The 144,179-nt window shown below is 40.5% G+C and overlaps 2 protein-coding genes across 7 annotated transcripts; both read left to right on the forward strand.

Annotated features, from left to right (window-relative positions):
* Positions 1 to 3,622: 3,622 nt before the first annotated feature.
* Positions 3,623 to 81,501, forward strand: RBM27 (RNA binding motif protein 27). Of its 6 annotated transcripts, none has more exons than XM_045894714.3 (21): positions 3,623 to 3,882; positions 16,102 to 16,220; positions 17,542 to 17,666; positions 23,509 to 23,600; positions 24,262 to 24,455; positions 25,573 to 25,833; positions 27,923 to 28,216; positions 30,379 to 30,513; positions 39,297 to 39,461; positions 41,087 to 41,236; positions 44,264 to 44,408; positions 45,061 to 45,214; positions 48,206 to 48,502; positions 50,182 to 50,322; positions 57,084 to 57,203; positions 58,162 to 58,236; positions 58,382 to 58,546; positions 59,791 to 59,895; positions 60,017 to 60,208; positions 74,872 to 74,982; positions 76,195 to 81,501. In XM_045894714.3, the coding sequence occupies exons 1-21, from the start codon at positions 3,824 to 3,826 to the stop codon at positions 76,276 to 76,278; spliced, it is 3,183 nt and encodes a 1,060-aa protein (XP_045750670.1). In that variant the 5' UTR covers positions 3,623 to 3,823; the 3' UTR covers positions 76,279 to 81,501. The 6 variants fall into 6 exon arrangements, with proteins under 6 accessions (XP_045750670.1, XP_064452194.1, XP_064452195.1 ...); XM_045894705.3 differs by having other exon boundaries at positions 3,624 to 3,882; positions 25,570 to 25,833; XM_064596124.1 differs by lacking the exon at positions 57,084 to 57,203 and having other exon boundaries at positions 25,570 to 25,833.
* A 41,177-nt stretch (positions 81,502 to 122,678) lies between these two features.
* Positions 122,679 to 124,059, forward strand: POU4F3 (POU class 4 homeobox 3). Its single transcript, XM_045886677.2, has 2 exons — positions 122,679 to 122,798; positions 123,116 to 124,059. The coding sequence occupies exons 1-2, from the start codon at positions 122,679 to 122,681 to the stop codon at positions 124,010 to 124,012; spliced, it is 1,017 nt and encodes a 338-aa protein (XP_045742633.1). The 3' UTR covers positions 124,013 to 124,059.
* Positions 124,060 to 144,179: the final 20,120 nt, after the last annotated feature.

The raw sequence follows: 144,179 nt of genomic DNA on the forward strand, positions 1-144,179 counted from the left end.
GTCTCACAGTTTGTTTAACCACTCACGTGTTTAAGGTCATCTGGGCTGATTCCAGTTTGGGGCTATTTTAAACAAAGCTGCTATAAATACTTGTATGCAGGTTTTCGTCCATGAACATGTTTTCACTTCTCTGGGATAAATTCTCAGGAGTGTAATTGTTGGTTCATATGGTAGCTGCATTCGTTTTTAGAGAAATATCAAAATGCATTTCAGAGTGGCTGCCCCATTTTACCATTTATATTAGCCATTCTTATAGTTATGTAGTGTGACAGAACTTTTTAAAAAAAACCCTTATAACAGGGGCACCTGGATGGCTCAGTCGTTAAGCGTCTGCTTTAGGCTCAGGTCATGAGGGATCGAGCCCCTTAGGCTCAGGTCATGAGGGATCGAGCCCCCGCATCAGGCTCCCTGCTCAGCGGGAAGCCTGCTTCTCCCCCTCCCATTCCCCCTGCTTCTGTTCCTTCTCTCACTGTCCCTCTCTCTATCAAATAAATACATAAAATCTTTAAAAAAAAACAACCCTTGTAACATAGTTCTCCTAGAAAACAAATCTACATTTCCATAATGAAGAGAGACAATTCCAATTGACTTGCTATTTGTCTGCTAACTCACCTTGCCTTTGCATAGCCAAGATTCAAGTGACTTTTATTTATTTATTATTTTTTTTAAGTAAGCTCTACGCCCAATGTGGGAATTGAACTCATGACCCCAAGATCAAGAGTCTCATGCTCCACTAACTGAGCCAGCTGGTACCCCCAAGTGACTTTTCTCTGAGTCAGATGGGCTGCTACTGGTGACCCAGACTCAGCAGAGACTGATATTTTGATGGATGTGTGTTTAATTAAATGATCATCTATAAACGTAGAGGCATTAGAGGGTCTGTTTGTAACTATGAATCTCCTGGTTTGAAATTCTACCAAAGCTGTGTCTAACTGCATTTCAGAGAGACAGATTGTGATTGTAAATTACACAGAAATTTAAATCTGAAAAATTACTCTTAACCTCCCTTATCATACATCTGGGACAGCTCTTGGCCACAGGTTAGAGAACAGGACCAAAAAAAAAAAAAAAAATTGTGGGCAAATCCACTCTGATTATGGAAGGCCTATTCATTTCTATCAACACGTGTGAAATTGCATAGTTAACAGTTCTTCCTGGTTGAGGCCCAGCTACCCTCAAGCCAAGAAAGGGAACGTGGTTTGAGTAAGGATGGTTTAGATGTATATTCTTCTTGTAGTCACTCTCTCTTTCCAATGCCTTATATCAATAACCTCTCTTAGATAAATTGACATCTCTTTCTCCTCTTGTGAAGATAAAACTGAGAGAAAAGCCAATCTTTGTAAAGTATCCATTTTAACATCCACCTTAACTAAGGTTAACTATTTACTATTATTAGCCTTATTCTCTACTATCCCAAGAACAGTATCTAATAGATGGTAATGGGTAATGGGTAATAATACATATTTGTTGGATGAATTTTGAATGAACCACATGGTTAATATTTCAGTGTTTGCTAGCGAGATATTTAAGTGAAGGTTATAGTTGTGGACTTTGTGGTCAAACACACACGATCAAGGCTGGGCCTTTCCACTCATTAGTTTCATGATCTCTCTGGGATGCAATTTTCTCATTGTGAATATTGTTTACTATACAGGGGGACTGTGAAGAGGAGAAGCAACAATACATTGAAATATTTAGCACAGGGCCAGCACAGAGTACGTACTCAACAACTGTGGCTAGGATTATTATTTACAATGCCTGACTCTTAGGCTCCCGGAATCTGAACTCCCAAAAGCTTGGATCGATATAAATGGATATAATTTTTCAAACTTTTGTGATAAAAGCAATTCCTGTTCCATTTCTATCACACAACTATTAAGTTCTTTCCTAGCCCTAGGCCTAATCACATCACTTACATTTCTCTTTTTTTAATTTGTCATTTTTGGGTAACATCTCATCTATGTAGTAGGAAGAAGTGAAGGAAACATGTGGATAAGCATAAAGAAGGGGAGGAGGAGAGAAGGAAGAGCCAACAGTTGGATATGGGAAAGCTCTGGGCTTGCTAAGATTGCAAATTGCAAATTCTGCTCCATCTGCAGATATGTGTGATTCTGGGTAAACCACTCAGTCTCTGGCCTTTTTCCCTAATTTGCAATGTTGGGGAGAAGGTGTGAAGGGAGTTCATTAGATGATTTCTAAGTGCATTTTGCTTTTATTACTCTATGTAAGGTGTCCACAAACTGCAGCCGGCAAGCCAACCCTGGTTGGCACCTGCTTTTGTTTATCTGCAAGGTAACAATGGCTTCTGCACTTCTGTTTTTTTAGAAAATCAAGAAAATATGTTGTGAGATTTGAAAATTATCTAAAATTGAAAATCTTATGTAAGTTTTATGCAGACACAGTCTTAATCATTTGTTTACATATTACCTATGGCCAGTTTCATGCCAAGAGGGCAGAGTTGGGTGGGTGCCAGAGACCTCCCAGCCCACAAAACCAAAGATATTTACTATTTAGCCCTTTTAAGAGAAAGTTTGCTTTTTCCTGCTCTATGCGTAGATAGCATACCTGCTTATTTTAGGCCGACCCATCTCTATTATAGGAGGGGTGTGCTCATCAGGTATTTTTAAAAAATGTTATTATTGTAAAGCATAATCCCATAAACTGTTCAGCTTTCTAAGAGGAGAGACTGTTTTGCTCACCTTCGGAATCCAATCTTACATAGTGCTGGCATATAGCAGGTGCTCAGTGTTGAATAAGCATTTTAAGAGCAGTGCCAAGCTAGTAATTTCAAAACTTCAAAAGGAATTTCGCTCGCAGTACAAACTAAGTTGCTTATTTTGGTAATTTCGATTGAAAAAAATTATTTTTAAAAACTTTTTTTGCTGACCAAAGTTCTTCCTGAAAAAAAAAAAAAAAAAAAACCAAAAACAAAACCCTACTGAATTTTAGATACCTAGTGAAAAGAGAATTTTTAAAAAAATATTAGAATCGTTCTTCTTCCTAAATAAAGCATATATTAAAAATATTGCTAAAACTGGAATGGCCTCAGCCTTCTACAACTGTGCGCCACGTTTTAAAAATGACGATTATTGGAGTCCAAGGCATGGTTGTCAGAAACATTCTACGTAACTTAAGCATAGCGGCGAGAAATACAAGCATGTGTGCTGAGCAAATGATTGTGTAAGGAAAAAAAAAGTAAAATTTTGCATTCTGTGTAATGTGTCGAACGTGAACGTATTGCACGTTGTGTTGCAGATTTACTACAGCTGAGTCATTTCGGGACACAAATGTGTTTCCAGGAAAAAAACGAGAGGAAGGAACCAGGCTGAGGGGCTCGCCGGGTTCCCCCAGGCACTCCCAGCAGCAGGCACCGTACGCCGCGGCGGGCGGCGGCGTGGTCAAAAAAGGAGCCGTGGCCCCTTTAAGAGGCACAGCACCTTCTCCAAGATACCATCTTGCACCAGGAGTTCACGTAAGCTCTCCACCTACCTTGCTATATCCCTCCTCCTTAACTGGGTACGGCCGGCCGGCGGGGCGAGCGAGCCTTTTCATTGGCTTTGCGCGCACGGCCCTCTTACTTCTATTGGTTCTTGCGCCCGCCACTCGACGCTATCTCCCGCCCGCCTGAGCCGTCGGGCTAGGTTGAGTGAGGGCTCTTGGGTTAGTTCCTGTTAGGCCCCGGCCCGGGGAGTAGGTTGAAGTCTCCTAAGATGCCCGGTGGGCTGGGGCACCGGGAGCTGTGAAGAGGTCGTGAGGAGGCGGCGAGGGGAGACCCGCGGCAGGCCTGAACAAGAGCGGCGGCCGAGCCCGCCTTCCCTGCACCATGCTTATAGAGGATGTGGATGCCCTCAAGTCCTGGCTGGCCAAGTTACTGGAGCCGATGTGAGTGAGCCAGGCTGGGCCAGGGCCGGCGAACGTGGGCGTTGGGGGCCCGCGGGGGCGTGGGGGGAGGGGAGGCGGCCTGGGGGAGGGCGGAGCGGAGGGGCCGCGGTCGGGAGGTCCCGGCGACGTCTTCTCTGTAGTACTATCACCATTGTGGGGGGGGCGGTGGCGGGGGGAGCGAGAGCCAGGGGCGTAGAGGCGGTGTGGCTGTGGGACCGGAGGGGGGGGGCAGCAAGGACAGCGAGGGCTTTTTAAATATAAATATTGGGGTGCTGGAAGGGGTAGTAGGAATAGTGAGGGAATTTAAAATTTTGGTATTTGAGAACTGCGAGAGATCGCAAGGCTGCCGAGGGATTTTTAAATGTGAATATTGGGATCTCGAAGGGTGTAGCAGGATGTGGAGGGCTTTATTAACCAATATTAGTACGGGACTAAAAGGTCCAGAAGCGGAGTATCGAGGGCCTTTTAAAAACGTGAGGGCAGAGAAGAATAGTAGGGACATTGAGGGCTTTTTAGCGATTATTGATGAGCTCTAAGGGTTCAAGAATTTTGAAGGATTTGAGAAACATGGGGTGGTTGAAAGGGATATGTGGGCATTGAAGTGTTTTTGGGAATTACTGGAAAGCTGTTAAATATGATAACAAGGATATGAAGGGATTTTAAAATATTATCCAGGAGTTGTTAGTGCTAGGAGGACTAATAACTTCTAAATACCATTAAGGGTTGGAAAAAATAGGGGTTTAAAATTTTAAGGGTTGAAAGGGCTACTCTGGTATTTAGTATTATTGGAGGGATATTTGAAAAGGTTGTATAACTGAAGCATGTAAGCGTTTTTAGTTATAGCTATTGGAAGAATAAAAGGGTAGCAGAAAGAGTAAGAGTTTTGTAAATATTGTTGAAGGATTGTGAGGGCAACTGAGGATATTGAGGTGTAGGATTTTTGTTGAGGAGCTAAAAAAAATGAGAAGGGCTCGTTTTTAAAAAATATTTCGCTAGTATTAGCTGTAGAAATATTGGGACGCTTCAAAGGGATGGCAGAGGTACCAGCTTTGTTTGCTTGTTTTATAACCATTTTAAGAGGGTAGGATTGTTTTGTGTTTATTTGAGATACTGGGGTATGTAGTTTCTGAGAAATCCCATACAGGGAAGAGAGGGAATGGTGAAGGGAGGATTGGGAGAGAGATGATATCTAACTCTCCTGGGAAAGAAGGCATGGAAAGGGAAGGGAAGGGATCATTTCCTGCCCTCCTCATTTCTACTGCTTGGTTATTCCTTTTTTTTTTTTTTTAAAAGATTTTATTTATTTATTTGAGAGAGAGAATGAGATAGATAGAGCATGAGAGGGGGAGGGTCAGAGGGAGAAGCAGACTCCCTGCCGAGCAGGGAGCCCGATGCGGGACTCGATCCAGGGACTCCAGGATCATGACCTGAGCCGAAGGCAGTCGCTTAGCCAACTGAGCCACCCAGGCGCCCCTGCTTAGTTATTCTATTAGAGGTGAGGACTTACTGACTAAAGGAAACGGGGTAGAAGAGGAAGAGGTGGGCAGGCTATGCTTCATTAGATTAGATCGTTTTAGTGAAAAAAAAAAAATGAGTTTTTCAGAGGTGGAAATAAGGGATAGTTTGGAAGGGATGGAAGTATGGTAAAGTTGGGGCTCTTGGGAGCTACTTCCCCCATTATCTATTTCCTGGTTCTCCTGAGAAATCTTGTTAATTCTTTTTGTTGTTGTTTTGCTACTTTGATTTCTTGGATGTTAACACCTAGGAAGAGAGTCACCTGTAGTCCGATGTGTCAGCCTTTTGAAGGTAGGCTGGTTAAAGGAGACAGCATTAGGGGAGTTTGGATGTCTGAAGTGCTATGTACATTCTGAGGATTAGGGGTATGTGAGTAGAATACAGGTATGAATGAAAGTACACTAGGACTTTTGGGTTTTATATTAGTGATGGTCTACTTGAAAGTTTTGTAGAAGAATATGGGTCTCTTGAGTGTGCATCATACTTTTTCTACAGTATAGTTTTGGAACACAGCAATGGAGATGGATTGTGACAAAAGTGGGAAACAAAGGAAATAGATGTAGTGAAAATGATCGTATATGGAACAGGCTAAAAAAAAGAAAAAGGAAAAAGGTCTGTGTTTAAAAATTCTTTACCTTCATGTTATTTATTTAACATAAACCCTTGTGTGTGTGTGTGCAACAATTTTGCATACGGGCTCTGAGTTTATTAGTAGAGATCCTTCTAAAAGAGTTAAATATGTGTGTCTTTGATAGAAGGCTTCAAGTTTTAACCTTATAGTTAATTGCCCTTCTTTTGTAAGCTCCCTAAAATGTTTTATTCTGGGTAGTGGTTTTTTTTTTTTTTAAAGATTTTATTTATTTATTTGAGAGAATGAGATAGAGAGAGCATGAGAGTGGGGAGGGTCAGAGGGAGAAGCAGACTCCCCACCCAGCAGGGAGCCCGATGCGGGACTCGATCCCGGGACTCCAGGATCATGACCTGAGCCGAAGGCAGTCGCCCAACCAACTGAGCCACCCAGGTGCCCGCTGGGTAGTGGTTTTTGTTTTTTTTTCCTTTTCTTTTCTTTTTACAGGTTTTATTTATTTATTTGACAGAGAGAGATACAGTGAGAGAGGGAACACAAGCAGGGGGAGTGAGAGAAGGAGAAGCAGGCTTCCCACTGAACAGAGAGCCCCATACGGGGCTTGATCCTAGGACCCTGGGATCATGACCTGAGCCGGAGGCAGACGCTTAATGACTAAGCCACCCAGGCACCCCTTTTCTTTTTTAAGATTTTATTTGAGAGAGAGCGCGCATGAGTGAGGTGAGGGGCAGAGGGAGAGAGAAAAGCAGACTCCCTGCTGAGCGGGGAGCCTGATTACGGGCTCTATCCCTGGACCTTGGGATCATGACCTGAGCCAAAGGGAGCTGCTAACTGACTGAGCCACCCAGGCACCCCTGGTTTTTTTCTTAATGTGGAAATTTAGTTTGGGTAGGAACTTATTAAACCTCCCAATAGTGTTTCCTCTTGGCTTTTTTTGGCTGTTTATACTGGTAAGTTTATAGATATTCTGTAATTTTCATGGGTAAAAAGTATCTTTAAAGTGATTGAATTTGGTTTCCCCATTTGTTTTGAGTTACATGTTCAACTGAAAGCACACATCATGCTTTAAAAAAAATTCGTTACTTTTTTAGGGTTAAAAAGAGCAAAAAAATCACTTTAAACTTTAATAATAATAGGTGGCTTTCCTAGAAGTACAAAATAAAAGTACTAATTTTTAACTCATATAACTAATGGTTTTGGATGGAAGTGGTAATAAATAACAAATGCAAAAAAAAGGAAAGAGATAGCAAATGCCGATATCGTACATATTTTCATTCTTTTTTTTTAAGATTTTATTTATTTATTATTAGAGAGAGCAAGATTGAGAGAATGAGTAGAGGAGGGGCAGAGGGAGGAGCAGACTCCCCGCTGAGCAGGGAGCCCGGTGTGGGACTCGATCCCAGGACCCTGGGATCAGGACCCGAGCTGAAGGCATCGTTTAACTGACTGAGCCACCCAGGCACCCACATATTTTCATTCTTAGTATGTTGTCATGGGAGATTATTTTTTGTTTGTTTAGATACCCTAAAATGTAATAGATGATATACTAAAATGGGTTGTATTTGTAAATTTACTTTTTGCATATTCCAAATTGAAGAAAATTTTCATGGCAGATTGGCATGTTGTTACAACATAGCATTTCAGAGCAGTTGTTAGGTTTTCAGATAATGGAGTTGCAGTGGATATGTTGGATTCATACTATCTCTGCGTGTGATCCACTGTCGTGTGTTTTATTTAGCTTAATTTACAGTTAACTAAATTTATAAAAGATTTTTAAGCATGTTGCATCTTGTCACTGGTGAAACAAAGGCATGCGGGGTTATTTGTGAACCAAGCCAGTTTACATGTAATTATTCCCTATAGACAAATTAGAAATATCATATGCTGGTAGAGCTTATCTGTTACTTTCCATTCCACTCCTTTTGTAGATGTGGGACCTATCATTTTTACTAGGGGAAAGACAGAAGGAGGGTTCCTGGAAGAAATGACTCCTTTAACTGGTTGGGAAAAACCTAGTACCATTTTTGTTGGCAGTGCAGTTAAGGGAGAGAAACCATCTTAGTCAAGAAGTTTATATCTCTTTTCTTACTGCTACATGAACAGACTGAACTCACAAGTCTTGTTTGAGGTCTTTATCTTCCTTCACTTCCAAAATATCCTAGATATCTTAGTCATAGAGACTATGTAGGGATTATGCGCAATTGGGAGATGTCATGGTTTCTTTCTATCAGAAATAACTTCTCACTTTTCAGTATGTGAGCCCTTTAAGAGTAAAGTCTAAGTAAATCTAGGGGATATATTTATCACTGAAGAAATTAAAAGTTTAGAAAAAGTTCAGGCAAGCACTTTTCAATAACAAACATGCATTTCTACCCAAAAACGTTCTTTAATGGGAAATGTTTTAAGTTATTTATACTAGATATATTAAATATATATAAACACATATAATTCAAGGCTGCTCGTTTGGCTTACTATAAAAATTTGTCTTGGCATATGTTTTAAAAAGAGTGATGGGTTTGTAATACTTTTTGGACACTTGCATCTGTCTATTGTAGTAAAACATCATTATGTGAATCGGGCATTTAGTTTCTAGTTTTGTCTCTATGTCTGATTTACTGTGTGACTTCGGAGAAATTCTCTAAATTTTCTCTGACCAGTTCATCATATTAGCCTTCTACCTACCTCACAGATACGATATGAATATTAATGTGCAGACTATAAAAAGGGCCGGTGTACCTTAGAATCATTAAATATAAATGAAATTTTATGGTTTTTGAAATATGAAAATATATTAAACTGTTTTTGCAAAAAATTTTACTTACTAATGTTAAGCTCTACTGTCACTTACAAAATAATAATCTAGTGCATGCCAGAGCTAGAGTCTCACTGCTGGCCCTGTAGGTAGGACCGGGAATTGCTAGGGAAAGCCATGGCCATGATGTGCACTTTTATGAATTCAGTCCATATCAAAGTCTTTTTAAGTGCACTAGGAGATTGAATATGTTGTCATCTCTGAGTATGATGGATAAGGCAGCAATAAGCTTCACAGACTGAGATCATTTTATTGGCTCAGTGGTCGTGGAGGGGTTATACTTAGGTTGAACTCTAGAGTTTACATGCTACCATAGATTTGCAATCCTTATCACATTAAATTCTGGTTAGTAATGTCTGGGGCTGCTCAAATGGGAGGAAAAATTGTCACCTAGCAGCTATGAGACCTGACCTCTCAGTTAAATAAACTACAAAGATGAAATGAGTATTTTGGAGGTATGTTCTTAAGACTGAGAAGTTCTGATAATGTGATTATGGCTTCAAAGAATTAGTATGCCTCTAAACTGCTGTGGGACTTGTTTAAGGAGACTGTTAACTGTTTCGCAGAAAAGGACTTCTTTTGACCAGAAGACTTCTTGACAAGTTATAGTATACTAACTTAAGGACATATTTGTTCTTATGTCCTTGGGTCTGCCTCCTAAATACGTCTGACTTCATTCTTCCTGGCCCAACTGCTATAGGCTAGAAGCCAGAAGTTGTTTTTATAGCTCTATGTTTCGTATCACTGCTTTTTCTCATCTTCTCACAGGGTTATTACTTATTTTGTTGTTAAATTTTTTTTAACCATTTGTTATTTTGTACCATAATTACTTGTTTTCATTTTCATCTCTTGGCCACTAGACTGCAAGGCAAGGTCTGTCTTGCTCAGAGTAATTCCATTACCAAGTAAGATGCTTGGCATTTAGTGAACAGTCAGTAAACGTTTAAATGAATCAGTGTCCTTATATGTATATGTAGGTTGGTTGACAATTTGAAACATAAGTTTTTTTTTAAAGACTTTATTTATTTGACAGAGAGAGAGAGTGCAGGAGCAGGGGGAGCGGCAGGCAGCGGGAGAAGCAGGTTCCCGCTGAGCAGGGAGCCTGCTGCAGCTCTATCCCAGGACCCTGGGATCATGACTTGGGCTGAAGGCAGACGCTTAACCAACTGAGCCACCCAGGTGCCCTAGATTTTTCTTTTTTACTAGTCTGATTTTTAGGTTATACTTAGGTGGTGACTACTGCTCTGTGAGCCATAGTCCAAGTATCAAAATGGTGTTTGCATATGACAGATGTATGTATATATATGTTTTTTACCCAAAATAAATCTAGGAGTATTTTCTTCTGTTCATGAAAGCCTCTAATTAATTAAGGGGAAGATGAAAACTTTTATTTGAAAAGTAGAAGTGCCATTATTTCTCTCTCTTTAATATCTGTTAACAGGTTCTTAGAACTTAATAGTTACATTAACAATTTGAAAATGTCAACTCCAATATTACTTATTTTTCTTTTCTTTCTTTTTTTTTTTTTTTAAGATTTTGTTTTTAAGTAAAGCCAACACCCAACATGGGGCTTGAACTTAAAACCCTGATTGAGAGTTGCTCTACCAACTGAGCCAGCTGGGCACCCCCCACCTCCCTTTACTTGTTTTTCCAATATTGTTTTATCAAAGGAATAATCTGAACACAGATCTCAGAAGCAGACTTTTTGTTTTTATATTTACTTTTTGTCTTATAAAGTAAAAATAAAAGTACTATTCCAGAAAATGCAGAGAGAAAAAATTAATAAAATTACTTGTGTTTATTTATTTCTAGTTTCTCTTGTGTATATGAACTTCCATGTAGCTATAATCAGAATCAATTTAAATTTTTTATCTGTATTTCTCCTTTTGACCTTACATCAGAAACATTTTTCATATTTGTGTATTGTTTTTATAACCATCACTTTGGAGGCCTAATATTTCATAAACATTTAACAATGAGAATGGTTATGTTGACTTTTTTTTTCTTTTCTTTTTCTGCTAAAAATAATGCTGTTTTCACGGGTGCCTGGGTGGCTAGTCAGTTAAGTGTCTGCCTTCTGCTCAGGTCATGATCCCCCAGGGTCCTGGGATTGAGCCCTACCGGGCTCCTTGCTCAGTGGGGTCTCCCTCTGCCCCTCCCCCCACTCATGCACATGCTGTCTCTCTTCCTCTCAAGTAAATAAAATCTTTTTTTTTTTTTTAAGATTTTATTTATTTATTTGACAGAGAGAGACACAGTGAGAGAGGGAACACGTTACACCAAGGTAGAACTTAAAATTGAGCCCATATTCAAGAACCTGTAGATTTTTTCTGAAAGTGGAAAAGGTTTAAGTAGTGTTGGTTTTTTCCTAAAACAAGTAGACTTTGATAATTTTTAAGTAGTATTTCTTGACTTGGGGCCTAAGGTAAGGAAAGACCTTTATTTACTCTTTGGCCTCGGGATTGGGTATATGTCTGAAATCTGTAAAGCTGATATACCAGCATAGCAGATGTGTCATATACCTGCAGTGGAGATTTCATTAAGGAGGAAAAAGACAAATTTGAGGTTTTACAGATAAGACATTTTTAAGGCAATATTTCTATTAACGTCCCCTGATGAAAATTCATTCTAGTTGACTTTTATTTTTTAAATAAAATATAGATAATTGAAAGATGTTCTTAGGACATTATTATGCAAGATGTGAATTTTAAGGAGTCCTCATATTTCTAATTTCCATTAAACTTACGGAATTTCTTTTGTTTGTTCTTTCTTTTCATTGGAAGGTAACTACTGGTTGAGCCATAGAATGCATTGTCATGTGGATTTACAGTAGGAAAGTGTATGTGGTATAAAATAGATTTTACTCTGTGGAATTGTAGCTGAGTTTTAATTCCACAGGTGTGCTTTCTGCCTGATCTTGAGTGGATCGCTTCATTTGTCTTTACATATTTACAAATTTAGGTATCTCACTGATTGTGCTGTTAAGGCCTTTTAAAGACTATATGAGAATAGTAACTTTAGGTGACTATTACTATGTTTTCTAATCTCTTTGTTATAATAGAAGCCCCTTTCTGTCTAGAAATGTGTGTATTTACCATAGCCATGGATCCAAAATCTTAAAATCTTTTTCATTCCCAAATATTCTTATTCCTACAGTTATGTAAAATGAATTTCCATAAGCTTTGGTCACAAATAAATAGCTAAAAGACTTTAAATACTCTGGGGTAAGAGAAGTAAGAAGTGGTCCTGCATTTGTCTTGTAAATTATCAAGGATCTTACTCATGCTCAGATTTTGGGAACACACTTCTGGAAGTTTGGTTGGGCTACTGTTAGCATTGGTGCCATAGCTACTGCAGTACTATAATTGTCGGTTTTTAAAGATTATATAGTAGGGGGTGATGAAAGAATAAATAAGAACAATCATAAAGGTATAGAAAATTACAGCATAAAACTCCCCAGTGTATTTAAGTTTCACCATTCAATTGGTGTGACTTATTATTTCAGACTGGCAATTTCCTTCATAGTGTGCTTAAATGTAAATGGTCCCATTCCTTTGGCTGTAAACATGCTTTTTGTATTTGGTACAGAATTCTAAACATCAGTTATTAACAATCAGTTGTTCACTCATACTGCACAAATTTTTAAAAATCTGTGACCACTCTTTTTTCTTGGTGTCTAGTTTTTTTTTGCTCTTTTACCTTCTTGTAACTATTCATCATGAGGCTTAACACATCACATCAAAATGTGTTTCATCAGGAGCAACCTTACTCTGCATTTGTTTTTCAGAGTCTGGATACTAAATACATGTATAAGGTAGCTGGGTTTGTTTAACTCCCCTCATTTATCCAGTAATCTGAATGTTGTGCCTGCTTCACACTAGAAACCTCATATTACCCAGCTTTCTACCTACTGGGTCATGAGACTCCTTAAAGGTTCTCCTAACAGCAGAAAAAATGAGATTGCCTCTTTCTACCATTCTTATTTATTTTTATTTTTAAAGGTGTTATACATTTATTAGAACATGAGAGAGAGAGCGAGTGAGCACGAGTGGGGGGAAGGGCAAAGAGAGGAAGAAGCAGGTTCCCCACTGAGCAGGGAGCCCAATGAGGGGCCCATTCCCAGGACCAGGGGATCATGACCTGAGCCAAAGGCAGATGCTTAACCAACTGAGCCACCCAGGCGCCCCTGCCATTCTTATTTTTAAAAATCCTTTTCTTTCTGTTTAAAATATCTTCCTCTTCCAGGATCTGAACGTTTCTATGTAAAGGTAGAAATGTGATAGTTTTTTTTTTTTTACCCTCTCCCTTCCATTTGAATGTTAGATCCATTAGAACTATACTGATTAAATACCTTACTGTTTTCAGGAGTGAGATTAAATCTCTCTACACATTTCTGTTTTAAGGGATTTATGGATTAGCCAAGGTGGGCATGGCCTGTGTAACATTTTTGAACATACTATGTATTCATTTTATTATTTATTAGTATTTTTTAGATTGAGTAGTTGACATACAGTGTTAGATTAGTTTCATGTATACAACAGTGATTTGATTTATACATTGTGTGGTGGCCACCACAATAAGTCAAATTACAATCTGTCAGCATACAAAGTTATTAGAATATTATTGACTGTATTCCCTATGCTATTAAATACGTCCCCATGTCTTGCTTATTTTATAACTGGAAGATTGTATCTCTTAATCCCCCTCACCTATTTCATTCATCCTCCACCCCCCCCAACTCCCTTTCCCTCTGGCAGCCATCAGTTTGCTTTCTGTATCTATGAGCATTTCTGTTTTGTTTTGTTTTTTAGATTCTACATTTAAGTGAAATCATACGGTGTTTGTCTTTCTCTGACTTAGCACACTTAGCATATACCTTATAGGTCCATCCATGCTGTTGTAAATGGCAAGATTTCATTCTTTTTTATGGCTGAGTAATAATACATTATATATACCATGTAGTCTTTATCTTCTTTATTCCTTTATCTATCAGTGGATTTTTTGGTTGCTTCCATATCTTGGCTATTGTAAATTATGCTATGATGAACATAAGGGTGCATATGTTTTTCTGAATTAGTGTTTTCATTTTCTTCAGGTAAATACCTAGAAGTGGAATTACTGTATCATGTGATTGTTCTATTTTTAATTTTTTGAAGAACCTCTATACTGTTCTCCATAGCAGTGCATGAGGGTTCCCTTTTCCCTACATCCTCCCCAACAGTTATTTCTTGTCTTTTTTTTTTTTTTTTTGAGATTTTATTTTTAAGTAATCTCTACACCCAACATGGGGCTTGAACTCAAAATCCCAAGATCAAGAGTCACATGCTGTAACTACTGAGCCCACCAGGCACCCCTCTTGTCTTTTTGAGAATAGCCATTCTGACAGGTGTGAGGTGAGATCTCATTGTGGTTTTGATTTGCATTTTCCTGGTGGCTAGTGATGTCAGTCATCTTTTTAAATGCCTGTTGGCCATTTGCATGTCTTTTTTGGAAAAATATCTATTCAGGTGCTCTGCCAGTTTTTTCTTTTTTTCTTCTTTTTAAATTTTTTCTTTGTTTAATTGAAGTATAGTTGACAGGTTTTTTTTTTTTTTTTAGGCTCTCATTTTTTGGTCAGATTGTTTGTTTTTCTTATATTGATCTGTATATCCATTTTAGAATTTAGCAGTTGCGTTTACCAAGGTAATCTGTTTGAAAATGTAATTTACATTTTTTACTTAAGAAAAATCCTGGCTTTCTTTTAAATTGCATGTTTTTATTAATATGTAGCTCCTCATCTGGCACACTTACACTCTTTCCTAGTGCACTTTGACCCTTAAGTACAACTTATTTTATTAGCTCTTCAGTTGTTTGTTTGTTTGTTTTTTAATTTTATTTATTTATTTGACAGAGAGAGACACAGCGAGAGAGGGAACACAAGCAGGGGTAGTGGGAGAGGGAGAAGCGAGCCTGATGCGGGACTCAATCACAGGACCCTGGGATCGTGACCTGAGCCGAAGGCAGACGCTTAACAACTGAGCCACCCAGGCGCCCTATTAGCTCTGAGTTTTGTAAGATTGACAGTCATTGAAATTTGCTCCCTTGGATTTGGTGCATAAATGTGCATTTATGTTCAAAGAATTAGCCTTTCCCACAGCAATATTGGCAATAAAAAAATTCTGTTTTATTGAATTATAAACTTTAAAAATATAGACTAGAAGGAAGTAAAGGTGCTGATGCTTCATTTTTCTTTTTATAAAATTTGCTTTATTTACTTAAAAAATATTTTTTCCCGTATATATATATGCATATATGTATATATGCATATATATGTATATTTAGAGCACAGAAGCTTTCTGTTTCTTGTAGTGTAGATAAAATATTGGGTCTGAAGATTGCTACATGTCAGGAGTTGACATGTGCTGCCCTGGCATAGATGATTTTGAATGTCGAAAGATCGGTGACTGGGGCGCTCGGGTGGTCTGCCTTTGGCTCAGTCTGTGATCCTGGAGTCCTGGGATCGAGCCCCACATCGGACTCCCTGCTCAGCGAGGAGCCTGCTTCTATCTCTCCCTCTGCTGCTCCTCCTGCGTGTGCTTCTTCACTCTCGCTCACCCTCAAATAAATAAACAAATAAATAAATAAAATCTTAAAAAAAAAACAACCACCACCACCAAAAGACAGGTTATTACTGACTAGGAAGAAAAGAGAAGTTGATAGAGGTTGTCCCTGCTGCCCTTCTGCCACTTGTTTTCTTTCTTTTCTAGGTGCCAGATTTTTTCTTTCCTGCTTATAGCTGCTAGAGTGTTTGTCAGTAATATTTAAGGTGTCAACCTTCCTGTGTTCTTATTTTTTAAAGAGATCCTTAAGATACTGAGAAGATTATCAGTGAACTTGATCGCTATTTTTTAGATGCTGGTGCCTGGGGCTATAAGGTATGGGGGAAAGGTGTCCCACTTGCCCTGGTTCTTCATCATTGGTCACATGGAACAACAGATAGTTCCTGAGGATATCAACAGTGCTTCTACAGCGCTGCAACTCAGGGGTCAATTGCCACCCTTTCCCTGTTACCATTGAGAGAGCAAATAAATGTACATATGGTCCAAAATCCTGGGTATAATTAGAACATTGAACATAGACAAATAATTTTATAAAAATAAGCAGAAAAGGACAGTCTTGCTTGCACTATGTATATGCATAGTCACCTTTGTTTGCAGTCACTTTATTTTAAAGACCTTTATCTTTCTAAAATAGGGATGACTTTATTAATGACATCGCTATTTGAAAAAAAAGTTTGAAAATTTTTGTTTTCTCTTTGTCTAACTAGATGTGATGCTGACCCTTCAGCCTTAGCCAACTATGTTGTAGCACTGGTCAAGAAGGACAAACCTGAGAAAGAATTGAAAGCCTTTTGTGCTGATCAACTTGACGTCTTTTTACAAAAAGGTAATTATTATGTGCCTTCAGCCACATATTTAAGATTTTAAATTTAAAACTTTATATAAAATCTTGGAAATAAAAGTTTGGAGAAGGAAAGAAATCAGTCAGCATCCTTTAACATTTGAATATATCCATTCCTATTAATTATTTATCATGTATTTGGGAAGACCTTTCTTCCCCTTTCCTTTTCTTCTCTGCTTCTTTCTTTTGTTGAAGCATTTGTAACTCTAATGCTTTTTAGGGGAATGGGTCCTCTGTAGCTTGTGGCAAAATCTAATTGATGGTTGGGGGGTGACAACTTGTGGATAATGTAGCTGCTAATGCTTACTGCTTATTAGGACTGAAGCTACTTTCTTTTTTTTCCCTCTTGGCTGGAGCTTCTTGCTGTCCAGGAAGAGATGGGCATGATCTTCTTCTCTTTGTGCCTTTAACTTCCCATCTTCTTACCAAAGTCCTTTCCATACCTGCAGAGCTTCCTGAAGGCCTCCCCGGCTAATTCTCTGACCTCATCTCCTACCACTTCCCCTCACTTGTTGCATTCTAGCCACCTTTTCCCCCTTGCCTTTTTTTCAGCATGGCAAACATGTTCCCAACTCAGGGCTTTTGAACTCATTTTACTCTTGCTTGAAATGGTTTCTTCTCTTATGGTTTCTGGTCTCTTCTCAGAGTAGTTTCTCTTGAGTGCCTCATGCCTCTAATCATCATCTTCACTTCCCAGTCTTGGTTCATTTTGTTTTTCATGGCACTTGTCACTTCCTGCCATGTTATATGTTTGCCTTTTTATCTTTGTGTATCGCTCCCCCCCCCCCCCCCGCCTCCTGTTTGTCTTTCCTTTGTTGAGACCGTGGTGACTTGGAACCTACGGTGCTTGGCACATAGAATGTATTCAGTAAATATTATTGAATAGATGAAAGGAATGTGGATAATGCACACTTACTGGTTGATCTAACAGTTGGTATGAGAAGATACCCTTTAATTCAAATATCTCGTGAGAAAGGAAAGATAGTAAATATGGCTTCTCACTTGAAAAGATAGTATTACATAGTTTTTGGTGAATTATAAGGCTTTTTTTTTTTTACACATAAAAAATCTAATACTTTTTCCAATATTAGATGGATATTTTCTTTCCAAACGTATTAATTCCTACTATTTAGTTTACAGTAGTTTCAAAACCCAAGAATGGGATTCTTCCTCATAAGGGTTAGACTCATTTTTAGTTCTGCCACCAGTATTGAGATGTCCTGTTTTCCTCAGCTTTGCCATAGAGTGTGTTTTCAAACATCTGTTTTTGTTTGTGCAACACTTAAATACTATTTCTTCTCCTTAGAAACTTCAGGTTTTGTGGATAAACTGTTCGAAAGTCTCTATACTAAGAACTACCTTCCACCTCTGGAACCAGTTAAACCTGAGCCAAAACCACCAGTCCAAGAAAAAGAGGAAATTAAAGAAGAGGTAATGCAAAGTTTTCTTTTGCTTTTGGGGGCTTCTTAGATCCTATTTTTACTAGTATCATTTTCAGTTGGAAGTTGACCTCTTTAAAAGTAATTATCTGTTGATTGAAGTTTCTATGTTTGGTACATGATACAGATTCTTTATCAGGGCTTCTAATTTCTTTGGACTTGAAATGTTGGAAGAATTTCAGATAGCTTGTTTAGTGTTCCAAGAGAAATTTTAGTAATATTGAGGAATTCAGAGAAATCTTATTCAGGGATTTTAGAAAAAGAAAACTTGGTTAAATGTAGAGGTTTGACTAAAAGTAAAGTATTGATGAAACCTTAAGAGACATTATTAAGTAACACATTTCCATATAATAGACAAACCATTTTCTCTTTTTTTACCAGAGAGTATTTTTTATAGTTAATGTAGTTATAAATATCATTGTGAATGAGTGAAGAAAAAAAATGTTTTTATAATGTTGAAGTACAAAAACAAGATTATTTATGGCAATCTAATTGTTTGAACCAAGGGGAAAATTTTAGAGCTCATTTGTAATCCTTTTTATGTATAGACAAAACAGTGTTGTATGATAAGAATATGGGTTCTAAAATCAGGCTGCATGAGTTAAAATTGTGCTCTAAAGTAAGTTACTTATTGCTTCATTTTCACATCAGGAAAATGATGATCATAGTAGTACTTACTTCATTGACATTTAAATGAGATTTTATATACATACACATCCTAATCAACTGCGTGGCACATAAAAGTTGGTTATTATACAGAAATATTTATTACCTTTTATTTTTATTATGATTAATATGATTTTTATTTGGGAATAATTTTAAGCTTACATAAAAATGACAGGAATCCTACCTAAAACTTCCATGCACTATCTTTATTCACCTATTGAAAATTTGCCCCATTTGCTCTTTTTATATATTCACACCCAAGACTGTCATCATGTTCTTAATCTAGGAGTAAGTTAGATACATCATGATCTCATGATACTCTGCATATCATAAGAATAAGGATGTTCTATTACTTTTTTTTTTTTTAAGTAGGCTCCATACCCAGTGTGGATTCCATTGTGGGGCTTGAACTCACTAGCGTGAGATCAAGACCTGAGCTGAGATCAAGAGTCAGATGCTTAACCGACTGAGCCACACAGGCACCCCAAGGATGTTCTCTTAGATAACTACAGTATCATTATTAGTTTCAGTAAATTTAATTTTAATAAAATAATTTAATCTATCTGTATTTCAGTTTTATCAGTTGACCTAACAATGTCACCCTGCCTTTTTTGTCCCCCCCAAAAAAGTGTCCCCTTTTTTATCGCTTTTTTCCTCCTCCAGCACAGGATTCAATCTAAGGATCATGTATTGCATTTAGCTGTCATTTCTGCTCCATCTTAAAATACTAGGCTGATTGAATTGATCCATCATTAAAAGAAAACATAATATGACTATATTTCAGATCAATCGAAACCACTGTCACAGTTTTGCTTTTGGCTCATGCCTTGTAATTGTTTCATAATATCTTATTAAAATAGGAGAGGCTCCCAGTATGTTACTTCAAGTAATGGAAATAAGAGGAAACTTTTCTGCCATACTTGATAATGTATAATTTTGGGTGTATGTGTATATGTTAAATCTTTTATAAAAAGTTAAAATTTTTGTGCCATGTGTCCTTTTTTACAGTCATTGAAGTTCAGTGGACTAGAAGTATCTGTTTGAAAGATAGCTGGTTTGGGGCGCCTGGGTGGCTCAGTCATTAAGCGTCTGCCTTCGGCCTAGGTCATGAGCCCAGGGTCCTGGGATCGAGCCCCGCATCAGCCTCCCTGTTCCGCAGGAAGCCTGCTTTTCCCTCTCCCACTCCCCCTGCTTGTGTTCCTTCTCTCACTGTGTCTCTGTCAAATAAATAAATAAAATCTTAAAAAAAGAAAGTATTTAAAAGAAGCCAGAATAATAAAATGAGCCTCGATATACCAATCATTCACCTTCAATAATTATGGATCAATGAGCAGTGGTCTTTTACTATACTTCAGCCAGTTTTCATCCTCTTAAATTATTTTGAAACAAATCCCAGATATATCATTATATCTATAAATACTTAATATGCATCTCTAAAAGGTTATATTTTAAAAGTAATCTTTTAAAATATTTTATCTTATATAAAAATAGCAGTAACTCCTTAAAATATATATATATTTTTTTAAAGATTTTTTTATTTATTTGACAGAGACACAGCAAGAGAGGGAACACAAGCAGGGGGAGTGGGAGAGGGAGAAGCAGGCTTCCCGCCGAGCAGGGAGCTTGATGCGGGGCTCGATCCCAGGACCCTGGGATCATGACCTGAGCTGAAGGCAGATGCTTAACAACTGAGCCACCCAGGCGCCCCAACTCCTTAAAATATTAACAGATACCTAGTGTTTAAATTTCTAATTGTTCATAAATGTCTATTTTTCCCCATATGTTTTAATCAAGATCTAAATAACCAGGTTGGTTGAAATTTCTTTTTTTTAAGATTTTATTTATTAGAGAGAGCGAGCACGTGCGCGCGCATACACACACTTGCAAGAGGGGGGAGGAGAGGGACAAGCAGACTCTGCACTGAGTGCAGAGCCTGCGTCAGGCTCCATCCCAGGACCCTGGGTTTGTGTCCTGAGCCAAAACCAAGAGTCAGACGCTTAACTGCTTAATTGGCTGAGCCACCCAGGCACCTCTGAAAAATTTTTTAAATTTCCTTTTCCTTATTCCTTCTCATTTCCCTCTTTCCAGGGTAACCACTATTCTTTCCTCTAATACCATGTACTAGTTTCTCCTGTTTTTTTTTCCATTTTATGTAAAAGGAATCATACAGTTTTGCCTTTTTTAGTTCTTTTTTTTTTTTAAGATTTTATTTTTAAGTAATCTCTACACCCAGCGTGGGGCTCGAACTTCTTACAACCCCGAGATCAAGAGTAGCATGCTCCACCAACTGAGCTGGTCACATACCCTATTAGCTTATTATGTGAGGTTCATCCATATTGTGCATGCCCTCTGACTTTTTAATAGCGTTACTGAAATACTGCTCCCCTACCATACCATTCCCCTATTTACAGTGTACAAATGTGGTGGTTTTTTATTGTATTCAGAGTTGTGCAACCATCACTATGATCCATTTTAGATCATTTTCATCATCCAAAAAAGAAACAGTGTACCCATTAATCTATCACCTTCCAGCCCTTCTCCTCCAGCCCCATACCCCTCTCTTAGGCAACCACTAATCTACTTTATTTCCTTATGGATTTGCCTATTCTGGATATTTCATGTAAATAGAGTGATGCCATTTGTAGTCTTTTGTGACTGGCTTCTTTCTTTCACTTAGCATAATGCTTTCAAGGTTCATTTGGTTGTATCATGTATTCGTTTTTTTAATGGCTGAATAATATTCTATTTTATGGATATATCACATTTTCTTTTTTAGGTCCTCAGTTGATGCATATTTGGGTTGATAGGCAAGTGGTTAATCCTTTTTTTGCTTTTAGAAATAATGCTGCTGTGAACATTTATGCCCAAGTTTTTATTTCTTTTTTTAAATTATTTATTTATTTAGATTTTTATTTATTTGAGAGAGAGAGATAGCAAGAGAGAGCACATGAGTGGGGAGGAGAGGGAGAAGCAGGCTCCCCAGTGAGCAGGGAGCCCGATGTGGGGCTCAATCCCAGGACCCTGGGATCATGACCTGAGCTGAAGGCAGACGCTTAACCAGCTGAGCCACCCAGATGCCCCTATGCCCAAGTTTTTAGATGATGTTATGTTTTTATTTCTCTTTGATCCTTTAACTTTCTTTTTTTTTTTTTGAAGATTTTATTTATTTATTTTGGAGAGAGAGAGAGAGAAAGAGAGCATGAGCAGGGGGAGGAGCAGAGAGAAAGGGACAAGCAGAGTCCATGCTGAGCACAGAGCCCAATGCAGGGCTTGATCCCATGACCCTGAGATCATGACCTAAACTGAAATCGAGAGTCGGACACTCAACCAACTGAGTCACCCTGGCTCCCTGGATCCTTTTAACTTTTTAAGAAAAGTTTTTCTCCATTAGAGGTTAATACATGTCCATCAAAAAAATCCTTGCAAATATAGAAAAGGAAAATGATTTCCATCTTGATGTCTTTTAAGTTTCTCTTAATCTTTAAATCCCCTTATAAACCTACCTATATTTTTCTCTCTGTCTTCTTTTCCTCACCCCCCTTTTTTTCCTTAAATTTTATTTTGTTGAAGGAACTCAGTCTTTTGTCCTGTAGAGTTTTTTATTTATTTATTTATTTTTATTTTTTTTTAAGATTTTATTTATTTATTTGACAGAGAGAGACACAGCGAGAGAGGGAACACAAGCAGGGAGAGTGGGAGATAGAGAAGCAGGCTTCCTGCCAAGCAGGGAGCCCGATGCGGGGCTCGATCCCAGGACCCTGGGATCATGACCTGAGCTGAAGGCAGACACTTAACGACTGAGCCACCCAGGCGCCCCTGTCCTGTAGAGTTTTTTTTTTTTTTTTTTTTTTTAAGATTTTATTTATTTGACAGTGAGAGAGGGAACACAAGCAGCGGGAGTGGGAGAGGGAGAAGCAGGCTTCCCGCGGAGCAGGGAGCCCAATGCGGGGCTCAATCCCAGGACCCTGGGATCATGACCCGAGCTGAAGGCAGACGCTTAACGACTGAGCCACCCAGGTGCCCCTGTCCTGTAGAGTTTTTACTGTCTGTATTTGCAGATCGTATCCAAGGGGAATAATATATACTCTGTATTTCCTGTAAATAGGTAGAGAGAATGATTTTTAAATATAGTCTAAACAAATGAATCCTGTTTTAACCAGTGCCATATGGTTGCCATATTGTGGCTACCGTTTCATGTTGCCTGAGTTTTACTAAATTGTTATCATCTGTTCCATTCACTGACTTCTGTTTGTTAAGTGAGCTTCTCCATTAGGTGGGCATTTGTTTAGCTCTTGAAAATGACTTTATTTCACCTTTCTCTAGTAGAGGCTATATATTTGTTTTGAGATTAACTTTTTTTAAAAATTTTTTATTGTTAATCACCATATATTACATCATTAGTTTTTGATGTTGAGATTAACTTTTTTAAAAAAATAATAAAATCACAGATTTCTGGTCAGTCTTAACTGTTAGGCTTTAAAAGAAGATAGTATTTCCATGAATTCCAATACCATTTTCTGTAAATCTTGTAAAATGTGTAGTTTTGTGGCACTTATTAATTTCACCATTTATTCTTGAAACCTTTTCTATAAAATAAATCTACAGTTCTCAAATTATGAGTATATTTTATAATTAGGAAAACATAAACCCATTTTACTATATGATACTTAGAGATATAAAGACTTGCTCTTTCTATGATTTCATTATAAGGGATGAATTGCTGTTTTGCTCCTGCACTGCTCTTCTTACCTTAAATTAACATTTGGGGCGCCTGGGTGGTGCAGTCCGTTGAGAGTCCCGACTCTTGGTTTTGGCTCAGTCGTGATCTCAGGGTCGTGAGATGGAGCCCTGTGTCAGGCTCCATGCTCAGCTCTGGAGTCTGCTTGAGATTCTCTTCCTCTGCACTTCCTGCTCTCGTGTGTTCTCTCTCTCTCAAATAAATAAATCTTTAAAAAAAGAGAAATTAACATTTAAAAATTAGTGTATTACTGTTAAAGTAATTTCAGCATCTTTTTTACTCCTCTCTCTTGTCTAACTTTTTTGGATATAATTTGACTTCAGTATTTCATTGTATTTGTGCCCTCTCTTATACTAGAAAGATTATCAGATAGATGTGATCGTAATTAACAGAAGGACTGATCTTGTTCCTATTGAATGCTTTCATATAGGTATTTCAGGAGCCAGCAGAGGAAGAACGAGATGGTAGAAAAAAGAAGTATCCTAGTCCCCAGAAGACTCGCTCAGAATCTAGTGAACGAAGGTGTGTGTTTATATTTAATTAGGGAGACACTGATAACTCGCCTTTTAGTTACCATAAGGGCATTAATGGGATTTTTAACATATGTACCGACGCCTCTCTCTAAATTGATAAAGAGGTTACCTTCCTTCTCTCCGTTCTGTATTTTTTGTCTTTGTCATACTTTCTCTTCCTTTTATAAACAGTCATCATTATGTGCTTTCCCCAAGAGCACAGGGGTGGGAGTCGTCTCCTTAGAGGATATTAATGAATGAAATGTTCCATTTGGTTAGGGGTGCTCACTATTAAAATCATCCATAGTATTTTATACTATAAATAGTTTATATGTTGATTCATCAGCCTGCCATTAAAAAATTAGTCTTTTGTTTAGGAAAACTGTGTTTCTGCCTTTTCTTCTTTTCTAGTTTTGAATTTCCATTTTTCCCCTGCCCCTCCTCATACTTTGGTTTCATCTCTTTTTTTCATTTCTCCCCACCCAGTGTAATTGAGGGAATGTTTTTTCTTTTTATATAATGGATCAGAGGAATTATGTTGTGGTTTTATGGCTTTCTGAGAAAGCACAGAGATTATGAATTTTGATGAATCAGGGTATTTCATACTCCTGATTTGTTTGCATACTTGGTTTCTATAGTGTACATATGGCTTTTATATCGGTGTATTATAGGACACGTGAGAAAAAAAGAGAAGATGGCAAATGGAGAGACTATGACCGGTACTATGAGCGGAATGAACTGTACCGTGAGAAATACGACTGGAGAAGAGGCAGGAGTAAGAGTCGGAGTAAGAGCCGAGGCCTGAGTCGAAGCCGAAGCCGAAGTAGAGGGCGCAGCAAAGACCGGGATCCAAATAGGAATGTTGGTGAGTAGATGAAGCTTCCTCCTAAAAAGTCTGTATTGCTTATCTTCCTCTGTCATAGGGTATTAGAACTCCCCTTAAACGCACATATACCTTTAACATGTCTGAGCAACATAAAATCTAGAATTGTCTCAGAAACCTAATGCTAATTTTGTTACAAAGACAGGGCTCTCTTGTAAGGATGGAGTCAAAGGAGTTGGACTAAAAAGCTGTTTGTAAGGATATCATAGTACATGTCTGGACTTAAAGTCATTTTGTATAATTGAAAGTAATGTCTTTTTTTTTAAATTTTATTTTATTATGTTAATCACCATACATTATATTATTAGTTTTTGATGTAGAGTTCCATGATTCATTGTTTGCGTATAACACCCAGTGCTGCATTCAATACGTGCCCTTCTTAATACCCATCACCAGGCTAACCCATCCCCCACCCCCCGTCTTTTAATCAACAAAGCTATCATTGAAGGAAGAGGACTACCTGCTCTATCCCCCACCCCATCACTAAAAACCATTGTTTTGCTTTAAGGTTGTCTAGAGTTTATAAAATTAAAAAGAAAAAAAGATAAGTGGATAACTGGGATCCCAACCACTTATCTCTCGGGATATCAGTTTGGAAGTCAGTTCTTAGATACCTTTCTTATTAAATATCAGGCTTTCTTCATTATGTATTGATGTTGGTGTTATAAAAGATGATTTTACACAAATTACTGGTCAAGATATGTCACGTTTTTGATGTTCCTGGTTTTAGGATATGTTAATAATGAGAGCACTTTGAAATATGGACAGCTCAGTGAGTTTACTGCAATATACTCTTCTTCCCTGTTTCGTGAGAAAATAAACATTGTTAAGAACATAAATGTCTAGGGGCGCCTGAGTGGCTCAGTCGGTTGAGCGACTGCCTTCAGCTCAGATCATGATCCCAGGGTCCTGGGATGGAGCCCCGCATCGGGCTCCCTGCTCTGCGGGGAGCCTGCTTCTCCCTCTCCCACTCCCCCTGCTTGTGTTCCTCTCTCGCTGTGTCTCTCTCTGTCAAATGAATAAATAAAATCTTTAAAAAAAAAAAAAAAAACATAAATGTCTAATCTTGTTTCTTGTTTTTATTTTGTCTCTGAAGCAGAGCACAGGGAAAGATCAAAGTTTAAGAGTGAAAGGAATGACTTGGAGAGTTCCTATGTGCCTGTGTCTGCACCACCTCCGAGCTCTTCTGAGCAGTACTCCTCTGGGGCACAGTCTATTCCCAGCACTGTTACTGTGATCGCACCTGCGCACCACTCTGAAAACACAACAGAGAGTTGGTCTAATTACTATAACAATCATAGCTCTTCCAATTCTTTTGGTCGAAACCCACCACCAAAGAGGCGATGCAGAGATTATGATGGTAAAAATTCTTTTTTATATTGTACTCAAAAGTACTAGTAAAGCAGATGTTGCTAATATTGCTAGTGTATGCAGAACTTATGATGGCAAAAATTCTCTTGATCTATCTTGTACCCAAAAGTACTAGTAAAGCAAATGTTAATATTGCATATCTTTTCATTATAGTCCAGATTTTGTTAAAAGGGATGAATGAGGAGGAAAGCCTCTTTTGGCATATGGTTATTTACTTTCTTGATTTAATAGTTTGGCTCTGGTTAAGAAAATGTTCAAATTGTGTAGTGTTTGGTGCTGGGAATTTGTTAAGCATTATAACCTACTTAAAATTTTAATTTGCTGACTTTCCACTTGAATGAACCTGTGTGTGTGTGTGTATTTTAATTTTTTATTATGGAAATACTTAAATATTAATAAAAGTTGGCAAAACAATATAATTAACCCTAGTGTATCCATGATCTCACATCAATAGGAGGTCATGGGCAAATTTGTTTTCATCAGTACTTCTCTCCTGCTTCTCCCAGACCTGTATCATTTGAAGCAAATAGCAGACATTGTAATGTTTTTTCTATAAATATAGAATATATATTTTTACATTTTATTTTTAAGTAGGAAATACAATCAGATCATAACTCAAGCATTATCTCATTCTCACCCTGGTCTCCTGGCCACAGAGTTCTCATTCCCAAGGCCAATTTAATGTCATTAATTTCTTGTTTATCTTTCCAAACATAGTCTATGTATATGTACATAAACAGATACATATAGTCTCCCCTATTTTCTCTTCTGCATAAACGCTAGTACACTCTTCATACTCTTCTGCATGTTTTTTTCACTTAGTGGTATTTTATGGCAGTTATCCTATATTAATACATTAGGGCTTCCTTAATACCTTTTTTAGGTTTCTAAGTATTCTATATGTAGAAAAATATGTATGTAGAAAAATATGTTTAACTTAATTCTTTATTGTGCTTTTGGGGTGTTTCTAATATTTTGTTGTTATAAACAGTGCTGCTGTGAATAACCTAGTAAATAATGCCCACTTGAATATTTTCTTTTTTTTTTTTTGGAATTTTATTTTTAAGTAATCTCTATACCCAATTTGGGGCTTAAACTTAAAACCCCGAGAGTTGGTAGTACCCATTCCACCAACTGAGCCAGCCAGGGCCCTTTCCCACTTGAATGTTTTGTTTTATTTTATTTATTTTTTAAGGGGGGAGGGGCAGAGGGAGATGGGCATGGAGTCTGACCCGGGGCTCAATATCACAACCCTGAGATCATGACTGGAGCCGAAATCAAGAGTTGGATGCTTGGGGCGCCTGAGTAGTGCAGTCGGTTAAGTGTTCGACTCTTGGTTTTGTGGTCTCAGGGTTTTGTGGTCTCAGCCTTGCGTCAGGCTTCATGCTCAGTGTGGAGTCTGCTTGGGATTCTCTCTCCCTCTCCCTCTGCCCCTTGCCCCTGCTCATGTTCTCTCTCAAATAAATAAATAAATCCAAAAAAAAAAAGTTGGATGCTTAACCCACAGAGCTACCCAGCTGACCCCCCACTTAAGTATTTTAAACTAGTTTCAAATTGCAGATATAGCAAGAATGTAGAATTTAGAATAATACCATGAAAATAGATAATTGAAATTAGATTGTCCAGTTAAGTCCTTACCCCCATACCCTACCTTTGCTAAAATGAATCTGAATTTTTTTTTTTTCCTTAAAGTAATCTCTACGACCAATGTAGGGCTTGAACTCATGACCTCAAGATCAAGGGTCGCATGTTCTACTGACTGAGCTAGCTAGGCACCCTGAATCTGAATTTTTATTAGGAAACTGTAATGGCAAATCGGTTCATCTAAAGTGGCTAGTAGCCTGTTTTGGACCCTGTTACTTGCTACCTCAACAAAGCATAGTCTCATAGAAAGTAGAGAGTACATCTATCAGGCCTTACCTCCGGGATATGCGATGATTAACAGAATAACACTAAGGCTTTTAAATTCCTTGGGGAAAAATTACTTTGTAAATCAGATTGGTAGGCTTTTCAGGGCCTTGTTTTATTTGTTTTCTGAACTCTAAGATCATAATAAGATTCTTCTTATATTCTTACAGAAAGAGGATTTTGTGTACTTGGTGACCTTTGTCAGTTTGATCACGGAAATGATCCCCTGGTTGTTGATGAAGTTGCTCTGCCAAGCATGATTCCTTTCCCTCCACCTCCTCCTGGGCTTCCTCCTCCACCACCTCCTGGAATGTTAATGCCTCCGATGCCAGGCCCAGGCCCAGGCCCAGGCCCTGGCCCAGGCCCAGGCCCAGGTCCAGGTCCAGGTCCTGGCCACAGTATGAGACTTCCTGTCCCCCAGGGACATGGCCAGCCTCCGCCTTCTGTTGTGCTTCCCATACCAAGTAAGTACATGTTCATTAAGTATTTTGTCCTTTAGCAAAGAATTGTATTTAGAAGAACCTGTCTCTTCACTAACTTGATACTAGATTTAAAGTTTTTGAAAGAGTAGAATTTAGAATATATTCCTATAATTAAAATGTTATTCCTTATCCTATCCATTGTTGTATTAGATTATTTATAGTACCTTCAAAAAATCTTGGGTGTCAAAATCTTGCTAGTTGACAACGTCTTAAGATCCAGTTGTTTTGAAGATGTCAGAAAAAAGAACATGCCAGTAGTTTAATGAAATTTCCTAGTCTTTAAAGAAAATCTCTTTCGGGGCGCCTGGATGGCTCACTCAGTTAAGCCTCCGACTCTTTTTTTTTTTTTTTAAAGATTTTATTTATTTATTTGAGAGAGAGAATGAGACAGAGAGAGAGAGCACGAGATGGGGGAGGGTCAGAGGGAGAAGCAGACTCCCTGCCGAGCAGGGAGCCCGATGCGGGACTCGATCCCGGGACTCCAGGATTATGACCTGAGCCGAAGGCAGTTGCTCAACCAACTGAGCCACCCAGGCGCCCCAAGCCTCCGACTCTTGATTTCGGCTCAGGTCATGATCTCAGGGTCATGAAATTGAGCCCTGCAGTGGGCTCCAAACTCAGCGGGGAATCTGCTTGAAATTTTCTCTCTTTGCTCCTTCCCCCACTCATGCGCCGCTCTCCCTCTTTCTCTCTCTTTCAAATAAATAAATCTTATGACAGTACATATGGTACACATATTATTCTACTTCTGTGTGTATTTGAAAATTTCCGAAATAAAAGACTTTAAAAATTATTTTAATACTCTTGAAGAACTTATAAAAAGATTTTATTTATTTGAGAGAGAGGGAGAGCAGATGTCCCTAAACTTTTTATTTTTGAAATTGTTATAGACTCATAAGAAGTTGGCACAAATGGTTTAGCACGAACCCATGTACCTATCACCTAGCATTCCTGCATTAATATTCTTTATAGAATACATTAAAGTTGATAAAGGTTTGGAGACATTGGATACATTAGGTTCTTTTTTTATTTTTTTTATTTATTTGAGAGAGAGAGCGAGAAGCGCACAAGCCAGGAGACAGGCAGAGGGACAAGCAGACTCCCCTCTGGGCAGGGAGCCCGATGCAGGGCTTGATCCCAGGACCCTGAGATAATGACCTGAGCCGAAGGCAGACGCTTAACTGACTGAGCCACTCAGGCACCTGATACATAGATTTAACATTGTCATGTAAATGATAAAATTGTGAAGCTCAACTAGAGATTTTATTCCCCAGATAAAAAAGCATCTTATTATATAGAAATTCTCACAATTAAAGATGTGATATGTGGGAATATTTCTGTTTAAAAGTGAAACCCAGGAATGTCATTTTCCCCCAACATTTTGCTATGAAAAATTTCAAGCAAACTGAAAAGTTGAAATAATTGTACACTGAACACCCATATACTCACCATCTAGGTTCTGTGATTAATATTTTACTATATTTGTATTATCATGTATCTTTCTCTCTCTCCCATTATTATTTTTGATGCATTACCTAGTATGTTGCAGACATCAGTACATTTAAACATGTTCCTAATGTTGTAGAACTTAAGAGTTCTATAGAACTCTACCATTATCCCAGGGGCAGCTGGGTGACTCAATCTTAAGCGTCTGACTCTTGATTTTGGGTCAGGTCATGATCTCAGGGTGCTGGGATGGAGCTCTGCATTGGGCTCTGTGCTCAGTGCGGAGTCTGCTTGATGATTCTTTTTTCCTCTCCTTCTGCTCCTCCCCCTGCTCAAGTTTTCTCTCTCTCTCAAATAAACCAATAAATCTTTTTTTTAAAAAAGGAGCTTACCATTATCCCAGAAAGATTGTTCAAGTGCTTTCTCAGCCATTTTTCACTCCCACTCCCCAGAGGTAACTGTCCTTTTTTTTCACCCTAGAATTGTTTTGTCTGTTCTAGAACTAAAATGTCATCTTAATTAATTATGCAACTTACAGTACTGAAGCCTGCATTTATCAAATTCCTTAATTCTGTTCTGTGCCAAAGTAGGTACTTTAATTATAACTATCCAAATTAGTTTTAGTATAGTGAGTATTTTATTAGTTAGGAAACATTAATGCTCTACCTTTCTTCTTCTTTTTTTTTTTTAATTCTTAGGACCACCCATAACACAGTCAAGCTTGATAAACAACCGTGACCAGCCTGGGACAAGTGCAGTGCCCAATCTTGCACCAGTGGGAGCAAGACTACCTCCTCCTTTACCCCAGAACCTCCTTTATACAGTATCAGAACGTAAGTAAATATTGCTTGACTTAAAATTGCTAGGGTATAGAAAAGCTAGTTTCAGTGTCATACTTTTAAAAAATACAGTTTTTCTTCTTATGGACTGTACCGTATAAAAATTATATTTGTATTCACAAGGCAATTTACTGTATGATTATACTGTATGGCTGTATTTTATCTTGTGTGCTAGTGGAAGAACAGGGCAAGGCCTTCTGCTATAAAAGAAGTAGCAACATTTAGTATCTTCTGAAGGACATGTATTTTGAAGCTTTAGTCTCTTATTCTAAAGGAAATTTATTTTGAAGCGTCTGTTCAAAAATTGTTCCTCTAATTGAATTTCAAAAACATAAGGCTTATCTTTTAAGAGTATGCAAAAGGTCGGATAAAATACGCCGAATAATTATTTAACTTGTATGTTGGAATGATGATAGAGAGCATCATTTAACTGTAATATTTAGTGGCAATGCTATTTACAACATTTATGTTTAACTATAATAATTTGTTCTTAAATCTTGGTTCTCTCTGATTTCTTAGGTGTTTTTGTCGTTTTTTTTAGTTTATTTAAAGCTTTTTAAAATATTCCTTTCTCCAGAAACAAAAATAAGGTAATTGGTTGTTAAAAATGTCAGATTATGGGGTGCCTGGGTGGCTCAGTCATTAAGCGTCTGCTTTTGGCTCAGGTCATGATCCCAGGGTCCTGGGATCAAGCCCCGCATTGGGCTCCCTGCTATGCGGGAAGCCTGCTTCTCCCTCTCCCACTCCCCCTGCTTGTGTTCCCTCTCTCGCTGTGTCTCTGTCAAATAAGTAAAATCTTAAAAAAAAAAAAAAAATTGTGAGATTTTTTTTTTTTTTTAGGATTTTATTTATTTGAGAAAGTAAGAGAGAATGAGGGGAAGAAGGGTCAGAGGGAGAAGCAGACTCCCCGCTGAGCAGGGAGCGCAATGTGGGACTTGAGTCTGGGATCATGACCTGAGCTGAAAGCAGACATTTAACCCACTGAGCCACTCAGGTGCCCCGAGATTTTTTTTATTTACAGAGCTATGTAGCTTTATGAATAAATTCATCTTTTGTGCAGTGTATTTATCATAAACATTTCTTCATCTTTATCATGTCATGGTAAGGCAATTCAGCAATATAATAAAGCCCAGGTTTAAATCCTGATTCCATTACTTAACTGTCATTGTGATCGTAGGCAAGTTACTTCATTGAATCTCAGTTTTCTCTTCTGTAAAATGGGAATAATAATAACGTTACTCACCTCAAAAGCATATTTGAGGAATAAATGCATTAATACATCTATCTGGAATAGAACTTGGCATCTAGTAAGCTAAATATAAAGATTAGTTTTTATAATACTATGGTTACTGTTGTCTCCTTAAATTGCAACTTTGCTGAAATCAAACATAATTATCTTCTCTTGAAGTGTCTACCTCCACTATCCTTGTGTGTCTTTATAAATTGAAATAACACCATCTAATCACCTAGAATTGAAACCTTGACATGATTGACTCATTGCTTTGCTTTATTTATATCTAGTTAATCAAAAAATCCTTTCTCTTTTTCTTTGAAATATCCCTTTCTATTCCTGCTGTGGCTTCTGCCCTCATCCACACTTGAATCACCTCACATTTGGGTTATTGCTATAATCTTCTTGACTCCATTATATTTCAGTCCCCCTCAGTCACACCGTATAATGTTGCTAAGCTAATTTTCCTGAGAAAATGAATCAGAACAGTACCTCATGAGAACTCTGCAGTGTCCACAATTTTCCCCTAAATTACATATATATGTTTTTTTATAAGTAGTCTCCCTGCCCAGCGTGGAGCCCAACACAGGGTTTGAACTCAAGACCATGAGATCCAGACCTGGGCTGAGATAAAGAGTCTGAAGCTCAGCCACAGAGCTACCCAGGTGCCCCTCCTCCCAGACTACCGATGAACCCCTCCCTATAGTTTCTATAATATACCCTGCCCTTCTTGGTAATCTTTTTTCACTATACTCCCACATGTATCTTCTCTGGTTAGGCCAATTATACCTTGTCTGTGCCTCCATTGTGACTCAACTTTCTTTTTTTTTTTTAAAGATTTTACTTATTTGACAGACAGTGAGAGAGAGAGCACAAGCAGGGGGAGTGGGAGAGGGAGAAGCAGTCTTCCCACTGAGCAGGGAGCCTGATGCGGGGCTCAATCCCAGGACCCTGGGATCATGACCTGAGCGGAAGGCAGACGCTTAACCAACTGAGCCACCCAGGTGCCCTGTGACTCAACTTTCTTTTCCTGTCTTCACTCCTAGTAATCTGCTCTCTCTTCTCTTCTTTCAAAGCCTAAATCTGAGTACATGGGGAACATTATTGCTCTGTTGTAAACTCCTACAGGACCAAAAAGCATTTATTACATAATGACATACAATTGTACACAGGCCCACTGTTAGATTTCTTTCATGTATGTTAATTTTATGTTCAGCTGAGCCTCAGAACAGAAACCACATCTTAGTATCTCACAGTCTTCTAACTACTATAGTGTCTTTTTATAGCGCATGTTTGTTTTACTGCTTCTCTCATTTTTTAGAGAAATTTTAAATGTAAACGTAAAGAAGATAGTATAATGCGTTCTCATATACTTATTACTCAGCTTCAAGTTTATCAATCCTGTATCATTTATTCTCCCCAGTTCATCTCTTAACATTATTTCTTAATGCCTTTGGACTTGTAAGTACAAAAAATGGATTATTTATCTGAGAGTTTGTTGCAGATGGCACATTTTCTTACTGTTAAATTTAGCATTGTGACTCAAGATAAAAATTCTGTTTTGAATTGTTTAAAAAGTCTGGCAATTACCATTTATTTTACTATTGTTAAATTTAACATTGTGACTCACCCTGTAAAAATTCCGTTTTGATTTTAATTTATAAAAATCTGGCAGTTACCATTATGACTTAGCTTCATATTCATTAATGGAGCAAGTATTTATTGAATGCCTTCTATGTGCTAGGCATTGTGCTACATGCTTGAGAGCCAACATGAAAAAAGGTAAACTTCATGTTACTTGAACACCATTTTTCTCTTTTTAAAAGCAAAAATATTTTGTGTAAAGGCCTTTTAAAACATATAAGTTCCAAACTTCTGTTTCAGATGCTGGTAACATTTTTAAGAAAATTTGGGGGAGCATTGCAGTTAGCAACTTTTTATTTGCCATGTTGTAGAATTGTATGTGAAAATATCTAGGGTCATTTCAATTTAAAAATAAATTTTTACGTTAAAATACAGGCTAAAAGACTATCCTTTTACCTTTGGTTTTCTGAAATGGTAATTACATTTTTTCCTTCTTTTTTGTCTCAGACCAGTAAAAGGTGATAACATCCTTTTGGCATTTGTGAATTACTGCTTTAGGGTATAGTTTCATATATTGCATCAGCGGTTTAAAGAGATTTAGTTGGTTGGCAACTGAATGTTTTGAAAGTTACAGAATTATTTGAATCAGACAATTTAAAACTTTGTACTATGCAAACTACTCTCTTCCTTATTTATTTTAAAGATTTATTTATTTTAGAGCAAGAGAGCGCACCCACGTGAGTGGGAGGGGGGGCAAAGGGAGAGGGAAAGAATCTCAAGGAGACTCCCCGCTGAGCTTGAAGGCTGATATGGGGCTTGATCTCATGACGCATGAAATCAGTACCTGAGCTGAAATCAAGAGTCAGACGCTTAACCGACTGAGCCACCCAGGAGCCCCTCTCTTCCTTTTTTAAAAGTTAAATTTTGGTTCTAAAATTTACAGAGAAATTTGAAAACGTAGGAGATAGTTTCTGATCTCAGTGTAAACATTACAACATTTTTTTTTGGTGTAATGTTTGTTATACATTTTTTTGTATCTTTCTATTCACCTGATTTAAAAAGGTTTTTTTTAAATTTCATTCTAGGCAGGTAAGTTAAATCTTTCAAATTGTTCAGGTATACTTTCCTCAATAGTATAATCAATAATTTCCCAAAAAATTAGAACTTCACTTCAAATGAAGTGTAAAAAACTATGTTTACAATGTATTAGCTCTCAAAGTTTAATAAGTTGGGAAAGTTTAAATTACGGATATTTTATTGTCAAAATTATCTTTAAAATTCATTACATAGAAAATGTTTATAAGTGGGATAGAGTGTATCAGATGGTATTTAGTTATGAAAATTTTGTCAGTAGAGACCTGGAATATACAGAGAAAAATGAAATCTGGATTTTTAGAGATAAAAATAGGAGTCTGCTCAATGCTAGGTACTGGGAATATACAGATGAATAAGAAATGATTCTTCTAAGAAGCAAAAAATTTAATAGTGGAAAAGAAATGTTTTTTAAAAAAACAAGTACAGTATATTTTGCTGTTATGACTGGATGAACAGAGTGGCTCAGAAATAGAGGTGACAAAGGAACTAATTCTGTCAAAAAAACTGTCATTTTGGCTGTGGTTATTACTTGTTTTGGAAAAGGCCAATTGAATATTAACAGAAGAAAAGAAATTATCCACATCATATAACTGGGCAGGATATCGGTGGCTCATGGGAATGGTATTTAAAAGGTGATGTCAAATGGATATAGTTTAGAAAAAACTGTGAAATTTTGTTGTTTCTTGAATTAAAAATGTCACAGATATCTGAAAAGGACTTAAATAATAGCTGTAATTGAAATTTTATGGAAAGAGAGCAATATCGTAACACCTATTAAAATCAACTATTTCCTCTGAAGTACTTAAAATATTTTACCCAAATTTGAATTAACCAACTCACTGTGTACATTTTTGGTTTTCACAGTACCATTTTCAAGTATATTCTCTATTTTCCCTTAAATTCAACCAGTTTCTTAAGTTTATTTGAAGAAGACATAGTAGGAATATTTTATGATTGCTAAGCTCACTCTAATGAGTTTCTGAAAAAGTAATAGTAGAATATAATATTCTGTATTCTACAAATTGATTTTTAGGTTGAAGGAAGTTGTAGTCTTCAAATGAATTTATGTAAATTATCTTTATCTTTCTGAAAATATATTTCCTTTTATCAATATGTAAAGTTAGTGAAACACTATACTCCTATTAAACTTGAAATTCCTTGTTTAATTCTGTGGAACATTTCTCAGTGCAGAATCATGGATTTTGATGTCTAGAGAAGTGTATCAATATCCAGTAGAGTCACTGAATATAATGTTGGGGTTTCTCTCCCCTTGTGTTTTACTTTGGTTTGTCTTATATTCAATATCTTACTGCCCATTTCAACATACAGTTTCATCCAAAATACTTCTCATTGGGATACTTTTAATAAATAAGCTTTCATCCTTTCGTTAAGTGACTGTTGAGTTCCTACTACACATGTTTAGGCCTTGGAGCTTCAGATGGTGTGCCAGGTACCTTGAATTCTAATACAGAAGATACATGATAATTATGGCCAATAATTGGAAGGTGTAGCTTTTTTGTTTCCTAATTGAGCTTTTAGTTTAAAACTTAAGATTTTTTTCCTGGGAATACTCTAAATGACAAAATCAGGAAATTACAGAGTAGCTAAAATTTCAGTTTGCATAAAGACTGTCTTCACCCGGCTGGAGTTAACATTAAGAATGTGAAAATTTTGCTCTCAGGCATGTAACATATATGAAAAACTTAAGGTAGGAGCACGAACTTGGGATGTTTGTAGTTTGGAATTATCTGGTCACTCTCTATGCCCATCAGAACTAAACTGAATGAATATAAATTGTGACCAGCTCACCTTCACCATTATTGTAACCTATTTGATTTAAGAAAAACTTAATTTGGAAAATTTCAAATATACACAAAAGGAAAACAAATACTGCAGGAATCTTCAGGTACTCAGAGGCTTCAACACTCCTCAACATACATGGTTAATCTTACTTCATCTATAACTCACCACTGACTTGATTATTTTAGAACCACCCCCAAACATAACATTTCATCAGTAAGAACTTAAGTATATATCTCTAAAAGATAAGGATTAAACACACACTATCACAATACTTTATCACACTCCCAAAATATTTACTGTTGTCAAATATCCAATCAGTGTTCATATTTCCAAATTGTATCATAGGTGTCCTTTCACAGCTGGTTCTTTGAAGCTGCATCCAACCAAGGTTATATATTACATTAAGAAGAGACCTTTCTTAAGTCTTGAAATCTATAACGATTTCCCTTACCTCTTTTTTGGTTTTTCCTTGGTTTTTGGTTTTTCCTTGACATTTATTTAAGAAACAGATCATTGTCCTGAAGAATTTTTTCACATTCTGATCTTGGCATATTGCTTCCGCTTGTGTCATTTAACACATTCTTCAGTCCTCTATATTTCCTGTAAATTGGGGGCTAAATTTGGAGACTTTAGATTCAGGTTGCTGTGGTTTGTTTGTTTGTTTGGTCATGAATATTTTATTGATGTACTTTCTACTGCAGTATTTCATGATGTACATAATGTTGGGTTTTTTCCTTTGTTGTAAACATTGATCAGTGTGTACAGTTGTTTTCATTCTGGTACATCCATTTTGAAAGTTGCTCATGGTTTCAGCAGCCATTTGTGATCACTGCTTAGATCTGTTGTTTCATTAGGGGTTATAAAAGTGTGATTCTAATTCTGTAATTTCTTCTACGTTTATTGACAGGCATTCTATGAAGTGAAACTCAGTAGTGTTAACCATTTGGTTAACTTGAAATGCAGTTTTTATAAAAGGATAAATACTTGTTTCCTTTCATTTGTTAGTTTTCAGAATAATGAATTACTGCTTTCCTTGTATCTTCCAAAGGGGATCATTATGAACACATGGATTTTTAACATGTTTGATATGTTTCACCCCATTACATCCTTTTTGGTGTTCACATTGTTTCATCTTTGACCATGGGAGCCTCTTCATGTTGGCTCCTGCAGATTGTTTTGTTTTTGACACACCTAATTTTTTTTTTTTAAAGATTATTTATTTATTTATTTGACAGAGACACAGCGAGAGAGGGAACACAAGCAGGGGGAGTGGGAGAGGGAGAAGCAGGCTTCCCGTGGAGCAGGGAGCCCGATGCGGGGCTCCATCCCAGGACCGTGGGATCGTGACCTGAGCCGAAGGCAGACACTTAACAACTGAGCCACCCAGGCGCCCCCACACCTAATGTTTGATAGTTGTCTTGCTTCTGGAAACACAAGGTGTATATATATATATGACGGTATACCAGGTTTATCTTAATTTTCTGCCCAGACCTAGAATCAGCCCTTTGTCTAAGGAAGCTTTTTGTTTTTAAATAGTATTTAGAGATTACAGTAGGTGTTTTGAAGAACATCAGGCTTCATTTGAATAAATTAAATGCATGTTCTTTGTCACTCATGTTGAAGGGACATTGCGCAAATTAGTCTTTAACTTTTCAATTCAGTTTGAGACAGTTATTAGTTAAATATACTGGGTACATTGAATGCTGTGTCAAAAGCTTAAGCCAGTCATATGGACTGAGAATGCACTTCCCCATTTTTCTCTTTAGTACACTCCTTCCTTCTGCAGGAAATTCTGCACAGTAGGTCATTCTTACAACTATTTTTAGATTGTTGATATGTTAGATTGTTTTTGTAACGTAATGATTGAAAGAGACTTTTTAAATGTAAATATTGAAAGAATTGGTGCTAAGCGCAGAGTTTTGTGGTCTGTTGTACAGTATGATTTGTCACTTGCCTCTTTGTTTCATATATAGGAAGAGAAGGATAGTAAAATTTAGTACATCTGTTTCCCTTCTATATTTCCTATGAAATCAGGTGGTTGCTTTATGGCTTGTTCTGTTAAAGTGTATTAAAAATCTTTTGGAAATTTATAACTTTTAAGGACATTCATTGGGTGTAAAAAAAAATTCTAGATTCACTTTATTTTATCTTGAGCCACATAGTGAATGTCTGACTTTAGATATAAAGTATTGAGTAAATATTATAATAGGTCTCATGGGGGTAGTCAGTAAAACAGATACTAGTAAGTGGCCAATGAAAGAAAAAAACTGCTCCTTGATACTTCTTTTTAAATCCTGTTCTACCAAATTTGACTTCATTGTGTCAGACATTCTTCCATTAGTAAATGTGAACACTAAATTTCCTTTCTTTCAAAAAGTGGTTCCTCATGTCTGAGGTAATTTCATATGTACAGTGTTTGGTCTGTGTATCTGAGGTTTTGTCCTTTTTTTCTTTGTCTGTACTTGTTATCCACCTGCTAAGGGGTAGCAAGTTTTCACTATCTTGTTTAGTTTTTTTCTTTTGAACGTTTCTTACTCTCTATGAGGGTATCCTTGTGGGGGGTGTGTGTGTGTGTGTGTTTTAATTTCTTTATTCTTTTTTCTGCCCTCAGATATGGGAGTATGTTTTGTGTGAACCTGAAAGTATGTGAGTTTTAGGAGAAGAATTGTTTTTAATGGGTACGACAGTCTTCAAAACTGCATGTTTTATTGGATACAAGTTTCTACACGAATAACAGCTTAAGGCACCTTTGTCTGATAGTGTGATATGGTTGACTGTTCAGTTTTGTGTACAGTTAGCACATAGTTATTCACTTCAGATTATGAAAGATAGAGATTATATAGTCATACTACCTAATTCTTACTCTTTCTTTATACCTCAGTGCATCCTAACCAGTTGTATGTCCGTTTCTGGAGTTAGGAAGAATCTCAGTAATACCTTTCTCGACTGCCATTCACATTGGTGTACTTTTCTCTGTTCTTGGCTGAAGTCTCAGGAAGTAAGTCATTACCTGAGAAGCTTGTGACTCTCATTCCCAGCTGCCCTCCTGTTCTTTCCTCTGTAGGACAGCCCATGTACTCTCGTGAACATGGTGCTGCTGCATCTGAGCGACTTCAGTTGGGGACACCGCCTCCTCTGTTGGCAGCTCGTTTGGTGCCACCTCGAAACCTCATGGGATCCTCCATTGGGTACCATACCTCAGTCTCCAGCCCCACCCCCCTGGTCCCAGGTAAGCTTTGCTACAAATGGCCATCCACCTCTCTGATCTTTTGTACCACAGCTTGCCAGCCTAAGTGGTGACTGGCATCCTGATCTGCTGTCACAAATTCCCATTAAACCTCTTAGGTAGTTTTCTACCCTGTTTCTCTGCTTCTTTGATTTGTCCCTACTGGTTGATAGATGATGAGGCCTCCTGTGTGTCTGTTATCTCTGGTGTCCTCTACTTTGAGTTTTAATGCCTCAGAAACAAAAGTCATGCTAGTTCTTTGATTTCTAATCCAATAAATAGGAAGAGGATATCTACTTGAATGTTTTCTAATCAGTTATACATTTCAAGAAAAACTAGGTTAATTTTTTTAAAAACAAAACCATCTTGATTTCTTGCTGGTCAAGGATGAACATGTCTTTTTTTTCCCCCCTCTGCCTTATGTGTGGACTGGCTGTGTATAATGTAGTGATTTCCTGAAAATTCTTCCCTCCTGCCTATGTGTACATGTTGAAGACCTGTGTGTGCTTTGTGGGTGTCTCATGAGGTTTTTAACATTTCTCACTTTGCCTTTGGATCTCAGTTCATCATAATTGACTTAAGGACTTTTAAGTTTCTAGGGGTTCTGTGTATTCTCAGGAATTAGAGAATAAGGTCATTTGATTATATAACTTCTTTAAAACTTTCTACAGCTATAGGAGATTTAACTATAGGAGATCTTCTGTCAAGACTACCAAGTAGTAACTGAAAACTTTTTTTTATAATTAATTTGCTGATCTTCTACTTAGAATCTGATTGGCCATTAATTAAGGATCTGAATGTCTCTTACCTTGTAGCTGAAACTTCCTATGAACGCCATAGAGATTTTTCCACTAAGAAAATAAGAGATACAAGGACTTCTAAAGCGCAGTGGGGAAAACCAATGTCTTCACTTAATCTTTACTGTTCTTTGATCTTATGTAGGATGAAGAGGATATATACTATTTAGAGATGAACACTCTATTTCTTTAACACTAACAAAATAGTTATTTAGCAATAGAATTTAAAAATTAAGTATTTTTAGAGAAAACAAAGGGAACGTGATAAAAGTGACATTGATGAGGTTGTTGGTAGTAAGATCATGATTATGTTTAGACATATAAAATTTGTCTTATTTAGCTGTTTGAAAGAAAGCATTTGAAATGTTTTACGTATGAAACCAGCTATTATATCTCCCTTTCAAAGTGTAGATAACCAAATTAGTAGATTGATTTTCCCCCTAATTAAAAGAGTACCTGGAAATTGGTGAGACATGATAACTGAGGAAACTCAACCAATCCTTTATATATTGTATTCATGTATGTGCATGTTTCTCTTAAAATGTTCATTGATGTTAGGATTAGGTGATTAATATAGAGGATAAAAATGGCTAGGTACATAAATCTGGAAATACCTCTGTAATCAAGAATGGATCTGTGTATCTGTGTTTTGGGACAGGAGCATTTTCATTTCTTTCACTTCTAACAGGTATGTCTATATACTGTAATTCAGATATATATGTATAGGTTGATATATTTGTTGAAGAAAAAATTCATTTTTTGCAGTTGTTTATTAATGAGAAATTAACTTCTCTGATTTGTTACGTGTTTTGTTGTTTTGTTTTCCCCCAGATACATATGAACCAGATGGTTATAATCCAGAAGCTCCTAGTATTACCAGTTCTGGTAGATCTCAGTACAGACAGTTCTTTTCAAGAACACAGACACAGCGCCCAAACTTGATTGGCCTAACATCTGGAGATATGGATGCAAATCCAAGAGGTGAGACTGCCTCATACTTTCTTTGATGCTCTTGTTATACAGGAGTTCAGTATAGCATTTCAGACCTCACCAAAGTCCAGAATTACTTATACATTGTCTTTTTGAAGAGTGCTATGCAATCATATCAAGTAAATTTGTTTGAATAACTGTATCTCCAAATTTTATTTTAAAGCTATAATTAGAATATATTTATTTTAAAATAAAAATAATGCTTATATATATATATTTTAAAAGATTTTATTTATTTGACAGAGACACAGTGAGAGAGAGAGGGAACACAAGCAAGGGGGAGTGGGAGAGGGAGAATCAGACTCCCCACTGAGCAGGGAGCCCGATGCGGGGCTCGATCCTGGGATCATGACCTGAGCCGAAGACAGACGCTTAACGACTGAGCCACCCAGGGGCCCCAGTACTTATATTTTTTAATTGCTATTTTTGTAGACCTTTAGGCTGTTTTAGCTGTTTACTGGGCACAGTGTTAGATATTAGGTGTAAAGAAAGATGAAATGACATGCCTCTTGCCCTCAGACTCATTGATCACTTAAGGGCCTACTTTGTATCATAAGAGCTGTGCTTCATACTAATAACTGAGAATCTGAAACACTGTAATAAAATCATTTGATCTTTTTTAGTATTTATGATTACAACCATATGTTAGGACCTTTGCAAAGCATAGTCACAAACCTTTAAAGACTAAATGTAAAAAAATAAAGACTAAATGCAAGCATTTACCTTTAATTATGGGTTGATGTCCTTCTTTTTACTCCCCTCTAAAAGATTGGGCTAGAAAGTTTGATGACATTCCAATTCTTCTTACTTATGTAGTTTGATCTGTAATATTTAATTTGAATTTGAATAACTGGCCATGGGCCATCCTGATTTAATTATATAGTGTCCATTTTCCTGTTCTTACCTTCTTTCCTAGCTTGCTTTTACTAACTTTTCTTTACTGCCATTAATATCAGTGTTACCACTACAGACTAACAGTTTTGTGTCAAGATGAAACCAAATGCTTTTATATGTATTATTATCTCTTGTATTCCTTTCCTACAACTCCTTGAAAGTGGTACTATATTTATTCTCTTTTTACAGATAAAGACAGTGAGGGTTAGAGAGGTTAAAGATCTTGCCCAAGGTCACACAGCTATTAATAACAGAAGTGGAACTTGAACCCAGGTGTATCTAATTCTGAAGAATATGCTTTTACCTTCTGTGCTATAATGCATAAATTATTACCAGATTACTTGAAATTAGTGGGAAGATCATATTCTCAGAAATTCATGTTTTCCCTTTGCCACTAGTCTGGTCTTTGTATGCATTCATGTATAGTAATTCATGGCTAATCTCACTGAGGTAGAAGTCATGTGGTTTTTGTATAGCAGGCTTGGTTTGTCATGTTGGCAAGTCATCGAAGTTCTAGCTATACTTACCTTTTATTATAAAACACTTCAGTAAAGAAAAGCACGACGCAATGTTAAGAGGTAATCATAACTGTTCTAGGGAAGATATAATGGCATCTCAAATTCTAGAATGCTTTATGCCATCACAATTGCTATCTCCTTCATTAGTCTTCTGAAAAGAAAGGCCATAACAGGGCAGAGATCATAGTTACTTTATTCACTAATTCAAGCATAAGGTCTAATAAAATTGTTGGAGCTATAGCAGCTGCTGAAGAAATGTATGTTAAATGAGTGAACTTGCCTCACAATTTCCCTGACTGTCACACAGTGAAATGGTATATACTTCCTCCACCCCTCATCCCTGCCCTAACAACTATCCCTACATATTATTCTTTGCTGCTAGTTCTACTTTTGGTGGAGTTACTAAAGTTGAGAATATTCAGAGTATATCAGGCACAGATTTGTGTTACTTACTTTTTTATTCAACACACAGATAAGCCATTGTAAGGTCAGTTTCTTTTAGTCTTAAATGTTGTGTATGAAATATACCACTTTATAGTATTGGCTTTGGATTTTCCTCCCAACTTTTGAGTTTGAAAAATTTTAAACCTACAAAAAATTAAAAGAAGTATGATGAACATCTGAATACCTTCACTTAGGTTTACCATCTGTTACTGTTTTATCACCTTCGGGTGTGAGTGCTTGCTTGTATACATGTACATTCTTCTCTTTCTCCTTTCTTCCCTTCTCCCTTCACATTTTTTTTTTTTCTTGAACTACTTGAAAGTGTATTGTAGAGATTGTGCACTTTAGATCCTTTATTTTACATCCAAGAATAAGGTGTAGTCCTATATAAGCACAGTATCTTTGCTACACATAGGAAAATCATAATTTCATAAGAATATCCTGTCTGGGTGAACTTTTTTGTTGAATCACATCAGAATACAAATAATTTCACTATATTTATGGTGCTAAGTTTGCTTGCCTGAGATGATAATTGTTAGATCTCTCCTTTGTAGTGTAATCATTTGTGGAGTGGTACTTTGGCACCACAAATATCTTGTTCTCAGGGCACCTGGGTGGTTCAGTCGGTTAAGCATCTGCCTTCGGCTCAGGTCATGATCCCAGAGTCCTGGGATTTAGCCCCCCATTGGGCTCCCTGCTCACCCAGGCAGCTGGGAGCCTGCTTCTCCCTCTCTTCTATCCCTCCCCCCATTCTTGTGCACCCCCCCCCCCCCCCGTGCACACTCTCTTTCTCTCAAATAAATAAAATCTTAAAAAAAAAAATTTTCTAAAAAAAAAAATCTTGGTTCTCTAACAGTCTTTCACTGATTTTTTTTTTTTCTTTTGTTGCATCCATTGAGGATCCTTGCCTGAATCAGTTATTACATTGGAGTTGCCTATGACTTTTTAAACTTGGATATTGTATTTTGGATATTGTATTTTTAACAAAGGAGGAAAAGGAGGCAGTTGATAATTTTTTCTTGCTGTTAAGCATTTCTGAAAAGGAAATGGTAGTTGGGTGCTGTTCACTGTGCTTTTTTAGCTTTTAAGCTAAATATTTTAATCATTTGAAATTCCCCAAACACCATGCATTGTTAGTAATGTTAATTTTTGTTTCCAACAGCTGCTAATATTGTCATCCAGACTGAACCACCAGTTCCTGTTTCAATTAATAGCAACATAACCAGAGTAGTTCTTGAACCAGATAGCCGAAAAAGAGCTATAAGTGGTTTGGAAGGGCCGCTCACAAAGAAACCTTGGCTGGGAAAGTAAGATAATTTGCTACTTAGTAACATCTAATTGGTGTTTTTGTTATTTTTGTGTGCATTAGTAAATTTGAAAAATTAAGAGTTGTCATTAACCAATGATTTTCAAACTATGTGTCTCAAAGTTAGGGTTCCCAGAGGCATCATTGGAACATCTTAAAAATGGAAGAGCTAACAATATTAATAATAGATATTAGTAATTTGTATTTATTATATATAGACCTAGCTCAGTATTAAGAATTATTGAGACACTGGAAATGAAGAGAAAAGAAGAAAAACTTACATACTTTTGCAGAAGTTGAAAAACACTCCGTAAAAAAAATGATGTTCTTTCCTTGCTTTAAAGTTAGACTCCTTGGTAATTGTGGTGGATCTCTTTAGGATATGATTTTTATTCTTATTTGGGCCTCTTTCATTTTGTGATCTTTTGCTATTTAATCTTTTTTCTTTCTTTCCATCTGTTCTGTTCCCATGTAAAAGGAAGATGTGAAAATTATTTTGTAATTTCTGAAGAATGTTAAGTAATTTCTCAAGAATGTAAGAATGTCTTACAGATGACACTTCAATACATAAAAGCATAAATTATTTGTTGGCCTTTCTCGTGGCTAGGCATAAGGTGGGGGAATTAATCAAGATCTATTAATATTCTTTTCAGGCAAGGGAATAACAGTCAGAGTAAACCAGGATTCTTGAGAAAGAATCAGTATACAAACACCAAATTAGAAGTTAAGAAAATCCCTCAGGAATTGAACAACATTACCAAGCTCAACGAACACTTCAGCAAATTTGGAACTATTGTAAACATCCAGGTAAATGTGGCTAGGTTGGTGACAGAATTAATGTGGTTTTACGCATCTTTGAAATTACTCTTGTAAGTTCACTTTGCTTAAATGAGCCGGTAATTAGTCTGATGGTCTCTGCTGAGTGTTTTAAGCTCCACTGTATAGCTCTATGCTCAACTTTATGATGAAATTGTTAAGTTGAATTTGTTTTTTTATGCATTTGTTTCTTATCCACAACTTCTTCCTGAAAGACACAGAGTTAGCGTATTTTTGTTCATAGTGCTATCTCTGGACAAATGACTTTTTAATCTGCTTTAGTATTCTCACTAGGTAGGTGAGATTTTTGGTGATTTCTAAGATAGCAATTTTGTCTACTGAATGACTCATATTGTAGTGAAATAGTAATTCGTTAAGGATGGTTCTAATCTTGAGAATTTTAGTCAGTGCAACATGTTATCTAATATCTCATAAATTGTAGCTTTTGTATTCTGTCTCCAATTTATGAATTTGTGGTTAAGTGTTAACGCTGTGATTGAGAGTACTTGAAGGTCTCATTAATTTGCAGTTTCAGTTAGTCACCCCTGATGGTTAGTGTTGTCATCAAACCAAAATGTGATTTATATAACTGAGTTTAAGAAAGTAGTATTAGGAAATTTGATATTTCAAAGAACTCCAATATTTTGAAAGATTTTTTTTGAGAGATTTTTAAGCAGGTTTTGTCCCTGAATGTAGTACATGTTTAATTTTATAGATGATTGGAAATACATTAAACAAAAGTGAAAAAACAAATCACCTAAATAGCACTACTTTGCAATAACAATTATTAATATTTTAATGAAAAGACATACTATATTTGTTTATATGGGAGAACACACATGCACATTTACACATGTTCTCTTTTTATTTTTTTATTTACTTATTTATTTTTAAAGATTTTATGTATTTAACAGAGAAAGTGCAAGCAAGGGGAGCAGCAGGCATAGGGAGAGGGAGAAGCAGGCTCCCACTGAGCAGGGAGCCCGACGCGGGGCTCGATCCCAGGACCCTGAGATCTTTTTTTTTTTTTAAAGATTTTATTTATTTATTTGAGACAGAGAGAATGAGAGAGACAGAGAGCACATGAGAGAGGGGAGGGTCAGAGGGAGAAGCAAGCTCCCCGCCGAGCAGGGAGCCTGATGCGGGACTTGATCCCGGGACTCCAGGATCATGACCTGAGCCGAAGGCAGTCGCTTAACCAACTGAGCCACCCAGGCGCCCAGGACCCTGAGATCTTGACCTGAGCCGAAGGCAGACGCTTAACCAGCTGAGCCACCCAGGCGCCCCACATGTTCTCTTTTTATTTTATTTTTTATTTTATTTTATTTTTTATTTTTTTTAAGATTTTATTTATTTTTTAGAGAGCGAGCGAGAGAGAAACAGCATGAGAGGGGAGAGGGTCAGAGGGAGAAGCAGGCTCCCCGCTGAGCCGGGAGCCCGATGTGGGACTCGATCCCAGGACCCTGGGATCATGACCTGAGCCGAAGGCAGATGCTTAACCATCTGAGCCACCCAGGCGCCCCACATGTTCTCTTTTTAAAAATACTTTACACGCTTCAAGAATACAAAGTCATACCAAATGTCTCTGATTACTTTTTTTCTCTTACGTGTTTCCTGGGTCATTATTATTTATGGCATTTAGAAAAATAAGATGGCTTAATGTAGTTTGGTAGATGAGTCTCGTCTGGTTTCCATAAAACATTCCATAGACTGGGTGGGTTAAACAACAAAAACTTATTTGGGGGGAAGTCCAAAGTTAAGGTGCTGGCCAATTTGGTTCCTGACAAGGGTTCTCTTTCTGCTTTGCAGATGGCCACTTTCTTGCTGTGTCCCTGAATTGTGGAAGGGGAGAGAGAGCTCTTCCTCTTTCTATAAGGCTTCCAGTACCATCTGATTAGGGCCCCACTGTTATGACCTCATTTAACTTTAATTATTTCCTAAAAGCCCTGTCTCCAAATGTAATCACGGTGCTGGGTTAAGATTTCAACATAAGAATTTGGGAGGGGGGTTATAAATCAGTCCCTAGCTATAGGCCATCATTTATTTACTGTTCTTTGTTTTTCGGAATTTCTTTTGTTTCTGTTGCTTTATATAAAAACAATGCTGTGGTGAGCCACCTTGTCGCTGCACCTTCATTATTTTTTTATGATGCATTGCTGAATTAAAGGGAATTTTAAGACTTTTTATTTGAGCTGCCAAATTGTTCTCCAAAGGGTTGTGCCAATGGGTACTCCTAAATGCACTGTATGAAGCCTCATCAACACTGTAATATGGATCCATTAAAATTTTTTTAGCCCAGTTTCGTACGTGAAAGATTATACTTGTTTTAATTTGCTTTTTTTAAATAGGTTTCTAATTTATATAGATCTTTTGTAGGGTTTTTTTTGGATATGCCTATTGTCTTTGCCCATTCTTTATGAAAGTATTTACAGTAGTGCTTTTCTAAGCCACTGCTTGTCATATATATTAAAAATACTTTTTCCACTCATCATTCAGTTTAGGGCATATGTGGACTGACAGATTTTAAAATTTTATGTGGTAGAATCTCCTGTTCTTTGTCTTTATGGATCCAACTTTTATATGTATGCATAAAAAGGTTTTCCAGACACTCAGATTATACAGATATCCACCCTTTTTTCCTTTGTGTTTTTATCAGGTTTTTTGTTTATTGTAAAATAGTTTCTTTTTCTGGAGTTTATTTGAATGTAAGATATTTGGGAGGGATCTAACAACTTTTCCCCAAGTGGTTAGGTAACGTTACTAGGATTATTTGTTGAATAATATTATATTCTTTTATGTATAATTTTGGAAAATATGCGTATTATCTCTTAGAAGATGGAGAACTTTATTTACAAAGTATTCAGAATGGATTTCAGCAGGCTGTTCTCTGCTTTTGAATTCTTTATCAATAATTTACTTGAATTTAACTATTCGTTAATTTCTGTCGGGTTTTTTTGTTGATGCTTTTGTTTTTTCTTACAGGTTGCTTTTAAGGGAGATCCAGAAGCAGCCCTCATCCAGTATCTTACTAATGAGGAGGCCAGGAAGGCCATTTCCAGTACTGAAGCAGTTCTAAACAACCGATTCATTCGAGTTCTGTGGCATAGAGAAAATAACGAGCAGCCAGCACTACAGTCTCCAACACAGCTACTCCTGCAGCAACAGCAAACACTTAGTCACCTGTCACAGCAGCACCATCATCTGCCACAGCACCTTCATCAGCAGCAGGTGCTGGTGGCCCAGTCTCCTCCCTCAACGGTACATGGGGGTATCCAGAAGGTAATCCACTGGTTCACAGAGAATGAGAGGTCCTCTGGTCCCACCCTCTGTCTAGATCGTTGTTTCTCAGTTTGGATCCTTAGGTCTTCTACATTAAAGCCACTCAGTTTTATCTACAGACAGCAGCATCTCACTCCTGAGAACTTATTAGACATGCAGTTTCTTGGACCTCACCTCAACTTACTCAGTTGGAATCACTATGGTTGGGGCCTAAGCAAGCTCTCCAGATGATTCTTAGGAACTGTAAAGTTTGACAAGTGCTGTCTTCTACTGGAATTGATTACCTGGGTACAAATTCCTGGGCCTTATCTCCCCAAACTTATAGTCAGTCTCTAGATATGAAGTGCATAAATCTACATGTTAAAGAAGTACCCTTAGTGATTCTTCTCAGCAGTAAAATATAGTAACTGTCCACTACCAAACAACTCTGAATCTAGAACTTTTGCTTTGTTTTGTGTTAGAATCAGTCATCCTTGTACTCACTCTTCTGTCTTAATTTTTCCATGTAGAAAACTCTTTTAAAAAGCTCTTAAAACTTTTAACTGAAATGTAACCTCCAAGAAAATGGGGATTCTGTCTATTCATTCTGTCTTCCGTGCCTAAAACAAGGCCTGGCTCACAATACACTTGAGTGAATAGACGAAGGAAAGAACAAACTACTATGCACTAGAGCCGTTCCAATATTGATGATAATGATAACCTTTTCGTAGTGTTCTCTTGTTTCAGTTAAATGCATTCAGATTTTTAAAAAGGATTTCTTACCGTACATAGTCTTCTTTTTTTTTTTAAAGATTTTATTTTTATTTATTTGACAGACAGTGTGAGAGGGAACATAAGCAGGGGGAGTGGGAGAGGGAGAAGCAGGCTTCCTGCAGAGCAGGGAGCCTGATGCGGGGCTCGATTCCAGGACCCTGGGATCATGACCTGAGCCGAAGGCAGATGCTTAATGATACAGATGTGCCCGCCCCCCTTTTTTTAAAAAGATTTTTACCGTACATAGTCTTAACTCCAGTCATCATCCTTTTTATTTGCACCTAAGCCTGGATTTCTTTTGTCTGTTACACTTCATGTTAGAGCCCAAAGGCAAATGCTTCCCCTAGATGTTGGCCAAATGGTGTATAAAAGTGATCCTGTCAGCTTTATGTTCTATTAGACCCTGTTCTGTTATTGTTATAAGCTACCATCAGTTAAAACCCCCAAATCCCTTAAAGGGAACATTTAAAAAATTATTAGAGATTTTTATCTGTACGAGCATATATACGTATATGCATGCGTTTTTATCCAGATGAGCATATATGCATGCACCGAACTACTGTTATTGGTATAAACTACCATCAGTTAAAACCCCCAAATTCCTTAAAGGGAACATTTAAAAAATTATTAGAAATGTTTATCTGTACGAGCATATATACATATATGCATGCGTTTTTATCCAAATGAGCATATATGCATGTATGCATGCATTTTGTTATGACATTTTTCAGACATCCATAGAAGTATGGATAATAGCAATCGTTTGTATATGTACCACTTAAAAAATAAAACCTTACAGATAATTGAAGCACCGTCCCTTCTCATTTCTTTATTTTCTTCCCCATTGTAATCACCACCCTGAATTTGTATCATTCCTGGGCATTTTAAAAACTTATACCACATATGTGTTTATTTTGTGTGTGCAGATAATGAGTAAACCACAGACATCGGGGGCCTATGTTCTTAACAAAGTTCCTGTTAAACATCGTCTTGGACATGCAAGTGGTAACCAGAGTGATGCATCACACTTATTGAATCAGTCAGGTGGCGCTGGAGAGGATTGCCAGGTATGTATTTCTGCGATCCTCAGATATATTTAAAGCTGTTCAGCGACACAGAGAAATTAAGAAATTGACTTTCATCCAGATTTGTAGTGTCTTGTTTCTTCAATCAAGGTAAATGTGAGAGCTAACCTAAGTGTGGCAGGTATACTTCTCTATACTTCTTTCCATGATTCTGCCAAAAATTGGCTAAATTTTCTTTTCCTATTCAAAGCAAAGTAGGAATTTGAGAATTTTAGCCATTTATTAATAGATGTCTTTCTTAGTCCATTTCTTTTCCTTTTTTTTAAAGATTTTATTTATTTATTTATTTGAGAGAGAGAGAATGAGAGAGAGCACATGAGAGGGGGGAGGGTCAGAGGGAGAGGCAGACTCCCCGCGGAGCAGGGAGCCCGATGCGGGACTCGATCCTGGGACTCCAGGATCATGACCTGAGCCGAAGGCAATCGCTTTAACCAACTGAGCCACCCAGATGCCCCAATTTCTTTTCCTCTTTAAGTAAGAACTTACTGAAGAAGATTCTGTTGTAATCAGAAGTCAAACTTTGGAATGTATTTTAAGTAGTTTCTTTGCTTTTAGGAATATAGCTGTACAGTGACTTTCCACAATGGTGATTATTTCAAAGAGGGTCTGAAAAATTCTGAAAAAGAACAAGGGAGGACTAGCCCTACTAGACATTAAAAAATATTATGAAGTCTGTATAACCAAGTCAGTTGGCACATGGGTAGACCAACGGAACAGAATAAAAGATGAGAAATAGACTTACTGGCAAATAGGAATTTTTAGATGTCAAAACAGTATCTTAGGTCAGTGGGGAAAATACAGAGGTTTTGATAAATGGTGTTTGGATAACTGGCTAGCCATATAGAAAAGATAAAATTAGATCCATTTTTAAAATTACATAATAAACTAGGATAATTTCTAAAAAGATCTTGAGATTTAGATGCTGATGGAAATGCTAAGTGGTACAACCCCCATGAAAGCAAATTTGGCAGTGTCTGGCAAAATTATGTATGCATTTATTCTAAACCAGTAATCCTCCTCAAAATGTATGCCAAAAGTACATTTGTCAAACTGTGAAAAAATATATGTACAAGGCTAGTAATTGTAGACTCTTTATGATAGTAAAGGACTGCAAACAACCCAGATGCCCATCAATAGGGAACTAGTTACTTAAAATGTAGTAGTACATCCATAGAACAGCGTATATGCAACTTTACAATGGAATGAGGAGTATCTTCATATGAACCATGAGGTGATCATCAGGCTATATTAGGTAAAAAAAAGTTAAATGGAACAAAACATATATAGTCAGCCCTGTTAGGATAAACAAGTAGGTCCCATGAACACACATAAATATTTGCTTATTAACAGAAACAAAAATTCCTAAAATTAAAAGAATTTTTTTTAATTCCTAAAATTTAAATCTTGGTGGTTACAGCAAGAATAGAAGAAACTAGACAACTTTGACTATGTCTTGTTTTAGAGATTTGTCTTGGAACCATGTAAATGGTGATTGCAGTTATAAAATAAAATGAAAAAAGTCATCTCAAAATTAAAAAAAATGAAACAAATAACAATGTTTGCATAAAAGGTACTTTAAAACACAGTTATTTGACTATAGATCGTATTGAGATAAGCCTTGAGGACAAAAGGCAATTTTTAAAAAATATTTATTTGAGAGAGAAAGATAGTGCATGTGCATGAGCTTGAGCACGTGGGGGGGGGGGCAGAGAAAGGGAGAGAGAAACGCAAGCAGACTGCACTGAGCTTGGAGCCTGACTTGGGGCTCAATCCCACAACCCTAAGATCCCGACCTGAGCTGAAACCAAGAGTTGGACACTTAACCAGCTCTACCACCCAGGCGCCCCACAAAAAGCAATTTTAAAAAGTATTTTTCAGCAGTCATGTTGTTGGCAGCATTGTTATTCTGAAACTGGTTTGTGAGCATTGCAGGATAAATCAAATGAAGAATTATATTGTTGTCACTGACAACTGAGATAAATTAGTGTGGTTGAAAAGAAGTGTACGGTATATGAGATTAAGTAAAAACACTGTAGTCCTGCTTTGAATTGAAAGTATGGTTGATCCTTGAGCAACATGGATTTGAATTGTGCCAGATCCACCTGAACATGGATCTTTATTATTTATTTATCTATTTATTTATTTATGGTTTTATTTAAATTCAAGTTAACATATAGTATATTATTAATTTTGGGGTAGAATTTAGTGATTCATCAGTTGCATATAACCCCCAGTGCTCATTACATCAAGTGCCCTCCTTAATGCCCATCACCTAGTTATCCCACCACCAACCCACCTCCCCTCCAGCCACCCTCTGTTTGTTTTCTATAGTTAAGGGTCTCTTTGGTTTTTTTTTGTTTGTTTTTTGTTAAAGATTTTATTTATTTATTTGAGACAGAATGAGAGACAGAGAGCATGAGAGGGAGGAGGGTCAGAGGGAGAAGCAGACTCCCTGCTGAGCAGGGAGCCTGATGCAGGACTCGATCCTGGGACTCCAGGATCATGACCTGAGCCGAAGGCAGTTGCTTAACCAACTGAGCCACCCAGGCGCCCATGGGTCTCTTTGTTTTTATACTATTTTATTTTTCCTTCCCTTCCCCTATGTTCATCTGTTTTGTTTCTTAAATTCCACATATGAGTAAAATCATATGGTATTTGTCTTTCTCTGACTTATTTTGCTTAGCATAATACATTCTAGTTCTATCCACATTGTTTCAAATGGCAAGATTTCATTCTTTTTTTTTTTAAAGAATTCTTTTGCTGGTACACAATTATGTGTTAAACTTATTCAGACAAGTTTTTTTTTCTTAAGATTTTGTTTATTAGAGAGAGATAGTGAGAGAGAGCATGAGCAGGGAGGAGGGAGAAGAAGGCTCCCCACTGAGTAAGGAGCCCTATGTGGGTCTCAGGATCTCAGGATCCTGAGATCATGACCTGAGCTGAAGGTAGACGCTTAACCAACTGAGCCACCCAGGTGCCCATAAGATTTCATTCTTTTTGATAGCTGAGTATATATATTTATAAATACCACATCTTTATCCATTCATCCATTGATGGACATCTGGGCTCTTTTAAACATGGAGTTTTTAAATAATTACAGTAAAGACTGTAAATGTATTTTCTCTTATGATTTTCTAAACATTTTCTATAGCTTATTATCATAAGAATACAGTATGTAACATACAAAGTATGTATTAATTGACTGTTCATGTTATCAGTAAGGCTTCTGGTCAACAGTAGGCTATTAAGTTTTGGGGGAGTCAAAAGTTAAATAAGTGGATTTTTGGCTGTGGGATGGGGGGTCAGCACCCCTTAACTCCTGAGTTTTTCAAGGATCAACTGTACTGATAAAATTCAGATGGTTTTATCTTAAAAAACAAATAAGCAGTAAAAAACTCTAGAACATTTCTTAAATCTGCTCACTGGAAAGATCTAGAAATAATAATCATTCCAAGGGTAATTACCCCCTGCACTCAGAGGAGCCAGGGGTTCTTGAAGAAATGGCTCTCCTCGGATTTGGGGCTGACAGTATTCCAGATGATAAATATCTTAAAAAAAAGATATTTAGAGATTTCTAGAATCCTGTCAAAGAATGAGAAATTGTCGTAAAGGCTCTAGATCTACTCACTAATTTAAAGGAAATTCATAGGACAGCAGAACATGTTACCAGAGTATCGTATAATTCTCTGGTGAATATTGCAGGATGAGTGACGTGGTTTCTTCAGCAATTTGCAAGGAAAAGAAAGAGATGGGAAATGAAACAGTCTTAAAGGAGACTTAAAAGAGATATAACAAGTTGCAGTAGATGGACCTTAATAGATCCCAATTCAAATGGGGAAAAATGTTTAGAAAATTATAATACAGTCTTAGGATGTGAATATCTAATCATATTAAGGAGTCATTATCTTTTAAGTGTGATGATGGTATTGTTATGTTTATTTATTTATTTATTTTTAAAGATTTTATTTATTTGACAGAGAGAGACACAGCAAGAGGGGGAACACAAGAAGGGGGAGTGGGAGAGGGAGAAGCAGGCTTCCCACTGAGCAGGGAGCCCGATGTGGGGCTCGATCCCAGGACCCTGGGATCATAACCTGAGCCGAAGGCAGACGCTTAATGACTGAGCCACCCAGGCGCCCCTATTTATTTATTTATTTTAAAGATTTTATTTATTTGACGGAGAGAGACACAGTGAGAGAGGGAACACAAGCAGGGGGAGTGGGAGAGGGACAAGCAGGCTTCCCGCGGAGCAGGAAGTCCGATGCAGGGTTTGATCCCAGAACCCTGGGATCATGACCTGAGCTGAAAGCAGACGCTTAACAACTGAGCCACCCAGGCTCCCCATATTGTGGTTATGTTTGTTTTTTTTTTTTAAAGATTTTATTTATTTATTTGACAGAGAGAGATAGCGAGAACAGGAACACAAGCAGGGGGAGTGGGAGAGCGAGAAGCAGGCTTCCTGCCGAGCAGGGAGCCCGATGTGGTACTCGATCCCAGGACCCTGGGATCATGACCTGAGCTGAAGGCAGACGCTTAACGACTGAGCCACCCAGGCGCCCTGTGGTTATGTTTAAAAAAGGGGTTTTTATCCTTTAAAGATACAACTGAAATATTTACAGACAGAACAACATGGTGTTTGGTATGAATGTGGAGTTGAGGACTTAAGTAAAACAAGATTATAGTGGTCTTCCCTTATCTACAGGGGATACTTTCCAAGATCCCCAGTGGATGCCTGACACCATAGATAGTACCAAAACCTATATATATACTATTTCTTTTCCTGTATATCCCTATGCATAATAAAGTTTAATATATAAATTAGGCACAATGAAATGAATAACAACAATAATAAAATGGAACAGTTATAACAATATACTTTAATAAAAGAGAGGTCACTCTCAAAATATTGTACTGTACTCATCTTTATTCATGTGATGTGAGATGATAAAATGCCTACATGATGAGGTAAAGTGAGGTGAATGATACAGGCATTGTGACGTAGTGTTAGGCTACTGATGACCTTCTGATGAGTCAGAGGGTCATCTGTTTCCAGACCACAGTTGACCTCACGTGTAACTGAAATTATGGAAAGCCAAACTGGATAAGGGGGAACTAATGTATTTTATGTCCCGATAATTGTTGGTGCTTGGTGATGGATACATCAAATTGGTAATATAACTCTTTTGTTTCAAAAATTCTATTATAAAAGATACCGGGGTGCCTGGGTGGCTCAGTCGTTAAGCGTCTGCCTTCAGCTCAGGTCATGACCCCAGGGTCCTGGGATCAAGCCCCGCATTGGGCTCCCTGCTCAGCGGGAAGCCTGCTTCTCCCTCTCCCACTCCCCCTGCTTGTGTTCCCTCTCTTGCTGTGTCTCTCTCTGTCAAATAAATAAATAAAATCTTAAAAAAAAAAAAAGATACCAAAACAAAGACAATTTTACAGATTTGGAAGTCAGACAGCCCCGACTGACTTGACCTGCCTCTTACTGGCTGTATTAGATAACTCGGGAACATTGGTTCCCTTTTCAATAAGTTGAGTTGCTGTGGGGATTGAAAAATTTCCTGTTAATAAAGCATGGAAGGGGAGTGTTTAATACATACTAAGTGCTCAGTAAATTGTAGGTGTTGCCTTTTTTTTTTTTTAATAAAAACATAAATTTCAGCTATGTAGGGTTCCTACAGTACCTCAGAGACTCTTGTGTAGTTAAAGTAGCTTAATTTTGAGGACAGTTAACTATTGTATGATTGAGAGAAGTTTTGTATTTGGTTATGAATATTTAATGATATTATTTACACAGTTGTTTTCTATGAACTTCTCAATATTATATTGTGTCCCTTATATCATACATTTAATTAAAAAATAAAAGAGGAACATGTGTTAGGAAAGACTTGAACCAGAGAGATTGTACTGTACCATGTAGTTCTGTTAAGCCTTAGGGAAGACTGACTGGAGAGTGGTCTGTTCAGAAGGGGAAAGGAATCTAAATACCAAAACCAGCACGGTAGAGATGACCACCACTTTGCTCAGATCTGTGATCTAACTACTTATGTTTGATTATTACATTTGATTAAATGTAATAAGATTATGATTACAAAGTACCTTAATCCTGTGTTAGGTGATTTGAAGGAGGGTTTAAGGAAACGAGTAATTCTGTGATCAAATGTCTTAATTAGTCTTAACCTAGAAGGAGGGAAAACTAGAATGAGGCTAAAGCTGTAATTGGTAAAGAAGCTGCAGTCGTTCCTGTTAGTCAGGTTAGAGAGATACTTAGTCGTTTTTACTGTTTAGATAGTATTCCTCTTTTTTGTGTCTGTTCAGTAATGATTGTGGAGTGATCTTGTTTTTGTCTTGACCCATCCTGGTCCCAAGAGTGGCCATGTTGGAGGTTGATATTTTGTGAAATTGTTTTTGTTTAACAGGACAGTAAGGCCTCACTCAGAGTAGTTGGCCAGCTCCTAGATATAAGGGGCTGCAGTTCTTTTTCTCTCAATTAAAAAAATATAAGGAGAAGAGGAATGATGTGTTTGCATTCTGAAACACAATATTATTGCTAAAATTAATTTTTGTTTTTATATTTGAGTGACAGTTGAATTTATGTATACATAAGAAACTCGTTTTATAAATGAAGTTTTTAAATGTAAAAAAAGTTTAACTCCTGAAAAAAACAAAATACATGCAGTCTTTCTAAAAAATTACTTGAAAGCTTTTCTAAAATTTAATTTAATTATATTTGTGTTTCATAGATATTTTCAGCTCCAGGCCATCCAAAAATGATTTACAGCTCCTCAAACTTAAAGACACCTTCAAAACTTTGTTCAGGGTCTAAATCTCATGATGTTCAAGAAGTTCTTAAAAAGAAGCAGGTAACAGCCTTGATTCTAATTTCCTTAAAGAGGAAACGACCCATTGAATTCTAAGTGATTATGTTAACATATTTGAATAGTTCATGTTGTTATGGAACTACATTAAAATGTTTATTTAGCTGCTTCTTTATGTAGTGTACATTTGGAAAAAAGAGATGAACAGACAAAAAAGTATTTTGCAATTGCCTTTCAGTGGCTACATCAAGCACAAGGGAAGAATTTTTTCCATATAAAAATAAACGACACTGAGTTGTCCTCTTTTGTTTGTTTTTTCCTCCAAGGTAAAGAAGCAGACAGTTTTATTTCATTATTTCCTCTTTTAATTCCTCTCTTGCTTTGTAAGTTAGACAATGTTTCACATAAAGTAAAACATTTTTGTAGTTGTTATTCATATGACTCACTTCTGAATTTCATTATCATTTTAGATTTAAACTCAAATAGAGTTTTTCAAATAAAATAGGTATTTATATGTATTGTCTCAGTATAATTAGAGATTTGATTAACAGAGAGGGGTGAGAGGCAATATTTTCCTGGCAGAAATCCATAGAATTTGCTATGACTTCTGTCCTCTAGCTTCATCTCAGATTTTTTAAACTTTAAACTTGAAAAATAAGGATTGGCTTATTACATTGGCAGATGAGAACAGCTCTTGTTTTTCTTCATAAATACATTCATGTCATGTCATCTTCTTCATAAATACATTCAAAAGTGAATGTAAATGTCACAGATACAGTGTTCGGCATTTTAAATATTTTTTAAAGTACAGTTATAAACTCTTATACAGAAAATAAACTTAAAGGTTTCATCTCTGGTTTCAGCTATTTTTTGATTAGGAGCAAAATTTTTCTTGTACAGCATAGGGAAGACCCAGAAGAAATAAGTTGGTATTTTATGAAATGTATGCAAATGTTGGCAAATTTTGTTATCCATTACTAATTTTTTTAATGTATTCATATAGGAAGCATTGAAGCTACAACAAGACATGAGGAAAAAGAGGCAAGAAGTGCTAGAAAAACAAATAGAATGTCAGAAGGTAAGATAAGAGCTCATTATTTGCCTGCTGGAATTGATGGATACAATGGATTTTACAAAGATATCCCTCATAGTAAAGTTTATAAGGGTTTTTTTATATTAAAATTTACTAAGTGTAGTTTTATTTTTTTCTGTTTATTTTATAGATGCTAATATCTAAGCTAGAAAAGAACAAAAACATGAAACCAGAAGAGAGAGCAAACATAATGAAGACTTTGAAAGAGCTTGGTGAAAAGATCTCACAGTTGAAAGATGAATTAAAAACATCTTCCGCAGTCTCCACACCATCTAAAGTAAAGACAAAAACAGAGGTATCTATTTGCATTTTCCAGTCAGCATAGGATTGTTGAACATCTATTATATGCTTGGCTCTTTGAAAGTACATTGAAACCCTTAGGTAGCTAATAGTCTAATGGGGAGACCATTAGAGTAATAGTTTTTAAAAAATGTCTCTATATATTCTGTGTATGCTTTTTGAAAGAGGTGGTAATACCCTCTTTGAACAAAGATGTGTTTTTGACTGGATTTTTGGTTCCCTTTCCTGAAGATGAAATTGCTAGAGTGATGGCAAAAAAAAAAAAAAAAAAGTGTATTTTCCTGTTTCATGGATTGTTTTTCTATTATAGTACAGTGGAACCATCTCTTTTAATATTCAAAAGGTATCATTGGCTTTATATGGGTAAAAATGGGGCATTCTGTTGAAAAGATTAATCAGAAGTTCTAGATCATTTATAGTCTAATTTTGTTAATTGCCATTTGTTTCCTTACCCTAGGAGAATACTTGCTGTACACAGTGGTTCCATTATACCACAGCTCTGAGTGGAGTTTAGATTAATTTCTGGCCCGTTGAGAACTCAGAATAATAACTTTATCAGATATATAGAATGCAAATTTTTATGTACAATATTATAATGCATTTGAAATTGTGGTTCTCTGTATTACTGGAGGGATATAAAGTATTTCATCAAGATTGCTTTGAAAAAATGTAATAAAATATTTTTATTGAAATGTCCCCCAATTATAGAAGGAACATACACACATTTTAAAAGTTAGAAAGTAAATGGGGGGGGTTAGTTCTCTCACGGTCACGCCATCTAAAGATGGATAGTTTGTCCCTCACACCAAAAAAAGAATGGCAATAGTTGTAGGGTTCAAATCTGAAAGTAATTATGTAGCTATTATTTATGTTTGTATCATTAACGAATATTTCCTATGTAATTTATTTTGCCTGATTGTTTCATTTATGACTCTTTATTATTAGAAAATTATTCTCAGCTCCCTCTTCTCGTTGACTGTTTCCAAGGTATGATTTTTAGGTCATCTTAAGCAGTAATACTGCTTAATATCTTTACTAATGTCAGTATACTCTCTATGTGTTTTTGCACAGTTAACCTTCCCTAAAACACTCAGGTTTATTGCATCCTCTTATTCTCATTTTGCCAAAAGAGATGTGTGTCATCTTGTTAGTATACTATTCTGAATAAGATCTTAGATGTTATCTAACAAATACATTTTTTTTTTAACAAATACATTTTTACTCTTAATTTTTCCAAAGGCTCAGAAAGAACTATTAGATACTGAACTGGACCTTCACAAGAGGCTATCCTCAGGAGAGGACACAACAGAGTTACGGAAAAAACTCAGTCAGTTACAGGTTGAGGTGAGATTTAAGAGGAGTTACCCACTACATTTAACACCTCAAATAATACTTTTTTCTTCCTCTGTTTTCCAGGCTTTAGTCTGACAGTGTATATTATATTCTACCTTTTGTTGTTACTCAGGCTGCACGATTAGGTATTTTACCTGTGGGTCGAGGAAAGACCATGTCCTCTCAAGGTCGAGGAAGAGGCAGAGGCCGTGGAGGAAGAGGAAGGGGCTCACTGAATCACATGGTTGTGGACCACCGCCCCAAAGCACTATCAGTTGGGGGATTCATTGAGGAGGAGAAAGATGAATTACTTCAGCATTTCTCAGTAAGTTTTTAAAGTAGACAGATGCAGCTCTAAAAGCACTGTATTCAGCATTTTTTTGCTGCATTCTGTATAAATGTCAAATGTTTTATAGATTAGAAAATCAAGTTGTAAAAAAAAAATGGGTATTAGCAAATTCTTACTAATACATTTGAAGGTCAAGAAGCAGCTCATGCTTTGTAATTCCATAATACTCCACCTAAATGCATTTGTAGTGACAAGTTGTTCTAAGCAAATATTTGATTTTTTGGGGGGGAGGTTATTACATGGTTTACCAGGTGTTTATAGTCAATAAGTGAAAATAATCTGGGACGAAGGCAGAATTCAAAGGAAGAATTTATTTAGGATAAGAGACATGTATCATTATATTCTGTATACAGTGGCAAACACTTTTAGATAAACATGCAAATAGAGATTTGTTACAGATAACTGTCTTTAATTTGCTCCTTAAACAGAGTATATCCTCTTTCCACTCATTCATCTAATAAATACTGAGTGTTACTTGTGCTAGAGTGTTTTCATACATGATCTCATTTAATCTTAAATAACTGTATAAAGTGCATGTGAAATTCCATGTATACAGATGAGAAAATGAAAGTTTAAAACTTAAGAGTAAACCAGCCAAGATCATACAGTTAGTAAGTGGCAGAACCAAGATAAAAATACACACAGTTGACTGTTAACATCTGGGATCCCTATTCCTCAGACTTTTTTTTTGTTTAAAGATTTTATTTATTTATTTGACAGCGAGAGAGGGAACACAAGCAGGGGGAGTGGGAGAAACAGGCTTCCCACAGAGCAGGGAGCCTGATGCGGAGCTCGATCCCAGGACCCTGGGATCATGACCTGAGCCGAAGGCAGATGCTTAACGACTGAGCCACCCAGGCGCCCCGTCAGACTTTTTTGGGAGAAAACGTTTCAGCCCTATTTATTTTTATTTTTTTATTATTTTTTAGAGCGTGAGCAAGTGAGAATGAGTTGGGGGGAGGGGCAGAGGGAGAGAGAGAGAATCTCAAGCAGACTCCGTGCCCAGTGCACCGCCCCACGCAGGGCTCAATCCCACGACCCTGAGATCATGACCTGAGCTGAAGTCAAGAGTTAGACGCTCAACCGACTGAGGGCCGCCCCCATTTTCAGCCCTATTACGTGTTAAAGATGGTGAAGGAAATCTTAAAGAGCAAGACTTCACTCTGTTTCTTATTAGTATGATGCCCCTTAATCCTTTTTCACTAGTGGGTTGTTAAAGTGTCCAGATTTGAGAGCTCTGTTGGCTGCATTCTGTTCACTCTTGAGTCAGTTTCTTTCACCAGTCTGACCGTTGTATATACATATTTTTTTGTAAACTGGGAGACTAGCTTTAAAGTGACTTCTTGAGGAGTAAAATAGGGAGAGGAGCACTACACATGTGTAGAGTATTCTTGTGGAGGCAGGGTAAATGTTGATTTTTGTCTTTTGATGTTGAAATACATAAAATTAATATCTCCTTGCCAAATAAGTTGGGCATTTAGACCCATTACAAGCTCTGGTGAAGCAATACTGAAGTAAAGCAGAATTGTTGTAAATTTGAATTTGCAGAAAGTTCTAGTTACAAAAACAAGGTAATCTTTGTTAGGTAGGAGGCTGTGTGTTGTATCTTGAGGGTCTCTGGAGACTATATGTAGATGTTTAAGTTTTAGCCCAGAACTCATGCTCACATGCATCTCTGTCTTTCTCATAAGTGGGGTCATTCTAGAGCATCTCATAACCAATTTTCATGTATAAATATTTATAAATCTGAAATATGGCATTTGGTTTGTGGAAAGGGGCATGTCCAGGCATTTGGGGAAGGAGCAAACAAAGCCAATGCAGGTGAGGTAACTTCAAGAAGGAGACATTGCCATCAGTTTTGATGGTATTTTGTTGTTTGTTTTAATAGGGTGCTATTAGACAGTCTTGAAGTACTAGAAACACACCCTAGTAATGGATAATTGGGCAGTGTAGTATGTTTTCATTGAAAGAACTACAGAAATATATATGCCTAGACAGCATTGTAAATAGATTTAGCACACATAAAGGGTAACTCTTCTTTGAGGTATTTCATATCCCACAAAGGCAAAGGTAACATGGATATTTTCAGTATTCTTTTACTGTCCTTAATGATTGTGAAAGGATCATGGATGAACCACATATGTATGAAAAGATGGTAGATGGGTTTTAATGAAGCTGTTTTGCAGTATGAGGACCTAATTCTGGAATCCTTCAGTTTATTCTTTTATCGAGTAATCTACTTCTAAGAATTTATCATAAGGGAATTATGGTTGTCTGCAAATAAGAGCTGTAAGGATGTTAACTATAGCACCCCTTGTAATAGTAAAAAAGCATCAATCTAAATTCTCAGTGGCATTTTGCTGCTCTGGAAAACATGTTTTTAAATAATAATACGAGAAAAATCTCAGGATTGACTTTTAGGTTAAAAAAAAGTGGGATACAAGATGATTATACATAAACTTGGAATGAAAGTCCGTTAAATTTATATTTCTGAGTTGGCAGAATTCAAGTTGGTTTTTCATTTCTTTCTTTCTGAGGAGCTATTTTCTTTGCTTTACAAATGAACATATATTACTTCTTAAGTCAGACTTTTTAACATCACATTCACGTTTAGGATGAAAATTAGTTTTGTTGTTTTTTTAAAAGATTTTATTTGAGAGAGAGAGAGAGAGCGTGCTAAGTGGGGGCAGAGGGAGAGGGAGAAGCAGACTCTCCGCTGAGCCGAGAGCTGGTCACAGGGTTTGATCCCAGGACCCTGAGATCATGACCTGAGCCAAAGGCAGATGCTTAACTGACTGAGCCACCCAGGCACCCCAGTATTAGTATTTTTTTTTAAAGATTTTATTCATTTATTTGAGAGAGAGAGAGAGATAGCGAGCAAGCAAGATAGCGAGTGAGCACGAGTGGAGAGGAGTAACAGAGGGAGAGGGAGAAGCAGACTCCCCACTGAACAGGGAGCCTGATTCAGGGCTTGATCCCAGGACCCTGGGATCATGACCTAAGCAGAAGGCAGGTGCCTAACTGACTGAGCCACCCAGGCACCCCATATTAGGTTTGGTTTTTTTTAAAGATTTATTTATTTATTTATTTACTTATTTGACACAGAGAGAGAGACACAGGGAGAGAGGGAACACAAGCAGGGGGAGTGGGAGAGGGAGAAGCAGGCTTCCCGCGGAGCCCCGCGGAGCAGGGAACCCGATGTGGGGCTCAGTCCCAGGATCCCGGGCTCACGACCTGAGCCAAAGGCAGACGCCCAACTGACTGAGCTACCCAGTCGCCCCCATGTTTTTATACTGTATATTTTAAAACCAAATTAGAGGATATGTGTTAATGTTGGGCTTTTAGATCCCAGATGCTTATATAAAAAATATGTGTAAATTAAACTATATACATATTAAAATACATAATATATCTAACATACAATGAGAACTATATATAATATAAAGCATATGTTATAATATATAAATGTTTTAAAGATTTTATGAGAGCGAGCATGCATGCGCATGGAGAAGGGCAGAGAGGGAGAGAGAATCTGAAGCAGGCTCCTCACTGAGTAGGGATCCCAAGTTGGGGCTCGATCCCATGATGATCCTATGACCATGAGATCATACCTGAGCTGAAACCAAGAGTTGGATGGTTAACCAACTGAGCCACCCAGGCACCCCTATATATAAATATTTTAATAGCATATATCAGAGGTCAGCAGACTTTTTCTGTAAAGGACCAGATAGTAAATATTTTAGGTTTTTGTGGACTATATACTGTCTCTTGAGTTTTCTTCTCTTCCGCCTCCTCCTTCACCTGCTCCTCCCTCTCCCTCTTCTTTTTTACCTTTTTTTTTTTTTAATTTTTAAAAATTTTTAAGTAGGGCTACCTGAGTGGCTCAGTCATTAAGCGTCTGCCTTCAGCTCAGGTCATGATTCCAGGGTCCTGGGATCGAGCCCTGCATCAGGCTCCCTGCTCAGCGGGGTGCCTGCAGAATTCTCCCTCTTCCACTCCCCCTGTTTGTGTTCCCTCTCTCGCTGTGTCTCTCTCTGTCAAATAAATAAATAAAATCTTTAAAAAAATAAAAGAAAATAAAAAATTTTAAGTAATCTCTACAGCCAATATGGGGGTCTAACTCAAGACCCTGAGATCAAGAGTCACATGCTCTTCCACCTGAGCCAGCCAGGTGCTCTTCTTTTCCCCTTTTTTTTTTTTTTTAAGATTTTATTTATTTATTTGGAGAGAGAGCACACGTGGGGGTAGGGGCAGAGGGAAAGGGAGAAGCAGACTCCCCGCTGAGCAGGGTGCCCGATGCTGGGCTCAGTCCCAGGACCCTGAGATCATGACCTGAGCCAAAAGCAGACGCTTAACTGACTGAGCCACCCAGGTGCCTCTCTTCTTTTTCACTTTTTTTTTTTTTTTTTTTAAGATTTTTATTTATTTATTTGACAGAGACAGAGGGAGAGAGGGAACACAAGCAGGGGGAGTGGGAGAGGGAGAAGCAGACTTCCCGCGGAGCAGGGAGCCCAATGCGGGGCTCGACCCCAGGACCCTGGGATCCTGACCTGAGCCGAAGGCAGACGCTTAACGACTGAGCCACCCAGGTGCCCCAACTTCTTTTTCACTCTTAATAACCTTTTGAAAACATAAAAACCATTCTTAGCTCACAGGCTATCAAAAACAAGTTACTGGACCACATTTGGCCTGATGACTGTAGTTTGCAGAGAGATGGTATATGCTTATCATATTACTTTTTATATTAAGTATTTAAGTTAAAAAATATAAAATAGTATTATGTAGCATATAAATAGAATTTTATGTTTTTAAAGGTAAAATCAGTCTGGCAAGAACTTTTAAAATAAGGGTCCTTATTTATATATCTTTCATTTGACAGAGATCTGAGGATATTACAGGCCTTTATGAAGAATTCCCTCTAAGTATTTTAATATTAAAATTTAGGTCAGAAGATGAAAATTTTAAGTCATAGAGCGTTGCTTGAGGGCACAGACAGGACAAGAGCTAAGGTACTTTCCTTTGCCCCTGATTAAAAGAGAGGTTTGGCAAGTTGCAACAGAAGAGTTACTTAAACTAAATGTTTGGAATACTTGAAATGCACTTAGGCATTTTCAAGTAGTATTCATCAGTTATAAGATTTTTGAACTGTGGTGTAGTGTGTTTTAGCTGTTGCACTCAATGATACAGGGTGGAACTTGATTTTTTTTTTCTTCTTGATTATGAAAGTAATACATGCATTTCAGGAAGTGTTTGGCTACAAATAAAATATGAATAACTTGGGAAATGTGAACATTTATTTTCTTTCTTTTCAAGAAATCTAGAGGTAAGGAGGTTTTAGGTTTAATTTATTCAGAAACTCAGGCACACAACTTCTTTTCATATTTTTCCTCTAGTATCCTAGTATGTTGGCTTTTGTTCTTAGGCTTTTTTCTTCATGGTGTGACACCAGGATGTCTGCAGCAACCACAAACTTCATGGCATTTAAAAAGAATGTCCAAAGGCAGAAAAGAACAGTACCTTTCTTACGCATTTTTTAAAATCATGAGATAACCTTCCCGGAAAATATCCCTGCCTTAACCCTCATCCTCCATGCCCACCTGACTCCTGACATGCGCCACTCTCACTCAGCACTTGTGCCCTCATGTGTCTTAGCCAGAATTGTTACTTACCCATTTGTAAGCCAGTCCCTCTTGAGGAAACCATTACCATGATTGAATTAAATCAGTCATGGTTCCATATGCCAGTTGGCCAATGATAAAAATCACAATCAATTAGAATGGAAAGAGATTAAGTAGTTGGTTTAGACAACTAAGACAGTGTCTTTTTTTTTTTTTTTTAAGGTTTTATCTAAATTCCAGTTAGTTAACATACGGTATAAGATTAGTTTCCGGTATACAGTATGGTGATTCAACACTTCCATACGTCATGCAGTGCTCATCATGACACGTGTCCTTAATCCCCATCACCTGCTTCACCCATCCCCCACCCACCTCCCATCTGGTAACCATCAGTTTGTTCTCTATAGTCATGAGTCTTTCTCTTGGTTTGCCCCTTTCTCTCTCTCTCTTTTTTTTTTTTCTTTGCTCATTTGTTTTGTTTCTTCAGTTCCACATAAGAGTGAAGTCATATGGTATTTGTCTTCCTTTGACTTACTTTGCTCAGCACAATACTCTCTAGTTCTAGTTCTATCCATGTCATTGCAAATGGCAAGATTTCATTCTTATAGGTGAATAATACTCCATTGTCTGTGTCTTGTGTGTACACACAACACATCTTTTTATATTCATCAGTCGGTGGACACTTGGACTGATTCTATAATTTGGCTATTGTAAATAATACTGCTATAAATGTCGAAGTGCATGTATCCCTTTGATTTAATGTTTTTGTATTCTTTGGGTAAATATCCAGTGGTGCAATTGCTGGATTGTAGGGTAGTTTTATTTTTGGGGGGCAGAGGTGTAGTTATATTTTTCACTTTGTGAGGAACCTCCATACTCTTTTCCACAGTGACCGCCCCCAGTTTACGTTTCCACCAGCAGTGCAAGAGGCTTCCTCTTTTACCACATCCTTGCCAGCACCTGTTGTTTCTTGTGTTGTTGATTTAAGCCATTCTGATAGGTGTGCCTCACTGTAATACTGATTTGCATTTCCCTGATGATAAATGATGGTGAGCATCTTTTCTTTTCTTAAGATTTTATTTATTAGAGAGAGTGAGCACAAGCAGGGGGAGGGGCAGAGGGAGAGGGAGAAGCAGGCTCCCCGCTGAGCAGGGAGCCTGATGTGGGGCTCGATCCCCGGACCCTGGGATCATGACCTGAGCTGAAGGCAGACGCTTAACGACTGAGCCACCCAGGCGCCCCTGAGCATCTTTTCATGTGTCTGTTGGCCATGTGGATATCTTCTTTGGAGAAATGTCTGTTTATTTCTCTTGCCCATCTTTTAATTTGATTATTTGTTTTGGGGGGGGGTGTTGAATTTTATAAGTTCTTTATGTATGTTGGATCCTCTTTATCGGATATGTCATTTGCAAGTATCTTCTCCCATTCTATAGGTTGCCTTTTAGTTTTATTGATTGTTTCCTTTCGTTGTGCAGAGGCTTTTTATTTTGATGTAGTTCAGAATTTTTTTTGCTGTTATTTCCCTTGCCTCAGGAGACCTATCTAGAAAAACACTGCTACAGCCAATAGCAGAGAAATTACTGCCTCAGCTCTCTTCTAGGATTTTTATGGTTTCAGACCTCACATTTAGGTTTTTAATCCATTTTGAGTTTATTTTTGTGTTTGGTGAAAGAGAATGGTTCAGTTTCATTCTTCTGCAAGACAGTGTCTTCTATGATGTTCATTGAAGAATACTTGGAAAGCATTTTAGTTACAGAAAGAAGCAAACAACTTTAAGTACCTTAGATTCTTTTGATAGGAATGTTTTAGTTTTCTTAAGAGTTATAGGTGTACATCATTTGAAAACCCAAATGAACTTATATCTACAGAGTTGTTAAACATTCTCCTGCTTGATTTCTCATTTTCTCTTCTTTAAGGGTGTCTACTTTTAAATCTTTTAGCTGAATTTTTGAGTATTTTTTCATTTTTAAATAATGTGATTTTACTGTTACTTCTTGATTTTTAAATTATAAGCATTATATATTGACATTAATCCTTTTGCTTTTCAGCTCCCCAGTTTTTTTGGCTGTGTTGTATTCTCTCCTATTTTCTCTTTTCTTACAGATTTATGCCTTTAAAAAATAAATCACTTTAGTATCATTGTATACTGTGGATGCAATGCACTCTCCTGTCTGTAGCCAGAGAGCATTTTGAGTCTTAAGAAAGTAAAAAGGTTTAGAAGTCTGTTTCTATACTCCCAAAAATATTTATGTAATTCATTCAAATTTTTGTGTTCTTACTGGCAAGAACTTCTAATTTGCCTGTTTCTTCATGCCTGGAACTTCCATGTAAGACAATGGAATACTTCTGTTGTAATTACTAAAGACTTCTCACATATGGTTAGATTTTCCCTGTAGCCTCTCTAGATACGGTTTTTACCCTTTCCCATCTTCCAAGTGTGTGGAAATATATTTGAGAGTTTTACTGTATATGAAAGTGATACCTTATTGTTTGACAAGTAATAGCTTTTGTGTTTACCAGAACAAAAGTTACCCTTTCTCCGCATTTAACATTCAGAGAAACTTCTGAATAGCACTTCAGTGACTGCCCTTCCTCAGGCCTGGTAAAAAAAAAAAAAAAAAAAAAAAAAAGTGGTAGATCTTTTGTGAATTACTGATACTTACTGCCATTTGATGACTAGCATGTTTTCCATTTTTTTCACTGTTACGAACAATGTTAATAACATCTTACTGGATTTGGCGATTTTGAGTAGAATAATTTGTTATGCAGGACAGTCTTGCACATGTTAAGACCTTTGGCACTGCTGTTAAATGCAAGGAAGTGCTCTTTGGTCTGTGTGACACCCAAAATGCCCCCAGGGTAATGTTACTGTCTCAGTTGAGAACCTTGTTTTACTTTGGTTTGTAGGAGTGAGATGACTAGATCAAAGGCATGCATATTTAAAATTTGGGGACAGCTTGCCAAATAACCCTGCAGGAATGTTGTACTAATTCATACTTGCGGTGACATTGGATAAGAGTACCTGTTGCTTATATCCTCAATAGCATTTGAGTTTTGTTTTTTCATATTTGCTCGTCAGGTGATTGCTAGTCAGATGACTGACAGAACTGGCATCGGTTTGTGATCTGGGAAAATGGTTGGCCTAAATAAATCTCTCTCTGCGTAACTTCTGCCTCTAAGGTTCCAAGTACCTCTGAGTTACTACATGTAACTTTTCATTGATTGCCTATAATTGATTTTCTCATATTCACCTATTTATCAGTATATAATTTTTTTTGAATTATATATTTTGAGGGGCGGCACACATGTACAAAGTGTAAAAGAATTAAAAGTATATGCAATGAAAGATAAGGTTTCCTTCTGTACCCAGTCACTCAGTTTCACTCCCCATAGGCATTTATTGTTTTCTGTTTCTTACATATCTTCTTGAAGATATTCTTTCTGTGTATATGTATTATTTTGTCTCTCTTTAACACAAATGGTGGTATGTTAAACAGTACTCTCTTGCATGTGCATTTTTCATTTAATATGTGTTAGCTTGTTAATAGAGATGATGCTATATGAGTGCACGTGGTGTTGCTCTGTTCTTTTTAATGGCTGCATGGTATTTCGTTGCATCGATGTACCACACTGGATTTAAACTGTCCCATAGTGATGGAGAGCTAACTTTTGCCTACTATTTCATTATTTCAAGCCATATTATAGATATGTGTGTGAGATAATATATATGTGGGTATAGAAAAATTACGTATTTTAATAGATACGTGACATTTTAGAGGCTAGTTTTAAAGTTGTTAAAGTACTTTTTAACAAAAGAGTACATGCAAATAGTTTAAAATATGGTTAATTGGAAGTAAAAATCTCCCCTTTTCTTGATCTCTGCCTACTCTTAAAAGGTAAATAGCTGTGCAGAAAAAAATTATTAATACAAGAATATATACACAAAGTCTCTCACTTGAAAAAATTTACCAGAGTAGGCTTACATTATAAATACAGAGCTGCATTTCAAGCCTTGCTTTTTTAACATAAATATCTTAGCTGTTCAGTGTTTTCTTGAAATTATAAGGATAATACTCAATTTAAAATACTTACTGAAACAAACTATACCAAGTAGAAATGTATATAATTCAGTGATTTAGCAGAAGATAAATGTGTATATACCTACCCCTCAGGTCAGGAAAAAGAATATTCCCAGCCCCCTTCCAGTCACTGTTTTCTCTCCTCCTTAGAAAAGTGACCATTTTCCTCACTTTTTATGATAATCACCTCCTTGCTTTTGTTATACAGTTGATCCTTATTATTCATGGATTTTGCATTTGCACATTAACCTACCTACTAAAATTATTTGTAAGATCAAAAATCAATATTCAAGATGCTTTTGTGGTCATTTTCAGACTTTGACAGAGCTGTGAAAAATTTGAGATACCAGATGCACGTGTTCCCAGCTCAGTTCAAATAAAGTGATGCTCTGCCCTTCTTGTTTCAGTTCTCATACTGTAAACAGCTGTCCTTTTTGCAGTCTATTTAGTACCAAATTTTTCTCATTTTTGTGCTTTTCATTGGTGATTTTGCTATTTGAAATGCCCCCCCGAAGTGTAGTTCTCAAGTGCACTGTTGAAACTTCAAGAAGGCTGCAATGTGCCTTATGGTGAAGATCCGTGTGTTATGTAAGCTTTGTTCAGGAATGAGTGCTTTTAGCTGAGTTCAATGTCAGTGAATCAACAGTGTATTTTAAATAAGGTGTCTTTAAATATAAAACAAGGTTATGTATTGATCAGTTGAAGAAAATATTTTGAACAGAGGCTCATAGGAACCTAACCCTCTCTTGGCCCCAGGAGCAGTGGTTCAGTATTTGCTAATTCTGTGCTTGCAGTGAACTTCATATGACTAGTGCGAATAATGAGAACCAGCTGTAGTTTTATCACCTAAATGTGCGTTCTTAAAGGTGATAATATTATTCTGTTTTAAAAATATGAATGGAACCACACAGTCTGTATTCTTTTGTGTCTGCTTTTTTCCCTTAACATTATGTTTGTAAGATTCATTAATGTCATATGTAACAATAGTTTGCCATTTTTATTGCTGTATAATTTTCAGTTTTATAAATATAACATAGTTTATTCTTCAGTTCTCCTGTGGATGGGTATTTGGGTTATTTTCGCTTTATTTTTACAAACACTATTGATAGGAGTATTCTTCTAGATCCTTCATTGTATATGTGTACAAATTTTATTTTATTTTATTTTTTTTTTTTGATATGTTTTTTGTGGTTTTTTTTTTTTTTTTTAGATTTTATTTATTTAAGAGAGAGAGAGCATGAGAAGGGGGAGGGTCAGAGGGAGAAGCAGACTCCCTGCCGAGCAGGGAGCCTGATGTGGGACTCGATCCCGGGTCTCCAGGATCATGACCTGAGCCGAAGACAGTCGCTTAACCAACTGAGCCACCCAGGCGCCCTATGTGTACAAATTTTAATCACTAATCTTGTTTATTGTTGTAAGTTAGATTGTGGGAGTTATATATTCTTAATTCCTGACTGCATACAAAGTAAATTTCTAATTTTTCCTCCAGTAGTTTATATGCAGTACATTTAATGCCCTAAAATTCCTTTTGGAGGATAGAACTGCTACCTTCTTTGGAGGGCAAACCAGTAAATGTAGGTTAAAAAATCTTCATCACTTTCTGTGGTTATAAAAGTAATATATCTTTTTTAAAATTTTTAAATAACAAAGTCTAAGGTGACTATGGTTGATCACACTGTATTGTATAATTAAAATTTGCTAAGAGAGTAGAACCTAAATATTCTCATCAGAACAAAGGTAACTAGGTGAGGTGATGAATGTGTTGTTAATGAACTAGATAGAATCTTCACTCTTTATATGTATATCAGATCATCATGTTTTACACTTACAAATATCCTTCAGTTTTGTCAGTTTTACCTCAGTAATGCTGGAAAGAATTCAAGTAATACCGAAGTGAGCAAAATAGTGAAAAAGTCTCTCTAATTGGGCTGTGTATGTTAAACAAATAAGGGCAAAAGATGTTTACTACACACATTACCAGATTTTTTCTCCGAGTTTATTGGGATCTAATTGACATACAACATTGTATTAGTTTAAGTTGTACAACATAATAATTTGATATTTGTACATATAGTGAAATGATTACTAAAATAAGTGTAGTTCACATCCATCACCTTACATAGTAAGAATTCTCTTTTTTCTGGTGATGAGAGCTACTCTCTTAGCATCTACTTGATTTTTAAAAAAGATGGTAAATATATATTTGGATGGGGCCATTTTGATACATCATTTTAGTATGTCCCATTGAGTTAAAATGTTTGGTATCAGGGTATAAAAATGCAGCCCCCACAGGGATAATAGAGTTTTTCCTTAGATCACAGGCTGATTTCTGTGCAGACAGTAATTGACTGGTTACGGATCTGGCTTAACATGCACTACTCTTTTTTTTTTTAATTTTTAATTTTTTAAAAAGATTTTATTTATTTATTTGACAGAATGAGCACAAGCAGGGGGAGCAGCAGAGGGAGTGGGAGAAGCAGACTCCCCGCTGAGCAGGGAGTCCCCCCCATGGGGCTCGATCCCAGGACCCTGGAATCATGACCTGAGCTGAAGGCAGATGCTTAACTGACCCAGCCACCCATGCACCCCCACCTTTTTAAGATTTTATTTGACAGAACATACACTCTTAACATGCAGTGATCTGAGTGTTTTGTGGAAACATTTGGCAAAAGCTTAATGACATTTATCAGCATTTTTCCTAGAAAAACTAGACTGAACCCCCATATTTAGAAAGAACCATTTCTATTACATTTTTCAGGATTGAACCCAGAATTGGGGATGTTCTGCAATCTAGCATCATTGATAGAAAAGCTGTAGGAATGACTGAGCTTTCACTTTAGTGATACTTTGGGGCCCTATTCTTTTGTCTCTCTTGCTTTTTCTTTGAAATTTTTGCTTTCTCTTAATGAAATTTCTTGGGGGGGGGGAAGAAATTGGGTGTTAGTACTAAGAAATACATTTGAAACAGAGTAATTTTACCTTGAGTTAGGAGAGTAGGTGTTTAACATTTGTTGAATGTGTAGAATGGCTGGTACTTGTCTTGTATGGCATTTCAGAAGAGGAAGTGGGAATAGCTTTATCAACTATGGGTTGGGCTCTAAGAGATGCTGTGACAGCAATAGGCATTTAAAAAAAAATTACACTTTTAAGTTTTCAGTCTAACTATGTAGATTATCAAAGCTAAAGACCAGCAATCGTATTAAGATAGTATTTGTTGAAGAAGGATCATAGGGGAAGAGGGGAAAAAATAAAACAAGATGAAATCAGAGAGGGTGACCATAGGAGACTTTTTTTTTTTTAAGATTTTACTTATTTATTTGACAGACACAGCGAGAGAGGGAACACAAGCAGGGGGAGTGGCAGAGGGAGAAGTGGGCTTCCCGTGGAGCAGGGTGCCCGATGCGGGGCTCGATCCCAGGACCCTGGGATCGTGACCTGAGCCGAAGGCAGAGGCTTAACGACTGAGCCACCCAGGTGCCCCACCATAGGAGACTCTTAATCATAGGAAACAAACTGAGGGTTTCAGAGGGGAAGGGGGTGGGGGGATGGGGTGGCTGGGTGATGGGCATTAGAGAGGGCACGTGATGTAATGAGCACTGGGTGTTATATAAGACTGAATGACTGACTTCTGCCTCTGAAACTAATAATACATTATATGTTAATTAACTGAATTTAAATTTTAAAGAGCTTGAGATTAAACAAGTGTGTCATTTGCATAGCTGTATACTTTGCTACATACTAACAATTTGTATGTTAGGGTGTATATTAATTTGTTTTTTGGTTTAATGCCTTTCTTTTAATATTTATAATTGTGCTAACAATGGTTTTGTGCATTTGGATAGAACACTCACATTGTTCTTATGGACTCCTTAGAGCAATCCTAAAATAGGAAAAAATAAAAGAAAGCTGAGATACTTTGATATTAAGCAACTTATGGAGGCTCATTTATGTTCAGTTACTTGCCAGTTAATGGTAGAGCTGGATCAAGATTTTTAATCCTAGCATCTTGTTCAATACTCTTTTTAAAAAAAAATATTTTATTTATTTTTGAGAGAGAGAGCGAGCACGAGTGGGGAAGAGGGACAGAGGGAAAAGCAGACTCCTCGCTGAGCAGGGAGCCCAGTGCGGGACTGACTCAATCCCAGAACCCTGGGAACATGATCTCAGCTGAAGGCAGACACTTAACTAAGTCACCCAGGCGCCCTTGTTCAATACTCCTGATGTCAATAAAATCATGAGCAGAAAAAAAAAATAGTATTTGTTTTCATCATGACTTTTTTAAGTGGAGTGACAGTATCATCTAAACCAAGAGGAAGTTTTAAAGTTAACATGACATCAATACAAATCATAAATTATCTGGGCAAAATAGTACGTGTGGTTCTTTAATTAAAAGGGACTTCAGGGGCGCCTGAGTGGCTCAGTTGGTTAAGCGACTGCCTTCGGCTCAGGTCATGATCCTGGAGTCCCTGGATCGAGTCCCGCATCGGGCTCCCTGCTCGGCAGGGAGTCTGCTTCTCCCTCTGACCCTCCCGACCCTCCCCCCTCTCATGCTCTCTCTTTGTCTCTCTCTCTCAAATAAATAAATAAATAAATAAATCTTTAAAAAAAAAAAGGGGGACTTCAGGGTTGCTAGAGGGGAGGTCGGTGGGCAGATCGGGTACCTGGGTGATGGGCATTAAGGAGGGCACGTGATGTAATGAGCACTGGGTGCTACGTGCAACAGATGAATACCTGAACTCTACATCTGAAACTAATGATAGACTATATGTTCACTAATTGAATTTAAATACATTTAAAAAGGGAGGAAGGGATTTCACTTTTTCTAGCTCTTACTGGAGATTGTATAGATCCACTTTAATATTTTCCTCCCCGAGTCATTACACTTTTTAAATAGTCTACAATTTGAATACAGACTTTTGTGTTTTTCTAAAATCTATTTTAGACTGCAAACCAAGGGTCAAAATTCAAAGACCGTCGGCTGCAAATATCATGGCACAAGGCCAAGGTGCCTTCTGTATCCACTGAGACCGAGGAAGAAGAAGTCAAGGAGGAGGTAAATGTAACGATTGAAAATAAGCATTCAGATTAGATTGTTTCTCAATTAGTATTTTTCTTGACATTAAAGTAAATAAAATATTGTTCTTTGATGCATGCAGTAACAAGACTAGTCTACAAGTTTACTAAAGAATCAGAACAGTTGCAGACATAAAAACCTCTTTGTGGGGGGATATTTTCTGGTGTAGGAGAGACTTTTTTTTCTTTTTTCTTTGCATTTATTTGGCTTTGTGCTCTAAAAATTTTTATTCTGGTAAGTGAGGACATGGATTACATGAACAGATTTAATTTTAGCTGGTTGTTTTAGCTTTTTGTTCATGTACCATAAGTAAGAGATTTGAGTTTCTTATTTTCCTTCTGTATACAATTGGTTAAAATGAGAGTAAGAAAGTGGGAATAATAGGGAAGAAATATGAAAACCAAGGACTTAACATAATAGAACTGCTAAATAATGAAACTCTTAAAATACATGAAAAATAATTTTGTTTTTTTACTCCCTATTTCTAATTTCTTTATTAAAATGGACACTTAGCCAACATTGCAAATTATTCCTGATTTGTTGTAATTTTGGTTTTAAAAGATGTTAGCGTTGATCATTGATTAAGAGTCCTCTGACTATGTGGGTAATTTTAAAAAGCAAAAGCAGAAACATTTCGCATGTTTAAAAACAAGAAAAGGAAAGAAAAATCTTGGTGTTTTGGGTATGTTTATAGATATTTCTACTGTAAGATTTTAGATTTTTATGTAAGATTGAGAATGTTGGCGTCATGGGGAAATTGGTATGTTCTCCATTCACAGATAATTGGATATTAAAGCAAAGGTTTAGGAGCTTCGTCATTTATTTTCCTTCTTTTTAAGTTAATGGAATAAAATTAATTTTAAATTTATTTAATTTTATTAAATTAATAGATTCTATCAAAACCATTTCATAGATTTTTTTTATTTCTCCTACTAAACATTCATATATTATTTTCTTTATTTTCCTGATGGTATTAGAATGGAAATCTATTAAAACTAGCAAAATTAGCAAGGGGGAGGAGAATATATATATGTTAAAAAACTGTTTTGGGTGTTTTTGCCCTGAAGGATACTCTCTGAGTGCATCACTTGTAAATCCAGCCTGCGTTTTGTATACTAGTCTATTTGTCCTTTGGCCTAATAATTTAACTTTCTTGTACCACTAAGCAGATTTTACCGTCTCTTTCTTCAGGAAACAGAGACCTCAGATTTGTTTCTGCATGATGATGATGATGAAGATGAAGATGAATATGAGTCTCGTTCATGGCGAAGATGAAATCTGATGCGAGTTGTATAATTTTTAGGAATATTGTTTAGAAGAACAACTTTTTAAAATTATTTAAAGAAGTCAATGAGCCAAAAATTTTTTTTATTTTTCTTTTCCACACAGTAGGTTTAAGGACAGCAAGTTTGCTATTTAAACACATCTCATAACTGTTCATGATATTAAAGCACCAAAGGCCTAGTGACTTTTACACAGTTGTGAAGATCCACAGGAATGATATGGATAATCTCTAGAGCCTTATTTTCCACACCACCTGTTTTGTTGCTATTGGTGTTGGATTATGATGTAAATGACAGGGTGTTCAGAAATTTTATTTTGGATTATAATCTGATAAAATTTCATTAAATGTCAAAATCGCCTGGAATCTCTTAACTCTCAGCTATTATGGATGGGTCGTCAGATAGAAGGAGATATTTGTAATTAAAATACCCTTTTGCTTTCAAGAGTTGTCTTGGAAGAAGAAAAGTAAATTTATTTTAATTTTTTTTACTGTGGAGGAGCCCAGTTTGTATTCAATCTAAATTTTCGAGGTGGGGGGGTGTTTATGTGCAGTAGAAGTACTATTTTAGTGTAAATCAGACTGTATTCTTAAATGCTGTAAGGCAGTGGTAGCTAGCTCCATGGTATTTCCATTCTGTCATGTTAACTGTCCTGGATTTATGCTACTGATCCTTAGTTTGCTTTGAAATTAGTGAGTATTGGTTCAGTTGGTCCTCTTTAAAAATATTCTCAGAATGTAAAAGGCTTTCTCACCTCTTGCCCCTTTCTTATCCCCATTTTCTTTCTCCTGCCTTTTTATTAACAGCCCTGACTTACCAGCTATTGAGATAAGTGATTCTTTTGAGCCACCAAAAGTCAGTCCCCCAATAAAAAGTTTAAACCAGCACTTTGATAAATAAGTGATGTTTTGATGAGAATAATGGAAGGTTTCCGGGGCGGGGGGAGAGTCACCAGCTTTTCTTTTTTCTTTTTCGAAGCTTCAGTCTAGTTAATAGTTATACAAAAGGGTTAAAAAGTGTCTGAAATTCTTTTCCTAAATTTAAACCATGATGGTGAGGTGACTGGGGATAGGGTGGGGGTGGGGTGGGGTAGGGGGATGGGGATGCTAGTAATAAATGGGAGTCATAATTTGACTTTGATCAGATGACTTTATATTTTCATAATTTTGTAGCTTGTTGCTATCCATGAACATATGCATCCTTCAGTAGACAGTTTCCTTCACTGTGTGCATTTTTACTGTACACTGTATAGAGTAGAATATCTGTTAAGTAAAATATATATGTAAATTTATGTCCTTGTGTTCTGAATGTTAGAGGGAAAAGCAGAGGAGCAACACTACACTGTATTGACCCCTGGGAAAATAAAATGATTAATGTACATAGGATGTCACTTTTTCAAGGATATACACATCTATGTTTTTATATATGTGTGGTGTGAAAATTTGAAACTTCCTGTTGGCTTCAGAAGGTTCTTGGTGATTACTATATCAAGGATTTTGTTTCCTGAGGTAAAGGCTGTTTCTCAAAATAGAAACTGTTCGCTAAGAAACCTAAAACCATCAGGACTCTAGATTTACCTAGCTGTAAGAAGTTAAATCCCACGTTCTGATTATCTTTTCTCTTCCATGTATTTTCCTGGAATGATGTCTCAAACCAGGATCATTTTTTAGTTCATGTAATTTTCCCTTCACAATAATAAGGACTTCCTTTTTCTAGGTTATTGTATTTCTGATAACACTGAAGCTAAAATAAGCTCATAAAAGGAAAACCTTACAACGGGGTACCTAGAATAAGCAATCTTGCTCCTTCCTCCTCCATCATCTCTAATGAAATTTTGATGTCTGTGGCTCAGTTGGTATATATTTTGAAAGATTCATTGTGGTGAATATTTTGAGTCCTGACAGTTTAAACGTGATAGAGGGAACAAAGGATTTATATATTTTTTGTACAAAGTTTTTTCTTAAACTGTATAATTTTGTAAATAATTTGTTTGGTTTTTTTGTGTACTAAAACTACCAGCGTATAGATTTCAATAAGAATTGTTGTATTTTTGTATTTGGAAACTGAAAATTACAGTAAATTAATGGAGCTGTAAAAGAAAATTTTCAGTAGACTGACAGTTTAGCAGAATGAGATTCCTTTTCATATGATTTTTTTAACTTCAAAGTTGACATCGTTTGATAATACTCTCAGCATAGAGTTGAAGATTTGTTTGACTTTTTAGTTACTGGGGGAGAGGAGATGAAAGAAAAGGGTGTTCAAGTAAAGCATAGACGGACACTGTTTTCAGGAAGATTTGAAGCTCTTTCTATAAAATAGTGTAGTTTTCAATACACCTTAAAATAGGACTAAAATAATTTTAAAATGTCCTAAGAGTCTAAGACATATTTGACTCTCCAAAATGAATTCAAAATATGGGTTAAATATAATATTAGAAAATTTAGTTAAGGTTAGCATAAAATAGTTGAATGTGTATTTTTTTTCCTTTAGGATTTTTTTACCCCCACCCTCAAAACCCGAAGCCCTAGAATTTCTCTTAAAAGTGAGTACCGCGGTTTGTTTTCCTGGCATCTTCCCTTATGGAAATAACATACTCCATCTGAGGCAAATGTTGTTCTTTTTAATGAGTATGACATCTAAGAAGCTGATGAGCAGTAACAGCCACCAGTCTAGATAGGTTAGCCTCGTTTACTAGTGGGTTGCTGCCCAAGCTTAACAAGGTAACCCTAGGGAATACAGAATTTCCCTCACTTTCTTTGTGTTGTAACATTGGGAAAACATTGTCACCAGCTAAGATGATAAAATTGGGAAACAGTCTAGTTAGGTAGGTCCGTGGTGATGGATCATTATTTCAAAAAGAAGAAAAAATCATGTGAAAAGGAATAGTGGTTCCTCTTGATGTATAGTATGCCTGTATTATAGTTTTTACAAAATTGTGAACTTGTGTAATAGTATAATAGGAGATATTGTTGAATTTCTAACTGTTTATACATTTAAATTCATATATGTAATGTTTGTTTTATCGATTACAATCTGAATTTCTAAGAAGCATGTTGACTTTTGCAATAAAGATGCAATATGGAATGGTTCACAATTGGAAAAAAAGAAAAAAAAAGATAAAAGTATTACAAATTTAAAATAATTTGGAAAATTTATGAACCATTCCAAAAATTCTAACAATCACCGAAAGAGCTGTAATTCTGGCTTGTTCTGGAAAGAAAGAAAATGTGTGTGTATGCTTGTTTGTATGTGAGAATGAATGAGCAGTGGATATGCCTGTGTGTTTCATGTTGGGTTCATGTACATGAGAGAATGCACTCAATATGAATTTGGGTACCGAAGTTCCTAGCTATTAAATATTCAATGAATTCAAGAAGTTGTAATGAACAGGGCGGTCTTAAAAATGAATGAGAAGAGTATTGAAGTGGTAGTTGTGAGTAGCCTTGGATAACCATATTTTTTTGGTTGTGAATGGGTCCTGGTATCCCAGAAACAAAAAACACAAACAGTTTTTATGAAAAAAGTTACTTGAATGTTATCTTGAGATTTTTCAGTATGCTTACCAGTGAATTGGAAGGACATTTTCCATCAGTGGAATAGAGAGAAGGGAAAGAACACCTTGAAGAGATGACCTGCAGATAGGTCATGATGAGTATTTGTAAGGAATAACAGAAGGAAGTGATAATACACACCAAGGACTGGATGGTGATGAGAAGGGGAGGTATATCATTCGGACTTATTTTCTCATTTTAAAAACTGTTTTTCTTATTATAAAATTCCCCTTCAAATGATTAGGCATTGTCTACGAAGAATTCTTTAAATCTCAACTTTACAGGAAAATACCAAGGAATGGGAACAAATTTCATTTTCATTCTTTTCAAATAAATTTTATCTGTATTTTATGAATTAAGTAAATGGCAAGGTCTGTGTGACCATTTGTTTTGAATACATGGTAATTTAACCAGCATTATGTTTATAATTAACATTAATTGGGCATTTGGAAGGGTTCAAGCATACTTCTAAGCATAGTTATATCTGTTTAATGGTAGCAAGGCAAATATTTTGCTACAGTGGAGCTCTTATCAACAGCAATTACTGGTTTTATGTGATGTTTTTACTGATTTTGATGTCAATTCTTCTAAAGCCAAGGATAAATTTTGAATCCCAAGCCCCAGTGTACTATCTAGTCTGGATCTAATTATGTTACTGTAAACACAGGGGTGAGCGTATGTCAACGTGTGGGATCATTTTAGATGAGAGAGTCAGGATAGCTTTAAACATGTGAACCAACATTGGTAGAGCACTTTTTTTCAATTTTAGTCTCAAATATCTATGTGAGGGGCTAACAATGAGTCAAAAAAACTATACTGCTATTATGTTTTGAATGACCATTTATGCTACATTGATCTTACTGTCAACTGATCTCCTTTCTACAGGATCATCTACCATTTGACCTCTTAACCTGATTCTGCATTCGACCTTAGGTTAACTAAACTGTCCCAGCATTCTGATATAGGTGACTTGATACAGTTGAAATTAAGGTCAGGATAGTGTTTGATGATTATTGGCAAGGTATTTGTAGATGGAAGCTACTCTTTTCTTGGGCTTCTGCAATTTTGTTTTTGATGATGGTGGTGATTAAGCATGATAAACATTGCTGTTAACTTTTCTTTGTATTTGTTATCTTTTATGAAAGAGGAGCAAGGGAAGAAGGCTCTATTCTAATACCCTATTAGCTTGTTTTCAATGAAAATCAGCCTGTGTTTTCTACACCAGTTTTCCAACCACTTCATCGAGTTCCACTACTTTGGTATAATGATCCATTAGTTCTTAAAATAATAGAGTCTATTAAGTATAGACTTGATATTTCAAAATTGTTCTTTACACAATCCTTTGTTGGGGTATAGAGGTGTGAAAACAAGCTTTTCAGTGACCCTCCTCATGTTTCTGTTGTTTTTTTTAACACTGCTTTGTGAAAACTTCATAAAAGTGGATGTCTGGTTAACAGTTTTCTAAAGTCCTTGCGGTTCCTTCTCTTTGCCCTCAGCTATTACTGCGAAATACGGGTATATATTCTCCCGATTTTAAATGAAATTAGATCTAAGGGCTAATACAGAACTTGCTAAATTCATTTGGTTTCTTGAGGATGATTTGGCTTCAAGAATGAGCTTGCACACATGTTCAGTTTATGTTTTTGGACCAAACACTGCCTATTTATCTATGGAAACATCTGTTCCTCTATAAACTATTGAGTTCTGGTTTCTGAACAAAAGGGTTATTTACTGTAGGATTGAAGTTTTTAACATTGAGAGCCTGTAGGGGGCTCCAGCAGGCAAACTTTAGTTGGCCTTGGAGCAGTGACTCAATCTTTCACAGCAACTCAGTGAAAAACACATTTTGCATTGTGACCTAGTCCACACACACACCCAGGAGAAAAAAGTTTACCAATGTGTATCCTTATGCAGTAGGCACCTGGTAGTTTTATATTCTATTGAAAATTCTTGTCAGGACCCAATATTTGGCTTTCAGAACTGCAGTTTGGAAAAGAGTAGACTTTTGAATTGCAGGGTGAATTGTACTTTTAAACCACTCTCTCCCTTGCTGTCATCACTACTATTTTGAATATAAAATGTTAAAATTTTATCTTCTGTGTTTTGCTTGGAAAAGTAGTCAGTCTGGAGTGTGCTGTTGACCATTGGCCTAAAATTAAAGGTGGAAGTAATGTATAAAATGACATCTTTATTGATTAGTGGATGCTCTTGAACATGAAGGTTTTTATGGTTTTCAGTTTTTTCAAAGATGTTATTTTAGAGAGAGCGCATGTGCACGTGTGCATGAACAGGATGAGGAAGAGAGAATCTCAAGCAGACTCCTTGCTGAGCGCAGAGCCTGACGGGCTCAATCTCACTACCCTGAAATCGTGATCTAAACTGAAACAGTTGGATGCTTAACCAACTAAGCCACCCAGGCACCCAGGTGCCCCTATAGTTTTCAATTTTTTAAATAGACAACTGTGAGAGACTTTAAACCTACTTGCAGTTTTAAATTTTTGTCATTTGTCCAGGGAATGGAGTGGAATACTGTTCTATTGGTGCTACTTTTTACAAAATTCAAGTCACTTTGCAGATATTATTTATTATATATATAAAAGACCTGCCTGTGAAGTCCATACAACTGCAACTACTTAGTGGGTGTGAATCAATACAAATTATTTGGCTTTGAATTTTATTTTGCATATGGAGTTTACCTTAGCTATCAACCATTCAAAGCAAATCAAGTATGCTATCTCTGTGAGAACACTACATACTCCAACATTGTGCCATTGAACTTTATCCTTTCAAACACATTGCCCTATAGGTTTCTGATTGGTCTCGATAAACCCCTGTATAAAAAATACCCATTCCGTGCCACTTTTCTTAAATTTGGGCAAGTGTGTCATTTGTAGCTTTATGTACCTGAGCTTTTTCAGTTTCTAAAATGTAAAGAGAAAGTTGGGAACGTATTGATGAGAATGTTGCCATATCTTCAGAAAGCCGCAGAGAAAAGCCATTAAACCTGCAAAGTAATGAAATCAGTACTAATCATGGAAGTATATGTTATATGTACATTCCAGTATTTCTATTCTCTCTCTACATTCCTTGTGGGATTCCTTAGGCAATAAAGCCTGACTTTCCTGTAATACCAATGGTACCAAGTAAATGTTTTCAATGAAACTGATTGGTATTTTTAAGGTACTCACTTTTTAAAAATAACTGGCATGTATTGAATGCAGGCTGTGTACCAGATAATGGTTCAGAAGTTTGCCTACCTTCTTGCTTGCGGCTGCCCTTTGAAGAAACTGCTCTAACCTCCTTTTGTTCGACTTGAAAACTGAGTTTTGGAGAGGTTAAGTGGATTCCAGCCTTTAGTGGTAGGACCAGGATTTAAACACTGGTCTGACTCCAGAGCTCATACTCTTAACCTCTTTGCTCTGCTGCTTCTAATAAAATGGAATACTGCAAGTCTATAGAATGTCACTGGCCTTTTTTATCAGTGTCTGTCAAAACACTGCCATTCTGGCTCCATCTATCTCATCTGCCTTAGATTGGAACCAAGTTCCCTTGGGGAGCAACAACTGTGTTTTTAGGTAGCATATTGGAAACCATAGACAACAGTTTATATATGCTAATTTGTGGGGAAACATTTTAAAGTAATTTTCTGTGACCTCCATAATGTACAGCCAGCCAATTTGATACATTTCACACTAATTTGGCTATATCATAACCTATGTTTATTTTATTTTCAATTTTATCTTAAATATTTTCCCCATGGCAAACTGGATTATGATAATCTTGCCGTATTTCTACCTTGCTTCTTTGTGTTTTTCAATATTTCTGGTGCCTTCTTCCTTTTAACCTTGGTATTAAAAAAATCATGTTGTACATAAATAAGTTTACATGCTTTAATTTAATGATGTTTTCATATAGTATACTGAATTTTCTAGGCAGAAAGTGCTGAGAATAGCAGTGTTCGTTTATAGTTATGTTTATGCCATAGATTTTTAAAAATATATATATTCTCAGTGAATAAAACTGATGTTCATGTCATTGTTCTATTGTATAAAGTTATTTGATTTTTTTTTTTACAAGTTTGGATTTCTTATTTTAGTAATGTCATTCTAGATCCTTGGGGAATTTCTAATTTTAGCTATTTTGGCAACTATGAAGTGTTTATTGACTACTAATTGTATAGTGGTAATTGTCACCTGCAAAAAAAAAAAGGCAGATGTAAGCACCCTTGGGAGAAAGGGGACTTTTTTTTTCCCTTGACAGCCCATGAGGAATGTAGGCATGTTCTACTAGATTCAACAGAAAAAAGACTTTTATTCTTGACAAACTTAGTAGCCAATGGGAGTATTTCCAGTATACCAACTGTCTCAGGGAAATGGCTGAGTCAAAAGACAGTGATTATAACCTTCTGCTGGTAACAGTACATATTTTTAGGTGTTTACCCCTAAAAATTGGATTCTGCCATTAACAAATATTTCATTGTCATTAAATGCTAAAAAAGCAGGGGTGCTGTTTTTAAAGCGTTATCAACATGTTTTGCTTCAATTAAAGATGGTCAAGAATTTTACACACAGAACTTAATTCCTTAGAATTACTTTTTTTTTAAATCTACCAATGACTTTAAAGCACTTCTCTCCCTGTGACTTATTTAAATCCTAATAAATTATACATTTCTGCACTTTAGCCACTCATGTGAACATTATTTGGAGTTAGCTCAATAGAATGTTGCCGTGCGGTCTCCTGAGGCTCCCAAGTATGTCAAAGAAGTTTCATTCACTCTTAGTTTTATATTTTTGGTGACTGTTCTTAATAAGTCAGATAAAGCTAAAGAGAAGACTTTAAAGACTGAAGTAAATGATTAAAATCTGCCAGAAGCGAGGACTTACTTATACAGGAACTCTTTATGGCAAGCTTCTGTGCTGAGGCCTTCATATATTTGGAAATCTGTTTGTGACTTGTAGGCACCCATCAGTTTCTCAGAAATGACTATATCTAGGAAAAAAAACAACAACAAGACCCTACCTGGTACATTATGACATGTTCGGAAGACTTTAAATGTCTAAAACCAGCACATAGCCTCTTTTGCACCTCATGTCCTGCAGCCCAGGAGGACTGCGTTTTCCTACATTTTGCTGTTTCAGTGATCATCACTGGCAGCGCTTTTATGCTTTCTAGACTGTGGGCGGCAGGACTGGTGTCAGGAGAGGGTTTCACTTGTTTTTCTCCCTTTGTGGCCTACATGAGTTAGACTCCCGAGAATTTGCACACTTAAAATAGGAGAAAAGTACAAGTTTTGATTCTGTTCAACATTTTACTAGGGACTCCTTGCGCATGCTTGCCCAGAAACATGACCCATTTGTGTGTGTGTATGTGTGTGTGTGTGTGTGTGCCATAAATAAGAAATTAAGAAAACATGTTAGGTGAAATATTCTGCACACACAAGCCCTGTAATAACTGTTGAGTAAATGACTGGAAGAACCAGGGCGGATAATAACTATCTCTACTTTTTATTTGATTCATTTTCATTTCATTTCAGCACAGTCCCTTTTAATGGCACTAAGAAATTAAGGTCAACTTGGAAAAAGAATTGTGGAGACTTACTACCTGATGTATTTTCTTTCTTTTTTTTTTTTTAATTTTATTTATTTATTTGACAGAGACACAGCAAGAGAAGGAACACAAGCAGAGGGAGTGGGAGAGGGAGAAGCAGGCCTCCCACTGAGCAAGGAGCCCGATGCGGGGCTTGATCCCAGGACCCTGGGATCATGACCTGAGCTGAAGGCAGCCGCTTAACAACTGAGCCACTCAGGCACCCCTACCTGATGTATTTTCTACGAATTATTTTTTTTAATTTGAGTGTTGGTTTCTTTAAAGCATGGTACCCTTTTATGTGTAGTACTTAAAAAAAAAAAAGATTTTATTTTTAAGTAATCTCTATGCCCAACATGGGGCTCAAATCAAGAGTCGCGTGCTCCCCCAACTGAGCCAGCCAAGCGCCCTGTGTGTCGTGGTGTTTCTGTTAGTGTTCCCTTTGTGAAGAGAGATGGCAGGCAGAACCCTGAGGACCCACAGGTCTGAGGCAGGCAACTCATCTCCCACAACTGGGGCGTCCCTCACCCTCCAGTGGCCAAGAGAGGCCCAGCCTTAGGGTCACAGTTATCCTGGCTACCATTTCAGTGTTTCTTGTGTGACTCACTGAGCTGCATGTTTTCAAACGTTCTTATTTAGTCCTTTCAACAACGCTGAGAGGTATACTCTGGTTTTTCTCTTTTTGTTCAAGGGAAAAGTGAGTCACAGACAGGCTCTGTCACCTCAAAGTCTCAAAGCGAAGTCCAGTTTGAAAGTCACATTATATCTGACTTCACAGTAAGTCTTTTAACCGTTGCTTGATAACTGTGTTCACATCCCAATTCCTGCTACCTGTGCAAGCTTGGATTAATTAGTCTTAAATGCTCAACGTAAATAAAATGGGCATTTTAATATCGGTACCCATTTAATGTTCACAGGGTTGCAATAAGCATTCAATGAGATAAAACCTCTGAAAGTACTTTGTGAAATGTAAACCACTATTAGCACATCTTCTAAGCCTCATCAAATTGTCCAAATGGAGTTCTATTCAACTACCATTGAATTTCCTACTTTGGCTATTAAATCTTAGGGAATTACTTAAATAACTGTGTTTAGCAATGTTGGAGACAAGGGAATACTTCATACCCGAGTTTGCACTTTTATGTTTCCATAATATGCCACATTACTCAACCAGATAAAGACAATTGGACTCTAGGTAATGACATTTTCTCACGACTTAATGGTTGTAAATGCACATTACATGTAGCCCTGAGCTGAGTCAAATACCGTGTGTTTTGACAGTCGTCCAAGTCACCTCCTGCAGAAGAATGAAAGGGCTCGCTTTCCTGACTAGGATCCCCCTACCAGTCTCCCCTGAAGAAGATAAGTATTTTTTGTCTACTGACAGTGTATCACAGAGAAGTGTAATTATCACCCCAAAGTCTCAAGCCCTGTGACTTGGGAATTTAAAAGGCATACTTCAGAATCACCCTCATGGGCTATTGTGTTATTTGCCAAACAATTTGCTCCAGCCCAAAAAATCCTTTCATGTGAATTTCTTAGTTACATAAAATGAGATTTTTCCTTGCTGTCACATTTCTGTACAGTGGGTATACCTGTGTGTAAAAGGGTGGTCAATGAATTATGCTCTACGGTGAGCCCAAAGGAAAACAATTAAGATAGAAAAGTTGATGAAACTATTTTGCATTTGGAGTATATTTGGGGGACACAAGAATTAGCTGTTGAATAGATACGTCGTTAGTACACAGTATGTGAAATAACTGCACAAACTGTTCATGGATTTTTTTTTTCTGGGTAAAAGGCAGAAAACTATTTAAAAGCAAGCTATCATTTTCCTCACTTCTTTGTAAAATTATCATTCAGATGATAAACTCTGAAAAGTCATGTTATTAAAACTATTAAACATTTCTTCTTTTAGTGGGTTCTCTTGTAACCATTTAAGCAAATGTATTGATTTATTGAGCATTCTGGAAGATAAAAATGTTTTAAACACTCAACTTGAAAATACACAGACATATTTTGTCTGGAAAGGATGGAGTCTTCCCCTTGCTTGCTTCCCCTCCTCATGTCTAATCTACCACACCATTAACCAGGCGGAGACTTTTTCTTCTCTGAGGATGTGTTTATGTCTCTACACTTCCTCAGGACATCATCTCCCTATTCATAAAACGGCAAGACTTTTTCTTTTTGAAAACCCATTTCCTGTAGCAAAGTATTTCGCTTTAGGGAGAAAGGAGGTGGTGGATTGCCAGGGGTAGTGTGCGTAATTCACTGGGAGTCCCTCTCCTTTGTTTTCTGCCTTATTCTTTCTTATTGTTGGAATGATTAACTTAATGTGACTACCCAGAAGCCAGAGGCGAAGTTGCACTTCAAATTTAAAATCAAAACAGGAGAGCAGGTGTAAAATTTTTGATAATGGCTTTATCTGGACTAGATCTGGAATATTAGGCGAAGGGGCCTTTTCCACTGGTCATGAATATTACCTGTGGATTCCGTTCTGAAACTACGCTGTAACCCAAAAGAGTAAGCTCTTGCAGGGAAAGAAATGAGCCTGTCTTATAACCAACAAGGCGCTTTTTTTTTTTTTTTAAGGCAACAGACCTAAGGATTATGTAATCATTCAAACCTTTACAATGTTACAGTACTTTACACACTGGGATCCCAGAAGACATGAACGTTTTGAGCTTTCCTGTAGGAAAAGATCATTTGCTATTGTCACTCTTTGCACTGGTAGTAATACTGAAAAGCAACTCGGAGAATTTTTGAAGAACTTATTTATTGCATGACATCCGGAACAAGTGAGTGTCATCTGCCCATTTGTTTCAAGAGTATGTTAAATTATATGATAAACAGAGAAGAAACATCCTTGCCCTTTTCCCCCATACAACTTGATTTTTGTATGACGTTATTAGCTAAGATTTTTCTAAGGACTTTCTCCTTGAGCATTCAGAGGCTGGCAGCACTGGGAGGTAGAGAAATTCTGGAATAACGATTTCATTTTCTTCCTTTCTCCCACTAGCTGGTTTAATTGTTATTACAGTGCACTCTGCAGATATTTTAGTAGTGGGCACTATTCTGGGTGTTGCATTTTAAAGGTAGTAGTATCTATCCTAAAGTATAAATATCTGAGCAGAAGTTTGTGCAGGTCAGCTAAATAGAAGAGTGGTCTGGAAGTCGTACTTTTCCATACCTTCATAGGCAAATTAAAATTTTTTTGTTTCAATGCAGCACAAAACATGTAAGAATTATCAGAATTCATCTCTTCACTACTCCCCCCACCGTTTTTCATTTTATGGTTTATAAAGTGCCTGTGATCCCACTTCAGATTAATTGCATTCAGCTCTGTGAGAGTTTATGTATTTTTACAGATCACAGAGCGAGTAAGCATGTCCTTGGGGTTTAGAAATGTGTGGAGAAGGAATCAGGAACCTGACCAGTGTGGGTAGAAAGACCTAAATATACCGTCGCCACACACCTCTGAATTCAGCTGGTCTGTGCACGGGAAGCAGCGCCAGTTACCCAGCCTGACAGGCTGTGTTGTTTAATAAAACATAGAAGTGACGCAGAAAGCTTTGGCTGCACGTTGGGTTTGATTTTGTTAGAACAGCTAATGGCGTGCGCACTTGGCCCAGCCCCTGTCCGTTTCCCCCTCACTTGGACAGATGAGCTAATGTTACTTCCAGAGAGCTTGGTTTTAGGTAATAGGCTCTCCTCTCTTTGTGGTATTTCTATTTTAATTTCACAACCTAATGATGACTGGTCCAGGGATCATTGATGTTAAGGGAGTATGCACAGGGGATGGTGGAAAGCAGGGGGTGGGATGGATACTAAAGGAATCTATTGTTTTTGTCTTGTTTCATGACTCATGGAAAGAGGGTGGACCCATGCCAGGGACAGGTTCTGGTTGGAGAGGTGAGACAGGCATTCTGGCCCCGGGAGAACAGGCTGTTGGTCTGGTGTAGACCTCCTCGGCGGGTAATGCACAATCCCCTGAGCAACGCACTCTCAGGAGTGTAGTGCGCTAGCTACTGAAAGTAGTCCTCCCCCCACCCTCCATTTCTTTCTGGTAAGTGAAGCATTATTTTGACCGCATGGACTAACGGCCCATCAGTGGCCCTCGCACATGGCCGACTCCTGCAGAGAGGAGACAGGATGCTGGTTCCAGCACTAGAAACGTAACCCCCTCTTCCCGCCGCGCAAGAAAGTGTTAGAGCACAGGAGTGAGGGAGAGTGTCCGTGCTCCGGGGATAAGCTCACATCCACCCTGATTTATGACAGCGGGTCTTTCGTAAGTACTGATACTCTTTAATCACAGCCAACGATGAGAAACATGCAGATGCGCTGTGACACAGGATGTAGAAAATCCCCGCCTTTGAATAGTAGTTCCGAAATCTGACTGTACACCGGAAGCTTCCTAGCGAGCTTCAGAAAATGCAGGTTATTGGGCCCCAGCAATGAGAATTCTCATTCGGTAGTCCTAGAGAGGGGCTCGAGTAGACACACGCCCACACATGTGCACATATCACACATGCACACACACAACACACACAACACATACGCTCACTTGCACTTACACACTGCACACTCAATATAAATAAATACATATGTACATACGCATATATGTTTTTTAAACTTCCCCGGGTGATTCTGCATGCAGCATGAGGAATGCTTCCTAGGATCACTCCATATGTTGATGACACGTGATTCAACAGGCAAGACAGAGATGACCTTCCCAAAGAGGGGTCATTCCCTGTGACCCTTTGGATACAAGGTCTGAGGGCTACAAGTGCCTTCGAAAGGAACTAATCCTCCGTCTCCAGTGTAGATGGGAAGAGGCACACCTGGAGACGCCAGTCTCCTGTGGCCGCCATTTTGGTCCCCAAGTTGATACCAAGCATCCTGTACATCTTCCTTGGAACATGAAGGGAATTCTGTTCTCAAAGGATCATGAGAAATCATCATGACGGACAGTGTGAGTTAGAAGGCAAGGTGGAGACCGTCACTATCATCCCATCACGAAAGCTGTGGACGTACAGGATGTGAATTCTGCGTGAAATACCCACTCCTGCCACACTCATAAATTGACCACAGTAAAGCTGTCCTGAATATAATCACTGTAAGTAATAATAATATATAGTAATAATACCTCACAAAAACTGAGCATGTGTTTTGGGTTGTCCTAAGAGCATCATTTTACAACCTAGTGGTGGGTCCTCTTGCTATCCCATGTTGCCAGTCAGGAAGCTGAGGTACTCAGAGGTCACTCCCCCCAGCACAAAGCTAGTGAGTGGAAGAGCCAGGCTTTCAAGCCGGACGGGCCAGCTCTCAGAAATGGCCCCATGTATGGGCACCTGGGTGGCTCAGATGGTTGAGCATCTGCCTTCAGCTCAGGATTCCAGGGTCCTGGGATCGAGCCCCGCTTCGGGGTCCCTGCTTAGCAGGGAATCTGCTTTTCCACTGCCCCTCCCCCTGCTTGTGCTTGCTCTCTCTTTCTCAAATAAATAAATAAAATCTTAAAAAAAAAATGGCCCCACACAAACTGCCACTCCATACTGCAGGTCCGGACACAACTTTTGCAACTCAGAAAAGGGACGGACGCATTTTATTCTGTCCAAATCAGCGTGAAAGCAAAAACACAGGTTTGAATCATCCAGATTTGTACACGATGATTTCAACATTTACAGCCTTGCCACTCATTCAGCAGCCATGGAAGGAGCTGCTTTTGGAACGGCTCCGGAAAGGGGGCAGCTTTTGAAGTTGTTTCAGAGTAGTGGTCTCGTTCTTTTTGTCCTCCCCTCCTTCCATTCAACTTCCATTCTTACTGCTTGATAGAATACTTAAACACTGGGAAATGTGAACAGAACCTGCTCTGGCGATTTTCCTGTGCCTTGCAGTTTAAACAAATACTGCCTTGGGCGGGGACAGTGTTTCTACTAGTATCACTTCCTTCCATCCCTGTACCTAGACGGATTTCTCCTATTTGCACCTCTTTATACTCACTCTATCCTTCAAGGTTGTCTTTATGAAGATACATCTGTTTAGCTTTGGTGATTAGCAGAAACATTAGCAGACCTACTGTTTCAGAGCATAAATAATTAATGGATGTTCCTCATTAATTTCTTCTGAAACTCACTCTTGTTAGACTACCATTAGATATATTTCTTGAATTAAGAGCAGATACAAGGAGCGGGGACTCTCTGCCTATTTTGAAAATAGGCCATTTACTTTGGAGGGGAAATATGACATCTGAGTCCCTCCATGGCAATGAAAGGAAACCTCTTTTAATGAGATGCAACACATGTCTTTTGTTTGCCAAGTGCCTGCCATCACAGGGTGCCTGTTCTGTGATCTGGTTCTCTAATCTTCACACAAACCTGCCTTTTCCCCCCAATGTGGTGTGAGTAGTAATTATGGTTCTGACATATTTACAAACTATGACAGCAAACCTGCCTTTTAATCAAATAAATCTGGAACAGAAGGATCCCTTCCATCTCTGCACTCGCCTGCCTTCCTCCTCTTGCTTTGTACAAACAGCCCATTTTACTCCTTGATGGGCGTTCCTCTAAGTTCATACACGTACGATGGAACCCTTGCCCCAGGTTAGCTTCAGTCCCTTCCCTTGCTATTTATTAATACACATCCCCTTTGAATAATCTGTGTAAATTAATGGGCAGAAAATAAAAATATAGGTTCTGAGGCAAACAGCTTGGTGAAATACTTCCCTCAGAGCATTAGCCTAATTAATAGATTTCCTTCTATGAAAAAATCCAATGCACATCAGTGTTTGCCTGCTTCTGACCCCCAGAGTAGGCAAAGTTTGTCTCCCAAATATCAACAAAATACCGTCCTAGACTTCCCAAAGATCTCCAGTGATTTTTCAGCCTCACTCTAAGCTGGCCTACCTTTCACTCAACCAAAGGGAAACTGTGGTTGATTTTTAAAACAAAACAACAGAACTAGTAGAGTAAATTTGTCATATGGAGGCAAGTAATAATAATGTAGTAATAATGTAGTAATAAAGTACTGGCTGTGCTAAAATTCTAAGTCATGGCAACCAGTGAAGCAAAGAGAAGCTGTATTCTTAGATGTTTTCTTAGCCATGTGGGCTCCTGAAGGTTTATCCCAAGGTAATAATGCCAGGTATTCTTGAAATGTCAGTGTCAACCTGAAATATCAGCATTAGTCTATTGATTAAATAAATTATAGTTTGGCAATGCAGCCAATTAGACCCCACTCATTAGAAACAGTATTGGCTTAATAAAAAGAGGTAACTTTTTGAACATGTTAGGCATAGTGCTAAGCACTAAATAGTAGCTTAAAAGGATGTGTTCAAAAATGTCTCATTTACATTTACACTACTCCTTAAGGTGCGTAAGATTATTCCCATTTTACAGATGAGAAAGCACAGAGAGATTAAGTAACTTGCCCAGGGTCACACAGTGAAGAAATGGCAGAACTGGGCTATGAATCCAGGTAAAATGAAATTGAAAAAATGTCCAAATGGATTACTAAAGGAAAAAAGAACATTATGAACCTGATTATCCAGTGTGCTTCCATTTTAATTTTTTTAAAAGATTTTATTTATTTATTTGACAGAGAGAGACACAGGGAGAGAGGGAACACAAGCAGGGGGAGTGGGAGAGGGAGAAGCAGGCTTCCCGCAGAACAGGGAGACCGATGTGGGGCTTGATCACAGGACCCGGGGATCAGGACCTGAGCCTAAGGCAGACGCTTAATGACTGAGACACTCAGGCGCCCCCTGAAGACAATTTTTTCTTCTTTTATAAGTAATCATGTATTACTTTTGCATTTTTGTAATTGGAAAAAATTACTTTTATATTGGAAATAAAATGTGTTGGGTTATACTTGACGTAAAACATGGTGGCTATTTATAGACGTATGCTACAGTGTCTATTTGGTGTTTACTTAATAACCTTAAGAAGACATTCCTTTCCTTGAACTTGCTGTCTAAATTCAGAAAAAAGCAGGCAACTTGTAAAAAAAAATTCTGGAAAAAAGCATAAGGCCCTAGGTTGCTATTAAACCTGTTTCCACTATAATTTAGCATTGGTGCCTAAAGAAAAACCAGGCAATGGGTCTCACACGTCTAACCTGCAGTGCCCCCCGCAGGCTGGGGCTGAGAGCGTACACGACGCGAGCGAAGTTAGGTACACAGTGGGAAGAGCGCACACCAGTGCACCAACAACTCAATCTCAATACTGGTTTCTTTAATAAATGACGCCATCAAGTTGAATTGAAGTGAATATACATTATTAGTATAGCTTACCATGTTTATGATCCACTCCACATCAAAGTGACATAAAAAGCAGAGTTAATACCAATTAATATCCAATTGCTCATCAAACTTTAACTTGTATTTGCTTTCCCCTGATTGACACATCTTTTATAACTGAAAGTCTCCATCTCTTTATAACATGTGCTATCATTCAAGGCCACTTGTTTTAATCACTCCACAAACCAGCATGAAATTGTCTAATAATTCACCCAGGTTTTGTCACAAGTGCCTGAAGTTACGACAGCCTTTTTCCAAGGAGCAGGGGTCCTCCTCAGAACGTTTGGAATTATTAAAACAGCGGAGCAGCTTCCTGGCTAGGATTGATGAATACAATGCTGCTGATTCTTTCAGAGGCGTGAAGTTGATTTCTTTCTTTTTTTTTTTTTTCTTTCACCTGCTGGTTTAGGTTTTGGTAGCATGCCACAGAAGAGAATTCCCCCTACTGTGGGGCTGCTGGAATAGGTTTTGGGGGAAGGTTGCAGCTGAGAGGTGCCACCTGTCAGCTTGGTCCTGTAACACTGATTTTAAATAGTTATTCATCCACAGCCAGTGCAAATTTTGGTAAAAACAAGCAAACAAACAAATCCTGATATCTTTCAAGTTATCTTCTTCTTCTTTTTTTTTTTTAAGATTTTATTTATTTATTTGTCAGAGAGAGAGAGAGCGCACAAGCAGGGGGAGCAGCAGGCAGAGGGAGAAGCAGGCTCCCCGCCGAGCAGGGAGCCCGATGCGGGGCTCGATCCCAGGACCCTGGGATCATGACCTGAGCTGAAGGCAGACGCTTAACGACTGAGCCACCCAGGCGCCCCTCAAATTACCTTCTATTAGAGAGGATACAGACCCATGCAAGAGGCTTTATTTTGTCTGGCTGTTGCAACTCAGAGAGTTCTCCAGGGTACCAGAGGGAATTCTCAGCACACTGTGGGGTGACCTACAAGATCTTGACCCTTCCCCTCCTACAGAGCCCCAGTGAGACTTCTCAGGGGTCCAGCCACTGCCATGTTTTAAAGGCTCCTGAGGCATTTAAACAAAATAAGAATTTGAAATTGGCATACTTAAAATCCTTGCATTAAAAAATGTAAATGCTTTTCTTATTTAAGGAAGAGGAAGAAGAAAGGGAAGAAAGGAGAAAAAAATAGAAAAGAAAAATGACCATGACTTTAAGTATAAACTTGTTAGGAGAAAAATCTCATAGGTCTGAAGGCCCTTCCCAAAAGTCTCTTGGCCAACCCCTGTGGTAGGTCCGAGGCTTGGTGTGGGAAGACAGCCACTGGGTAAATGCCTGTGTGCAGTGGGGTGGAAGTGGATATGGGGTAGTGTCTGGTCCTTTGAACCATCTTAGCATGCAGATCAAACCATCCTAAAGTGTATTTTCTTCACTCTTACTATAGTGAAGAAGAGGGTGGCTGGAAGTCACAATCCCAATGCTACTTTCGTCCTTCCGTCCTACCATGGGTGTCTGGGTGAGCATGTCCTGAGGAGGGGCCAGGCCAACCATCAGTGTCCAGACCAAGCCAAAGGCACCCCTCCACCCGCAAACTATGGAAAAACATGGGGGGGTGATTCATGAGAACGTGAATCTTGCAGTCAGAGAGGCCTGCTTGCAAAGAAATGCTGGCTACACCTTCCTCGCCATCTGACGTGTCACCAAACTTCCGAGCCTCATCTCTCTCAGCTATAAATGTGGGACAATAATGACACTCCCCTCCCTGTAGTGTTGTTATGAGGACTAAGTGAGATCACCCTCTCAAAGCACTTGGCACAGTGCCTGGCACAGCATCAGTGTTCAGTAAACACAACTAGTCTTATTGCAAAACTATTAGTTGCTGAGCTCAAGCCTACAGAGCCAGGAACGTGGGTGAGTGGGGAGAGGCACTCTGCAACCCACCAGGACAGCCACGCATGGCTGCAAGGATCACTGTATGTCCAGGAGAACCCGCAAGACAGCACTCACTTTATTCTTTAGATCATGAACTATCTCAGACTTCCGCTAAAGTTTAGAAAAGAATAGGACAAATACCAAAGGTACCCACTGCTCAGCTTAAGAAATAAAACATTATGAACAACAAAATGCTCTCCAGCTATTAAAATGAATAAGCTAGAGCGAGGTGGATAAAGCTCAGGAACGTCATTCTGATCAACAAGAGCGAGGGGCAATAAGATGTATACGTATGATGCCATTCACATCAAGTTTATCAACCTGCGCAGCGACGCTGTGTATGAATTGTTTAGTGGTCGGACGCAGGTTGTGAAGGCGTCAAGACAGACAGAGGGATGATAAGGCTTGGGAAAGCTTGAAGGATGGGAGCTCTTTAATTCTCAGGTGTCCTGGCTTTGTTCTCAGCAGGGCCTAGGCCAGGAGCTCCCCTCCCTGCTGTTTTACGCAGATGTTAGCCCCTGTGGAGACAGAACTCTAGGCAAACAGTGTTAAATACACTGAAAGCAAAATTCTTCCTTTGAATGTACTCGGCTCCCATTAATGTCCAGGGGCGCTCTCTCCACAGGCCTCCTGCTCATCATGGCATGACATATTCAACCCGAATTCTGAGGGTTGGATGTAACATAAAAGCAGCCAACCAACAGCATAAATGTATATGAAATGAAATCAATAAAAAGTGTATTTTTTCCTCTATTGAAGAGAGTCCTGGGAGGGTACATCACAGGAGTTAGGACAATGCTAGGGAGATGCTCACAGGAAGGATGAAGGGAGGAGAATGTGGGGGCAGCGGGGAGTGCGGGAGGGAGGAGGGGAGGTTATGTTAATATTCACCGTGTGAACCAGGGTTTACTGAGAAGTGCCTTTTCCCTCATCACTTAAAAAAAACCAATGATCAATGCTTATGTGATGAGATAGTAATTTGTGTTTTGTTCATCTGACTTTATCCTAAGAGGTCATCATGATAAAAAATTATTTCTGAGATCAGGTTGATATCACAAAAGGTCAATATCAGATTATAGATTTACTATGGACTAAAAACTGAAATCAGGCTTAGAGCGAGAAAGGCTTTTCTTCATCCATCCTTTCCTGCTATAACAGCAGTGGTATTTTTATATCTCATAAAAGTAAAATGCCAGGAATTGCAACGAGTTCTTTGCATCGGCTATTTCGTGTATCTTTCATAAAAAACATATGAGGTGGTTCAGAGACTATGTGTGGATGGGGAGGGACCCTGGAGAGCCAGGATCGAACCCAGAGAGTCCAATTCCAAAACCTACAGTCTATGACCACGCAGTATACCTACCCCCACTGAAACAAATACTTCGAAGGAATGTTCTTTGTTTACTAACAAAGCAATCCTCACGCTGTAATGAAACTTTACCACAGTGCTTTAGTGCTGGCTGGGCTTTGGAAATTATCTAACGCAACCCTCTCTCTCAGAAAATTTTTTTTTTTTTATTTGAGAGAGAGAATGAGAGAGAGCAAGTACATGAGAGGGGGGAGGGTCAGAGGGAGAAGCAGGCTCCTCACCGAGCAGGGAGCCCGATGCGGGACTCGATCCCGGGACTCCAGGATCACGACCTGAGCCGAAGGCAGTCGCTTAACCAACTGAGCCACCCAGGTACCCTCTCTCAGAAAATTTGTATTCCAAGTGATGATGTGGTCTGGTAGCTGAAACGTTTGTCTGGGAACGAGGGACCTGTTTTCTAATCCCCCTTCTTGTTCTAAAATTATCCTGCTGCAGCAGACAAGCCTTTCCCAACTCTTGTCCCTGACTTTCAGAACTGTCCTCTCCACCCTCAGGGCTGGGCTTCTGCATCCTTTTTTATATGACATGACCTTGACCTTCTGTGACCTCGGGTGACTGAACCCTAGATGGACACGTGACCCAGGGGAGAGCAGTCATTGGTGGGTAGAATCAGCCAACGGTCCCATGGGAATTTGGACAAAGAAAGAGAGGGTTGAGAAATAATGCTCTCTCCTTCCTAGATCTGAGTGATGGCTTGCAGAAATGCCTGGAGTCGTCGGCTTCAGAATTACATCCTAAAGACCAGCTCTTTTGATTCCCAGCCTAGAGCAGTCTATGTGTTATGCTGTCCCATCTTTGCTTCTTTTATCCTGCTCTCCCTTCTGGGAACTCTTGACCTGGGGATCACTGAAACTTTTGCTGCCACATTGTCATGACTTTGGATTATGTTTCCAGAATTTTAGTTTATTTTGCATTAGTTATAATTCGGAATGTTTTTCTCTTCTTATAGCAGATGGTGGTGGTGGGGACTCATTTAATATCAAAAGAGTGTGGGCACCTGGGTGGCTCAGTTGGTTAAGCGACTGCCTTCGGCTCAGGTCATGATCCTGGAGTCCCGGGATCGAGTCCCGCATTGGGCTCCCTGCTCGGCAGGGAGCCTGCTTCTCCCTCTGACCCTCCCCCCTCTCATGTGCTCTCTGTCTCTCATTCTCTCTCTCATTCTCTCTCTCTCAAATAAATAAATAAAATCTTTAAAAAAATATATCAAAAGAGTGCTATTTTCAGAGCACTTTATTAATATATATTTATTTACATTAATATTATTCATTACACAATATATTTACATAACATATATATATTGTGTGTATGCACGCATGTGTGTATACACATATATATTTGTATTCATTTCATTTCCAGGGAATAATAGATATTTTGTGACCTCTTGTCACCTGATTCCAGCCATACAGGAGTAATCATCCAGTATCATCTTGTGACTTTGCAGAGATTCAGAGGCTGGTCTGTGACAAGAGTTCTCTATCTTTTTTGAATTCTTTGGTTATGAGCCACAGAAAATAAATCTAGCTAATTAAAAAAAAGGAATTTACTGAAAATATAGAGTAGCATACAGAATTGAGGAAAAGGCTGAAAATCTCAGGAAACGACAGGAGCCAGGCAGTTCTGAGGCAGCAGGAATAATGGGACCATACTTTTAGGTGTCGCAACTGTCGTGAATGAGCTCCTACAGCCCTTGTCAGTCCAGTCAGGATTCAGTGCCCATGTTGAGAACACTTGCCTGGCCAACCCTGAGTCATATGCTAACCCATCAACCAGAAGAGGATAGGACTCATGATTGACAGTCCCACCAGGATTGTATCTGTTCAAGAAGGGCTAGTTCCCCAAAGCAAAACTGGAGTGTCTAATAGTGGAAGGGGGAAAGGATGATGGTTAGATTAACATTATATTCTCTCAACATTTCATCTGATCCCTCCCCAGGAGTCGTACGAGCAAGGAATCTATAAGAGGAGCTGCCATATATAGGCTTGTTATCATTGTCATGGATGAATCCCATTTAGCTCTCTGTTACTTGGTACAGTATGTACTTGGGATGTGGGGACACGCATGATGTGCCGGGAGAGCCCTCCAGACGTATATGGGACTGCACGGTTCTAGGTGCTAAGTTGGTGACTGCTAGTGTAATTTGAAGAGTTAATCCATTCTGTGGAAGTAAAACCTACATCGTTTGCAGAGAAGGAGAATTTGATCTGTAACAACATTTAGAAACAGAATTTTTCTAAGTGGAGATACAAAAGTCAATAACTCTTTTTTTTTTTTTAAGATTTAGCTTATTTATTTGACAGAGAGAGTGAGAGAGCACAAGCAGGGGGAGCAGGAGAAGGAGAGGGAGAAGCAGACTCCCCGTTGAGCAGGGAGCCAGATGTGGGGCTCCATCCCAGGACTCCATCCCGGTACCCTGAGATCATGACCTGAGGCGAAGGCAGACGCTTAACCATGTGAGCCATCCAGGCGCCCCTCAATAATTATTTCTGATCAGGTCCCCAAATATGTTTACTTCAAGTCAGAAAATGCCCCCTCCCCTTGACTTCCTTACTTCTTTTCAATGAAAACAAATATTTCATATTACTCAGTTTTGGATCATGTCCATATATATAATATGAAAGCTTCCTGGTTTATTCTCTGTTTAGGTTCACAGAGATCATTGTCCTCTAAAATATTCATCAGTTACTTTAAAGTAATTTTTACTGCTCAAGTAATTTATGTTCATTGTAGAAAAATCAGAAAATAGAGATTGGCCAAAGGAAGAAAAATGAAAACCCACAGACAACCACTTGATACTTTTCCTGTGTATACCTCTAGTGAATGTATTTACATACATTCTGTGAAGGCTGTATTTACATGTATTTATGCTCACAATTTTCAAAAAACGGAATCGTGTAGATTATATTGCTTTCATTAGCTTTTTCTTCCAAAAATAAGTTGCTATCTTTCCAGAATTATGAAAAAATATTTCCTCTACATTGTTTTCAGACCTCCAATGAGGGGCATATTTTAGTATCATGTTAGCCTACTGGTTCACTGTAGAGCAAAAGACAAGACAATTTACCACATTTCTTTTTTTTTTTTTTTTTAAGATTTTATTTATTTATTTGACAGAGACACAGCGAGAGAAGGAACACAAGCAGGGGGAGTGGGAGAGCGAGAAGCAGGCTTCCTGCAGAGCAGGGAGCCCGATGTGGGGCTCGATCCCAGGGCCCTGGGATCATGACCTGAGCCGAAGGCAGACGCTTAACCGACTGAGCCACCCAGGCGCCCAATTTACCACATTTCTTATTTCTCATTGGTGCCTTGATTTTGATTTGCCCTCTTTCCTTGACCATGAAATCTAGATTTTTCTGAAGTGCTACATGTCCCTCTCCCTCTGCCCCTCCCCCCGCTTGTGTGCGCGTCTGCGCGCGCGTTCTCTCTCTCTCTCTCTCTAAGTAAATAAATAAAATCTTAAAAAAAAAAACAAACCAAACAATTAATTGCCCTGGGCAACAAAATTTCCTTTGCCGAGGCGCAGACGTGTTCAAAGTCTTTGAGCGTTTGGCTGGATTCCTTACGGGGGAGAAGCTAGCGCTGCTGTGGATTTCACCTCTAGGAAAAAGGGGACAGACGGCTCCGAGGCCACGACCCAAGTCCGCGGCAGAGCCCGAAAGGGAAGTTCTAACAACGCAGTCCTCTCCTCGGCCCGCTGAGCCGCCCTGCTTCCCCTCCCGCGGCTTCAGGGCCGCCTGGCAGGGCTGAATGGTGACTCCCCATTCACGGACCAGTCGCGGGGTGGAGAGAGGCGCAGCCTCCCCAGCTCGCAATTGCGGGGGAAAGCTCGTTATCATGTGCAGGGCCCATTGATCTGTTTCAACAGCGACTTCTGAATTATATGGCCCCTAAATGTTTGCTGCTAGAGAGATCTATATTGTGGACGAGATGATGGTACTTACTGGAAACTATGGCCTGATATGTGAGCGTTGCCGGTTTGTCTCGGTGGAAGAAGTATCCCCGCGCACTTGCAGATCTCGCTCCTCGCTTCGCCTTCCCTCTGCCCGGGTATGGTGTATGGGGCTGGAAAATAGTGAAACAAAGTAACTTACAGATGTCTTAACATTTAAAGCGAAGTGGTATTTGTGGTGTGAGTAGACAGGGGCACAAACTGTCCAGAGGATGAATTTTTTAATTCATTAAAAAAAAAAAAAAAAAAAGCTTAACAAATGTGAGTACTCATTTACCCAGCAACTGTGCTTTGAACAATTCATTCCAAGTGAATGATGGTGGAAGAGACAAACACTAAATTACAAGGGTCTTCTCTGTAGCATCGTTTACAGTGGTGAAAAAGTTGAAGCCATTTCAAAACTGAACGGTAGGAGATTGGTTAAATGAATTAGGATTTGGTTATATAATGGTTCTGTGCTGTCATTAAAAATAAGTTGCATTAAGGCTTATGGTGACAAGGAAAGTTGTTTATGATATAATGTTAAGTTAAAAAAAACAGGCTCTGAGACAATTTTAGTTTGATGCCCATTTTGCAAATATAATCCATGCATACACAGCCTCACCCTTAGCCAAATGTGTGCAGAGCCCTGGTCCTGCCTGCCTCTTACTCAGTCTCCAGCTTTCTCTCCCTTGACTCTTTCCCTGACTCCCCCTACAACACCCAGCCCCATGGCCTAAAAAGTTCACTCTCCCTGAAACATCTTCCTTCTCCCTCAAGCAACTCATCCTTCAGATCTCAACTCAAACATCGCTTCCCACAAATAGGGGTCAGATCCCTGTTATACCTTATCAGGGCCACAGAGATGAGAAAGACATTTTCTGCACAGCACTGTGGAAGTTGTCAGTGCTGTTGACCAAATAGAGAGTATTTAAAGTCTGGAAACAAGAAAATATAATTTTTTCATGAATTATAATATCAACAAACTATTTGGGGCACCTGGGTGGCTCTGTCATTAAGCGTCTGGCTTCGGCTCAGGTCATGGTCCCAGGGTCCTGGGACCGAGCCCCACATCGGGCTCCATGCTCTGCGGGAAGCTTGCTTCCCCCTCTCCCACTTCCCCTGCTTGTGCTCTCTCTCTCGCTGTGTCTCTGTCTGTCAAATAAATAAATAAATAAAATCTTTTTTAAAAAAAATCAACAAACTATTCAAAATGTATTTTCTTATGTTTTCAGGCTTTGTGGACACCCTGTACTTCTGATGCCCCTCTGTCTAGGCACATGATTGATCATGCTTCCCTTGCCTCCGTGGAGTTAAGGGTGGCCATGAGACTAGCTTTGGTACATTAAATGGGTGCAGAAACAACATATATCAATTCCCCATAGAAGCCTGTAAGGAGCAGTCCAATTTGCTCTCATTTTTCCTCCCAGCCATGGTCTTGGAACTCTCCAGGGTAGAGATTCCGTCAGCCTTCATCACTGAGTGATGGTGCCCTGGGCAGAGACTACCTCCTGGTCCCCACACTTGATGGACAAGTGTGAAAGAGAAGCTATTCTTTGTTATTTTAGGTGACTGAGACGTAGGCATTGTTTGTTACCACAGCGTAGCCCAACTTCTACTGACCAGTATATTCTCTCACCAAAGTTGTGGTTTTACATTCACTAAGTCTAATTTTTAGTCTTATGTATGATCCACATCTCTAAGGTAATGGACACTGTACTAGAATGTGAGACCTCGGACCAAGGTAAACCAAGTCCTCTGCTCTCATGGAGTTTCACCTGGTCAGAAACAGATCATAAAGAGAGAAAGCTGAGACCTGCATGAAAACAAGTCATGTGCTCAGAATGGCAGCAGAGGGCTCCACTGGGGTCCTGTCGCTCCTGAGATTGGGTGCAGGAAGCAGCGAGAGCGGAAAGGAAAAGATCAGAGGGGCAGTGAGAGAGGGGAGTAGGTCACGTAGGACTTTGTAGGCCCTGGGACTGTCTTGGATTTCATTCTAAGTGTGATGGGAAGCTATTGGAAGGTTCTGAGCAGGGGTATGATATGATGAAACTTTTTTTAAAAAGAATCACTCTATTGTTTTGAAAATCAGCTAGAGAGACAGGGAGCTAAGAGTAGAAGTCAGGAGGTCAAAAGGCAAGAGGGGTGGTGGTCTGGACATGGTGATGGGCTTGGAAGTAGCTATATTTGGAAAGCGGGAGAGATGAGATATGTCAGTGGATTGGATGTGGGGTGAGCAAGAGAGGAATTAAACATCATTCCTAGGTACTACCCTGAGCAACTAGGCAAATGGTGGTACTATTTTGGGGACAGGCCACTCTGAGGGAGGAGAGAACTTAGGGTGAAGGTGGGAGAAATCAACAGTTGTATGAATGCATCCAAATGTCTAGGGGGAGAAAAACAGGAGGATATGTACGAAAATGTTAGAGTATTTGTGGTTGTGAATTGCTTTTATTGCCCTCTTTGTGCTTCTTTATATTTTCTAATGTTCCTGTAATAAGCAGAGAATAACAATTTTTTTTTATGCAGTCATGTTCTCTGGTTACAACTAGGGACTGTGAGAGCGCAGCAAAGTTTCCTGGGAGCCCTCACCAGTCCTATAACTTTGGAAAGTGTGTGCTTCCTGTTGCAGCAACACCCACTTTCTCGGCAGTACCCCGAGGGAGTGACCACTATGGCGTAAGAAGGAAGAAAGTGTTATGTAGTTATATAGAGAAATACTATTTTTCAGGCTAAAAGTGAATTTTTAAAAAAGATTTATTTATTTGAGAGAGAAAGAGAGAGAGAGCGGAGGGGCGGGCAGAAGGAGAGGGAGAGAGAGAATCCTCAAGCAGATTCCACGCTGAGTGTAGAGCCCAATGGAGCGCTCGATTCCGCGCCCTGAAATCATGACCTGAGCTGAAATCAAGAGGCGGACACTTCACCGACTGAATCACTCAGGAGCCCCAAAGTGGATTTTTTTTTAAAGATTTTATTTATTTATTTGACAGAGAGAGACACAAGGAGAGAGGGAACACAAGCAGGGGGAGTGGGAGAGGGAGAAGCAGGCTTCCCGCGGAGCAGGGAGCCCGATGCGGGGCTCGATCCCAGGACCCTGGGATCATGACCTGAGCTGAAGGCAGATGCTTAACGACTGAGCCACCCAGGCGCCCCTATTTATTTATTTTAAAGATTTTATTTATTTGACGGAGAGAGACACAGCGAGAGAGGGAACACAAGCAGGGGGAGTGGGAGAGAGAGAAGCAGGCTTCCCGCGGAGCAGGGAGCCCGATGCGGGACTCCATCCCAGGACCCTGGGATCATGACCTGAGCTGAAGGCAGACGCTTAACGACTGAGCCACCCAGGCACCCCAAGATATTTTGAAACCAGTGACTGAGGGGGCTGTTAATTCAACAAACTTCAGCCAGTGTTCTATGGTGGGAGAGTTCCTTTTGGCGGTCTAGACAGGCCCAGGCACTTGACTATATATAGATTTCAGCTAGTTCTTAACAAGCGTATGATGGGAACTTCTTAAAATGAAAGTTATTTACCTGCTAGGATGTAAATGCTGAAAGGATGTGGTCTACATTATGGACAAGAGCTCTGTAAAATGTGATATTACAAAATGGATATTTTACGAGTTCTGGGAACAGAAACAGGTGATGTGAGTGAAATGGGAGAAAATTCTAATTTTTGCTGCCTTGCTAGAACTTAATCCAAAGTACTTAAAAAAAAAAAAAAAAACCCGTGAATAGTAGAACTACAATGTCCCTGGTCAATTGTGCTCCCTTTGAATCTATCAGGCTCTCTGTTCCTGAAAAATAACCCTTGTACTTGAGACAATAGTCCTTTCCACCAGTGTTCATGGGGCTCGAGTCCCAGAGCTCCAAGCTGTTGGGGCATTTGGGATTGTCAATCCAACTCCCAACCATGGGTGAATTACTCTTTGTTGTGTGGTCAAATCATCTCAGTTGGAGACTTGTGAGATGGATGGTAGTGGAGTGCAGTGGGTGAGATTTCAACAGATTTTGCTTTCATATTTATCTAGCTGTGTTCTAGGGACGAGGCAAGATTAGGGTCCCCCTACTACTCTGCCATCTCAACTCCTCCCAGATTTTGCTTTCAGGTGATCTTCACTAGCTCTGTGACCTTGGCGTTGCTTAGCCTCTTAAGACTTCAGCCAACACATCCTAAAATACGAATACCTCATGGGATGGTTGGAAGGATTAAATGAAGATATCTTTGTAAAGCCTTGGGTGAAGAGCCTGGCAGAGCATCAATAACTATCTTTTTTTTTTAAGGTTTTATTTATTTATTTGACAGAGAGAGACAGAGAGAGAGGGAACACAAGCAGGGGGAGTGACAGCTGAGGGAGAATCAGGCTTCCTGCCGAGGAAGGAGCCCGATGTGGGGCTCGATCCCAGGACGCTGGGATCGTGACCTGAGCTGAAGGCAGATGCTTAATGACTGAGCCACCCAGGTGCCCCTCAATAACTATTTTTATCACCATGATTACTGTCACCGACATCACATAGAGGAGCAAGCATGACAGAGTTGTTGTGACGTCGGGGATCAGACTCCAGCTGCTGAGACAGTGATAAGGCCATACGGTGACATTGGATCATAAACCACACTCCTTATCTTGAACTGGGAACCAGTCTCCATGAGCCCCCACTATCCTGGGTTCTGATGAGAACTCTGTTTTCCTCATTTTAAAGGAATTCTTATGATACTCTTCTCCTACCTTGAATGCTCTTTAACATCAAAAAGACCTACCTGACACAAGTGCTCTCTGTATTATGACTGCATAGGAAAACAAAATCAAATTCATAAAAAAAGGGAAACAAACTGGTTGATTCTCCTCTCCCCCTGCCCAGACTAAAGCCTAATTCTTTCAGTACAATATTAACCTACAATATAATTATATGGTGACTTTCATATTTTATTTCATTCAATTATTACTAGCAAACTTGGGAGGAAAATAGAGCAAATAATACATTATCATCCCTGTTCTACAGATCAGGGAACAGAGAGAAGGTAGCTCACTTGCCTAAGCTACACAGCTATAGAAATAAAATCAGAGTCTCTCTGGATAGGCTTCTTGCCTGTTGTCTTTCCACTGCCCCAGAGAAAGCAAATATGTGCCGCCACTCCCCCATTCTTCACTTGCAATGGACATCACTAATCAACCTCAGTATTCTTGCCCACCACCTGAACTTACCATCAGAGTTATTCTTACACAGAGTTCCAGACAGCCATCACTAGTTGAGTATGAGTGACACAAGGATATAACAAACGTATTGGCCATTCCTGGACAAGACTATCTGGGCCTTCACCATTGATCCCATCATCTCATTCACTTGGCATATCACAGCTGGAGGGAGAATTTTTTCCTAAGAATTCTAGTGCCAGGTCCTATTTCCAGTGGGGTTGTGGTCAACATCGATTGTGTGCTCCTCCAGGCCCGAATCCCAGTCATTTTCATATCTCATAACCTGAAATGGAACCTGACACAGATAGACATTGAACCATGTTTTGATGGATGGATGGATGGATGGATGGATGGATGGATGGATGGATGGATTTAGCAATTGAATGGGCCCATAGAAACATGTCGGGATGGAAAAGAGCCTCCACTACCGATGGTTTTATAGACTTTTACTTCAGATGATGACTTGATGCCTTTGTGTCTCCTAGAATTGGGCTGTCAATCTAGAAAGTACTGTCCACCTTCCAAACACTATTTATCTCCATTTATCAGAGGATATTATCAGATACTGTGCTGCTGAGGTAGCAAATCAGGTAGAGCTTTTAGTTCTGCGTCTGTGATAAGGATTTGGGGAAATGTGTTCTGCCAGGAGAGGGCAGGTGCACGGTCTCTCTGTTCCTCTGGCCTGGTGACAGCTGCTAGTACTCTGCCTTATGATCGATAATTGGCTGCCAGTCCAGTTACTCCTCCCTGGCTCTTTTAAGAACTGCCGTAGAGACCCACCATGGGCTCATGAAAAATATTCTCAAACAAGGAAGCCCATTCTTCCACCCTATATCAACTTTGACCTTGATTGCAGAGCCCAGAGATGCACGCAAGTCCAGGAGTCCTTTCAAAGGGGTACCGCTGAAAGCCATTTACAATGGGGCAGAAGACCAGCCATCCCCATGCACTTAGCCATCAATCACGGTGCTGTTCCCCTGGCGCCTGGACTTTGGCACTGTTGGTGAGAATGTGAGGTTCTAGCTCCTTCTGCCTTCTCTGGATTGCTTTTCATTTTGGTTACCTCCTTCCCAAATAAAGATAAACCAAATTTGCAAGAAGTCCAGCCAGTCACTAAAGAGTCCTAGTTTCCTTTACTTACTTCTTGTTTTATATACAGAATCTCTGAGAAGAAATTACAGGATTGGGGAAAGTTTTTTTTTTTAAAGATTTTATTGATTGATTAATTGATTGATTTTTAAATGTTTTATTTATTTATTCATGAGAGTCAGAGAGAGAGAGAGAGAGAGAGAGGCAGAGGCAGAGGGAGAAGTAGGCTCCCCACCTAGCAGGGAGCCCGATGCGGGACTCGATCCAGGACCCTGGGATCATGACCTGAGCCGGAGGCAGACGCTCAACGACTGAGCCACCCAGGCGCCCCTTGGGGAAAGTTTTTGACCTAATAAAAATGTTTGTGGGCTTTGCTTATTTACTTTGCAATGTGTGATACAATTTGTACCCCATACGTACTTCCATTTCCTGCACTGTCTTAAAGAACAGGTGTTATAATCTCTCTCTTTTTTTAAGTAGGCTCCACACCCAGCATGGAGCCCATGTGGGGCTTGAAAACATGAGCCTGAGATCAAGACCTGAGCTGAGATCAAGAGTTGGACACTTGGGGCGCCTGGGTGGCTCAGCTGGTTAAGCATCTGCCTTTGGCTCAGGTCATGATCTCAGGGTCCTGGGATCGGGTCCTGCATTGGGCTCCCTGCTAACTGGGGAGTCTGCTTCTCCCTCTGTCCCTCCCCCCTGCTCGGGCTTGAGTGCTCTCTCTCTTTCTCTCTCAAATAAATGAATAAAATATTAAAAAAAAAAAAAAGGTAGGCTTCTCCAATCCCTAACCCAGGTCAGATATCCTTGTTATGGGTTCTCACCCCCTCTAATATTTGATCACAGTGCTTTTAGTAGTCTTTGTTTAATGATGGAGTGATAAAGCACTCTGTATTTATATCATGTCTGTCTTCCCTGCCAGAGGGTAAGCCCCCTGAGGTTAGGGACTGTGTATGTTTTATTCACTGCTGTACCCATTACACTTGGTTCGGTGCTGGCCACTGAGCAGGCAGATAAATGGAGTTTGCTTGACTGCCTCCAGTGTAAAACTCAGCTTCCTTAGAAGGAGATCCATCTAATGCTTTCAGTGATCTGCTTCCCACTTGAGCTTCTGGGCCGAATTCCTGCCCTCCTGTGACCGGCACCCTACCTTCAGCTCCAATAAAACATCTGCAGTCCCTGACCTCTCTTGGGCCTCTAGACTTTTGCACAGTCTAGAACATCCACCCACCTTTGTTTGCCTGTCAGACTCCTTTCCATCTCTTAAGACTCATCTGAAATGGCACTTCCTCTGGGAGGCTATCGGCAACAATTTCAGGCAGAATGCTGTGTTCCTGCACTGTGTTTCCACGGCACCATCCAATTCCTCTACTCCTTTATTCACAAATTTATTGAAAAATATTGACTGTGTTCCTACTGTAAGCCAGGACTTTCTCTGTGTTATAGAGATACAGAATGAACGAGATACCAGCTCTGTTGCTGACAAATAAGTCAACAGGATCTATGAAGGCAATGAATGGGGTGATGAGACAGTCACTGGCAATCTGCTTTAGGGAGGGCAGAGAGAAAGGTCTGTCTGAGGAGCTGATATTTGAGCTGAGACCTAAAAAGATGAAAACAAGTCAGTCCCTCAAAGGGCTGTGGCAGTATTTTCCAGGATGGGAACTGCCTATGATTTATCTGCTTCCCCAGTGCCAGCCAATGACCATCAGAGTATTTCATGAATGAATGAACGAGCCAGATTATGTTGGCTCAGAATGAACCTCAGTTATCAAACTTGCAACAGCCTCACCTCACATGAAATATTCACATCAACCCAAATCAGGCCCTTCTAAGGTGCTAATAGCTGTGGGAAGAAAGGAATTCCACTGAACTGGACCAGGTGACACCCAAGTGCAGAGAGAAGGGCAGTGTCGGTCAGTCCTGGCTTGCCCTGTTTTGGAGCTCAAGCACGTGAATCAAGTTATCCCGTGCAGACACTTACCAGCAGGGCCAGGAGCATTGCTCCATTGTCACTAACTTGTCATTAATATTTCCACAGCATTAAAGATAATTATTCCCTATGGAGTGGTTGGCATGTGCCAGGCGTGGTCTCACTTCATCCTCATTTTGCTCCTATTATTATCTCTGAGAAAATGAAGACTCATCAAGGCCTTTCAGCTAGTAAAGGTGAAATCAGGGCTCACACTGGAGTCTGTCTCACAGGGAAGCCTGTGCTCTTCACTCAGCAACCCAGGGCCAGTTTGATGGGTGTACGACCTGGGCGGTGGCACAGGGCTCTGCACTGAGAACGGCCTCGTGCTTGGTTTAACACTCTGTTGTTGCCATCTTGAAACTCTTTTTTTTTTTTTAATATTTATTTATTTATTGAGAGAGGAGGGTGGGAGGGACAGAGAGCGAGGGAGAGAGACTCTCAAGCAGATTCCCCACCAAGCTTGGAGCCCGATGCAGGGCTTGATCCCACGACACTGAGATCATGACTTTAAGAGTCGGTCGCTTAACCGACTGAGCCACCCAGGTGCCCCCACCATCTTGAAATTCTTAATTTTTGAGAAAGGGGATCTACATTTTCATTTTGCACTGGGTCCTGCAGACTATGTAACTGGTCTTGCCTACATCACACTATGTCCCAAAACAATACACTGGGTGTGGTAATGCACCCCCATTTTTGGAAAACCCTGTGTCAACTGCTGTATTCCCTTGAGGCCCCAAACAGAAACTCCTTCCCTCAAGATCTGTATGTTCAAATCTGAGAATACATGGGTCTTTTTTTTTATTGTAAAAGTAATACAGACAAGTACTAGAAGTAGTAGCCAAGGGAACTACAGTTTTCTCTGTAGTGGAACAAGTTTTTATAAGGAGAAAGTTAATTATGCTGGGTATATAAAGCTCTGTGTCCTCTATAGAAACTTTTGTATCTTATTTATAAATTTTCTTATCCTTAGAATGATTTTTAGACTCACTCTCAGATGGATGCCTGAAGAAAAATTCTAAGAATTTGTAGCACCCAGGGGAATTGTTGTTACACTTGCAGTCTACCTTTGCTCAATTATATACTAGAGAGGCATCTTTGACTTTCAACTAAAACGTTAACTGATATGTGTTGTGAAATATTCTTATTCCTTTTGGCAAATATCCTGTTCATTTGGTAAAGGGAACTTAGCTTATATCTTGTACATTGCTCCTGCTGTCTAAATCAAGCCCATATGCCCTGAGCTCCCTTCCCTTTGCCGAAGCTGAAACTAGCCCCACTGGGGCTTTCCGCTTGATCTCTGGTGCTGGTGATCCTTGGGCCCTCTTGCCATGAAAAGACTCATATTGTGGAAGTTGCAGTGTTGCGGGCTGGTCAGGTAACTTCTGTTACTTAGCAACTTTCTCCTGCTTTGTTAAGTTGGGCTGTTCAATCTCCTTAATGAATAAGAGCATCAAGCCAGGTAATTGATGCCTGGACGTTTAGCTCATGAATAATTGACTGTCTGGGTAACCCTAGATACATTTCCTCGATCAGATTGTACAATGGAACAGTCATGCCATAGCCAGTGTCAAGTTTTGCGTATGTGGTTTTGTTTGTTTGTTGTTTTTTTTTGTCTTAATTGGCTTTATGATGTCAGAAATCTGCTTTATTGACCCAAAGGCTCAGATGAACAATGGAAGCAATGATCCTCCCAAAACTGGGACATGCTTTCTCTTTCCTCCACAAGAGCTCAACATTTCCCCTTCAGTTTGGGCTTAGAAAAGTTTCAGCTCTTCTTGTATATCTTTTCAGCTATCTTTTCCCACATACATCGGGAAGGCAATGTCGTCTAAAGGGGAGGAGGGAACTCGGAATTGGGTTTCCTGGGCAATGCCAATCATTCACTCTGCAGCTCTGGGCCAACCTTAGCTTGTCTGTCTTATTTATTCATTTATGCATCCATTCAACACACGTTTGGAGCACCTCCCTGTATGCCAGGCACTGAAGAGTCCATGAAATACAAGGTTGGCCTTGTCTGCTTTCATGGGGCTTACGTTCTAGCGAAAGCACATGGGTAATGAACACATAAACAAGTAAAGGGAGAAGTAATTTTCAGATCATGCTAAGTGGTAGGTTGAAAAACAAGAATGGAGTAATGGGGTAGAAAGTGACCAATGGGGTATAGGGAGGTAATTTTGATTGAGTAGTCAGGGAAGGCCAGGGAAGTCCTCTCTGATGAGGTGCACGTGAACTGAATGACAGACAAGGGGGAGCTGGCCAGGGGAAGGAATCAGGGGATAAGGTTCCAGGTAGAGGAACATGAAGACAAGGATTCTGAGATGGAAATGGGCTTGACATGATGAGCAGAATGACGGGGAGCGCAGTCTGAGGCGAGGTTGATGCCCACGTTGGCTACTTACTGTTCATACCTTCCAAGGTGACAAAGAACCCTATGGCCTCCCGTTGGTCATGGGTGCCTGAATGAGAGGACCCAAATATACGCCTCACCAATGGCACAGGTGATGTCATTCTTTTACACCAGACGTTGTCAAAACTCAGCTCAGGTGAGTTCATTGATTCCATGCAAATTTCTTTTTTTTTTTTAAAGATTTTATTTATTTATTTGAGAGAGAGAATGAGAGAGAGAGAGAGAGAGCATGAGAGGGGGAGGGTCAGAGGGAGAAGCAGACTCCCTGCCGAGCAGGGAGCCCGACGACGCAGGACTCAATCCCGGGACTCCAGGATCATGACCTGAGCTGAAGGCAGTCGCTCAACCAACGGAGCCACCCAGGCGCCCCTCCATGCAAATTTCTTAAGCTCTAGGCAATGTTTGTGACAGTAGGTAAATGGGAGTGACTAAAGCCAAGCCCCTGCCTTCAACAAACCTACATTCTATTAGCAAAATAAACAACAAACTAATAAGAAAATCAAATACAACTATGAAGTTTCTAAGATAATGAGTGCTATGGAGACAGCAGAGAAGGGCAGAGACAATGCAGGAGGGGTGAGGTAGCTGAAATGGTAAATAGAGGGATCTGGGAAGGCTTCGCTGAGAAGATGACATTTGAGCTGACACCTGAAGGCAGTGTGCAAGTGAGCCACGTGACTGTCTGCAGGAAGAGCATTCCAGACAGAGGGAACAGCAAGAGTACCACTTTGCTATGTGCCTGCTAGGTTGTGTTCCCTTTTAGGAGACTTTTATCAAAATGCTTATCACTCTCCTGCTTAAAACTTTCCACAGCTCTTGGAACAAAACACTAGTTTCTTACCGTGGTTTATAAGGTCCTATTTATAATCCCCTCACCCCTCCAAACTCACCCCTTTCCTCTCCTTTATGTACTGGCCCCAGCAGCGTGTCCTTCTTCCTGGTCTTTGAACACACAAACTCTTTCCCAGCCTGGGGTGCCGCACTTACCCTTCCTTGGCAAACTCTTCTCAGAGATTGTCACATGTGAGTTCCTTCTTCTCATTCAGCTCATAGCAACTCAGAGGAAGCTTCCCTGCCTCCCTAAGCCCTCTGACCATTCCCGGTCACACAGCCACTCTGCACACTGATAGCAGTTATCAAAAGCTTACCGCTCATTCACAAAGGATGCAGTCATTTCTTTTTTTTTATTTATTTAAAAAAATTTTTTTTTAATTTTAAAGATTTTATTTATTTATTTGACAGAGATATAGCGAGAGCAGGAACACAAGCAGGGGGAGTGGAAGAGGGAGAAGCAGGCTTCCTGCTGAGCAGGGAGCCCAATGTGGGACTCGATCCCAGGACCCTGGGATCATGACCTGACCCGAAGGCAGACGCTTAACGACTGAGCCACCCAGGCGCCCAGGATGCAGTCATTTCTTACTGCACTGAAACTGGCCAGTTGTATGCAACACGCTCTTTGGAGAAAAAGGAGGTTATAAATGTGAAGTGAAATCTAACACAGTACCACCTACTGTATTGTGATGTATACAGCTCTTTGGAATATGACGTTCACTTCCAGATCCTTCTATTTACCACCAGACCTGATTTTGTTTGAATTCAGAAAGACTCAGTTGCAAATGCATGCAAAATTCTCCCCCTGTTCAGGAAGTAGGATGCAAGAGCAGAAGAAATCGATGAACTGTCATTCTCACAGAGAGAAAAATGTCTGGGGAAATAGGAGAGAAGAGCTTCCAGGTTTTCTGTATTTCTGATCTACGAGAACTTGGATACTGAACCCAGGGATAGAGCTAGATCTTCATTGTCCTTTTTGTTATATTAGAAAATCATTGTTTGAGAAATATAATAAATTATGGATAAATATACATGGGAAGAAATGGAATGGGGCAGAATATATTTATAGTATTTTGTTTGTAAAGAATTTTAGTAAAGAGAAGCAACTGTCTATCACACACTTCTGGACTGATGTAGTAAAATGTGTCAATGGCAAGGTCATCCTATGTCAAAAATAATGTTTCACCCCTGTTCACACACACAGAAGACATGGGTCTTGGAAGACCGAGTCTCCCGCACCACCACTACCACCACCACAAAGAACACCAACACACTCCCCTCCAACTCCCGTAAGTGCATGAATCCACTAGGTCAAAACATCTTGATGTGCCAGGATGGCAACTCTTTTGTAGTGTTGTTTAGAGCCACATGACCGGCAAAAAAACACAGACACACATTCATCCTCCAGCTCAAACTTAATGGTGGAATAAAGAGGTGACTGTGTGAGTTTCTTTTGAACCCACTTTTGGTGGTACTTTATCAGAGCACAGGAAATTAAAGGACTTTAAAAAGGAAGATGGATAGGGGTGCTTGGAGGCTCAGTTGGAAGAGCGTGTGACTCTTGATCTCAGGGTCATGAGTTCGAGTCCTGCACCGGGTGTAGAGATTACTTAAATAAAAACCTTTAAGAAATAGGGTGCCTGGGTGGCTCGGTCGTTAAAGTGTCTGCCTTCAGCCCAGGGACTCGATCCCAGTTCCCGCGGTCCTGGGATCAAGTCGGCGGTCCTGGGATCGAGTCCCGCATCGGGCTCCCTGCTCCGCGGGGAGCCTGCTTCTCCCTCTGCCTCTGCCTCTCATGAATAAATAAATAAAATCTTTGAAAAAAAACATTTAAAAAATAAAAATAAAATAAAAAGGGAGATGGATAGTTTCTTCTTATCGAGGAATACCTGCTCTTAGTCCCCCAGGGAAGATAAAGGAGGGTGTTTAGATGGGGAGGATTCTTTCTGCCCTACATCCTGACAGAAAGTGGCTCAATATGGCCCAGCTGGAAGGAACCTAATGAAAGAAAAGGGCCAAGGTAGCTGCTGTTTACCCCCAGCCTATCCACCCTCAGCCCAGTTCGAAGGCACAGCCTCTCCTCAACCCCAAATGAGTCATCACTGTTTCTTTCCAGTTAGGTGGATTTTTTTCTTTTTCACATTCAGAAGACCCATCAATTATGTAGGCTCAGAGATGATCTCAGGCAGTGACACCTCTGTAGGTCTGAATGGCGTTTCTGAAGGGAAACCATCTGGCTTACCTTAACTTGTTCATCCCTGGGCTTCTCTCCCAGCTTGTAAGGTGTGGTGGCCACAGAGAGAGCCAAAATCATCAATATTTCATAGCCTTAATTAAAGTAAGCCGAGAGCTGTCAGCCTCTCACAACTGGCTTCCTTTTCCAAAACAAAACAAGCGCCTGGCATCTTGAGCAGGGGGTGGGGGGCATAGAGAGAGAATGGGACTTGGGCTAAAGTTGGGGTGGGGGAGTGAGGGAGCCCAGGACTTCACTTACCAAGACCTCCCAGAGTTATAAACCCGACAGAGCACAGCCCGCAAATTCCCTGGTGCTGGCTTGGGGGCAGGAAAGAGGGAAGGAGGGCCTCCTCTAGAGCTCTCTAGTGACAAACTCTTGAAGGGGACTAGAAGTTGGGCAGCTGGGAACTGCAGCTCAACTTCCACTTTGGAGCTGCATCCCCTTGTCCTGGGGGAATTAGCTTTGGGGTCCCAGCAAAGGCTTCCCCAAGGGCGGCCCGGCTGGTGGGAGGTGGGGATGGTGCAGGTGTCTCTGCTGCTGCCACCCCTTCCCCCCTCTGTCCCCAAGTGCCAAGGCCTGCGCCGCCATCCAGCTGGGCCGGGCAGGGGAGCTCGGAACCCTGCGATTTATACATCTATTAATTACCTCCAGCATGGAAGAACTGCCTATAAATACAGTGGCACTTTAGATAAAACTTTCATGCAGCTATTTAGATCCTTTAAAATATAAATGATTTCCTCTAAATTTTTTATCATAAATCAGGGCATGGAGCTAGGCGACAAGATGCCGATTTCCCCCCTGATGGGAGCAAAGCCTTTGCTTGTTTTCCCTTTTTCTTTTTCTTTGCTATGTTTCTTTCTCCTTCTCCTTCTCCTCCTCCTTCTCCTCCTTCTCCACTGCCTCTTCGTTCCCCCACTCCTCCTCCTCACTTTCCTCTCCTTCTTCTTGTTAATTTACAGAGACTGGTTAATGGTTCTGCTGCTCTTTGTTTCATCCAGGGGACTGCAGGGCAAGTGAACAAGTTGCAGGAAGTTTCACCCCCTTTCCTGGAGGCTTCCCGGTATGGGTGGGAAAGCCCACGGTTTAGGGCAGCAGACCTGAGTTCAAATCCTAACCCTGTGGCTTATTCCCGTGTGGCTTCGAGGAACACAACTTCTCTGAGCCCTCAGCAGTCCTCTCCGTGAAACAGAGGTAGTAACAGTACCTACATCCTAGGTAGGGTGGCTGTTAGGATGAACTGACATAATGCACACAGCCAGGAAGACAGAGTAAGAGCTCAGGAAACAATGAGCTGTGCGTTGGCAGACAAATTACTTTACCTCTCTGAGACTCAGTTGCCTCATCCATAAAGAAAAGGCGGAAGGATAATTCACTTCTGGGGATTTATTGTGAGGAATGAATAAGACAACAGCCAGACTCTAAGCTTTTAAGCAGGGGCCATGTAGTCCTTGTTTATCATTGTATCTCCAGACCTAGCGTGTGCCCAGCACAGAGGAAGTGCTTGGCAACATTTGATGAATGCATGAAACAACAAAGCTTCCTGCTTGGTTTGCAGAGCTTCCTGCAGAACCATTAGAACTTGGTTTCCATTTATGGTGATGGACTTGACCTGTACCATTTTTCCAAGATCCACACATAGAACTTTGACATATCCACACTGAAAGGACCCATGGGATCCTGTCTCACCAACACTCTTGCCGTCCTGAGTAACCAGAGGCCCAGAGCCCATGAGTGACTTGTCCAGAGTTGCAGAGCAGGTTAGCTACATGTTTGAATCCAGACCTTTTCCCTTGCTGCCTCTTCACAACCAAGCTGACTGGGTAAGAGAAACGGCCTAATCCTTTGGTCAGGGAAGAGGTGACAACCAACTGGGTGACCTGGGGATTGACTTTATGACTTTGAACTCGAAAGATGCCTATGAACTGGAGAAGAGAAAGGCAAAACCAGTCTTCATGGGCCAGGAACAGGACCATGTGATTATCGAGTTCAGATTCTCAAGGACAAGCACAGAGCTGGCCATGCTGCTGAGGACAGCGATATTCTAAAGTCTAGAGCTCAAAAATGATGACACAACAGGACCTACTTGGGGGTCGGGGGCTATGAAAAAGCCAAGTGCTGACTGTGGGAAGTTTTTTTGTTTTTGTTTTTTTTTACGATTTTATTTATTCACTTGACAGAGAGAGAGAGAACACAAGCAGGGGCAACAGTAGAGGGAGAGGGAGAAGCCGGCTCCCCGCTGAGCAGAGTGCCCCACGTGGGGCTCCATCCCAGGACCCTGGGAACATGACCTGAGCAGAAGGCAGGCGCTTAACCCATTGAGCCACCCAAGCGCCCCATGCCCGTGGGAAGTTATAAGGAAGAGTGTCCTGGGCACTGCCCTGTTAGATCCAAACCACTGCCTGGTTGTCCTTGAAATCCTCATAGACTAAACCCAGAAAACTTGGGGCCTCTCTTGTCCGTTTTGGGCCGCAGGAAAACGTTCCTACACAGCTACTGGAAGTAGACCTCCAATCCTCTGTCGGCTCTAGAGGGGTAAGGGCTAAGTGGGAGGGAGTAGGGGGCTGTCTTGGTTGTAGCCGAATCCTATCTGCTAACATCGTGACTGCCGCACAGTAGATGCTCAGTAAATGTATTCAGTGAAAGAATGCATGATGGAGAAGGGCTCTAGGAGTTCCCTGACTTGGTCCCCTCATTTTTCAGATGAGGAAAGTGAGGCCATAAGGAGTCAGGGACTTGCCAGGAGCCCTCCCGCGGGAGGGCCAGAGCTCGGTGGGCGGGGACGCCGGGCAGGGGGAGGGCTGGCGCGTGCCGACCCCTCAGGAGTGCCCGGCCTCGGGCTCCCCAGTCCCTCTGGGCGTCTCGGATTGTCTGAGCCCGCGCAGACAATGAGAGGCGAGCGGCCGACAGGCGAGGCCGGCAGCAGCTGCGCAGGCGGCGGGTACATGTGAGAAGTTCGTGAAAGGAGACGAGAGAAAGAGAGAGGAAGGCGAGGCGGGCGGCTGCGAACACCTGGCCCGGCAGCCCCGCCAGCTGCCTCCCCGCGATGGCATCTTGAGTTCAGGCCGACCGTCCTATCGGGCCATCTTCCATCCCACCCCTCTTTCTCCTCCCCATCTCCCCCGAGGTGGAGCTCGGCCAGGGACGGAGGTGGGACCGGGGAGTTCCTGCTTCTGCAGGTGGCCCCTGCCGGAAGCGTGCCTGGAGCGGGACCAGCCTCTGTGCCTCTGGAGTAGAGGCCGCCTCCCTTCTGGGAGAGAAGTAAACCCGGCTCATCCTCCCAGGCTTAGCCTCTGGGCTTGGAGGATGGGGAAATGTTAGCTAAAAGCATCGGCTCAGAGGTTGGAAAAACCTGGGTTCCAATGCCCACCCTACCAGGCTTACATGTCTCCAATGCCTTGGAGAACTCAGTCTCTCTATGCCTCAGTTTTCTCATCTGGAAAATGGAGAAATAATATCAATCTCAAAGTCTTGATGTGGAGATCCAGCTATAATTCTTTTCTAAAGCACATAGCCCGGAGCCTGGCAGTCCATAACTGGTTTTTCTTGCTGTCACCATCATCCTACTACCAGAATCTTGGGGAGGATATTATTCATGCATTCATTCATTCCATGCAAATTGTTATATTAAGCTCCTATATGGTGCCTGGCCTGTAGATGCAGGCACTGGAGACATGGGGACAGGTAAGTCTCAGGGTCCTTCAAGAAGCTGAGATGATAAAACATCATGTTCTTACCAACAGATAATAGAGGAAGACATGAAAGACTCCAAGAAGAGAAATGATCTCTTTGAGTCTTAGCAAAACTTACATAGTTAGGTCAGGGCTTAAAAAAAAAAAAAAGTAATGTCAGGTAACAAGTTTCCAGAGCAAGGTTTTCAAGTTGAGGGTCCCAGGTCACCTGCACGCAAATCATGAATGTCTGTTAGGAAATACTCAGTCCTCGTGGTCAGAATCTCTGTGTGTGGTCCTCGGATGCTGTATTTTAAGGGGCTGCAGATGATTCCTGCTCATGCTAAAGTTGAAAACCACTGGCCCATAGGAAAACACCTTTGCCCATCTGCCCCAGCAACACCCCCCAGGGCTAATCCTTCTGGGGGACATAGTGCTTTGCATTCTGATTTAGAGTTACCTGTGGCAATTTTATGTTCCCACCAGACTCTGAGCTCTTAAAGCAGTGCACTCTATGCCTGCAGAACCTATGACAAGACCCAGCTGTCAGTAGGCATTCTGAAATGATCGCAGAAAAAAGAAAGTGCCCCCTTTAGTGTCACTTCCATAAATGCTCCTGTGGGCCCTACTTGGACCCTCAGACAGATCTTGTTATGTGGGATTGTGTGTGTGGGGGGCATGTGCATTTTAATTGTAATTTAATGCCACGGGGATGAGGATGGGGCATTTGCTCTCCAGTTTACCTCCGTCCCCATCTTCCCCTTTATACACCCAACTAGTTTACTTTCCTGGACTTGCTTCGGACAGAATTCAAGTTTGCAAATCCTATAAAGTATAGAGTGTTCATGGCTCTCCTTCTCATTCTTTCCTGTGTGGTGTTTACTTCATCTCCTCTCTCTCCAGGGCCTTCTCAGAAAGACTGGTCCCGAAGGATGGGTGTCACCTTACTGCTGGCTGTGTGGAGCTGTGAGTAGACCTTCTTGAGGGGGAAGGATGAGGTAAACCCAGGGAACACAGCTCACCTGATGCAAGAGTGGTTTTTGATTTGTGATCCTAATGCCCGCGGATGCTAGAACGGGAGCTGGAGAGCTGAAGTTCAGCACTGGAGGCCTAAGGGGGCCAGTTAGCCTTGCTCTGGCTCTGACCCCTGCCTGACCTCCACCGTGGCAAGTGTCTCCCAGGCCCCTGAGGGCACAAAGTGGAGAAGGATGGATGGGGATGGGCCTGTCCTTCTGTTTCTGGGGGTTCAACTTCATAGACAACTAGGGTATGATGAAGTGAGTGTTGGTCTCAGGGCACCATGTGGTCAAGACAAGTTACACATTTTTCTCCCTGGAAGATCCACCATCCCCACGTTTCTTTCTCCCTTTTGCCTTCCTGCACTGGGCAGAGAACAAGAATGAGTGATCCTAAATTCTGGTGAAGTGATAAAATAATGGTGCATTCAGCTTCTGGGAATTTACATGTCCTTGGAAAGAAGCTCTTGACTTACTCAAAATGTGTTTCATTAAAAAAAAAAAGATTTATTTATTTTAGAGAGAGACAGAACAGGAGGGGAGGGAGGGGCAGAGGGAGGGGGGAAGAGAGAGAGAGAGAATCCACAAGCAGACTTCCTGCTGAACATGGATCCCAATGCACTGGGCTGGGCTTCATCCCAGGACCCTGAGATCATGACCTGAGCCCAAACCACGAGTCGGCCCACCTAACCAACTGAGCCACCCAAGCGCCCCCAAATGTGTTTCATATAAATTAACCAGAATGGTAGTATTTGGCTAGAACTGCAAGTACATATCATCTAGGCCAGCCCTCTTCTTGTGGGTAAACTGAAGCCCAGCCAGGGTCACATAAAGCCCAATATTAGAATGCTGTCTAAATCCCAGCCTTCCTAAGGCCCACGGTTCTGGTGTGCATTCTATGTTTCAAGAATCCCACCAGCCTTGCTCTGTGTCCTGAATCTACATTGTCTCCACTGCAGAGCAAGCTTGCAGCCCATTTCCTGCAGTGGATTTCAGAATGGTGACTCTGTGAGGGCAGGGATGGGGTCTCATTCACATCTGTGTCCTGGTCCTCTGCATGGAGTCTGGCACAAAGCAGGTGTTGAATAAAGGAAGGACAGCAGAGAACCAGTTTGTAACTTCAGACAAACCATTCTCCAGGGAGATTACTCAGGCCACTCTGGCTCCCAAATGCTTTATCTTTAAGGTGAGAGAAGAAGAAGAGAGGAACAAAGATTTATTTCCTGATTTCAATGTGCCAAGCACTGTGTCAACTGCTTATTTCAGTGCATTGTTCACAGCACTCAGTGGAGGAAAAACGATTTCTCCATTTGACATATAAGGAGACTACAGTACGATAAGGTATGAGACAGCTGGTGGCCTCTCCGTCAGCAAGAGGCAGAGATGCATGCTGAATCTGAGGGCAAAGCCTGCGCCCCAAGCATCAGGTTGTGAGGTTTGCTGAGCACTAGGTACCATGCTCAATGGTTTCCTTTCTCCTGTAGTTCCAAACTCCTTCACCAGAACCCAAGAAGGCAAACAGTAGGGCAGCTGCCATTTTACAGTCAAGGAAACCGAGGATCGGAGAGGTTTAGAGGGCGGCCCTTGGTCTCTGGCCCCTGTGCTGAGTCCTCTTCCCAGATTAGAGGACAGAAGATGGGCAAGAACCAAGCAAGGGGGCTGGCTGCGTGGGATGCAGAGAAGAGATTGGCAGGACCCGTGTGTGGGGAGCCCAGACCTAGGCAGGATTTCCTCTTAGGCCAACGGCTGGCCCCTCCACGCCCAACCACCATGTTCACGTCTGGGAAACTCGGCCCACACCCGCGGGCGCGCAAGGCCTAGCCCGCAGGCTTGTGAAAACTCTAAAACACAAAGGCCGCTCCGGGCCAGAGGCGGGATCGGCGTCGGAGGCGAGGTGGGCTCAGCTGGGCGCCCAGGGCTCCGCTCCGAACCCCGGAGGGCGGCGCTGCCGCGGTACCAGGACTCCCCATCCATTAGTCACAATGTTTACTAGCGCGGGGGAAGGAGAGGGAAGGCGAGGGGATCAGAGCAGAGGGGAGGCGGGGGCGGGGCACTCCGGTCCCCGAAACTTCGAGAGGACGACAAAGTGCAGAATTATGAAGAGCCTGGGAAGTCGGACGTGGCGCCTAGCACACAGTAGGCCATCAGTAAATATTCGTGGAATGGATAACGGAAGCGTGAGTGAATGGCTCTGCTCCCAACCAGCTCTGTTGTCTTGGGCGACTCACTTAACCCGTCTGACCCTCGTTTTCCTCAACTTTAAAACAGAATAACAGTACCGACTCCGTAGGATGTGAGGATACCGCGAGCTAAGTCTCTAAACAACCTAGCACGTATTAGGAGCTCACAAATGGCAGCTATTGTTCTGGGGGAACGGGGCTTGTAAGCGTTGGCAGCCCAGCAGAAGTGTACTGACTGACTCCGAAGGCGGGCGTGGGCAGTCCTGAAACGTTACTAAACAGTACTCAGTAAACTTCTTTAGACTGGCGGGTTGGGGATGGGGTGGGGGAGGAGGACCAAGTTATCTTTTCCTAGCGAAGGCAAGCAAGAACTGCGAGCGTGGGGAGGAAGCCTCAGGCCTCCAGGACCCGGCAGGCAGCTACGTCCCCCATTTCCACCCCCCGGGCGATTGAGGTCACCCGGGGCTCGTTCTGGCAGCCCCTCAACCTCCCTGGAGCCCGTCTGGGTGCTTGGAGGCGCCTCTTCGCTGAGCCGCGGGCCGGACACTGGTGGACCGCTCGGGCGTGGGGCCAGGAGCGCCCTGGAAATGGGCAGTTTGGCGGCAGCCTGGCCGACAAGGAGAGAGAGAGAGAGAGAGAGAGAGAGAGAGAGAGAGAGTGTGTGTGTGTGTGTGTGTGTGTGTGTGTGTGTGTGTAGTAGGGTCAGCTTCCTGGCCCCGCTCAGCCCGGGGCTGTCCTTCGATCTGGGCCGTGCGAGTTGGGACAGGACAGAGCGGTTTGAGACTTTGGGGGGAAACAAGTCCACGAAGAAGAAGAAAGAATCCGGGAGGCCTGCCGCGCTGGAGCCAGGCGGGGCGGGGCGGCCGGGAGAGGCCAGGCCCGGCCCGGGTATAAATGCTGTGGCGGGGGCGGCCGTGGCGGGCGCACAGAGGCGCGCCTAGAGCGGCTGCCTGGCCTCGCCTCCCGGGCCGCCCCTGCGAGTCCCGGGCGCGTGAGCACGCCTGCGCGCGCCCGGGCCCTTCCTGGCAGGCTGCTTGTAAGATGAGTGAAGAAGCAGGTGGGGGAGAGGGGAGGCAGCGAGCGAGAGGGCGAGGGGAGCGCGGGCGCTGAGCGGCGCTCACTTGGAGCGCGGCGAGCGAGCGAGAAGAGCCTGATCCATGTCCCTCGCTGCCTCCCTGCCAGGCGCGCGAAGATGATGGCCATGAACGCCAAGCAGCCTTTCGGCATGCACCCGGTGCTTCAAGAACCCAAATTCTCCAGCCTGCACTCCGGTTCCGAGGCCATGCGCCGAGTCTGTCTCCCAGCCCCGCAGGTACGTAGTGGAGCATAATTACCGCTCTAAGGCACATTTTTTGACAGGCACTAGCTTCATGTTTTTTTCATGTCGCCCAGAACAATCGCCGCTGTCTGAACCCCTCTCCTTGTCTCCCCCGCGCTCTCTCCCGGCGCGCGCTCTCTCTCATTCATGTCTCTCTGATCCACACGTCTGTTCCAGCAGAGCCTCTGTCTCCGTATTAATTTTTATGACCTGGGCTTTGAGGAGAAGCATCGCGGTTGCTTGAAAATGTGTTTTAATCCTGAGTTGACAGTATTCCCCACTGACCGTGCTGTGCGCCTTCTCGCTTGCAGCTGCAGGGTAATATATTTGGAAGCTTTGATGAGAGCCTGCTGGCACGCGCCGAAGCTCTGGCGGCGGTGGATATCGTCTCCCACGGCAAGAACCATCCGTTCAAGCCCGACGCCACCTACCATACCATGAGCAGCGTGCCCTGCACGTCCACTTCGTCCACCGTGCCCATATCCCACCCGGCCGCGCTCACCTCGCACCCGCACCACCCGGTGCACCAGGGCCTCGAGGGCGACCTGCTAGAGCACATCTCTCCCACGCTGAGCGTGAGCGGTTTGGGCGCTCCGGAGCACTCGGTGATGCCGGCGCAGATCCACCCGCACCACCTGGGCGCCATGGGCCACCTGCACCAGGCCATGGGCATGAGTCACCCACATGCCGTGGCGCCTCACAGCGCCATGCCCGCATGCCTCAGCGACGTGGAGTCGGACCCCCGAGAGCTCGAGGCCTTCGCCGAGCGCTTCAAGCAGCGGCGCATCAAGCTGGGGGTGACCCAGGCGGACGTGGGCGCGGCTCTAGCCAACCTCAAGATCCCCGGCGTAGGCTCGCTCAGCCAGAGCACCATTTGCAGGTTCGAGTCTCTCACTCTCTCACACAACAACATGATCGCGCTCAAGCCCGTGCTTCAGGCCTGGCTGGAGGAAGCCGAGGCCGCCTATCGAGAGAAAAACAGCAAGCCAGAGCTCTTCAACGGCAGTGAGCGGAAGCGCAAACGCACGTCCATCGCGGCGCCAGAGAAGCGCTCACTGGAGGCCTACTTCGCCATCCAGCCGCGGCCCTCATCTGAGAAGATCGCGGCCATCGCCGAGAAACTGGACCTTAAAAAGAACGTGGTGAGGGTCTGGTTTTGCAACCAGAGACAGAAACAGAAACGAATGAAGTACTCGGCTGTCCACTGACTGCGGCGGGGCGCAGCGTCCGGGTCCGGGAGAGCTGAGTGTACACCACCCCCCGGAGTTGGGGGGGGTAACGGTTATGGGGGACACCAAGATGTTTCCTGGCAGGTCAGGCTCTCTCCCCCGAAGCCACAGACTTTCCCCTTTATCTCACCTGGTTGCCTCCCGGCCTTCTCTTTCTCTTCTTTCCTTTCTATTCCCACCAGAAAAGTTACGGCGCCAAGGAAAAATCCGGCAAGGGTAGGCCTGGAGGGACTAGCGCTGTCCCTGGTGCTGAAAATCGCCCTTGCGCGCTGGGCTGCGCGACCTTAGGGCAGGAGCCCACATACAGGGGATAGTGAGTTGGCCCGGCCGCACAACTCTGGGGGTGAAGGCGCCACTTTGCTAAGCGCGATTAGACAAAAGGTGAAGGGATGGGAAGGCAGTGATAAATAATAATAGAAAGTCTAACTGGGGCACAAACATGTACTGGAGATTTATTTAGAGTATATAAAATACACGTATGTTTCCAAAGGATAGCCTTATACTCCTTTACCCTCTTAAATTTTATCCGTCTCATCCTTTGGTTTGTTGTAAGTTCTCTAAGGTAGCATGGATTAGGTTCAGGGAAAGTGTTCGTGGAGTTTCGAGGTCCCAGCTGTTCTCTGCAGTAATTCGGGCCCCAGAAAAGATGGGCCTGATTCAGCACCTGAAAATGCTGGGATCGCATCGGTGGCAAGCAGCAGCTGACTGCTCTGGTCCATTCTCCCTGATCTGATGGTGTTTGAGGGGATAATTACTGCCTTCTGGAGAGCCAGGGGGATTGGTAGTGCTCCGGACCGACTGAGGACTCTCTGACCCCAGCTCGCTGCTCCAGCCAGATTCCCAGCACAGCATAAAGGTGGCTTTTCAAAAGTAATTGTAACTTCTCTGAATCGTATGCAACTCCTTCCAACAGTCTAACCTCGTTGTGATTTTATTATTGTTGTTAGCATTGTTTTTTCCTATTATTTATTGAACTCTGCTTCTTTCCATCCCTCTTATTTGGGTGTCTCTGGGTGGAAGTCCACTTATGGTTTTGGGTAGAAAGAGGAGCCAGACTGCTGGCCTGGATCCTTCTCACCCACGTTCCTCTGGCCCCATCACATTTAATCTTTCGTTGCTTCATGTAATTTGCGTGTGGCTGTGTGACCTTTGGTTTTGTTCTCCAAATAGATACAAATAAAATATTGAGTTTTCTTCTCTCTTTACCCCTTGAATTAACTTCTAAAATAAATGCTTTATTTTTCAACCCGAATCACAGTGCTTTTCTTTCTCAGAGACTAAGAAGTACTAGTCTTGGAAAGGATTTAAAAGTGAGAACCCATACGGGCTGGGTTCTCACTTCCAGCAGGCCGGTGTCTGGCCATCTCTTTCCTCTTCCATGCAGCCTCACCTTCTCACTCTGATCTCCTCTAGGGAGATCTGGCAGCTCTTCCCCGGACCTCAGGGTTACAAGGCACTTCCCCGCATGCTTCCCTGTATGCGAATCTATCAGCCTCTCTTCGCTCAACTTGATTCAGACCCATTGCAAATTTTGAGGCCAGACTGATGGGAGTAGGAGCCCCCAATACTTCCACTCATTGGCTGAATAACCTGGAAGCCAGTTTCTTGCCTTTTCTAAAAAGCCTCGATTGCTTGTCTTCAGGATGAAGAGGCAAATATTTACCCCACACGTTTATTGTCAAGATTAAATAAAATTGTTTATTTAAGGCATCTGGTAGTGCTTTGTGCTTGAGATGAAACATTATTTCAGAAGATTCAAATGGCTGGATAGGAAGTGAGTGGATAGATGCAAAGAGGAAGGAAAGTGTTCTTTACTGGGACAGAGTCTGTTGGGGTCCCTCTGAGGTCGTTTCAGAAACTTGATTAAAACTATCACCCAATAACTTACTCACCCCAAGGTCTATCTCATCTTCTCTGTGGGTTTAAATGATAAATCTGCTGCAAACATCCTAGCATAGTGCCTTGAGCACAGTAGGTGCTCAACAGATGGCAGTTCCCTTCTCTCTCACCCCCTTTAAAAGGGGGGAAGAAACCTTTTTATTTGTGAGCCGCAGAAATACCTTCATGACTTAAAAATTAATGTTCCAAGTCTAGGAGTGGTGAGCACACTTTCCCTCTGTGTCTTCAAAGAGCAGTGGGTCATCACCTCTGGCCTGAAATTCGGAGCAGAGTCGGTCTCCCCTCGGCGCGGTGCACCCCCTATGCTGCACAAGCAAACCTGGGGATTGCCCCCAGCCCCTGGGCCTTAGCCCCTCGCCCCCGCCTAGCGTAACAACCCCAGCGATGCCTCCACCTCCTTCTCCATCGGGTGTCCTTTAATAATAAATGCCCTATGCCATTACATTATATTGTGGGTTTTGAAAATTTAAAATACGGCTGATGCAATATTAATTGCCTATAGTGGTATAAAACACGGCCGGAGCCCAGCCGGGCTGCAGAGGAGGCGGCCGTGAGCGTCCCGCGTCGAAGTGAAGCGCTCCAGACAGACGCGCCTTTGCGGGCTGCGAGGTTTCCTGCAGGTAAGAGCCTTCAGCTTTTCTGGCCCGGGAAAGAACCCGATATCCGCCTCCATCTCCTTTCTGAAAAGTTCCCTGCTGTTATTATATATATAATATATAAAACATATATTATATATATAATTTAAATTAATAACCTCAAAAGTTTGGAAGACTTTTTTTTTTTTTTTTGAGAGGGAGAGATGAGCCGCCCGAAAGTTAAGATCTGCTCCGTAACTGGCCTGGTTGGGTTGTGAGTCGGCCCGCCCCTCTGTGACTGGTCCGCTTCAGGCGCCCGGGGTGTCCTCGCGCACTGGTATTTTGACTAGTTTCTACCTGCGGGCCGGAACTGCTGCTTGGTCCACGACGCGCCCCACCCTCTCCCACCCACTGAGGGCGCCGGTCCGGCGCCGCCGCCTCTCTCCTTGGGCTCTCTCAGGAAGCAACGGAGCTGCGGTTTCTCTGGATTTGTGCAGTCGCCTCTGCGAGGCGGGGGCACAGACCTCTCGAGAGTGGAGGGTGGGTAGGTACCAGCCGGTTTGGGGTTCACATAGGCCTCGTTTGCATCCTGGTGGGCCATTTCCTAGCTGTGTGACCTTGGGTAAGTCACATCACTTCTGTAAGCTTTTCCTGATGGCTGCAAACCCTCACAAAAATAATTTTGAAGAGTAACTGAAAAACACTCCGGAACAGATTTTCCATTCCAAAATACCACCAATTTGAAGAATTCACTGTCCAGGCCCAGCTGGGAGTTTCTTTAAACTTAGCCAAGAGAAGGGGGGCGGGGGGCAATGTTCAGGGCTGTTTGTATGGAAAGCTGCATTGGGCCTTTCAAGGTGGGATTTTGAGAATCATCTGTGGAGTAAGGAGAGGATTCTAGGCACTTGGCTGTCTGGAATTAGGGTCTAACCTGGAATGGGCCATGCATGCAGAGGCCAGCATGGTTGAAGCCATGGGCTCCTCCTGAATCCTGGGCTCCTGTGTGATCTCTGGCCAGGAGCTTCCTTTCTCTCTGCGCTCAAGATAGTATCAGTTTTGTTCACTGTTTTATACTCAGTGCCCAGCTCAGGATCTGGCCCAGAGTGGCAGACAATAGGTATCTGTGAAATGAATGAAGGAATGAAGGAATGAGGTTTTTGTTTTATAAAATGAAAGGACCCCTTCCAGCCCAACTCTTCCTAGATTCTGGGTACTGTAGGGAAGAACAGGCACCATCAAGTATAGACAAGGGAGTGGGGTCCAGTGTCAAGGTGGTGATCTGCAGCTCTATCTTCCATTCAAAGGCAGCCAGTTTCCTTCCTGTTTAAATTAGAAGAAATCTTGCCTCCCTCTGTGGTCATCAGGGGTACAGAGGGGGTCCTCCGTGATATGGGCCCTGAGAACCTAGAGGAGGAATCCGGGAAGAGGATCAGGGGGTGACCTCTGCCCTGCTGAATGTTCCAGACACTCTCTTGGCCGTTGAGCTTGGGTTATTTTACTTTCCTGCTGAGATGGAAACAACTCTGGCTCTGGAGTAGACAGACCTGGAGGTGCAACGCCTACTCCATCGCTTAGATGAGGAAGTGCCTTTAATTCTCTGAGCCTCAGAGGCTTCATACGTAAAGTAGGAGAAAAGACCATCCTTCAGGGATTGCTGTGATGAGTATCACACAGGCGAGGGCCTGACCCATAGTACGCATTAATGGATACTTAATCTTTTTTTTTTTTTTTAAGATTTTATTTATTTATTTGACAGAGAGACACAGTAAGAGAGGGAACACAAGCAGGGGGAGTGGGAGAGAGAGAAGCAGGCTTCCCGCCGAGCAGGGAGCCCGATGCGGGGCTCGATCCCAGGACCCTGGGATCATGACCTGAGCCGAAGGCAGACGCTTAACGACTGAGCCACCCAGGTGCCCCGATACTTAATCTTTTAAAAACATTACTTAGGCTCAGAAAAGTGAGAGTTAGTGTTGCAGGGGCCAAATCAGGGCTTGGCCTCAGCTGAGTCCACATTCTCCCCTCTGTGAGCCACAGTGTTCATCTATAAAACAACAGCGGCAGCAGTGGCTACCAGCTCCTTGGGGTTGTCAGGGGTAAACCAGAAAGGGTACAAGTAATCTCCTTGCACACCGTGTGGCTCAGGTATGGAAGGGACAATGTAATTCGCTCTCCTGGAGTCCTGAGAATCTTGACCCCAATGGCAGCTCCTTGAACTCATGCCTTTCTTCTTTGCAGAATCCTGGCAAGCACCAACGTCTTGATTGTTACAAGACTCAGCCCAGCTCTACTCCCAAGGGGTGGGCTCCAGTGAGCAGAGGAAGCGGGATGGGGTCCCTGATTCGGTCTCCTGGGTCCAGCTCCACCTTTGGGCTTGGTGTCAGAAGGTGTCAGCTGAGGGGGACACTCGCTGGTCATATCACCTCTTTATACTGAAGGAGAGACTGAGGCCCAGAGAGGGGCGGAGGGACTTAGGTGGCTCCTTCTACCTTAGATTGCTCTTTTCTCCAGTCATGCTATCTTACTACCCTGTTGTATTTCTTTCTTAGTCCTTATCATTCCCTGACCGCACCTGTTTGTTTATCTAGCAGTAAATGCGCTCAGGGCAAGTACTCTGGTACAGTACCCTTCCCCCACCCCCTCCTGGGACCCACAGAGTGGGCGCTTCACAAACGGTTGTTGGATAAGCGAATAATAAAATCTAACATGTATTAAGGGCTTCCTGTATGTCAGGTACTGTTCCAAGCTCTTCATATGCATTATTAATCCTTAAACAAAACGAGTTTGTCCCATTTTAAACCCCATTTTACAGATGAGAACTTGGAGGCTCAGAGTGTTTATGTAATTTGCCAGGGACAAGTTGTGACACAGCAATTTGGTGGAGAGCTGGCAAAACACGGGCTTCTTGGCCTCACTGGTCCCCAGGCGAGACCCAGCTCTGTCGGGGGCAGGGCAGGGGCGGCTGCCTGGAGTGGAGGCGGAGCAGGCGCGTCGGATTTGGCTGAAGGTGCCGCGCAAGAACGGAGGACCTGGTGGAAGCCGACGATGCCCCCTGTCCTCGCCGCGTTTCGGGGCCCTCCACTCGCGCCGCCTCCCGAGTCTCCGTCACTGTCGGCGTCCGTGTGTTTGCTTGTCTCCCACGCAACCCGCTCTCAGCTTCCCTCCAGCCTCGCAGGCGCGAAACTGACCCCAAAGTGCACGAACGAGACGGGCCGCGACCTCTGAGCGCGCAGAAAGCCCCCTTCCCGTCTTCCCGCTCTTCCGCCGAGCGGCGGGAGGCCCCTGCGGTTACTCCGCCCCGGCGGCCGGACGGAGCCAGCGAGGACCCCGGCAGACGAATTAGGCGCCCCTTCGATCGCCCTGTTCGAATCAGGTCAGGTTTCCCTCCGCCCCCCGACGGCGCTTCCGCATTCGCCCGGCTCCCAGGGCTCCCCCGCGGGGTCAGGGTTCGCCCGGCTCCTCCCCGTGCCTCCGGGGGGCGGGGGGCTTTCTCTGCGCGTCGTTGCGGCTTGGGGAGCCCCCTGGACTGCGGTAGGAGACGTTGCGAAGAGAGGGATGCGCGGCCCGACCCAGGCTCCTCCCGGGGAGCCTCCCCACCGGTTGCTCTCCTTCTCCTGCGCGTGGAGGGCTTGTCTCCAAAAAGCGTCAGTTCTTTGCCCTTTCCCTCAGCCCAGCACTGCCCAGCCTGGCACTGGAGGCAAACTGGAACCGAAGCAGCACTCTCTTTCTCTGAGTTTACATTTGAGTTTTAGGATTTCACACACACAAAATCCTAGTGTTCATCTTGCGAAAATCAAAATTTTATTGGACTTCTTGATACCTATTTAGGATTGATGTTGTTTTTACTTTGAATTACATAGGGAGGGAGCATCACCGTAATTTCAAGAAGTCTCTGGACGAATTCCCCCCAATATCATATATTTTTTTCTTCCACTCAACACGCCCTTCACCCATCCCGCGCGCGCGCGCGCACACACACACACACGCACACACCAGCGACGAATCCCGCCCCCAATATCATGTATTTTTTCTTCCACTCAACACGCCCTTCACCCATCCCGCGCGTACACACACACACACACACACACACACACACACACACACACCAGCCCAGCTCCCAAAACCCTACATCCCCTCCTGCGACAGAGCCTCCCTATGCCTGGGGCTTTGCTAGGTAGCTCACCTCTTGGCAGATATAGTTAATGTCCAGCCCTCATAAATCAAGACCATAAAAAGCTTACTTTCATATGCACTCAATTTCTACCAAACCTAAACTAATTGCATAAATTCCTTTAGGCCACTCAGGGCTGCTCTCTGGGTCGGGATCTGATCAATTAGTCATTAGGCACTCCATTAGCTGGGGTTTAAGCTGCCTCATATAAATGTCTCCTGTCAATTTGCTTGTAATTGAATGAATAAAAAAGGGTACAATTATTAGCACAGAGGATCAGAATGAGGAGAGGTCAATTTTATTAAAATATTCTGATAATGTCTTAATCTAATAATAATAACAATAACAACAACAACAAAAACAACAATAATTAGAAGGCATTTAGACACCAGCCACTCCAAGAATCTCTTTCCATGTTAAGGAAGGTCTGGCCTGAGACACGGCAAACTGAGTACGTATCTATGCTCTGCCACCTTGGGAAAACTAGTCTTTTCCACCCTTACGGCCTCAGTTTCTTTACCTGTAAAATTAGTAGTTTGGAGGTGATTTTTTTTAAACTACTTTTATATTTTGTCAGAGTAATTCATGCATATAGTTAAAAATTGAACACAGAAAGACAATTTGATCAAATCCCCACCCTCATCCACTTTTAGCTATTTCTTTTGAAAGTTAATTCCATGTTTAAATAATATATTTTTGATACTATTTTTCTTTTAAAGTTCAGAGTCTGTGTCTTCATGTTTTGATTGAATAATACATGATTCAAATTCAAAAGAACTACAAGATTTGCAGTGAAAAGTCTTTCTTCCATCCTTGACCCAAGTTAGTTCCCTTTGTTGAAGGCAACTAACCTTATCAATTTCTTGTGTATACACCAGAGAGATTTTATTGGCTGTCATTTTTTGACTTGTCATTTTTAGTCATTGTGCACTAATTTCCAGCTCTGGTATCAGAGAACTAGGAATAATAATAATCCTGAATAATCTTTCCATACCATAAAACCTAGGAAGTTATATACAAAAATCAATAATTAAAAATATGAACTGAATGGGCCTTAAAAATTCTGATTCTTTTTTTTTTTTTTTTGCTAAAAAGTAATCTGAAGATGCAGACTCCATGATGTGTAAAAACTGCCTACTCACAAACATAAAGAGTGTTTATGGACTGATTTGCATTCTATCCCATCTCCTTCAGAACAGAATTTAAAGCAGCCTGTCTGTAAGTACTATGGAATCAGTGAGCCCGGTTTTGCAGTAAGAAGAGTTTTTCTGTGATGTATAATAGCAATGATGGGACTGGAGAAGACATCAGTGACATCATTTAATAATCCGCCTAGGGCTGCAGAAATTCCAGCCAAGTGAGGGAATTACAAGCCTCATAAATTCTATCTCTGACAGAAGTTCAAGGTGGTGATCTGGACTGACTGATGGGTGATGTACAGGGAGCCATTGTTTCGGGGGCAGGATTGATTTGTACTAAGCCTTGCATACTCTCTCAATGATTTCTTCTTGTAGTGAAAAGCATGGATTGAAAGAGTTAACTAGGAGAATCAGAATCTCTGGTCACCTTACAGACCACAGGGTACAGTGGGAAAGAATCTGAAATGTGCACAGAAAGGTCTGAGTTCAGGCACGCCGTTCTATGTGTTCTTGGGAACTCAATTCACTTCTCAGTGCCTCAGTTTCCCCACTCTAAGGTAGGGAATTGAATTAGACAGTAGTTCAATTTTGGTGAGGATTTATGGACTCCTTTGAGAATCTGAAGAAAACTATTTCCCTAACCCAGAAAAATGTACATTTGTGCACTCAAACTTTTTGCTAACTTCTTGAAGATTAACCATGTATCTGCTAGATTCACCCCATGAGTTTATGAGTCCCAGGTTAGGATCCCCCTGGAATAAATCCTCTAAAGGCTACTCTTCATGTGACTATCTAAATGTATGGTCAAATACCCATAAGCACTGAAGCCAGTTTAGCAAACTGGGAAGAACTTTACTGAAGGTAAAAATAAGGTGCCAATTAGAGTATGAGCCAACTGTCAATAAAGACTCCAAATGGCTTTGGCAAAATTATTCTTCAGATCAGTAGTCTCCCAAGAGACAGTGTGGTGGAGTGAAAAAAGCACTACATTAGGGGTCAGAATCTAGTGTTTTTGTTTTTGTTTTAACCAGTCTGCCAACAACTAGAATTGAGATTTCGAGCTGGGGGCTTCCCTGCTCTGACCCCCTCTTTTCTTATGGGTAAAACAAGGGGTTCGGGCCAGATGACGTGTGAAGTTGCCAGCTATGAGCTGATGTGTGTAGGCTTTGGCATGTCTTACATTTAATATTTGTTTCAGCTTGTTATTTTTCTATTTTGCTTTCAAAAGGATAGCTGTACAATCAAAGTAGAATTGGAAGGAGAGGCTACCAAGTGTGGTATCCACTGGGTTCCCAGCACTGAGGCTTCTAAAACCATGGGGTGGAAACATAACCCCACATCCTAATGAAAAAATAAAAACACCAACAGTTTGTAAGTTTAAAAATTAAAGGCAGAGGCAGGTTGAAATTAAAACATTTTGTTAGATTAGATAGTCCTGGCTCAGCCAAGCCAGTTCAGTACCAGGTCTGGGGAGCCCCAGTGGGGAGTAGAGAGACTGGGGGGGTTGTGGGCTGGGCAGGGTAGGCCCCCAGCATCCAAGCCCATTCCAGCTGTGACTGGAATCCACAGATAAGACAATGCTGACCAGGGCTCCTGTTCTGGCTCTCAGAGCTTCACCCCCCCCCCCCCGCCCCCGCCCCAACTTTGGGCAATGCTTACAGCTGCCAGATCACTCAACCTTTGAGGGGCTGTATGGTCATGTGGTTCAGGTAACATGATAAGAGCATCAGCCACCTTCAACTATTCCTCCTCCAGCTTCCTGAGGTTTCTCCTGTCCTATAGACTTTGCCCCCAGTTTTATTGAGAGATAATCAACAAATAACATTGCAGAAGTTTAAGGTGTACAACATGGTGATTTGTTTTTTTTTTTTTTTAAGATTTTATTTATTTATTTATTTGACAGAGAGAGAGACACAGCGAGAGAGGGAACACAAGCAGGAGGAGTGGGAAGGGAGAAGCAGGCTCCCCGTCAAGCAGGAGCCCGATGTGGGGCTCGATCCCAGGACTCTGGGATCATGACCTGAGCAGAAGGCAGGTGGTTAACGACTGAGCCACCCAGGCGCCCAACATAGTGATTTGTTATATGTAGCTATTGAAAATGATCACCACAATAAGTTTCGTTCACATCCATCACTTCCCATAATTACAGTTTTTTTCCTCATGGTGAGAACTTTTAAGATCTACCCTCGGAGCGACTTTTATTTTTATTTATTTATTTTTATTCTTATGTTAATCCCCATACATTACATCATTAGTTTTAGATGCAGTGTTCCATGATTCATTGTTTGTGCATAACACCCAGTGCTCCATGCAGAATGTGCCCTCCTCAATACCCACCACCAGGCTAACTCATCCTCCCACCCTCCTCCCCTCTAGAACCCTGCTTGTTTTTCAGAGTCCATCGTCTCTCATGGTTCGTCTACCCCTCCGATTTCCCCCGCTTCATTCTTCCCCTCCCGCTACCTTCTTCTTCTTCTTTTTTTTCTTAACATATATTGCATTATTTGTTTCAGAGGTACAGATCTGAGATTCAACAGTGTACGACTTTTAATATATAATACAGTTTTGCTAGCTATAGTCATCAGGTTGTACATTACATCCTCAGAACTTATTTTATAATTGGAAGTTTGCGCCTTTTGACAACCTTCACCTAATTCCTGTGTTCTATGGTTTTTACTTCTTGAGTTTTTCTCCCCATATTTTAATATTGTTTGTGGCTTTGGGTTGGATGGCCCTATGACTTCTAGTGCTATTAGGTCATTGAGGGGAAGATCTGTATCTCTTGATTGTCACAGTAGGGCTTTCCGTCACAAGAAGAGTTGTAATACTATTTCTTCAAATGCTTTCTATTATCATTGTTAGGCGCATGAAATCCTAGAATGTGAAGGCAGAAGAGTTCATGGAGATCCTCTGGGTGGAGAACAAGATATTGTATTTCGAGGGGACCAAGAATCTGTATTTTTCACAACCTCTCCAGGTGACTCTGCTTACACACCTGGATTGAGGAAGATGTTTTGTACACTGCCCCCCCCCCCCCGCAAAGTGCCCCACACTGGAGTTTGGGTATATAGCCTGAAACACAACTTTCAATTCTTTTTTTCATTAAAGGTGGCATAAAATTTGCCTCCCATTTCACAACGTATCTGTAACTATTTTGCTCTCCCCACCATTGCAATGTTAGTTTACTGAAGGAATAAATTGGGGCAGCATCCAGAACCTTTGGTACAACCACGCACCCTGATATGTGGCTCATAAGAACAAGTAGCTTAGATTGCCAGCAAATTCTAGTGCAACCTCTTTATTATAGGGCAAAAATGAGATCTCAAAACAATTTAGTAGGTATATGGCAAATAACAGTAAAACAAGCAACAACTCTGATGATCACTTTAGAATAGCAAGTATTTAACAAATTTTGAAAGTAAATCTATGAATGAGCTATTCTTGCTTATAATCCTCCTGACCACATCCCTCCTCCCAAAGGTGAAGGCAGGGAAGGAGGAAATTTTAGGGTACAGTATGTTCCTAGCTTAAAAGTACTGCTCCTTCTAAGATGTTTTACAAACCTAGGTGAAGTACGTATATTATAACCCATATTTTATTTTTTAAAAATTTTATTTATTTCTGTATCAGAGAGAGAGATTAAGAGAATAAGCAGGTGGAGCAGCATGCGGAGGGAGAAGCAGATTCCCCGCTGAGCAGGGAGCCTGAAGCAGAACTCGATCCCAGGACTCTGGGATCATGACCTGAGCCAAAGGCAGACATTTAACCGACTGAGCCACGCAGGCGTCCCTAACCCGTATTTTAAAAATGAGGTATCAGAAAGGTTAAACAACTTGTTCAAGGTCATACAACTATAAATGATAGAACCTAGGAATTAAACCCGGAGTTAACTACCTCGAGAGCTGTACTCTTTCCACTATGCCGTGTCTGCTCCTGGAGAATAAAGTGTACTTATATTTTTAGGGGTGAAATCGAAAGGACTTTTATGTGAAAGAAGCTTAGTCTTGTTCTGTGGGGCCCCACGGGGGTATAATTAGATAAGAGATGAAGTCACAGAAAGAAAAATTTAGTTTCATACAAGGAAGAGGCTGTGCCTCTCAACACGGTCCAAGGAGTGGGCTGCGTTGTGAATCCCTGTCCTGGAGGATTCAAGCCGAGATTTCAGGGAGTGACACTGGGGGATTGCGTGGAGGGTGGGTTTCAGCATCAGATGTTTGGTTGAATGAGATCCCATCTCATTCCAGTCTGAGAACTACTGCTGCTCTAGATGTTTGTTCATTCTTAGATACCTCCAGTGAAAAATACAAAGGGACCCTCTCCTCCAAAAAAATGTACAACTTCCTTAAAGGAGCGTGGAAAAGAAATATTATTTTAATATTTTTATTCCTGCATTTGCCTTTTGGAATATTGAAACATATACGTGAAGCCAATAACAATAAAAACAGGCTCGGCTCCTTTACCAGCTTACCATATTAGAAGAACTCGGGGTCACCCAGCTGTCTATAGTGTTATCCCTGAGGGTCACTAGACACTGCGAGGGAAATAGGAGCTGTCATTGGCGAGCTGTTATTTAAAAATGGTTCTGTAGAGGGGCGCCTGGGTGGCTCAGTTTGTTAAGTGCTTGACTCTTGGTTTTGGCTCAGGTCGTGATCTCAGGGTTGTGAGATGGTGAGAGGCTCCACACTCAGCTGCGAGTCTGCTTGAGATTCTCTCTCTCCTTCTCCCTCTGCCCCTCCCCCTCTTTCTCTCAAATCAATCAATCAATTAATTAAAAAAAATAAAAATAAGACTGGTTTAGTAGAGTAGGGACTAGACTGAGGGCCCTGACTGTCTTTCGTCCACTGGCGCGGCTTTCTCTTCTCTCCCATCTTTTTCTTCTTTAAAAAAAAAAAGCTTCTTTTCTTTTGTTTCTTCAGCTCTTTCCCTCCCAGTCTCCCTTTCTTTGCCCCAGTCGCAGTGTGCACATGCTTGGGAGGATTGGTTACTGTTTTCCAGTTTCTCATGCGGACCCTGGCGTGTCACAGATGCAGCAGGCTATGGAGGCTATCTGTGCTCCCAGCCAGGGCTCACCTTCCAAAAGGCAGACTAAACATGCAAAGTGAAGACACACCAGAACAAGAAAAGATGTTTTGGGAGACTTCAATAGTTGATATTTTAAAAAAGCATCCTAATAGTCAAGTTCAGAATTGTGTTAGACTTCCTGAGGTAGTGTTTTTAATTTCATACAGGCAAAGGGTAACAAAACCATTAAGTGTTTAAAGCTTCTAAAGATCTTCCTTTGACCCAACATAAAATAAATACAATTGTAAAAATGATTATGAGTACTCTCAACTGTGCCTTTTTTTTTTTTCATTCTCTAGCACAGGTTGACCAAAGAGCTGAAGAAAAGTGGGGGTCTCTTCTGATTTCTGTGTGTATGCCTGGCTTCATTAGAAATAGCTGAGGTCTGGGGCTCCTGGGTGGCTCAGTTGTTAAGCATCTGCCTTCGGCTTGGGTCATGATCCCGGGGTCGTGGGATCGAGTCTCACGTCAGGCTCCCCGCTCGGTGGGAAGCCTGCTTCTCCCTCCCCCACCCCCCATGCTTCTGTTCCCTCTCTTGCTGTGTCTCTCTCTGTCAAATAAATAAATAAAAAATCTTAAAAAAAAAAAAAAGAAATAGCTGAGGTCTAAAAAAAGATAGAAAGAAGGAAAGGAGGGAAGGAAGGAAGGAAGAAATAGCTGAGGGTCTAGAAATATAATGAATTAATGGAACAAATATGTGTTCTGTTATTACTCTGTGACAGGTCCTGCTTAAGGTGCTGGGGACTCAGCAGAGAACTCAGGGCTCAGTGCCTGTTGTCACGGAGCTTATGCTCCTGTTGGAGACTAGTGATGTCTTATTACCGGGACTCCGGACCAATTTGTTTGTTAGATGTTAACCAAGTTAATCTGACCTTTACTGTCTGTAGTTCTTGGGAGCCAGGCCCAATATTTCTGACTATCTCTGTTAGCATAGTGTATAATGTATGAATACTGTTCTCCTCCTTCCTTACCCCTCTTCAGAGAGAAAAGTCATGGAAGTTGAAAAGAAGAGACAATCAATAACCCGCAAACCCGCGTGACTTAGCTTAACATCAGTTGGCACCAAGTTATGGAACTAAACCATGATTTTTTTTCAAAAAACAAAGACAAGAGGAAGTAACAGTGGGAGAGCATGGCGCGTGCTCCTGGCAGTCACAGTTGACCACCGTCTGTCCCCCGTTTTGGGAGACAGATTGCATGGAGCCAGATTTCATGTGGCCCCCTCTGTGTACATGATGCGTTGAGATGGACATATCTTCTCCAGAACAAACCAGCTACTGACTGGTATGCAGTTGGACTCTTCAGAGTTTAAGCCCAGTTAAAATGATTTCAGGGGGTGGGAGGGAGTATAAGAAGAGCTGCTTCTTTTCTGAAGGATGAGAGTTTGATGCCAATGAGGCAACACAGGTTATGTCTAGGAGAGTTTGTGAGAAACTACGTTAGTTAGGAATTGGGTGATGCTCATTCTCCTTCCAGAAATCAGAGCAAGATTTCTTTTCTTTCAAATTTATTTTTAAATTAAAAGTTATATGTGTCCATAATTTCAAAGTTCAAATAATTTAGCAAGGCTTGGTATGATAAAAAAATATCCTGCAGTCCTCCTCCCCCCCACTCCGATTCTCGGGGTGATCATTTTCACTCCCTTCAGCTGGTTCCCTTGCTGTTTACTTTACTGTCTCTAAATATCATGTTTATATTGCCACCTCTTGCGTGTTCAGTTTCGAGTAATGAGATGAAGATTTAGCTCTCTCGTGTTCCCTACCCTAATTTCTGTCCCCTCACCATTCCAATATAGTTAGATTTCAATTTTGGTTAAATGAATATTCGGTGTTCGTGTGTTTTACTCCAAACAACATTTACTGCTGAGCCATGTAAGACAGTATAGTTACTTTTCCTTTTCCATATCATATTTTATTTTTCTTGGCATTAGTAATTATTGCCTTTTTCTGTTTTGTTTTCTCTATTATTACGAACCCCAGACTCTCCCCATTGACATAAATCTCGTCTCAAGACTTTTGAACACATCAGGTGTTCCATCAGTTTAATCTCCTTGAAGGAACCTGTCTTGGAACTTTCTGACCTGCCCCAGGAAGAAGCATCAGCTCTCTCTATAGCTGCCCACAGCTCTCATCCTAGGGGCCCCCTTTGCCATCAGCCTATGGATTCTCTTTTGGGTTGAATCCTCTGTCTTCCAAAATCAGTATCTTTTCTTTGGGTTTATGCCTCATTTAAGTGGCACACATGCTCCCTGAGAGAGTGTGATGGAGATAGGCTTTTTTGAAAACCATCAGGTCTAAGAATGTCTTTATTCTATTCTAACGTGTCAATGGCTATTTGACAGCTATAGAATTCTAGGTTGGAATTAATTTTCCCTAAGCCTTTTCAAGAGTTTGCTCCATTGCTTTCTAGCATTTGGTGTTGAAAATGCTGGAAGTTGAAAAGTTCAAGGCCATTCTCATTCTTGATTTGTGTATGAAATTTATGTTCTCGCTCTGCAAGCTTGTATGGTATATTTTTAAAATTTATTCTGCTGGGCACTTTCCATCTTGAAATTCACAACTTCCATTCTAGGAAATTTCCTTGCATTATTTCTTGGAAGCTTTCTTTTTTTTTTCCTCCTCCGTATTTCTCAAATGCCTATTGTTTTGATATTGAGCCATCTGGATTGGCTCTCTGATTTATTTATCGTTTCTCTACTATTTTTCTCTTTTTGTTTTTATTTTCTCTTTTAATTTCTCCTACTGTTTTCCTTTTTAAAAAATTCTTTTTAAAAAAGATTTTATGTATTTATTTGTCAGAGAGAGAGAGAAACTGAGCAAGCTGGGGTGGGGGGTGGGGTGGCAAACAGAGGGAGAAGCAGGCTCTCGGCTGAGCAAGGAGCCTGATGTGGGACTCCATCCCAGGACCCTGGGGTCATGACCTGAGCTGAAGGCAGAGGCTTAACTGTTTGAACCACCCAGGCATCCCATGTTTAAAAAATTCTAACAGATATTTTTGCTCTTTAATTTTTTCTTATTTCATGGATGCTATCTTTTTAGTGATAGTAGCTCTGAGTTATAGTCAATTACATGTCTAATATTACTAATCACTTCTTCTAAATTTCTTCCTTCCTCAGTGTCTTTTTCCTCCAAAGTGTTTTTTTTTTCTTTTCTTTTTTTAAGATTTTATTTATTTATTTGACAGAGAGAGACACAGCGAGAGAGGGAACACAAGCAGGGGGAGTAGGAGAGAGAGAAGCAGGCTTCCCGCGGAGCAGGGAGCCCGATGCGGGGCTCCATCCCAGGACCCTGGGACCATGACCTGAGCTGAAGGCAGACGCTTAACGACTGAGCCAACCAGGTGCCCTTAAAGTGTTTTTATTTTCAATATGACTGGTCTCTGTGCCTTGATACTGTTTAATTAGGTAAAAAGTTGATTGGAAACTCTGCACCCAAAGTTGGCTTTGATAACTTGGGTTTTCTATTTAGAGTGACCGTGTTGGGCTGCTTCCTTGAAGATTCTCTGATGCTAGTTTGTTTGTTTGTTTGTCTTCTTTGGATTGGTTAATTCCCAGAGAGACGGGATTGAGAATCTCTCAATTTCCCCTTTGAAGCATCTGTGTCTGGCTGTTCATGTTCAGGGTGCTGAGTGAGAGAAAAGGGATGTGATTTTCAACATTTAGAATGTAAAATTTTATTTAATTCCACTGTTTTCAGTCTAGTTTCCCACCCTTAACTGTGGCTGGTGTCCCAAATACAGTCACTTAAAAAAAAGCCCCCCCACCCCCACATTTTTCTAGTGAATAAATTACCAGCTTTCTGTGGGGTTTGGATGAGGCAGTTCCCCAGCTGGGCCAAGTGGTTGAGGTAAGTCTAACTGCTCATCTGAAGGTCTAGCCGCTTTTTAAACAAGCTCTCCGCCAAATCACCCATTTGCAGTCGCGTCTTAACTCCCACTTCCAGAGAGATGAGGTGCTGTCACTTTGCAAGTCTTTTAGGGAATTTGCCGTGCATTTTGGGTTCCTTCTCAGCACCCCCCGCCCCTCTCCCCCACCGCTGACTTTGGATTCAGCTTTACTGACTCTGTTATCACTTACCTCTTACTTGCTCTCCAGTTTCCAAAAAACCTTTTTTTTTTTTTTTTTGCATTTGTCTTTTTTCTTGTTCTCTTTGTCCCTGTAGGTTTAGGCTTTAAATGCTTTAAATATCCTTTAATCATCATTTTAAGGTTAGGTTTGGGAGAGAGGGAGCTGATGTATATGTTCAGTCTCCTATTTTAACGGGAAGTCTCCAGAGCAGAAATTCTGAACAAAGGTCCGAGGACTCCTGGAAGAATCACAGATGTGCTTTGAAGGGCATCTTTGTATCCCCTGAAACCTTATGCGAAATTGTGTGTCTTTATGTGTATATTCCCACCCTTACTAACTCTGGAGCTTTTATCAAATTTTCAAAGTGATCTGTCCTCAAAATCTAAGCACTGTTTCTCCAGAGGCCAAGTATACATTACATTGGGAAGAAGGCAGCAAAAGCTTGAAGATACTCAAATTTAGGAAAATATCAGACCAGCCTCCAACTTTTCAACCCTGCTAACAGTTGAAGTTTTTTTTTTTTTTTAAGATTTTATTTATTTATTTGAGAGAGAGCACATGAGAGGGGGGAGGGTCAGAGGGAGAAGCAGACTCCCCGCTGAGCAGGGAGCCCGATGCGGGACTTGATCCCGGGACTCCAGGATCATGACCTGAGCCGAAGGCAGTCGCTTAACCAACTGAGCCACCCAGGCACCCAACAGTTGAAGTTTTAATCACTAGGACTGAACAATCCTTGAAGACCAATTCATTCCTGTTCATAGTTCTTGTCTAGGTCCTAAGAACCATGCATTATGCCTGAGGAGAGAGTACTCACATGTTTGAAATCACAGGTGGAAAGTAACTGATGAAACCTTTGAGATGATCCTTTCAGGGTAACAGAGCCAAATGCCAGAAGGTCAAGTAAGTGAGAACAATGAGCCATGCACAGGGTGGCAGAGAATAGTGCAGATGGTGGTGAACTGGAGGGCACGTGCCTGGCCTACAAGGGGCAGAAGGTACCCAGCATCAGCCTGTGACTGCTGTATGGGAAAATGAGCCCAAAATAAGCAAATCTTCTGATTTTTCAAGAGAAGCTGGAAATCTAGGTTTCTACTATGTGACACCTACTTGTCTCTTCTTCATTAAACTAAAAGTTAAAAAAAAAAAAATCAGGTAGACCCAATTAAACACATATGCAGGCCAGATTTAGCTCCCTGACCACCAATTTGTGATATCTCCTCTGCTCCAATCTTCTTTTGCATACTGGGAGCCCAGAATGAGGATGCTTCCATGTCATTGTTGCCCAAGAGAAGGATCTAGACTGGTTCTTGGATCTCAGAGGGTAGCTGTGGGTCCTTCCTGTTTAAAAGGGTAGACGTTGGTGGCATTGGAGTGTGTGTGTGCGTGAGAGAGAGAGAGAGAGAGAGAGAGAGAGAAAGGGAGGCAGAGTATAGGGGGAAGGAAGGGAAGACTCTGGTGAAGAGATAAGATGAAGAGAGACAGTGTGGGCTTTGGCCCCAGTAGCTATACTTCTCAGAGTGTGATGGAAGAGTTATACAAAATTGGGGGGTAGGGTGGGTGGAGATTGGGTGGGCAACACTGCTGAGTAGAGTTGTGAAATATTTTAAAAAGGTCCAGTGCTCTCCAATAAAACTTTCTATAATGAAAGTGTTTTCTGTATCTGCACTGTCCAGTATGGTAGCCACTAGCCACATGAGGCTACTAAGCACTTGAAATGAGACTGATGCAACTGAAGAAGGGAGTTTTTAGTTTAATTTAAAAAGCCCCCTGTGGCTATTGGCTACTGAACTGGGCAGGGCAGGATGAACCAATATATCCCAACATGTATTACGTTTTCCTTCGTGGGTGGCATGTGGATAATTACGACAGGAAAACATGTCTATTTTTGTAGCTACACCCCCCCCACACACACACCTCCCCGGCCCCCGGCCCCCCTCCCGACACACACTGAGCCCATGATTTCATGGCTACCGTTGCCTGGCTGGGATCAAGTTAAAAAAGGCAGTAAATTTAAGAAAAATGTTTAGGAAACATTTTTTTAAAAGATTTTATTTATTTATTTGACACAAGCATGGGGAGTGGCAGCAGGAGAGGGAGAAGCAGACTCTCCACTGAGCAGGGAGCCCAACACGGGGCTCGATCCCAGGACCCCGGGATCATGAGCTGAGCCGAAGGCAGCCGCTTAACCGACTGAGCCACCCGGGCGCCCCTAGGAAGCATTTTTAGTAAACATATTTAATAAATAGTGTTTAGGAGGTATATACTTAAGGCAGTTATCATAAGGGTCATACAAATGACTGAAGTTTGGGAATCAAGGAGCTTTATAGATCTTTACCAAACTGTGGTCCACGTATGGCATTGGTCACTCACGTTGTTTCGCCACAAGAAGTATCCCATTGACAAGTTAAGTAAGTTTGGGCAGTTTTCAAAGAACTTTGTTGTTGTTGTTGCTGTTTAACCGCAGAACTTTTCAGAGTCTCTCATAAGTTGGCATGAATGGGAATCTCCAGGAAAGGAATCCAGAATGTAGCACTTCTCACACCTATCGGATGAAGGAAGGACCCCTTTCCTGTTGTTTTTTCCTCCAGGGCCTCCGTTGTTTTGATGGATGCTCATGTTCCTTAGAGCCTAGCTTGGAAACGAGGCCTAGTTTTTCTCTATGGGTCAGAAAGTGAGTATTTTAGGCTTTGTGGCCACACAGTCTCCCTTGCAACTACTTCACTCTGCCATTACTGTGCGGAGGCAGCCTTAGATCGCACATCAACAGATGGCCATGGCTGCATTCCGGGTAGAGGAAGCGGCACCACAGCAGGTACCTTGCCAGGGTCTAGTTCTGCCAACCATTAGCCTGAATTTGACCTCATGACCTTGAAAGTGGAGAGAGTGGGAAAGACATAGGCTTTGGAGTCAGGAAGGTGGGCGTGAAAGCCGGCTGTGCTATTGCTAGTTATGTGACCTTGGGCAGGTCCCGTGGCTTAGCCCTTCTGTCTCTATCTGGAAAACGAGAATGATGGTAATAGTAACTAGTATAGTAACATTGATGAAATATCCACTCTGTCGTGCCGGCACTCTACCAGGCCCTGGGCAGACCGGTGAGATGTTGGTCCTCACGGAGACAGAAAAGTATGACAGACAGTAACTGCCAGGGTTGGAAGTATCCCTTTACTTGGGGTAAAATGTGGAAATAATACTTCAACTGAAGACATTTTTGTTTGTTGGAGCCTTACCGTGAGCCGGT

This window comes from Mirounga angustirostris, unplaced genomic scaffold (assembly GCF_029215605.1).
Source record: "Mirounga angustirostris isolate CCGP_5_RB_7025 unplaced genomic scaffold, mMirAng1.0.hap1 SCAF_7, whole genome shotgun sequence".
NCBI lineage: Eukaryota > Metazoa > Chordata > Mammalia > Carnivora > Phocidae > Mirounga > Mirounga angustirostris.

Coding starts and splice junctions, on each gene's coding strand:
- POU4F3 (XM_045886677.2), top strand. CDS start 122,679: ATGATGGCCATGAACGCCAAGCAGCCTTTCGGCATGCACCCGGTGCTT. Junction 122,799..123,115: donor TCTGTCTCCCAGCCCCGCAG/GTACGTAGTGGA, acceptor TCTCGCTTGCAG/CTGCAGGGTAATATATTTGG.
- RBM27 (XM_045894705.3), top strand. CDS start 3,824: ATGCTTATAGAGGATGTGGATGCCCTCAAGTCCTGGCTGGCCAAGTTA. Junction 57,204..58,161: donor AAGTTCTTAAAAAGAAGCAG/GTAACAGCCTTG, acceptor GTATTCATATAG/GAAGCATTGAAGCTACAACA. Junction 58,547..59,790: donor AAGTAAAGACAAAAACAGAG/GTATCTATTTGC, acceptor ATTTTTCCAAAG/GCTCAGAAAGAACTATTAGA.